Source organism: Lagopus leucura, unplaced genomic scaffold (assembly GCF_019238085.1).
Source record: "Lagopus leucura isolate 7727_CA_CO unplaced genomic scaffold, USGS_WTPT01 Super-Scaffold_54, whole genome shotgun sequence".
Lineage (NCBI taxonomy): Eukaryota > Metazoa > Chordata > Aves > Galliformes > Phasianidae > Lagopus > Lagopus leucura.
The window spans coordinates 3,997,934-4,142,112 of record NW_024962251.1 but is presented as its reverse complement, the minus strand read 5'-3'; the positions used below and the strand labels follow the sequence as shown (position 1 = coordinate 4,142,112).

The 144,179-nt window shown below is 38.9% G+C and overlaps 4 protein-coding genes across 7 annotated transcripts; 2 read left to right on the top strand and 2 right to left on the bottom strand.

The window, feature by feature from the left end:
• Positions 1 to 37,288: 37,288 nt before the first annotated feature.
• Positions 37,289 to 48,267, bottom strand: CAAP1 (caspase activity and apoptosis inhibitor 1). 4 transcript variants are annotated; one of them, XM_042874174.1, is made up of 7 exons: positions 48,142 to 48,197; positions 47,949 to 48,017; positions 47,524 to 47,724; positions 45,912 to 45,996; positions 44,992 to 45,067; positions 42,746 to 42,816; positions 37,289 to 37,667 (listed from the first exon to the last, which is right to left on the bottom strand). In XM_042874174.1, the coding sequence occupies exons 3-7, from the start codon at positions 47,590 to 47,592 to the stop codon at positions 37,324 to 37,326; spliced, it is 645 nt and encodes a 214-aa protein (XP_042730108.1). In that variant the 5' UTR covers positions 47,593 to 47,724; positions 47,949 to 48,017; positions 48,142 to 48,197; the 3' UTR covers positions 37,289 to 37,323. The 4 variants fall into 4 exon arrangements, with proteins under 4 accessions (XP_042730108.1, XP_042730114.1, XP_042730121.1 ...); XM_042874180.1 differs by lacking the exon at positions 47,949 to 48,017 and having other exon boundaries at positions 48,142 to 48,267; XM_042874187.1 differs by lacking the exon at positions 48,142 to 48,197 and having other exon boundaries at positions 47,949 to 48,074.
• A 1,937-nt stretch (positions 48,268 to 50,204) lies between these two features.
• Positions 50,205 to 67,934, bottom strand: PLAA (phospholipase A2 activating protein). Its single transcript, XM_042874210.1, has 14 exons — positions 67,721 to 67,934; positions 65,789 to 65,982; positions 63,952 to 64,052; positions 63,739 to 63,859; positions 63,291 to 63,458; positions 61,253 to 61,388; positions 60,554 to 60,723; positions 59,436 to 59,593; positions 58,326 to 58,545; positions 56,335 to 56,403; positions 54,794 to 54,865; positions 53,437 to 53,532; positions 52,294 to 52,458; positions 50,205 to 50,921 (listed from the first exon to the last, which is right to left on the bottom strand). The coding sequence occupies exons 1-14, from the start codon at positions 67,867 to 67,869 to the stop codon at positions 50,356 to 50,358; spliced, it is 2,385 nt and encodes a 794-aa protein (XP_042730144.1). The 5' UTR covers positions 67,870 to 67,934; the 3' UTR covers positions 50,205 to 50,355.
• A 213-nt stretch (positions 67,935 to 68,147) lies between these two features.
• IFT74 (intraflagellar transport 74) lies at positions 68,148 to 100,399 on the top strand. The gene is made up of 20 exons (XM_042874205.1): positions 68,148 to 68,229; positions 68,397 to 68,537; positions 69,969 to 70,104; positions 70,616 to 70,664; positions 71,454 to 71,552; positions 71,709 to 71,769; positions 72,253 to 72,312; positions 73,284 to 73,345; positions 81,223 to 81,361; positions 82,349 to 82,411; positions 83,339 to 83,482; positions 84,122 to 84,162; positions 85,298 to 85,377; positions 88,913 to 88,966; positions 89,750 to 89,847; positions 90,771 to 90,897; positions 94,622 to 94,785; positions 95,369 to 95,494; positions 97,805 to 97,865; positions 99,804 to 100,399. The coding sequence occupies exons 2-20, from the start codon at positions 68,421 to 68,423 to the stop codon at positions 99,917 to 99,919; spliced, it is 1,797 nt and encodes a 598-aa protein (XP_042730139.1). The 5' UTR covers positions 68,148 to 68,229; positions 68,397 to 68,420; the 3' UTR covers positions 99,920 to 100,399.
• Positions 100,400 to 108,193: 7,794 nt separating this feature from the next.
• Positions 108,194 to 143,168, top strand: TEK (TEK receptor tyrosine kinase). The gene is made up of 23 exons (XM_042873880.1): positions 108,194 to 108,470; positions 120,454 to 120,765; positions 124,273 to 124,383; positions 126,117 to 126,269; positions 127,327 to 127,458; positions 128,408 to 128,548; positions 129,277 to 129,405; positions 131,254 to 131,408; positions 132,244 to 132,385; positions 132,758 to 132,919; positions 133,559 to 133,693; positions 134,172 to 134,465; positions 135,433 to 135,732; positions 136,185 to 136,342; positions 137,432 to 137,642; positions 138,559 to 138,669; positions 139,030 to 139,220; positions 139,611 to 139,724; positions 140,418 to 140,488; positions 141,017 to 141,057; positions 141,779 to 141,875; positions 142,110 to 142,209; positions 142,324 to 143,168. Exons 1-23 carry the CDS (start codon positions 108,419 to 108,421, stop codon positions 142,396 to 142,398), a joined length of 3,387 nt encoding a protein of 1,128 aa, XP_042729814.1. The 5' UTR covers positions 108,194 to 108,418; the 3' UTR covers positions 142,399 to 143,168.
• The last annotated feature ends 1,011 nt before the right edge of the window (positions 143,169 to 144,179 follow it).

Below are 144,179 nucleotides of genomic sequence, written 5' to 3'. Positions count from 1 at the left end.
TTTATCTGTCTTCAGAACACATAATTATAGCAGCAAGGCAGTAAGCATGTATCGTTGTTTCTGTGCTAAGCACTGAAATGCTAAAGCAGTAGTGGGGAATGATGAAGAACAGAATGTTGTCAGCAAGTAACTAAAACAACAGATGATGAATTTCACCAGACTCTAACAGGAGCTCAAAAATAGACTAGATCTGTTATCCCTCACAGCAACCATGGAAACTTCCCTTGCTATAAGGAAATTATACTACTACTACTACTACTACTACTACTACTACTACTAATAATAATAATAATAATAATAATAATAATAACAACATAAATTTAAAAGGAAAAAAGGAAGCAATCTAGCTTTGTAACAGATAGCAATTCAAACAGCAAATGTGATCAGAGGAGGAGAAAAAAAAAGTGAACTCTTTTCTCCATATGGACCACGCAGGAGCATTAAGAGAAATTAATGCTCTCCACTGCCTACAGCAGAGACATCTGGAGTGAGACACCCGATACAGGATGAGACACTCCAAGGTCAGTGCACAACAATGCAAAAGTGAGCGTGACTACAGATATCTGACAGCAAAAATGTTGGTGCCTTACGAGAGATCAGTATCTTGCATTTTAGGAATCTAGACTTCAATTTTAGGTTCACTGTATCCACTACAGAGCATTCAAAAACAACTTCTACTTCCTCACATCTAGATGCTCCCCCTACTTCAACATAAGGGCTAAAACGGAGAGCAAGTGAAGAGGAACCTATTGTCTCACCGAGCAAAGTCTAACTGTGTTGTGAATCAGAGTTACAATCTATTTATATTATGGTAGAAGAACAAATCTGGAGTCAACACTTACTTATCAGTAGAATAAGCAATGTAACTATAGAGAAAGTGAGGTATGGCTGGTGTTACTCATGCACAACACATGCCTACTCATCACAATCATTTGGGAATACACTCCAGAGAATAAAAGCTGTATAGTCTCTATGAATTTTTTCTTGCAAGAATACATGAAGGAAAAGATACTTGATGCTGTGTGATACCTTCCATATATAATTTCTCAGCCAGAAGAATGCATTGTATTTATGGAAATTAAACAAGAAGTGTGCAATATATGTGTGGATTCAATTTTCATGTCCATAAATATCTTTCCTTTTTTTCTTCTGAAATACTTTAGACCAATTTCTTTAATTCTAGAGGTTTGTTGAAACATTAAAAAGGCTGACTATGGCACAGGGAAACATGAAGAATAGATACATCACCTAAACTAAATTCCAACAGTGCACATAATATTTTTGCAGGTTTTGTTTTTGTTTTTTTTTTTCTACTGTGGCTGCAGCAGTTGAAGGTTGAGGCAAAAGCAAAGTCTCAAATTAGCCTGTAAAGTCCACAAAAGTGTACCTCAATTGCTCTATATAGGTTGTAATAGATCAGAAAGTTCTAAGGATTAGAGCCCAGTCTGATAGATGAAAGCTTAATAATGTCACGGGACATCTCAGAGGGGGAATGGTTAGGTAATACAAAACATTTTTTCAGTAAAATAAATAGCTTTGTTTAGTCAGCAACAACCAAAATTACATTATGTAGCTTGCTGTCACTAACATTTTTCTGTGTTCAGATAAAGAATAAAGGTTAAATTCCTTATATTTCATCTTGCAGTTTTGTTGCCAAATGTAAAATATTTAATCATTAAGCCCCTCATTATTCTCCTGCTGTTCTGCTCTGATTAATTCTTCTAATATTAAACAGTAATTCATTTTATCCTTCCATATCACAAGTCCAGCTGAAGGAGATAAGTGGCTGATAAAAGATCTCCAAGAACAGTTATAAATGATTCTCTTTACAAGAATAATAAGGCAACTATGTAGAGCTGAGTAAATCCTCCATAAGTTACATATAACTAATTTTGTTAGAAAACCTCCGCAAATTGCAGTCAATAATCTTCACTGTTAACCTGCTGTTCTCAAAACTTTTGAGCAGAAACTTCACTCTGAAATGCAAGTGTTTCATTACTTTTTAATGGTGAGCTTTATTTTTACTAAATTCTGTCATCTGTCTCAATTATTTTCCTCAATTTTTTATAGTTAAAGTAATTGTCATTTCTGAAGATTTATTTACCTTTATTTCCGCTCTGCATTTTATTCTTTGCAAAAACAGACTTCAGTGGAATTGGTGTTCCTCTGTTTTAAGTTTTCCCTGTAAGTCAGCACACTCCTTCTCTAGAGGGATCTGCTATAGGGACATTGTTTAGTGACCAATCACAGGACCTCATCACAGCCATTTCATCCTGGGACATATGGTTTAACCCAGCAGGTAGCTGAGCACCACACAGTCATTTGCTCACTCCTGTCCTTTCCAGTGGGATGAGAAAGAGAATCAATAGGAAAAAAAAAAAAAAAAAAGTAGAACTAGTGGGATAAAACTATTTACAGAGACAGAGAAAAGGACAGTAGTTCTGACAAAAGGAAAAAGGATAGCAACTATGACAATATATGTATGTATATATGAATGTTTATAACAAGTGATGCATAAGCAATTGCTCACCACCCCACAACTGATGCCCAGCTCTCCCCCAGAGCAGCAGCAGAGAGAACACCCATTGCCTGCAAAACTTTCCTTCCAAGGATATGGAATATTCCATATGATATGGAATATTCCTCTGGCCTGTTTAAGTCAGCTGTCCTGATTCCATTCCCTCCCAGCTCCTTTGGCCTCACCTCATTGGTAGGACAGCAGGAGAATGTGAGAAAACCAAGTTGTACTTGGCTCTTTACAGCCCTGCTCAGCAACAGATAGAAACATCGTAGTATTATCAACGTTCCTTTTCCTACTAAAAGCAAAACATGGCACTGTGAAGAAAAGCTGTTCCAGCTGATTTTAGACAGGACAAATAGGCCAAACTTGAGGAATGAGGATGAGACAGGAAACTGGTTCTAAGCTGGATCTATGATACATTACTGAAATAACTACATAAGTGAAAGGTAATGAATCATGTTATTTTGATAAATAATAAATTTGTAAATAACAGATGGCAGAGAATGAGAAGTATTGGCAAAAGAACTTAGACATTTTATGAGTTATAAGAAGTAATATACGTGCTGTCATGCTAGGCAAAAAACAAGTGACACGTCCTTGGTAACTCTGAACAGCAACAGTCTATGCATTTGTTTCTTATGCTGTGCTGAAAATAGTGTTCAAATTCAGAAATAATTATAGAGACAATTACTCACCCTACACATATTTGCCTCCTTAAAGTATCTAAGGAGTGTGATACATCTGAAAAGTTCAGAAAAAAATTATTGTTTGTTTCCCTTTCACTAGGCCATCACGAAACTGAAATTATTTGAAGCAATATGATTTCTTTCTTCCTTTATATTTGCTCTAAATAGAAAAAATATTGCGGCATTATTTACTGAATTGTTTTCTAACATTGATTAGTTCATCATCAGGCAGATACTGTCATGGCCTATGTCTGAGATTTAATTCTTAATGATGTGAGCACTATATCTGGTACACTGGCAGTTTACGTCCTAAACCTAGAGTCTGAGATCAGAGAACTGAGAAGTTTCTGTTCATCTGTCCATCCTCTTCGTGTCCATGACTGTCTGAGTGAGTTTGTTTACAACTCACTAGCATCAGTAGTAGAAGAGCTCTTTATACCATGAGACCACTCAAATGTTCCTGGGTCAATTTAGAAGACTGTGACTCATTTGAAAGAACTCTGGTTCTTTCAGACAAGTGCAAGGAAATTTGTCCAGCAAGCCTTTTCCACCTGATCCCGCCAATGAGAAGAAGGATCTTGAAGTTTTTATAACACAAAATTATCAAATTGTTCTCATCCAATTATCTTTACTGAATGCCTCAAACACCACAGGAGCTAAGATAGAAAGGCGGACTCAGGCAGTTGGGTACTGTTAGAGGGAAAACGTGGGAGACAGGCAGGCTATGTCCCACCAAGGCCCCAGTCGTATGTTAATCCTGTTCTGTTACCAGCTGCAGTGGTTGCTGTGGTCACAGATGCCAACCAACCAAAAAGGGCAAAGAATTTGCAGAAGCTGTGTGGAACACAAAGCCTTTGGCACTTCATGAATCAGCTATCTCTGTCTCCAAGGGAACACTATTACAGTGTAACAGTGAGTCAGTGCCTGATTTTGGCTTAGTCTCTTAGTAAGCAACTGAAATATGTTGGAAATTAAATAAAAGCAATTTAATTAATTTAAATAATTAAAAAAAATTAATGGAGAAAAGCATCATACTGAGTTTTTTAATTTTAAATTTAGATACTAAGTCCATGAAAAATCTGTAGTAGAGTTATGATATGACACAGTTTGGAGTATGCATAGGTCATATGCCTAATTTATGTATTAGAAGGGAAGAATTACTCCCCCATTTGATACAAACATGCACTGAATATGAAAAGAACACATCCATTTCACATCAATCAAAATTCATCTTCCACCTTGTAAATGTGATCTTCAGCACAGCATTCAGTTACCATGGGGATGGGTGATATAGAAATGAAATTGTATGCAAAAAAGAGTTGGTGGTCCATGTCCATTTACATTAGAAAGATGTCCTGCTCAGATATAGCTGTGTTTGGCATTTGTTGCCAGTCTCACTGGGCAATAACAAGAGCTGGGAGGGTGAGCAATTCCACCACTCCCAACAGCGATCCTTTCAAAAGAATGTTTGTTCCATACAGACCTCCTGTTCTGCTTAAGCAGGAGGCTTCAGCTTCAAAAAATCATGTCAGTTCATCGTTGTCCCCAGTAGCACATATACACATATGCTGGGCGGGGGGAGTTGGGGGGGGGGGGCAGAGGGAGGGTTGTGTCATGCTTGATTTCAAGAAATTGAACTTCTGCTATCAGTTACAAGCAGTCAAGTCCAACAGGAAGGTCACCAGATAGGCGCTGAGGAGGCCACAGCTCCTTGGCAATAGAGCTCTCTGATAACCTTTGCTCCCTGGAACATCTTCCTCTGGACCTGAACAGAATTATTTTGTGTCAGAAAGTGACTAAGAGGATCTTTTTTAAAAATAAATTCTGAAATTTCTGGATTCCTGCACTGGTGGCTCTTTCAAGCAGTCTTACTTCCACGAGGCAGTTTCCCAACTCCAGCTCTTACAGCTTTCTTGAACTGTGCACTCCAAAACCAGACAGGAAGTAAATTCAATCCTGTTATAATAGTGAAAGAAACTTCACTAATCTCACACAAGAACATCTGAGAAGACAGTCATTATCCCTATAGTTGTATGATGCTGTATGGATTGCAGAATTTTTTGCTCTTTGCCCTTTCCATCTCTTCTCATTTAGTGCAACAACCACCATAAACACAAAAAACATTTTATGTTGGTTCCTGATATATAACATTTAATATCCCATAAACATGTTATCACAAAAGAGTTTATGGAGCAATGAATCATGCTCTTGAAGTGCAATGATTTACAGGTATATGTGCCAGTCTTTCCGGGAAGGACTCTTGTGAATTCTTGTACTACCAGCATTTAAAGGTGGTGATTTACTGAGTGCAGCTGTATTTGTCAGAACACTGAGCCCACGCTCTGTTCCTTTGAGATGTCTCATGGGACCTTTCAAATACTCTCCATGAAAATATCAATAGGAAAGAAAGAAAGAAGATTATACATCTGTCTTTAAGGTTCTTCCTCTCAAGTATTCTGAGAGGATGTTTCCAGAAAAGACAAGAAAAAAACCTCATATAGTAGATACCTTGTAAAGGAATGGCAAGATAAGGGAATTAATACGTCACAAGAGGAAAAAAATGTTATGTTTTTTTAGCTTATAAATATCTCTAGATGTCATTGAATCAATGCTTTGTAGAATGTGTTCTCCATTAGTTTTCCAGTCAGGCAATAGTACATAGAAGATTAATTTTTTTGCAGCGGAATGCATGAATCAGACAAAGAATAACACGTTATGGAACATTATGCCTCAGTTTCTAGCATGCTGTCTAGTGAGGTGCAGATTTTAACTTCAGGCTGTGATTTTTGCAACTAGCATTTACCTTCACAGAGACAAACAACATTAAAAAGCATTAATGGTGTGAATTTTGCAATACAAAAGAGGCACTCTACAGATAGTCCCATTCGTCTCCATTTCCTATAAATACACTTCTCCAGACTAATGCTTCTTCCCCAGTTTCAGCTTATGAGATGTTGACTGCTTGTTGAGGTACAAAAAGATGTGTGGATGTGAGTTATTTAAAGAGTTTCAAGTAAGCTGATAAGGTCTTCTCCATTAGATTGGAGGTCTCAAGTCTTAGACTTGAGTTGCTAAGCTGCCTTCGTAGATATAACATTACAACTATTATGTGAAGTCACTGAAATTCGACAGTAACTGGCTATGTAAATTAATAGAGGAAAATTAACTATGGTTTCATATTTAGACAGAAATATAGCAGAGCTACAAGAAGATCCCTCAGTTGTAGGAAACAAACTAAACGCACTAGATATAAAGAAGCCTCAGAGACTCAGGAATCTCTATATTCCCAGTTCATACCAATATTTTGTGCTGATGAACAGCCAATGTGGAGAAGATGTGAAACTGAGAAGTGATAAATTCAACCTTTTGCAATAATGACTTCAAGTGATAAGAACATTCCTTCTCTTCTCTGATCATTTCCAAAGGCGACGAACAGGTTCAAGGCCTTACATTACTGAACTTTAATTAGGAGACAAGTTTGCATACATTTTAAATGTTAATCACTGTTTCAGCAAGCTGGTGAACTTTGACAGATCACAGCCTGCTCACCACTGGAATAGTCTGTAGCTCTCACTGCCTGTTGGTGATGATGCCAGAAGCTAAATAGTGGAAGTTATGTGGTGGAGAGCATATCATCCTTTTCAGAAATGCAAAATCATTACAGTGGTAAAGGTATTAAGAAGAATTTAAGTGATTTGAAAATGACTTACTTCTGAACTGAAATGGCAAGTTGCAGCAGATAAACTGTGCGGAAATTATGATGTTATGCTTACAGTGCGTAGTAATGAGTAGCAATACCGACAGTGCAGCTCAAACTATGGAGTAAAAGCTGGAGAAATTCAGTGTCACAATAAAAATTTATGGGCAGCTTCAGTTGCTCTTGCCTCCTTTTATTTTAAAATTAAGTAAAATAGCATTTAAAATGACATGTTTCTACGTTTTGATACAGCCAGGCTGACCAGGAGGGACAAACACTTGAAAAGGGAGGTTACACGAGGTGCTTGAAGATAGAAATTATTTCCTTAAAGTGTTTAATCATGCTTTCCAAAACCATTTCCTCTGGTGACCTAATCACATAAATCATAGCAAAAGGTTAAAGATGAAGTTCGATTGCACCAAATTATGTGTGATAGTTTCTCTGAAAAGAGAGGTTATTTTCCATTAAGGAGTGACTCATTCCAAATAATCATGTTCTTTGTACAGCCCCAGGGCTGGTGGTCAGTACGTTCTCACACAGTTGCACGGATGGACTACATGCCTCCTCAAAACTCTGCTGCATGGGAAAATAACAACCAACTTGTGGGCAGGGTTCACATCTGAGATAAACTTTCTAATCTCAGATTTCCTTCCGTCTGGTGAATAGCGGTTTATTGGGTCAGATAATAGTGCGCGCTTTTAAAAATGCATGCCCTTTACATGTATTCTGTGAAGTCCATGTGCTTTAATCTATATTTTTAAAAAAACAGGAGCAACTTAAAATGTTAATGAGGTGTTTGAAATAATACCTTTTTTTTTATAGAAAACTTCACTGAATTGCCACCATGAATTACAATGTGGAACGATCCTAGGACAATCTTTCTGAAAAATCAGTAACAGATTGTTGCAATATATAGAGAAAGAAATACTCCCAGAACAACAGACTTTTCAGGCCAAATTTAGCTGGAATTTTCACCATCCAAACAACCCAAAGAAGCTCCACTGCATGTGAAAATCAAGCCAACACATTGGCAGGTAACCAGGCCTCTGCTGGTAGCCTCCTAATTACAAAGTAGTTTCAGTAGAACACTGTAATTATTAACAGTTAATTAGGACTTTATAATGTAGCTTTGATAGCACTACTTGAACTTAATTAAGAAAAATGTAAGAGGCTTGTTCCCATAGTAAAGAGAGTAAATACATCATTAAAGAGGAAACCACATTAAGAAATAGACTAAATATAATTGTCATTCAGATAGCAAAATTAATACCAAAGGTAACAAAGGTCATGCCAAATTAATAATATAAAAAAGATACTTGAACAGCCCACCACTGAAAATACAGTTGCAAAACATGCAAATCTTCTATCTGAGCAACTCTGATCACAGTTCTGTTTATTCCCTAGAGGAAGGTAGATCCAGCTATGTGTGCTGAGTTGATTTGTTCAAGATAGCTGAAACATTTCCTAGAAGCCTAAGCACTTTATGGAGACACAATTATTATCTGGACCAGTTTCCCCACTTTCAGGGGAAGAAATTTTTTGCAAACAATTAGGTGGTCATTTTGCACCAATATTTACAGGTCCCAAAAATGCCATGCTTAAGGTAAGACAGAAAGGTTTGCCAAAAAGACCATGTCAGGCTAATGAGGTGACACGTCTTTCAGACTGGTATTTATTGCTATCAGTTGGCAGTGAAGGTAATCACAGAGAGCGTGAGAGAGACTGCAGCTGCCAATGAGGGAAATTGCCAGCAGCTCACAGTAAGCAGTGCTAATAGATGTATCCTTCCTTTTGAAATAGACTTTAAGCGAGTTCACATGGCCAGCACTGACTTTCCACATAGCACAGCCTTCTATGATTACCAGCAAGTAGTCTCTATTGTATTCACAGCCTCCCTTTGTGACTAAAAGCTTTTGAGCTTATAGAAAATTAAAGGAGACGACCTGAAAATTTGGCTAAAAATTCTCTTTTTTCAGACAGCCTTAGGTCATTCTACCCTAACTCCAAGTGAAGCAATGCAGATGATAAGCACAGCATACACTGTGCACTTTTCAGACAATTATAATCCCAAGTAGGATCAAAACAAATGAAAGAATCCAGTGAAAGAGGATTCAGAAGGAGTTTAATGGAAGGTGCTCTGCCTCTGTGCTCCATTTTACTGGCCTCTTATACCCTTTCAGTATAGATTTCCTGTAGCTGTGGCCCAAGCAATAGCTGAAAGATAAGGAAAATTACACCTTTTGGTACTGGTATCGGAAACATTTTCAGTACAAGTTCCTATACCCCATTTATGTGTGAGTAAGTTCTCTCTGAGTGTTGAAAAGTACTTCACAGCCTCGTAAGATCATAAAAACTCTGTCAGTTTACTGCCATGGCCCCTGCCCCGGGGGTTGTTCCTGACTACTCTCCAGTGAAGAACCCTTTCCTAACATTCAACCTGACCGGCACTGTGCCATTCCCTCAGGTGCGTGAGAAGAGCTCGAGGATGCAAAATTTACAAGCATTCAAGGTGACAGACACACATTCACATACCCCAGTCATGCAAGAGCAGAACGTGATTCTTCCATCCATACCTCTCTATTTCTGTATTATCATGTCCTTCTTTCTGACCACAGACACAGCCTTCAGCCTTACCAGGCACATTGTTTCCATGAGGAGCATGACAGTTGGCTCTGACTGGTTCATTTTGCCTTCAAACAGAAAAAAAAGAGAGATTTGTCCTTTACTCACCTCTTTGTCAAGTTCGCATGTAGCACTCCAGCCTGGAAGGGTATTTCTCTAATCTCACCAAATTTACTAGCACTACACAAAAACCACATTGCTTTGTTGACACTTTGGTGTGGAGAACTGACCCTACAACTGTTTCACATGTCAGTCAGAGTACATAGAAATGGCCTCCAAGCACATGAGAAGAGCTCTTCGGCATATGTGATATTCTGCTTCTCACTTAGTGCTGCTCCATGCAAAGAACTGCATACCCACAGAAGGTCCAGTGTGCTCTGTGTGCATCAGACCAAGCAAACAAACCAAACAAAGGCACTCACATATGTGTGCTGCAACTGGTCTTTCAGTCATGTATGTGCTCAGATCAATAAGTCCAGTGATGGGATCCTATAAAGCTTATTGTTTTTGACTCAACTAGCTGGGACTAATCCTTACGTTTTGTGTGCTAAATCATGATGCACTCAAAATCTAAAAATACAACATTGGCAAAAGTAATATACAAAATCAGATGCTACAGAGAAAGGAAGTTCTTGGGAGAGCTATTTGTGCTAAGAACTTCTTGAGGAAGCATAACACTCTCCAACTACTGTCAATTTCACTTTTTTATAGCACTGAGCATCTTTATACTCTTTTTCTGCTGCTATCTTATGTTACGCTTGTCTAGCAAACCTTTCACCACAGAATGTATATTTTTTTTAGTTCTGAGTCTAACACAATGAGTACAGCTATTGTCTATGCTGACAAGACACTGTTAGTTGTAACATGAGTAGTGATGATTTTGGTGCATACCTGTATGTTACTTCAATTTTCCTGATTTATAGCAGCATAAAGGTAGTCTGAACTTGAAAACGCTATACCCATTTGCATCATCTCAAGATCTGGCTCAGGAGATCATAGAACCATAAAATCATTTCTGCCAGAAAAGACTTTTAAGATCATCAATTGCAACCACCAGCCTGACCTGTTAAGTCCCATAACTAAACCTCATCCCTTAGTGCTATATCCACACATCTCCTGAATGCCTCTAGTAATGGGGACTCCACCACCTCCCTGGGCAGCTTGTTCGAAATCTTCTCTATTCTCTCTGTGAAAAAAATTCTTCCCAGTATCCCATCTATACATCTTTTGTTGCAACTTGGGGCCATTTCCTCATATCCTATTGCTCGTCACCTGAGAAAGGAGATCAACAACCAGCTTGCTTCATACCTCTTTTAAGGAGCCATAGAAAAGAGATGAATCTCTCCTCAGGTTCCTCAAGAGTAAACAAATTTAGTTCCTCCACCACTCCCCTTCAGACTTCAAGATCCCTCCCCAGTTTCACTGCTGTCCTCCTCACACACTCGAGCAGCTCAGTGTCCTTATAGTAAGGGGCCCAAGACTGAACACAGTACTCAAGGTGCAGTCTCACTAATGCCATTTTCAGAGGGACAATCACTTTCCTCATCCTGCTGTCCACAGAAGACACAAACCAGGATGTCACTGGCCTGCCTGGCCTTCTGGACACACTGCTGGCCCGCTGCTGGTTCGTGACATCTAAGACAGTGCTTTCTACCTCTTTCAGTGCTTTCCAGCTTGTCTGATCACCACGTTTTTCAAGCTTTTAATTCCCATGCCATTGCTGTGGTAACACTTGAAACAGTTTTTCTTTGTTTATGGATGTCTGTCAGTGCTACCTCTCATGCTACAATGCATCTGAGAGGATATTCAGTGCATGATAATGCAGGGGAGTGGAAAAAGATCTGTGTCTCAAATTGCCAGAGTAAGTCATAATTAGGTCACTATTAAATTGAGCAAACTCTGATCTTTAACTCTGATTGACTTCAGTGAAGGCTAAGGCCACTTAACTACTTTGAAGCACTGGAAGGAATGACTGGAACCTACAGACGTCATTCTGTGACAGAGGAACCAAGGAGAGCTTATGTCATTAGAACAGTGAGAGCCCAACCAAACTCCAAACAGCCCCCCTGAAGTAAAGAACTGGAAATCAGATCCTTTACACTTCTACCTCAAACTGTAACCAACTGAAAGAAAAAAAAAGTGAATAAGTGAATAAGTGAATGTAAATCGAAGAGCTGTAACAACTGAAATAGATGATGTTATTTCATGTGGGTAGAACATAATCCAAATAGTGCAGCTTACTTCCTGGCTATCCAGAGTACTTTTATGAAATGTTTGCCTTCTGGAAATACATAGCTTGTAATAGCTGAGTGGGTGTGACACAAATGCTAACATCACCTTTGAAATCATAATGTGCCGCTTCATAAACAAAGCCTTTCTACCCAGTTAAGAGTAAGGATTTTATTACAAAAGAGGTGTGTGCTTTTCTGATTTCAAAATGTTACATTTAGAAATATAAAAGGGAAAGAGATTACCCTGTAGGTACACTCCAGTCTCAGAAGAAAAATGTCATGCCAACTCATTCTTCTTGGTGTTATTAGGTTAGGAGATAGCTTCTAGGTGAAAGGCATCCACCTGTAATAATCACATTACAGCAGAGTGCATTAATTAAGGATGAAGTCTGTTTTTATTCACTTGTGGTGTCAGATGAATAACTTCAGGCATTCCCATAATAAAACCAAACTTCAGAAAAAGAAAGATTTTTAAAAGTTAATTTTGGCCTCTTATAATTAAAAAAAAAAGAAGAAGAAGAAGAAAAAAGGCATGCACTATATACTTACATAAACATAAGTCAGTACAGCTCCACTGATATTCTGTGTATGATGCTTCTTTCTACCTGAGGATAATCTGCTCCAAAACACAGGATTGCCTCATTTAATCACAAAGTCTTGGATGTCAGGAAGGTTTTTTTACTATGAGAGAGGTGAGGTGCTGGCACAGGCTGCCCAGAGAGGTTGTGGATGCCCCATCCCTGGAGGTGTTCAAGGCCAGGTTGGATGGGGCCCGGAGCAGCCTGGACTAGTATTAAATGGGGAGATTGGTGGCCCAGCCTGTCATGGGGGGGTGGAACTTGATCATCCTTGGGGTCCCTCAAACCCAATTATTTTATAATTCTATGAAATACTTCCTCTAAATAATCTGTTTTTAAAAGGAGTCATCAATTTTCAGAGTTTCACAGGAATTTAGACTTAAAATTCTAGCAGTTAGAAGGTTTAAAATGCTGCCCCTAGTTTCATTTGATAATTTTTTTTTTAATAAAAACATATTTTCAGTCTTATTTTAAACTGTATAAGCACACATTTTTCCTACAGAGATTGCAACTTAAAAATCTCTCTTGCTTCTGTAGATAGATAATACTCACAGACAAACTGAAAGCCAATTTCAATTTTGTTTTACTGCTCTAAGGGAGAGGTACCTGAAATAGAATTTTCAGGTCACATACCACTCTTCCTGATATAAATTCAGCATAAAGAAATGACATTTTTTGAATTTATAGCAGCATTCATGGAACCAAAGAGGTTTACTGCTACTATTTGAACAAGACTAACTACGAATTTAAAACTAGATCTCAAATCCCACCAACTGTATCTTCTAACCCCATTAAATAAGTCCACCTCCAACATATACATTCCGTATTCTGAATCCTGGAGAAATGCTGTAATTTTGATTTGACCTCAGTGGTTTAACCTCATTTTAATCACAGGCAGTCTCATCGTGCTACAGACTGTACTCATTCCTAAATCTGCTCACCACCTACTTTCTTTATTTACTGCAGCACACTGCTCCCTAGCTGCCTCCTCCAGTAATGAGTAGCTCAGGCACAGACAGCTATAACTCATACTGCAGAGATGCATAAATTAAACCAAGTATTGCCCTCTGCTAGCTTAGATAAAATACATTTCAGAACCAAATGGAAGGTGCTTTTCTGACGGCCTTCCCACTCCTGCAATGGGATTATCCCGGTGAGGGTTTTCATTTTCTAATGCCTCAGTCATTGTGTCACTAATGCACTTTCTGTTTAAAAAAAATTTAAAAAAAAGATCTTCAGACATTTGCAAAGTACTGCAAAAAAGTCAGTAGCGGGGTCTATTAGCACAGTTCCATGCTTTGGCATGTCAATAACATCTGTATTAAGCAGATTGGTTTAAATCTGTAGGTAGATATGAAGATCAGTTGATAGTCAGGTATACAGGAGTATGTACATATTCACTTGGCATTTTTATTTTGCATCATATCAGCTGGGAATTGTATGCATTTAACAGTTTAATGCAGCTCACTGTCATCCATATGGAGAAATTCATGTAAATGAAAGTAAATTGCAAATTATACCCAATAGAAAGAGTATCCTAAGTGCCAGGTGTAACTCGCTACTGCAAGCAAAGCACATTAGCGTCCAAATCTCACAGAAACTTTGGTGGATTCCCCTCTGATGCTTCACAACCAGTGTTTCCAGATATTTTTTCAGTAGGACAACATTACCTTAGAGGGTTCAAAAAGAAAATACTGTAGGAAACTGCATCGTTTTCCATTAGCCGTTTGCCAGGCCCTGTACACGTGTCCTGCCTCTGCCATATTGTTTGTTGGAAGGCCAGTGCCTCTAAGGGGTGGGTCACTACTGTCGTTCGCTAGAAGAGAAAATGAAGCTTTCTAATCTTGAAACTGGGATGCAGCTATGATGGACAATGGATGTTACTTTTATTTTCTCAGTGTTTTATTGTTTTTTTTTGTTTGTTTCTTTTTTTAAATACAAGGTGCTGTCTTATCTAAAAGGACAAGTTCAATTTCCCTTCAGTTCAGCTTTGTTAGTACGGCCCTGAGCAGAATTTATAAATCCACCTCTAATTTATTAATGCCTTTAGCATCCCATTCCACCAGCTCACACAGCATGTACTTTTAAAAAATGGTTCTGTCATCTGGAATGAGAGAATACAAATAATGGAGAAAGCAGGATCGGTGACTGCATTTAATGGCTGGACTTCCAAGAAGCTTTATGGAAGGCATTACAAATACCCTGGTGTTTCACCAGAGCTGCAGTAAAGCACTGACTCGCCTGTGATGGCTCGTCTTCATCTTAATTAGCAACACCTTTAAATCAGAAGAGCTTCATCGAACAAGGGGTCTGCACCTCAATTAGTATGTGTAACTCTCAAGAGAGAGCAGTGAAGTGCTATGATCCCAAATCTGCTACTGGAGTCAAAAGAGGAGCAGAAGCACAAACTATATCCTTTTGCTACATAATTTTGTATGGCAGTCTATCACTGAAACTATTCCCAAGACACCCCTTATTCTGGGGCACTTTGCACCAGTCACGTTCTCCTTGAAATTTGGACCTTTAAGAACATGGCGTCCAGTTTATTCAGCCTTTACATTGCCAAGAAAATAATATGAAAATGAAAAGATAAAATAAATATGATAAATATACAGCAAAATTCTACAATTCTACATTTCTACAATTCTCCATTTGGGATCAGATGCTTTTCTTGTACAGTAGAATGAAGGGCATGAAAGCAAGCATCAGCAAAAGGGAGAAGGTTTTTGGAGAGCAGCACAGATCAGAAGTGAGCAGGTTTACCTTGTGTTTGAGCTAACTCACAGTGACAGTAAGGTTAATGTATTGCGGGTTCAGTGACTGCTTTTCGTATTCTGCATAATGGAGCTGGCTCCCTTTGTGCTACGTGCCATAAAAACAAGAAGCAAAAAGAGAAAGGCTCAATACCTTTTAAAATGGGGTGCATCACATGCATTGTGTCTGCTAGAAGCATCTTCTCACCTTCAGGAATAAGAAAATAAAATCCAAAGTCACTTTTTGTATACATTCATACTGCAGAAAATTATAATATATTAAATAAAAAAGGAAGAAGAAAATTGTGAATGTGCCTGCTGTGTCTTTGTAGCCAAAGTGTATTGAAAATAGACCTCAGTGTTCAATTAGCTTGAAATGGCTTTCAGAAGAATAAAGTAGGTCCACCAATCCAAAAGCAAATAACAGGGCATAAGTGTTAAACTTCAAACTGTTAGATTTTCATCCTATGTAGCAAAATGACAGCTATGTCACTGCTGGGGAAGATGTAACTGTGAGTGAGTCACCAAAGAGCTTATCAGACTCCTTGATAGACCCGATCACAGTGAAACCTTGGGAGACTGGAGTGTGAGACAGAGAGCAAAGGTTAAACAGGAGATTCTTCTGTATGCACTGCTAATCTTGTCACAATTGAGAAACCTTTTATCCTTTATCACCCCTGCTTGGGGGTAGCTAAGGGCCAGTTAGAGGAACTGTTAGAGGAATAGGAACTTCTTGTTTGTGAGTGAATGGTATAAAAGATGTATGTTGAGCAAAATAAAGGAGAATTGTTCTGATGCCACAAGAAACTGAGAGTGCTCTCTATCTTGACTGAACTCTGACATGTCATGCCAATTACATTTGCTTAAGAAACCCAAAGTGAAAGGTAAAATCAGCTTTGACTGTAGGCTGTCCCTGACATCTCCTGTTTAAACAAATGTAGGCCTCTTGCCCTTATTTAAAAATAGATGGTGTTCATTAAAGTGATTCATTTGCATACGTGTTTGATCTCTATTTATCTTGGAAATTTCAGGAATAAAAATATATCCCCCTTTTTATCATTTTTTTTCCTGTAGAGACTACACTTCAGTTCTGAAATAAATGTTACCGTTAGGATTTCTGTTGGCTTTTAGAATTTGGGAAATTTTGCTGTAAATCCTTTAATTTAGAAAATAAAAAATCTTAATGACTAAAATCCAGTCATGCTCTTTTTTTCATAGGCAAGAAATGGATGTTACCAAGAATCACAGGATCACAGCAGGACTGAGGCTGGAGGAACCTCTGGGGATCACCAGCCCATCTCTCCCAGCTCAGAATAGGGCAAGTGAGCAATCATCACCCACAGTCCCATGCAGTTGGGTTCTGAGTATTTCCAGGGATGAAGAATCCACAAGATCTCTGGGAAACCTGTTCCGTTACTTGAATATTCTCACAGTGAAAAAGATTTCTCTTCTGTTTAAATGGATTTTCCATCTTTTCAGTCTTTCCCCATTGCCTCTTGTCCCACCAGAGAGTACTTATCAGCTGGCAACACTCCTGCTAGTGCAGCCCCTGGCATTGGCCTCTCTTGCCACAAGAGCATAATGTTGTCTCATGTTCAACTTGGTGTCCACCACGATTCTGGTAGGACCTAGGGATATTGGATGCATTAATTCTATCCTTCCACTCCACCTCTCTGTCACAACTGTTTTCTTCCCTCACTGTTGTATTTTGAAAAATAAAGTTAGGAATAATAAAATGAACTTAGTGACCATCTTTTCATTTTTATGAAATAAGTGTGGGTTTTTCTATGACGGTACAATATCTTTGCTGTAGCTGTAGGCAAAACTTTAGAATTCATTTTATTCACCTGTTACTGCAGGTCAACAACTGAAGTACCTTCACCTCTCTGAACATTCTTGCTAAGTTTTAAGATGAGAAAGCAAGTATACACAGGCAGTAAGAAAGCCAAAATGAATGCATTCACAATTTCTTTATAGGATTTGATTGTGTTAGGGCTTTTTTAGCAGGTTGTTTTGTTGTTTCTCCCCTCAAACACATACTTTCCCACTGTGACATCACAGGTAGATCTTACAAAAGTATTGAGGCACTTCTAACTTTTGAACATCCCCCACGGTTCAAATTGCAGAAGAGAATTAAATAAACTTGAGTTTATGGTCCTGCAATGCAATGCTTGGATTTGGTTTTGTATTCCTTTTAGAGAAAAGATAGAGAACTATTTTGGAAGCTGATTCCAATATCCCCTAGGGCTTCCAAGATAGAGAAAAGAAAATTAAGATACTGGGATTTAACTTCAACCCGTGTCTACTCTCTTTTGGCACTGTGTTCTCTCCTGCATCATCCCAAATAAGGAACGGATTTATCAACCCAATTATTAATTTATATTATTCTCCATTGCATGCTCAGCCGTGCCTATCAGACTATTAAGAGTTTAATAGGGTCTCTGTATTTATCATTACTAATGTTAAGCAGGAACAAGGACATGTCAAGCCATAATATTGATGCATTTGAAAATATGTTAATTGTCTTCCTCATTAATCATCCTACTTAGCTACTTTCCACTATGATTTTTCTAAATGCATATCATGAGAGATATTTAACATTTTAAAAACCTTTTCTGAATTCCTTTCAAATGCCAAAGTTTTGCTGTTAATTGAAAACAAAAGTATTGTAGGGATTTTTATGGAGGAATCACCAATCAGAGACAGAAGTTAATGTACATTTGGTACATGTTATCAGATGCTTGTCAGCCCTACTTACTAATGAAAATTAGCTATCTGAGCTCAGCTGAAGTGCTAACTAGCTTTCAGTATGAATCGTTCTCATCCTGGATCCAGAAGAGCTGCAAACATCTTGGTCACTCTTCTAAAGCAAAATGTCTGGGGTAGATGTGAAACAGAAAATGGCAAACCTGAGTAATTGCTGCTAATGCTAACACAGGCATGCCTGTACAATAATGACTGTGTTTTCCCCTCAGACTGCAAACTGACAGTCTTACAGCATATTGGGGTTTATAAGGAAACCTTATGAACATTCACTGTGACTTAAGGCATCACTTCCTATTCTCTGTATGGAAATCTGAAACGTCAAATGGTCCAACTCCATTTTAGATTTGAGGGGGACAGAGGGTGGATTTCTGCAGAATTGGGTGTTTTTTTGGCTTTCTGACCTCGAGTTCCCTGTTCTGATATGCTGATATTCATTGGCTGAAATATCTTCAGGACCACATGAGATTTTATCTACAAAAATTACATTTAGAAAAGTTCCCTTCAAGTGATTAAGAGAGACAGCAGCCCTTTGACTAACAAATCAATAAATGTCACATTATAGTGAATGCAAGCAACATGGGAGAACAGGGGGCTCAAAGGGACAAATCTCTTTAAAATAAGCAACAATCATCATATTAATTCTTTGTCTCCTCTACAAGTTTGTGTACCTTTTCCCATCTCTGACACTGTGGGGATTGATTCATTCAAGCTGTGTAGAAAAATCTAGTTTCTTGGCATACCAACCATGCTAATTTTGCACATACTCAAGTACATAATAAGCCAGTTAACATGACAAAGAACTAAAAAAAAATCATATTTCAAAGAAAAAAATGGAAGAGGATGGTGTGGGTTCAGGATTTAGAATGGAGGCAATATTGCTCCTGCAAGCTGTCCTCAGATAAGCAGTATCTGCCACCTAGAATTTCTCTGTGACCTAGGCAATTTAGCCTGAGAAAAGCTCAGGGGTCTGGTCTGGTACTCAGCTCCTACCAAGTTCCATGGAAATTCAACCTCAGGACATGACAGCCAGCGTTAACAAACCAATGCCTGCAGGATAGCAGTGTGTCCAGGGGCAGACCAAGGCTGGTTGTTTGTATGTAGATCACTCCAAAAGTAATGCCTCCTATTTATTTGTGTGGAAACCACAAAAGATACAAGGAGCACAATAACACTGTCAGTAGAGCAAATTCTCAGCTACAAAGCTAATTTTCAGCTGTAACACAATTAGCTATGCATTTTCACCAGTGATAAAACAGAGTGACCCTCTGTCACTGCTGAAATGCAGCACCCAGCACCTCACCAAAGCTCACATCCACTGATTGATCTCCATAAATGTTCGCAAGTGCCAGAGAATGTTAGTGGCTGCCATTTTTTCTACATGGAGGAATTCAGTGATGCACCTTTGTTCTATATGCACTTCCATGTCAGACACCGTTCTGTCAGATTGCCCGTCTGTTGCTATCTGCCATAAGGCAACAAAATGAAAGGGAATAGTGGCAGGAAGGACCAATCTCTATTGCCAACATCCACCTCTGGTGTCACAGGGCAACATCATAAAGTAGGAGGCATTACTTTTGGAGGAGTCCTCATATCTGAAAAGCTGCACTATGATTATACTGATTACCAGTAGTTGTACTCTCTCCATTCTACAGAAAATAAGAGTATAAATGACAATTTCTCACTTGTTAAAGATAAAAAAAATCTGCCTCCATCTGAATGCACACATGAGTTAACTTCACAGGGAAGGTTGCTGGGACAGTCCTTGGACCTCACTCCTACAGCCATGTCACACTGGCAGACACATTTTGCTGCAAGCCCTGTCTCCAGTGAAGAAGTGAAAGATCTGTCCCCGGTTTCACTAATGCCAGGGCTTCACAATCTTAATTTTGATGGCCTCTGCCAAGCACATTTAGTGTTCCAGCTGCTGCATTCTTTACTCAATTTATAGGCTGCAATTACATTTAATCATGGCAAAGAACAGTAGCGGTGTTACACTAGATCCCCCAAAACTGATTCAGCTACTGTTCAGGCCAGTTGTAATGTCATACTAAAGATGTGTGGAAGACAAAGACATTGCAAAAGAGTGCTGCAGACTGAAGGAGTGAAATGAAGACATGAGGACATTGAAACAGGAATCACAAAAACTTGAGGGATAGGAGACAAAAATACAGATCATATCTCATCTCTATGCCACACAAAATGAAGAAAGAACTAATGACAAACCATCCCTCATTTATTTCCTTGTGCACCATATACTTGAGCAGAAAGCTTCAAGTTCCAGATTCTTGAGCTGCCTGGACCATGTGCTTCATTTTGTTATTCCCTCCTCTATCAGTGATACCATCTGAGGACATAAGCACTCAGGGCACAGGGCAGAGTCTTGCCTTTAGTCACCTTCCGATTCACCTGCAGGAGCAACCCTTGCTACCATTTACTGCGGAATTGTGAGCTAGAATGAGCCTTTGCCCTGTACTGATATTGAATGCACCTTGTTCTTAGCAGAACAATATCTTCTATAGGTCGCTCTCCAAGGAGCATGCCTATCTTTGGACAGAACCATGTACTGGGGCCTCAAAGCATTGCTCAGCTTTCAGATTTTACTTACTTACAGATTTTACTTACTAAGCATGTCAATAGCCTTGGACTGCAGAATTTCCTTCCATCTGCATGCAAAATATCTGAGATATTGTGTACTGATCTAACACATACCGATTTGAACTCAAAGGAATCAGTGTGGCCTGTTGTAGCCTCTGAATCATTGTCTTTACTATCAGTCTATAAAAGTATTAGAGCTCTTCTGGATATTTTCTACATTTCTTTCACTTCTAGTTTAGCTATAGTAAAAAGGTTTCTGGTGCTACAGTGTAAGTTCAAGGTACTGTGATTTAAAAATAAACACATGTATAGAAAGGCATGCAGCTCCCAGTATATTCTGGAAACAAAGCATTTCAACCTGCAAGAGTGCATTTCAACCTTTCAAGAGTGCAAAATCCAAACTCAATCTTAGTAATTAGGAGCGAACAAAATCCCCAGTCTCTGGCCTTGCATTTGCCTCACTGTGCGCTAGGGAGCTTGCAGTGATATTTCACTGCACACAATCAGCAGTTCTAACAGAACCAGAAGAGTTTCTGCAAATGACTGGGGAATAAAATATAAAGAGGCTAGGGAGAAAGTAAAGAAGGGGGAAAGAGAGAGAAAACATCTCCAAATGTCACATTTGGGTGCTACTGTAGGACCTGCATTAAGAACCAACATGACTTGCTATTGATGTGGGCATAGAAATAGCTACAGAATGGGCCATGTCTTACCTACATAGAGCAGCAACACTACAGTGACATTGATTGATCTTGTTCTACCTGCGCTACTGTAGGGCCAGGACCCCCAAGGGTGACACAGGTCCCACAGCATTCAGTAGCATGTAGGAAAGAAGTCTTCCATGCCCTACTGCCCCAAGGGCCATCAGTAAGAAGAAAAGATCTATCAGATTTCTCCAGTTTTCCAGGAGCCAGGAGCGACACCAAAGCACTAAGGCAGCAGTTGCAGAGGCAAAGGATGTGGGCTGCTGCACAAGTGCTCACCCTGCAGATCTGTGCTTAGCACAAAGCACTGCAGCAGCCAGGGAGCAGGCTTGTTCCTTGGTGACACCACCTATGGTTGCTTAACTGCAGGAGAAAGGAGAAAAGCTTGTGCTTCTTCATTTAGACAGACACAGACACAGAATAGTTAAAATAAGACAGACTGAATGTTTAATCTGCCAGAAACATACGAAGAGAGCAATCAAATCTGGGATAAGTAGCTCCAAATGAGGTATGCCTGATTGCTTTAGGCCATGCTGTTTGTCAGTCTTTTAAAATTCAAGTCATTACCAGATGCTGATCTGCTATAATATTGTGATATTTTATCTGATTACACTTATCTGATTGTGCCGTATCTGCTATTTGCCTACCCATTTTTCCATGTATATTAAATGCAGGTGGTTTTATTATTCAGAGAGCTAGAAAGTCTTGACTGCTCTGAATATAAATGGGGAAATTATATCATTACCCTGTTCTCAAAGCAGAGCCATTCAGCGTGTAAATCATATGCAAGGCACCTAGTGGAGACACAATAAACCATAATGTCTTGAGAGAGAAAGCAATGAAAAAGGGATAAGGAGATAAAAATTTAAGGCATTGTTAAAGAAGGATAATCTTCATAAACCTATTTAGTTCTTCCAAACCACCATTTGTTGATAATATAACCTTTATATTCAAAACTTTTTTAAAGTTCATTAAGTATCTCTTGGTGAAGTTATTGCCACATGGAACATTATCAATAACAGAACTGAAAAAAAAAACCCAAAATAATGCCAGCCAAACACACATTTTAGCAGATCTCTAAAGGATCCAGGAGGCTCCCACACAGTTCTGCAGCAGCTCTGTGCATCCCTTCTCTCCCCAGCATAGTGCTTGCACTGGGTCTTCGGGTTCCCAGGATAAATATGCATGTTCCACTTAGAGCAGACCACAGCAGCAGGATAAAGGGATTGCATCTAAGATCAATAATAAAAGGTTATCTGGGACCACTTTTTGCTTGCTGGCAAAACTCCTTGGCAATTTCACTACGAAAAATTGAAAGCATGAGTAGTCCAATGGTGAGGATGCATAAAAGTGTTACAAAATAATAGTTTGGCAGAGGTTGGATGCAGCTCTGGAGATTGCCTAGTCCAACTCCCTCAATTAGCTAAAACAGGTTGCTCAAGACAGCATGCAGCGGGATGCTATCTCCATGGACTAAAAAACCCCCATCTTCTCTGGGAACCTATTGCTACGTTCAGAATCCCACATAGTAGAAATGTGTTTTCTTACATTTCATAGAATCGTAGAATCATAGAATGGCTTGGGTTGGAAGGGTCCTCAAAGATTGTGAATCTCCAGCCTTCTGTGACAGGCATTTAAATGGTCCTTCTCATATTCCAGTTTCTGCCCACTGTGTCTTGTTCTGTCAAGAGGCACCACCGAAAACAGCCTGGCACTGTCCTCTTTGCACCCTCTCTTCAGGTATGCATGGACATTGAGGAGATCCCCCTGCTTCCTCTCCACCAGGCTGAACATTCCCATTTCTCTCAGCCTCATAGGAAAAGGTACTCCAGTCTTTTCACCATCTTGGTAGCCTTGTTCTGGAGTCTCTCCCATGTGTCCATGACTCTCTTGTCCTGGAATTGCCCGGAACAAATGAAAGCTGCAATACTCACTGGTAAGGGAAAATTTGCCCTGAAAAAAAATCAACATGAACTCTCTGCAGACATCTGCCATTCTCCTACAGAAAAACAAGGTTCCCACCCAAGCATTAACTATACAAGCAATTGCTAAATTCAAGATATTTCCTGTTACCACATCATTCCTGAGAACACCATGGCTTTTCTTCAAGGTCTGCCAACGCCACTACCTGTTCTGTGTACAAAGACTAACTTCACAGCAGACACATCTGTTGCTTATGAGCAACATATCTGCTCATTTTGCTGGGCCTGTGACAGATACGAAGCAGAAGGGCAATGTTTCTTCTAGCTTCTTGCAAAGCTGAAGTGCTGGGAAGCAAAGTGCTGGTAAATTTTTAAATATAACTTCAGTAGCATAGAGCTATTCAGGACTGTTAGGTGTTGCCTTGGTTTAACCTTGTTTAGAGCTGACATACACAGTGGAGAAACTACCTCTGGAATTCGCTGTGAAAATGATAACTCGGAATATTGTTCACCAATGCAAGGAAAAAAGAAAAAAAGGGAAAAAAAGAAAACAACCACAAAAGGATAGATCTGAAGGAAAACTGAAGAACTGAAGACAAAGCTCCTGCCCAAGAAATTAAAAACCAATGTCTAAAAAACTCAAAAGCAAGGAAAGCCAATTTCTCTTTACACATTCTTTTCACTGCTTGGGAATTCTCTAGAAGAATTTAGAAATCTATTGCATTTATTATTTTTGCTTTATGCCTGGATCTTCCAAGACATTCAAAAACCTAAACTATGCCTAGGATTGCTGCATGAATAAGACCATGACACAGGGACAGAAATATCTTATAGAACATAAGACTTGGTGGTGATGGGGGATTTACAATGTTCCTTTTTTTTTTCAATTACATTATAATTTTTCATTATAGTATCTGGATCTTGTAATATTTTTATTCTTCTCTTAATGCAATTTGTGATATCTATGATGACTACCAGATTTCCTTACGAGTACACCTTCCAATGCTTTCAAAGATCTGCAGATTTTGGATGAATGTAGCCCCAAGTAGAAAGCTTGCTCTACTTTTTTGCTCTACTTTTTTGCATTTGTTTGCTTGTTTTCCTTGAAACACTCTTTCCTTCAATGGCAATCTCACTCCCAGATTCCAAATGAGCTAATTTAGACCTCACTGAGTGAATCTATAAACCAGTATTGTAGAATCATGGAATGGCTTTGGTGGAAAGAACCTTAAAGCCCACCCATTTAGTGCAAAGTATGTCTTACTCCTGCAGGATCACAGGCTTCTCTGGGATGCAAACATACCAGAATGAAGACCCGAGAATCTGCCTCAGTAAATCTGCCCTTGGCTAATCCAGGTTAATCAGTGAGTAGATTACACAGGAATTCTGTGTGTTTAGAATCCTACTCTAAATTTCCACTATCCTGTGTTGTTTCCAGTTTTTCTTTCCCAGAGATGGCCTTCATTACTTCCATCTACTGGTAAAAATAAAAAATAGACTCTTCCTACTGATGTACATGCATGTGTACATGCTTGTGCATATACGCACACACATAAAATGATAGCAGCGTGTTCCAATTCTCTTTCTTCATCAGGAAACACCCTATTAAACACAGCAAAACCTTCACAAGCCAACAGTTTTGCTGCATTTCTGAGTTAGGAGAACATGCAACCCTGTAGTAACAGTAGGCCTAAAACCAGACAGAAGAAACCACTCCTCAGTCAGATTTTGCAATGCAACTGGCATACAAATTTAGGCAGACTAATAAATTATTTAGAGAGCTGCTCTTCATTCTTTGCAGATGGCCCAGCAAATTGCATTCAGGCATGACAGCAGCGCATTCATGAGAAGTGTTAACAAAATAAATATTTTCAGTAACTAAAATACATCAAATGAAACACAAATATTGAGCCAGAGCCTCATATGGTACAAACAGGCACAGCACTGTTCAGGCAATTATTTTTACTTTGTTTGATAATATATGCACACAAGCTAACTTGCAAATCTCCTTGTTAAATGTCCAGAATGGAGAGTGATATGGTAGTCATTCAGAAATAGATCATCTCATGGAGCAACAGGGCATGCTGCGGGGAGATGACATAATACAGAAACTGTGATGTGGAGCACTGCAGATCTTCAAAACGAAGGGTGCTGAGCAGCTGTAGAGACACTTTCACTTTTCGGATCTTTAGGAAAAGTAATGTGGACCCTTCGATAGTAAAGAGATTTTTAATGTCATTTATTCCTTGTGCACTTCATGATTAGCTTTTCTTCAGGCTTGGAAATTTGCACCCTTTGGACAAAGTACTGAGACATTTTTTTTCAGTTCTGTCAAGTCAAATATCAACTGCAAGCAACAGAAAAGCAACTTCTCTATACTGGAATCTAAGAAGAGTTCTGTTGCCTTAAGGAGTTACAAAAGTATATCTTTCCAAATGTAGATGCATATCAGATGTTTTCAGTTTTGCTATAGGGACAGCATTATATCAATACACCAAGAAATGGGATTACCAGCCTCACTGAATGCAACAACCTCAGTCATGGAACCAACAAATTCTCTGTATAATATATATCCTCATTCTTTCCTTTTACAACACGTATAAAGCACCTGTTCAATTCCATTTTCCCCACAGACCAAAAAGCACGTTAACAACCTTTAGTTGCTGCCAATAAAATACTTGTTTTCTGTGAACAACACAAATCCTTTCTGTTCTCATTAACTGAGGGAAAGATTGGGCTCATTACAAATAGGCTGTGCTTCACAATGGGAGGGGAGAAGGGCCAATAAAGGGAAAGGGACAGGGAAAATGTTTGGAAGGTAAGGAGGTTATTTGTAGTTATTTTCCTCCACAGGAGCCTCAGGATTAGCACAAGAACTGTCAGAAATGCCAAAGACAAAGGAAAGATTTCTAGTTATCTAGGAAGTCACCTCAGGCAGACCAGGGGAACAGAAGAGTGCTAAAGGTGCTTTCACAGAAGGATGGACCCATAGCTTAAAACTAGAGAGATGGGAGCAAGGAGGTCAGATAAACGGGAGAAGGAATGGTAAAGAAAAGAGCAAACACTGACTTGAGCTCGGGGCTGGAGATAATAGCATTATGTTGGTGCATGAGTTCCATCTCTAAAAAGACCTCATTAGTATTTTCTACCTGCTGCAGCATTGGAGGCAAGCCTGCAAGACCTAAATTAATGTGTTGGACTGAGAAGCTTTATAGATTTCAGTTTGCTCAAAAAAGAGCATCATTTTCTCCCATAGATGCAAAAGAGATATGTTCAATTCTACTAACCAGAAAAAGAGCACAGCAGGAAATCACACAAGGAACAGTAACAAGGACATCCCAACCTATTTGATTGGGAAAATGAAAAGTAAGATGAGAACCTTTGAGGTAATGCAGAGTAGCATCTAAAAATCTTATCAGTCTAATATTCAGAGTCACAATGCCCAGGAAGTTTCACAGATCAAACTTCAAATCTCTAAGCCTGTTGTAAACAAGATCATAAGATTGTCTTGCTCTGCAAATCAGTTCATTAAGATTCGTGCTCATTCTAAATGAAGTAGGAAGAGGGACATTTTCATTATAAATCTAGTTGATACATGGGCAACTCAGAAGGAATGGCCTTTATATCTCAGTACACCCAAAAGCTGCCTCCCTCTTTCAAGGGCTTCTGGCCCCCATTGGATAAAGGCCTAATAACCAGGTCTGACCCCAGGGCTGAGCCTGCACTGGGCAGGGGTTTGGCTGGAGACCTTCCCAGGTCCCCAATAGCCTGAGGTGCAATGATTCAATGTTAGTAAATCACAGTTATCAAAATTCTGGAGACCATTTACGGAACGCTTAATGACAGATGAATGAAGTAACTGGAAAAGGTGCAGAGCAGGGAAAGATTTTAAGGATTTCAATCCTTTTACCTCATTAGAAGAAGGGCACTGATCACAGGCCGTATGTTCAACTTAAGAGGCACAAGCCTAGTAATAGAAACAGACACAGAGAAAGTCTCAGATGGAAAACAAAAAAACACTAAAACACAGTCATTTAGTAAGGTGAACATAATTATTTCATTTGTGAAAATCCTCCAGTCTCAACAGAATGTAAGCAGGTTCAATTCTAGTAACTTTTATTTTGGGAGCCTCAAGTAGTGAATAACGTCTTTTTCAAGAAGAATGAACAGAAAAAAAACGTAAAATAAATGAAAGATGCTTACCAGTCTTTGAGTAAGAAGATGTAAATACAGAGTGTAGGAAGAAAGCCTATGGAGTAAAAGAAGCTTATGCCCAAAAGAAAAAAAAGAACATTTTGTACTTGTTCAGCTATAAACTGACACTGTACTAAAGATTTGTTCAGAGAGACTACATTAATACAATCCATTCTGGTTTTCCTGTGATACAAGTCTACAGAGATAACAAAAACACAGATCATCAGCAAAACAGGCCTTGCAACTCCGGTTTTGCAATGTATAACAAGAGAGAAATTTACATGGGTCAGAAACCATCTTTCTGTTTTAGAAAGGTGCTATGTTGTTAGCACTGCAGCTTGTCAGTGTCACTGTAGGAGTAAAATTTGTGTTTGTTGTCAAGGTACTGCAGCAGCATCTCCAACTGACTGCACGCATAGCAGTCCTTCATTGTTTCCCTGTCTTAAACCAATTATTTGCAGAGCAGAACTGCCCTTCACAGCTTCATGACAACCAGGTGGAAAGATGAACTGAAAGGTTAGATAAGTGCAGCAGGCAGATAACAGCTCTAAGAATTACAGACACAAGAGAAGAGAGCAATAATTATCTGAAAATATGGTACCAATATCTGTAGGTACAAAGCACAGTCATTTGAGGGGAACAGCATGGTTAGTGAAGTGCTAAAGTGTGTGAAGTTCTAGTGCTGAGCTACAAGTAGGAGCCACAGTCAGCACTTGTCCTAACAATGCAGTGGCATTAAGATTCAGTCCTTAAATTCATTGAAAATAAGTATCAAACATCTGTCCTCACATCATAGCCTATGTTGGATGTTTTTGTGGTTCTATTAGGAAGCTTAGCATGGCAAGCAAGTGCAGAAACGAGTTCTGGCGAAGGAAACTGTAGAGTTGATCCAAAATAATTAATTCCTCATAGGCGTGGTTTCTATTGTGAAAAACGCTGAGGATGCGTTCTGAGCATTTAAAATCCCTTCCATAACATTTACACAGACATCTGGGAAGAGCAGCTCTATCTTGAAAGGCAGGTATGTTTGAGTTCCCCTCTTTTGGTCAGTGTTTCCTGTTTCCTAAGAGCTGTGTGCATTCTGAGCGGGTACAAGGCTGAGCTGCTCTGGAGGTCTGGGAGTTCAGTCCCTAGTGTTGCAAGAGGTCAGAGTAAGCAAAGATTTTTGCAACAGGCCACCGACCATAAGGGCAACTTGTGAAATGCCAGCCTCTCCTCTGCAGGGGTACTATACCAGCTGCTCCAATTATCTTTGATGGAAAATAGTCTTTTGACCAGATAGCTTATTCAGAACCACAGGCCTGAAATGAATCCAGTGTAAGAAACAAGCAGAATATCAGCACAGTGAATGCAATAAATCCTTCAGCCTGAATTAGGAGTGCAAGCTACAATCGCCCCATAAATTTCACTGCGGCTTTATCTTCAAGGCTGCTTTATCTTCCTGCAACTGGGCTACGTGATGAGAAGGTCAGAAGAGCTGGGTGTGCCCTTGAAGAACTGACCTATCTATTTTGTAAGTGGGTATACATCTGACAGCAAAGAATTTTAGTGAGAATGTGGCCTGTACTCATCCTGTCCTTGAATGATGAGTGCCAAGCAAAAGCCTGCTGAGATCATGGACACTACACATGATTCAGTATCAGCAGTTTTTCTTCTGCAAAAGTAAAAGAACTTTGCCTATCAGCTGGGTTCTCTTCCTATAAAGTACACTGAGTCACAGCTAGATGCCTCCTTGATAACTGATTTTGCAGAGATTTAGTTGGTTGGCTTTGTTTTTGGTTTTTTTTTTATAAGTCAAAGAGCAGCCCAAGTTTTGCTCAGTTGCTGCATTTTTATTTGTACTAATTCCTTGCATTTAAAAAGGCTGTGGTGACTGGAATAGAAAGAAGGCTGTTACACTATCAAATACTTCTCCTGTAGGCTGACAAAAGAAGCTGTCTCTTAACCTGATGGCAATGCGAGACAGCAAATGAATCATTGTTTGAGGAAACCAATTTATTTAGTCACTCTGCGTCACTGTTATTTATTACTTGTCAGCACAAGCTGTTAGTTCAATTAAATATAAAAACCTGAAATTCTCTCCCAGGCCTTTCCCTACCCCCATTTTCTAAAACATAGAGCAAACAAGAAAAATGACATAAATCTGTTGGGCTAAATCAGACCTCTTTGGGTTTCTTGTGCTTCTCTTGTTTTAATTAAGCTTTGTTTATTAAACTACTGCAGCTAACATATGTGGATTATTAATCTTCAATAGCTAAAAATAAAAGTTGGCAGAGAGAGAGGACATTGTAAAAATACTGTTTAGAGTTCCCTCTAGAGATACATATTAAGAAAGAAAAAAATAAGTAGTGAGACAAAGTGTTGACTATAACATTTTATCAAAAAAAAAAAAAAAAAAAAGGAAGCAGCAAACAGTAATCATTTTCTCTGGCACACAATGGAATAAGAAAGTAAAACTAATTTTTAGATCTGGGCATGTATGTCATTTATCAAATTAGTGGGAAGTGTACATTGCAAGGAAACCCTTCTATCCTATCTTGCCTTCTGGGTGCCACAATGATATTTGGAAAGGAAGTCCTGTGAAGTTCCAAGTGAGTGGAATAAGGGCAACATTACATGCATTTTTAAGAATCATAGAATTACAGAATCATAGAATCCTTAGAGTTGGAAAGAAATTTTAAAGGTCATCTAGTCCACCTCCCTGCAATGAAGAGGGGCACCACAGCTAAAACAGGTTGCCCAGGGCCTGATCCAGTCTGGCATTGAAAGTCTCCAGGCACAGGGCATCAACCACATCTCTGGGCAACCTCTTCCAGTGCCTCACCACCCTCACAGTTAAAGACCTTTTCCTTATGTCCAACCTAAATCTACCTTCTTTAAGCTTGAAACCATTTCCCATTTTCCTGTCACAAGATACACTTCTAAAGAGCCTGTTCCCTTCTTTCCTGTAGCTCCCTTTTTCATATTGAAAGGCCACTGTCAGGACACCTTGGAACTTTCTCTTCTCCAGGCTGAAAAGTCCCAGCTCTCTCAGCCAGTCCTTGTAGGAAAGGTGTTCCATCCCTTGGACCATTTTTGCAGCCCTCCTCTGGATGCACTCTAACAGGTTCATGTCTCTCCTGTACTGAGGACTCCACATCTGGCTGGACACAGTGCTCCAGAAGTGAGGCCTCACCAGCATGCAGCAGAGGAACAGGATCACCTCACTTGTCTTGCTGGCCACACTTTTGATGCAGACCAGGATATGGTTGGCTTTCTGGGCTGCGAGGGCACACTGCTGGCTCCTGTCCTTTTTCTCAACCAGCAATATCCCCAGATCTCTTCTGGGAGGGCTGCATTCCATTTTTACTTCCTCCTGCTTGTACTGATAGCAGGGGCTGCCATCAGCAGGTGTAAGACCTTGCACTTAGATTTGTTAAATCTCATGAAGCTCTCCTGCATCCACTGCTCAAGCCTGTCTAGGTGCCCTGTATAGAGAAATACTCTTAAAATAGTGGGAGCACGTAATTGCTGCAGTGTTTGTTAAACCTCTCCTGCAAAGCAGTTACAACCATCCCATTTTTGGAAGGTGTATGCAAGTTGGTCAGTGAAACAACTGATGTTCTAGTATTACATGACCTGGCACCAGTATTCAGTAAGAATAGATAAGTCTGAAAGGCCCAAATAACCCCCAGATTTTAATACTGTTCCTATTAGTAAGCTCTAGGTCTCAAGGCACACCCAAACAACACAAAACAATAGGCTCAGGAATTTAAAAGGAACTAGATTGTCTAAATAGGGCCCTACTGTGGTAGATGGTTTGGTAGACATTTTAACTTCCATTGAACAATATTAACATTTCTATGGTATTTAGTAAAGACTTAAGCTCCTCAAGAAACCCATTTCTTTAAAATGCCCTTTTATACACAGTTAAACAAAAAGTCAGTCCTCTATCTCTAATCTTAGGTTGGATATTAGAAAGCACTCTTTACAGAAAGGGTTGTTAAGCACTGGAATAGGCTCCCCAGGGAGATGGTTGAGACACCATCCCTGGATGTGTTTAGAAACCGTTTGTGATGTGGTGCTCAGGGACATGATTGAGCAGAGGGTTGTTAGGGTAGTACGGTTAGGTTGTTGTTGTTGGACTCTATGATCTTTAAGGTCTTTTCCAACCTGAGTGATTCTATGATTCTATGATTCTAACTGTGCTGCTTAGATCCACTAAGTATTTAAATGGTTAGTTGAAATTAAAGATAGGAAAGACTATACATGCTTTATAGTTCAAGAGGTTCCTTCTGTTCATTTTTTAATTCTGCATCCATTCTAGTTTCAGTACCTGTCATTATGAATGTTCTGACGAGGTCTGGCAAGTAAGAGGGAAAAGATATTAACTACTAATAAATACTAAACAACTAATCTTAATCTTGCTTGGGAGATAGAGCAGAGAGCTTCCTAAAGGATCGCCTGTGTTTGCAACAGAGCAATCTCACAACACCGCAGGGATTGAAAGAAAACTGGTGCAGGTCAGCACCAAGCTGAGCTCTGTGTCCTTCATCTCAGGGACTGCTTTAGGACCAAAGCAACCAGGATTCATTCATCTCAAGTCAGGACAATGAGTTCAACTATTCATCCTTAAACTTCAATATCTCATCTAAGCATATATGTAATAAAATGTCCTTACTTCTACTTTATGTTTCTCAAAATTGCAAATCATTCCCTTTTATTCCTTTCCAAACCCTTTTTAAGCAGGAAATAAATGTGCTTATAAGTTGTTTATACAGCTCTGGTTCTGCTCTCGATATACAGCATTTTGAAATTGACATTGTTGAAGCAACACAGCCCCCTAGTGTGGACACATTTTAAAAGCTTTATTTCCATCGAACCATGAAACATTATCCACACTGCACATGGTAACAAATACAATTACTCTGTTTAAAAACACATGAATAATCAGTAAGTAGTACATAGACTGTGAAGTTCAATAGACAAAATAATCTAAATTTGAAGTGGTTTTGCTACTGTTCTCAAGTGAATATATCACTCCAACAAGACAGTATTAAACTGTGGACTTTTATTTCTGATGCCTCAGATTTCAAGGAGTGGAAGAAGCTAGACTAGTTATCACCCTATCGTGAGGCAACCTAGTGCCATTCTCAGCAGTTAGGTTTTCACACAGGCTGTTGAAACCCCAGATCCCAAGCCCACACAACACACAAGCCCACGCAGCACCAGGGCTGGTTATGCAGCCCTGATTCTGCTTCCGCATTCGAGCCTATCATTTCTTTGTGCCAATGTAGCAAAGTGGATTAAGGTGCTGACCCTGGTGGGGAGCAGTAAGAAAATAGTTAGGTCTGCTTTCTGATGTGGATTCCATTTAAACACTAGGGGCATAATAATGCTATGGGAGGGAGGAGATGGAGCAATCTAACTAAAATGCCTTCATAGGCACATTATAAGCATTTGTTCTTCACCAACTTCACATTCAGATTAAACACACTCCCAGTGTTCTACTTCTTCCTGTGTTCTTAGACAGGAAATACATTCCCTCAACACTTCAATATTTTTTTTTATTGAGCTATCTTTGGTGGTCACGTGTCACGTCCTGTGTTCCTCCAGTGACCTTAGAAGTCTTTGTATTTGTTCCAATGGATACATCTTAAACACAGACATGCAAAACTGCACCAGTTGTATGCAGCGGGTCAGGGGAGTAAAGCTGGGATCTGACAGATACAAACTGATTGACTCAAATCACAAAATGGAAGGTGGGACGGAAGATCATAGATTCAAGAACAGTTTTGCAGTCATGAGATACAGAATAAAAACAAAAAACAAAAAAAACTCGTATTTGAGTCTGGCAGCAATCAAGACAGATCCCATGGGAAAGGATTAAATTTTTCAACAGTTAAGAAAGTGATGGTGCACTGAGATGATTACTTATGCTCTACGATTTGATAACATTGTAATATATATAGTTCTGTTTTCCCTACAGTTTGATTAACTGGTGGAAGACATCTCAGCCTTTACTGACCTCAGATTTTTCTAAGCCTCTTCTATATCTTGTTAACATATTTTAATGTTAATGGCAAAAAGAGGACCAGAAAACAAACAAACCTAAGAAAACAAACCTGCAGCATTTTTACATTTTAGCATTTTTGTCATAAAGAAGGTAAACATTTTTATCACCATGTCTTGCAGATTGATTTCGCAATAAGCATTAAGTGTTATATTACTGGGACTCAATTGGAGGACTTCATAATCAGTTTTTAATTTGGTGTTCGTGCTGTGTTTGTGATGTTGCTGCATGAATTAACAACTTCACCTCCCTTCCTTAGTAAGGAATGGGTTTCTCAATTCATTTTAAGTACTACCTTCTGTGTAAGGGGCATGTCTACCCTCTTCAGTGATCCTATAAAGCTGTATCAGTACTTATGAATTTAACACAGGCTTATAAAATGCTATATAACAACTTCACATGTATTCATGGGCACAAGAGTTTTCTTCATTACCTATTTTACAGAAAACCCCCTGTAAGTTTTATCCGCAGATGAAAATGAAGTGCTTTTGGTTAAGAAAACCTCTTTTGTAGACTACCGTTAAAGACTAATGCTAATGAACAAGGGGCGCCCCATCCCTGGAGGTGCTCAGGGCCCGGTTGGATGGGGCTGTGGGCAGACCGAGTGGATGGCAGCCAGTCCACAGCAGGGGTTGGAGCTGAGTGAGCTTTAGGGACTCTTCTAAACCAAGCCATCCTATGGTTCTCTGATCTTTGTAGCTCTGACTGTGTAAGGACCCAGCTTGCTAGCAGATATTCTGTCCCATTGGAGGGTTCTCAGATGGTGGCTGCTCCTTCTCAAACCATACTCCTGTGACTACAGACAAGGCTGGTGATCACAGCAGAGAGATGAGATTCACAGCACAGTTCTAGTCTGCTCGTGTTTAAGACAGTAATTGAACTGTTGGAATGAGAACATCTTAAATCATCTACACTGTTGATCTGACATCCTATGAGATACCCTTTTATCTGCTTAGAAGTAACTTGAACTCAGCGATCAAAGCCTTTGTTCACTGTGATTAATAATTATAACCACTTTAAACAGAAAAATTAAAAAAAAAAATTTATGGCAGTCTTAAAAAAAAATGTGCAAGGCTCTCAGTGGGTCAGGCAAAACATTTTCCTGAGAGAGCAAATATTGTAATGAAAAGCGTTACCAACTCTACTGAATTTTCCTCAAGAGAGTGATTTGTCAGTGATTTGTCACTCCAAGCTGGCACCTGGAAGTCTAGTTATTATAGAAGCATATATATAGTGAAAGAAAGTTTGGCATTCTGGGGAGTCACACCAAATAGAAATACAGTCAGCCCTTCTCCCCAGAAACACACAGAGCTTCCTTTTACAGAACAGACAAAACCAGATACAAACCATTTCTGTTCCAGTGCAGAATAAAATCTTTCTCCTTATGCTGACCAGCATAAGTGTACAACCAACCAATTGCCAACCAAGTGGTTGATCCTGTAAGATTAAGAATTCATACATAATTCACAACTGCATACTTTACATACAAATTGCCTTTTCCTCCAAGTGATGCATTAATCTAAAGGAAATAAAAAAATTAAAAGGGATACGTAGCAGTGAGCAACAAACAGTGGCATATTGTTTTTGATACACCAGCTTTCTTACTGTTATATTTTACTGCAGACAGATTGGTTTGCTGTGCACACACTCAATGCAGGAAACACCTTGAGTCAGCTGATCTGATTGGCAATCTGAGCAACAATAGTACAAAACCATAAACGCGGATTAGCACTTCTGCCATCACTCGTACAAGGTCCCTCTGAAGGCATATACATATGTGTATTCATATACACACACGTGCAGCTTGCTCCAGAAGTAATGCCTCCTCTTTATTTCCATAAAAACTACAACTGATACGAAGAGCACAATCAGGCTATTTGATAAAGGAAACTCTCAGCTACAAATGACTCCTTCTCAACACATCATACCGTTAGTTCTGCATTTGCACCAGCGATGAACAGAGACTGCACGCCACACTTTTGTAAGCCTGCACCAGTGGATGAGACCCACTGTGATCACTGCTGAAAAGCACCACCCACCACCTCACTGCGCTCACACCCCCTGGATGGACTCCGTAAATATTCACAAGTATCAGTGAATGTCAGTGGGTGTCACTTTCTCCACACAGAGGAATTCAGTGACACAGCTTTGCTCCATATACACTTCCATGCCAGATGCCGTGCTGTCAGGCTGCCCCTCTGCTGCCAGCTCAGAAACATGTACCTACAACAAGTTTCCAGCAGACCTATGACTTCATTTATCATTACTTAAAACAGCAGCAAAATTCTAAGAAAGCAGTACTTAGTTCCAAATGGGAATCCATCGTTCTGTGGCAACACTGCATATACTTCTGGTGCATGAAAAAGAATTCCAATTAAACTGGATTTATACATGCCTTGTTGAGGACTGGATTTAGCATGAAGTACTTACTGCCTAGTGGTTGGTGGGAATACATCAGAGATGGACAGGAATCAAGGAATCACCTTTGTAGGACAAATTGACAAAGAAACCATAGGTATCAAAGGATCACATCCACAAGATTCATACCATAAAAAAATTATTTTCTGTACATAAATACACACAAGTTAATATGATTTTGATTAGCAGCCAAACAGAAAAATGGCACTACTTCTCAGAGATCAGAATTCTTGAAATTATGTCATGAAATCACAGCAGGAAATTTTATTCTATGGTACAAGTTATTTACAAACAAATTCATTTGAAGTCAAAAATAAAGAATTACGATTTTGTATATAACAGTTACAAATAAATGGCTTTTCTAAGAAACAAGTACACAAAAATTAGATTTTCCTGTTTACAGGGAATGTGAAATGGCTGTATCAATTTAGTATCAAAACTAAAGGGTCTTCAAAGTAATCTAATGTACCACACCCTACCAAATATTATGCCAAATATTTAAAAAACAACACTGTCAAGAAAAAGACTCCATTTTCTTTATTTCAGTTATGATACAACACAAAAGTGGAAAAGAGGAACATAATTAAACAACCACCAATATAAAAACCCTGGTATTTGTCACTTACAGGCACTTTCAAAACTCAGAAAATAAGAAAGTTCAACCGTTTATTCCAAAGCAAACCAACAAAAAAACACAACAACAACACGTTTAGCAAATCAGCTTTCTGAAGCCTAGCCACACTTTTAACCTTCTCAAAATGAATCGCTATTTAATTTAAATAGAACATTTGCATTATCATGACTTGGACCCAAGGAGAAACAAGCACCTCAGATCACAGGGAAGAATGCTGAAGGATGTCACACCACTGCAAAAAGAGTACTTCTAATAAGCAACAGACAAATCAAGTTTCTCAACTAAAAAGATGCAAATAAATAAAGCGGTTATTTTCCAGCCATGAAGATACACAGAACTCACTTCTATTTTGTCCTGAAGGCACCAGGTTCTTCATGGCATAGCTCCATACACACTGTGCCTCCTTGAAGATATAACCATGCACAGAGGCAGCTGGGTGCTCAGGGCAGCATCAAACCAACTCACTTGTGCTGCAGTTCATCTGTGCTGGGCATGAAGCAGCACACCAAAGGCAATGGAAGCAGTGAACAGTATCATAAGTGTCTGAATAAGGAATGTCATACCCCAGCCCAAATACACTTCAGCGCCGAAGAGAACAGAGCATTGGAAGGTAAAAGGGCCCATTGGAAAGTAAGAGTTGGTTGATACTCAAGCACCACTTCCTCCAACCTCAATATCAGTGCGTCTGCAAGAGCAAGAAATCAGACAAAGGTGGCAGAAGGCCTGCATGAATTAGCTAGGAGCTTATGGAAAAACTCAAGATAGAAAAAAAAAAAAAGGTAGTGGAGTCTCTTTCTCTGAAGATATTCAAAATACTCCTGAAGACTTGGCTGTGCAACCAACTGCAGGGAACCTGCTTTAGCAGGGGGTTGGGTTCATTCCAACCCCTACAACTGTGTGAATAAACACAACATCTTTCAAAAGATACTGAGAATTTATTGTAAACAATCTTAGTGCTGTTTTTTTACATCACCAGCCTTCATTAGAGCCTTAATAGCTCTGGCCCTCATTTCAAGCTCAAGGAGTTCTAGCTGCTGTGCTGATGGCTGAACATCTTCTAATGGAGGAACAGCTAAGCTTGCTGCTTTAGACTCCTTTGGGCAAGACTCTGCCAACCCCAGTATCTCATTCACACTTTTCTCAATGTCCTTCTGAAGGTCATCAATCTGACCAGCTCCACTCCTGACAGTGTCTTCTTGCACATCTGGGCTGCCTTCTTCATCACATGGACCCTCTATGTCACTATCATACGCATCTGCATTTATGCTGAGGACATCACTATCTTCTCCTTTACCTGCAACACAAATGCAACAATTGCAGTCAGACAGCCAACAGCGATTTTTCTTTTCCCATTAAAAAAAAATCAGTTCTGCTCAAAACACTCCTCATGGAGTGTATAAAGGGCAGCAAAAAAATCTACGAATTTGAGACAACTAATTCCCTTTGTTTTTCTTACTCATCTTTAAAAGCTGATCTAATTTAGACAGGTGTAAATGCATTTTTATGCCAATAAAAGAATGTATAGTATAGCAAAGCTGCACTACTAGGGAAACATATTCCTTCATATGGATGAATTTTACCAATTAAAATGCTATAAGGTTTTATAATCACAACGAAGCAGAACTGATTATTGTTTGTTATCTTTAAAGTAAGCTTAGTTTTCAAAATGCAGTTTTAAAAATAACATTTAAGAACTATTTTATTTAGTTTAAACGGAATTAGGCACTATGTCAAAAAAAGTACTGAAAGTTCATAGAAACTCCTACTACAGCATATAAATTCAAAATCTACCACAAAAGTATTTCAAACTTATTTAACTTACATCAGTGAAAACATAGGAAGAGCTATGGTATTCACTTTTAATGTCAGCTAAAAGACATAGCTCATTAAGAAAATGAATTAGAAGAGGCAGCGCAATAAATTAAAGGATAAAATAAAAGCCAAACTCAGAGAGTAAATGATCTCAGAATTTGGCTATAGAAAAACTATTGCTTCTGATACTTTGGCCTCAGAAATCATTAGTCTGATGCCAATATTTGTATCTTTGCAAAACTACCATTCACTGCTTCAAATAAAAAACATATAGCCAGATGATGATAATTACTGATTCTAAAGGCTTTTTAATTGCACAAGGCACAGCTATGTTCCCTCTTAATGAATAATGGGGATTTAGCCTCAGTGTTTTTGAAATATATATAATTTACCATGAATATTCTAAAAAAGTTTTCATTCCTGTATAAACTACTGTAATCTATAATGACTTATATGTAGCAAAAAATTGCTTATTAAGTATTTAGACAGTATTGCAAACCTGGTTGTAAAAATTTCTCAGCTCAGTAGAGCACACTAATGACAACATCAACAGCAATGGGCAAATAGTAAAACACATGAAATTCCACATGAACACAAAAAAGCATTATTTTATATATATATATTTTAACATGAGGGTAGCTAAACACTGGCACAGGTTGCCTGAAATAGTCATGAAGTCTCCTGCCATGGACATATTCAAAGCCCACCTGCATACAATCCTGGGCAATCTGCTCTGGCAGCAGGAGGATTGGGTGCAGATGACTTCAAAAGGTCACTTCTCTAAACCACTCAGTGACTCTGTGATTATTAAAACTAATGTCTGCACATCTGGCTTTAAACGGTTGTCTTTCACCTAACTTTTAGTTTGGAGGAGAGCTGGTGGTCGGGGTTGCTAGTTTAATCCATCTGTAAATTTGGTTCCTGAACATTTATCTGTAGGGCTAGAAGAATCATTGACTGTATGCATCATATAACAACAGAACTAGTGACACAGACAAAACCCAAGCAAGTGATCTCTCTGTGATTGTTGCCTTCAAATACCAGGCAATGACAATTTTTTAATAACCTGAGTATTACTAACACTGATAGTAAAGGTGTTTAAGTCATTCAGCTGCACCCGAAGCTCCATCTCAATGAAGGTGTTTGTGGAGGCAGTTGTTGGCTTGAGCTTGCAGGAGTTGTGTGAGGGCAGCACTGTCAGGCAGCAGTCGTGTGACTGAGGCAACATCGCCAGCTGCTCTCACCTGCTTCTAGAACCAGCATGTGGTTTTCTGCACATGAAGGCAGGAGCCCTCACAGAAGATGTCGAGGAGGCTGCCTCCTGTTTCCCCCCCAGCTCATCCTGAGCATGGTAAAGAAAGCAGAACCCCCAGCAGCTGCTCCCTTGCACAGGTGCACTCCAGTTCCACATGCAGGCAAGACATCCTTGCTGGCACTTCCTCTGCATCATCCAGCTCCAGGTGGAAGGTGTGCCCTGAAAAGGCCTCAGGGGCACAAGCAGGAGGTAGAGAACATTTTCCCCATGGTCACTCCACCTTTTGTAGGTGCAGGCCACTCCAATGACCCTCTGCAGCTGGGGTGTGAAGCTGCAGGAGCTGGGTCTGTGACAGGTCCAAAGAAGACCATCCACCAGCCCTTCTACTAGGTAGCACTTGTCAGCCATGTATGGTGCTACTGGGTGCTCTCTGGTAGCATTACATGTCTCCTCAGGTGTTATGGCCTGAACACATCAAGCATTTAGAATTTCTGTGTGGAGACAGAGCTGGACTCGATGATCCTTGGGGGTCCCTGCCAAATTGGCATTTCCTATGAAATAAACAACCCTGACTTTGGCCACTCCAGTATCCTTGGACTGTGCTTCTGCTCCCAGCCCTCCAACCACAAGGGACATCTGATGGCATCCTCCCCTTACATACCAATTTGGAACACCTCAAAATATTCTCAATAAAGGGGTGAACTAACATCATTTACAGACCAAGTTTCTCATGTTACTGCACAGAGACAGTCCAAATGAAAATAAGATGATAGAGAGAAATACTCAGTGTTAAACTACAAACCAATACGGGTAGTTGTTACATGGTGTTCATTAAATGACTGGAAAAGTACTGCTGCTGATTAAAGAAAACTGTTTCCTTACACAACAGGTAACCAAAGGTGTATCACTAATTTACCCACTTTTGCACTTTCTGTTCTGCCAATCAACACAGTGCCTGTGTCTCCCACTGCATTTTTGCATTTAAAAAAGAAAAAAAATACAGAATCATGCCTCAAAAAGATGAAAATTAAGGATGCTTTCATGCATCAAAGATTCTTTCAGCAGAGGATGGTGTCGCGATAGGACATGACTGCCATTTGCAATGAGGCAACAGTGCTTCATCATGGCAGGGACCACTGAAGGCAGAAAAGAATGATCCCAAAACCTCTGTAAATTTTACATTTGGGAGCTATGGGAAGAAGAAATTATAGTTTAGAGATTCTAGATTTAGGATTGCCACCTGTATAATCTCTACAGGTAAGTTTGCTTCCTGCCAGGGACAAACATCAGAGACATCAATAATAGGTTAATCAGGCCTGATAAACAGGTTGACTACTATCCACTCCTCATTCAAATTGGGTCCCAGATGGTTGTTGTAAGGAAACCACAAAACATTAAAAGAGACTTTACATCCCTTGGAAGGACAGTGAAGGAAATAGGAATGTAAGCAATGTTTCTCCTCTGCCCTCTCATTTGGAGGCTGGGACCCAAGAAGAAGGAAGAATATAGGTCGGGTAAATGACTAGCTGCATAACTGGTGTCACAGTCAGAGATTCAGTTTCTACAATCTTGGACAGGCCTCTGAAAGACCAAAAACGTGAGCATGAGACAGGACAAAAATTGAACAGGAAGGACAAGAATATTCTGAAAGCCAGCTGGACTGATTAATAGAGCTTTAAAGTAGATTTGATGAGAGAAGGGGCGGAATTCTATGTGAGCAAGAAGGGAATGTTGTCACTTCAGGAAACAGTGGGGGGAAAAAACTCAGAATTGTCTCAAGGGATCTGATGGGGGCTCCTCTGAGAAGGTAATACTGCTGACAGCCTGTCTTAACTGCATTTACATGCAGCCTGGAAAATAAGCAGGAAGAGCTGGAAGCCACAACACAACTAGAATACTACGATCTAACTGTGATTACAGAAATGTGGTGGGATGATTCCCATGACTGAAGAATAGTAATCAAGGGCTACAAGATTTTCAGAAGAGAAAGACAGAGAAAGAGGGTCAACGGAATTGATGTCTATGTGAAAAAATGGATGGAGTGCAAAAATCTACCTTTGAGAAACTGTCATGAGCAAGTTGAGAGTTTGTGGGTGAAAATGAGGGATGAGACCAATAAAGAACAGCTGGCAACCAGAGTCTACCACATGCCAGCTGAGCAAGGGGAGCCTGTGGATGAGCCTTCTTGCTTCATGCCAGGCTGCAAACAATCCAGGACATTCCTGGAATGCACTGAGGACAACTTCCTGGTCCACATTAGACCAACCAGAAGAGAGGTGTTATTGGAACTGGGGCTATCACCAGTGCAGAGAAGCTCATTAAAGAGACTATGATTGGGGCTATATTGATTATGCTCCGGGAGAACAATTCACTGGGTGAAATCCCCTGGGAAGCTGTCCTTGCATAAAAAGGAGAGAAGGAGAACTGGCAACTCTTTAAGGATGCCTTTATGAGAACACAAGAGCTCTCTGTCCCATGGTACAGGAAAACAAGCAGAGGAAGCTGGAAACTGGCATAGCTGAACAAGGACCCACTAGTCAAACTGAGAGAAAAGAAGGACATATGTAGGGAGTGGCAGCAGGGACATGCAGCCTGGGAAGAATACAGGAATGCTGTCTGGAGAAGTAGAGGTGGGATCAGGAAAGCCAAGGTGCACACTGAACTGATTAGACAAGGGAAGTGAAAAACAACAAGAAGGGGTTCTACAGGTACATTGTTCAGAACAGACAGACCAAGGAGAGCATACCCCCTCTGATAAATGAGAAAACTGGCTAGAACAAACATGGAGAATATACGGAGAAGGATATGCAGAACAAAGCTTTCCCTCTGAGAGATCTGAAGATTTGAACACTTTTGAAGGCAATGACTTCAAGTAAAAGATAGCAATCACCACTCCTCATGACTGCTAAGCAGCATTTCCATAGAACTCAGCTCTGCATAATCATTCAAAGCAAAGTATCAAAAAGACTGAACATGATTAAGTTACAAGCAGTTCTTCAGCAGTTATCATGTTCTTCTGCGAATGTCAAAACAGACTAATGCAGTCTCACAAAGTAAAACCAACTATCAAATGGAATAGATGGTAAAAGCAGTACTAGCCCCTCCCTGCATTAAAAAAATTGAAATAAACCGAGTTCCTTTCAGCTGAAACATGAGATGTGAAGAGTCAATGAGCCTTGCAAAAGCATTCAGCCATTTTCTGGAGGCCAAACTACCAAAACTACTTTTGTTTGTTTCTAACCAGAAAAATATTTTAAAATCTCAGTCTCACAGAACTGAAAAGACAAATTTTCTACTCTACATACCTTGTTTTGATTCCTGACCTTCCAGCTTGTCTTCTCGCAAAGAAGAAGTGGAGTCTATGCTGTTGTCCTGCCTGGAAGCAAAAGAAAAGACATTCCAATCTATGTTTTTCACAATGTAAAGAGTACATTTCAAGAGTACTAAAGAAATTACACGGTGGTAAAGCACCCAGCTTTTCTAAGCATTTGAAAATGAGCTATCATTTGTTACACCTAACGAGCTCCAAGGATGAAGTAACTATTTTCAGTACACTGTTGTCTTGCACAATACCAATTCTCACTGATAGTGTCTCCCTAACCATAGAAGTTTGTCTGTAAAACTCAGCATAAAATGTCAGAGTTAAATCACTTGAAAAACTATAGTTTCAGTTGCATTCAGATCATATTTACTCTCTTCATTTGAATTAAGAAGCTGTTTTCATTAAGTTATTGTCACCCTACCACCACCCATCTTTTCTGTAATACAGTATCACTTTTTCACTAAGGGCTGCTTCTTAAAAGGAAACGAAACTCAATTGCTAAGTAGTATTCAATATACATGTTTGTTTCTTCAATTTACTGTTTTTTGCTGCAAAGTTACACATGCTTTATGAAACAGATTTATGAAATATTAAATCACAGGAGAAATACTGGAATTTCACTTCTCTCACTCAATTTTCTAAAAATCTGATGTGTGATGAAATACAATCAAAAGAAACAACTTTAATGACTTTATAACTTGTTCTGAACAAAAATGTGAGCCTTCTGTTGAACCAAAATTACTGACTAGACCTGGAATTTAAAGTATTATAATTATCTTTCCCAAATCTGTTTCTATTCAGTAAATTTGGATGAACTTACCAAACCAGCAACTAACAAGTACCTTAACAAGCAGACACTAGTATTAAGACCACAGTGTTTCAAGGCATTTATTAAAGTTGTGTACTGAATGTGTGGACCATCTTTACAAAGATGATCAGGGTGCTGCAGCACCTCCCCTATGAAGACCAACTGAGTTCAGCCTGGAGAAAAGAAGGCTGCGGGGTGACCTCATTGCAGCCTTTCAGTACCTAAAGGGAGCCTACAAACAGGAGGGGAATCAACTCTTTGAAAGGGTTGATAACTGCAGGACAAGGGGAAATGGTTTCAAGTTGAGGGAGGGAAGGTTTAGGTTGGATGTCAGGGGGAAATTCTTTACAGAGAGAGTGGTGAGGTGCTGGCACAGGCTGCCCAGAGAGTTGTGGATGCCCCATCCCTGGAGGCGTTCAAGGCCAGGTTGGATGAGGCCCTAGGCAAACTGGTCTAGCATTAAATGGGGAGGTTGGTGGCCCTGCCTGTGGCAGGGGGGTTGGAGATTCATGATCCTTGAGGTCCCTTCCAACTCTGGCCATTTTGTGATTCTGTGACCAGCTGTAAACAAGTCAGCAATCAAAACAGAAAATCTTCTAGCTTTCCTACGTGCTTACTGTATTATATTGTTGTATCTTCTACAGATTCCTGTGGACTTAGATTCCTAGAATTTGATACATTGTGGGTACATTGTGGGTACACTAACACTCTTTTCCCCTTGACTACTTTTTTTTAGAAATTGTCAGAAAGAGGTTACTCTTTCAATGTAAAAGTCACTTAGTAACATACTATGCAAGACTTGTGTCCTTAAAAAGACAGAAGTATTTTTTTTAAAAAGGTTAAAAACAAACAAACAAACAAAAAAATGGCCTTTGCAAAAGTGCAGATGCCAGCCTAAGAATGAGCAACTACAAACATCGGTACTCGAAACTCCAGACATTATGCTACATCCTCAACAGGAACACAGGAACTGTTAAGTGTCAGTGCCGCTCCAACGGGGAGAGGAATGAAGGACCAGAAATAAGGATGGAAGGAAAGCAATACATGTCAGCCCAAAAACTCTTTACAAGAAGTTCACGGATTTCAGTGGGAAGGGTTATTCAATCCACTGTAGTTCAACTGAAGAATGTTAACATGAATCACACAATCTCACTTTTGCAGCATATGTTCAGTTATCACAACTGAACTGATGGGAAGTAATGCCAGTGTGAAACTCATTTATCTAACATTATCAAAACACGTTTGGATGCGTAATGCTTGCTAGCACTAACAGCTCACTGCCATTTTACCAAAGTAATTATATAATTAAGGTTAAATCAATTGAATCTCTAAACGCTACATTTGATCACTCTTCATGAAAAAATCCCAATTTTGCTTTCAGTATTTCTAAATTAAGTTTTGAACTGTTTTCTTTTACTCACTGACTGACTGATTCACCTCCAGTCTTGTCTTCTCCATCACCATCCTCGTCAGTATCAGAATCAGCTCCACTCTTGCCTAGGTATACACAATTTCAAACATGCAAGTTTAGGCACCTAGCACAATTAATGCTATATAGTAACTTTAATTATCTCTACTGAAATCTGAAACAGTTGTTCTAAAGTCAGACATGGACAGAAACAAAAAGCTTATTCACAGGATATCTGCTAACACATGATTAACATTTTTCAGTTACACATTTTTCAGTACCACAATATGATAGGCAATAAGAATAAAGCACAGGAGACATAAGTAGTACAAAGTACTCTCTACTGTTCAGGATTCAACTGTTCCACTTGATTGAGAAGACAATAACAATAAATTCTGGAGACCTTAGAAACTAAGAGGAAATCCAGGAAGATACTGAAACACTGCAACATCATGCCCGTAATAAAAATGTATGAACTGCGTGTCTCAGCAGAGCAGAGACATGCACCAAGAATTCTTTAACTACCCTGAATAATCTAGTGCAACTGTTAATAGTGTTGATCTAGTATTGTGGAATATAAGACTTCCCTTGCAGAGAACTAGGAGGTAACTTAACATTAGTTTACCCAAAGTAATGGACTCCAAACAGTTCTTCCGAATTCCTGGCTTTGCTTCATCACATTCAAGCCAAAACTTTTGTTCTTAGTTTGGGTACTATGGAAAGGAACATTACACAGTCATTTTTGAACATGTCCCTAACACCTTCAGAATTACTGGATGTTTTTACCAAGGATTAAAAGGTCAAGACTAGCATATACATACATATATTTATACATACATAGCAGTACCTGGAAACACAGGCGCAGTTAAAGGCAGACTACTTTTGCTTTCCTTATGCTCTGTGTACAGTGGTGCCTAAAAGTTTCATTCATACCTTCAAGTATCTTCAACAGTTTTTTTTCAGACAACATCTCCAGCTGCTCCAAGCAAAGCCTTTTGATTTCATCCATGGAACAGCTCTAAGAAGACAGACAGACAGACAGGCCACAGGCTAGTAAACATTTCTGAGGAAAGAATAATTACAAACGCTAAGTAGATCTCCAGCCCTACATAGTAATTCAGAATCTATTCACTGTTCTAACTTGCTCTGATGTTACTACTGAAAAACATTAGGTAGCTGATTTTAGTGTAACAACCACCAAAAACAGTCGAGGATTTTCAGTTCATTTGTGTTTTGCTCAAAAAAAAAAAATAAATAAATAAATCAAGCAATACACAGTATTAGTTACTTGATTGTTGGGACTTCTCACTGCAGCTGTAACACTGATCAGTACAAATAATGGGACAGAGGTTTCAAGCACGGAAGACCAAACTGACTGCAGCCCAGATCATCGGTATTTTTCTGTCATTCAGGAGGAGGTGAACTACATAATTAAGCCTGCAAAAACCAAAGTCAATTGTTGAGTCCAAGTTCACAAATGGAAGTCAACAATGGTACTGACAAAGCACCAAGAGGAATTACGTATCACGGTTTAGCATAAAAAAGAAGCCATAAAAATACATAAATTGTGATTCATTTCTCATGCTTGATATCACACATTTATTTAGCCTATGGATATTCCAGCTACTTCCACATATTTTGTATTTCTTGGTGTCCTCAAGGTGAAATGATAATTTTGCATTTCTAAATGAACTACAATGCCATTTACACGTACGAAAATTAATCAGTACTGAACATCTGATCTAACACACGATTTTACTGTCACTTTCATCCCAACACTACTGTGTAATTTCTTTTCCACATCAGTTATGCCTTTGCCTCTAACCACACTACTCCATTTCTCTCAGATAAGAAATGAGTTACACTGCATGCAATTTACTGAGCTTAAAACGTCTGTCCTGCCTCACTTATACCAATATAGACTTATAGATTAAAATAAAAAAATAAGACAAAAATTGAAAACCTATTAGTTAACACTAAACTAAAACAGCACAAAAACAGCACTCCACTTGGAGCCTCCCTCTCTGTACAGACTGCTTTTGTATTTTCACCAAGTCCTGCTCTTCACAACAGTCAAAAAGCATTCTAAGTCAATAAAATACTACAGGTACTCCTATTAAACCCCAGAAAAGTAACAGCTTCAAGAAGCTGTTTAACTAGAAAGGATTTTATTATTTTAAGAAACTTGGATAGCTCAAACGCAAATCAAGCTTTTATTAACACATCAGAATACTTACCACTGAACATGACTGAACTCATTCCATGCAATTAGAACTCCTCTTACATATGAATAACAAGTACAGACAGGTGCTATAAAAATAGCTGCCCAGTTCAGTTACAGCAGCACGGAAAAAAAGAGTAAGCTGTGGAACAACCACATGAAACCTTTAAAAAGTCTCCCTTTTTAAGACTTGATGTAATCTTTATTTAAGAAATATATAGGCAAATTTTAAGCTGAAAGTCCACTACCCCTGAGAAAGAAACGTGTTTTGCTACATGAGCATTCAAGCTTCTGCAAAGCACACACAAGAAGGCATTTCAGTACCTTTAAAATGTCAGGCAGCATCTTCTGTAGTTTCTTCTCCCCTATGACACAGAAACACTGCTGAAGCATTTCCTTCTTGTCTGCAATGTAGAAACTGACTGGTTTGAGAGACACGCTGAGATCTAATCCCCCTTCCTCTACATCACTGAGTTGCTCGGATTCTTCTGTTTTTTCTCCAGGTGGCACATTGCATTTTTCTTCCTGAAATCAAAAAGACAAGTACAGCTTTCACGTCTTCCAGAAACTCAACACTTCACCAGCGACAGTGACAGGTTTTTGCTTCACACTCGTAAGACATCTCGAAATGGAATTCTGAGTTTTCAAACACCGTTTTAACTTCGGGAGCGTTACAAAAGATATTACCAAAAATTGCTGCGCTAAGCGAAACGGAGCAGCGCGGTGACAACACAAACAAAGAAACAAACCTCCCTTCCCACTAACTCACAGGCTGCCAAACAACTACAGGCATCTCCGCAAGGAAGGTCAGCCCGGACCTGCAACGAGACCATACGAGCCGCTCACCGAGGAGCCCCGTCACAGCGCGGAACGCCTCAGAGGAAGAAAGGCAAGGCGCGAATTCCCTCCCGCCCTCCATCTCTCCCGCTTTCTGCCCGTTACCTCCGGCGCGCCGCGACCGGACTCGGCGCTGCGCCGCTTCCTGTCGCCGCCCGCCGCTCCCTCAGGGCAGCAGGAGCGGGAGCGCCGCCGCTTCTTCTCCTTCCGGCCCGGCATGACCCCGCGCTCGCGCCCCGGGCGGCGGCGACGGTCGGAGCGCCCTGCCCCGGCCCGGCCCGGCCCTGCCGCTTCCGCCGCGCAGCCCGCCCTTTCCGGGGCGCCGCTGCCCGCCCCGCTGCCTGAGCGCCTTCTCCTTCCGTTTCTCTGCGAGGGTTTTGGTGTTGGCGTGCCGAACGCCGGGCTGGATCTTTTAATGTACCTTTTCTTGTTATTTCCAGAGTGTGTTTATGAACAAATAACTTTCGGTCTGTGAAACCAGGGCAGTTTTCACGTAAGAGAGAAAGACCACGGTAACAAAATCAAAACATGAGTATAGATTTCTTAGAATAGCGCTTGTACAAACAGCTACAGAGTACAATATGTGGAAGCTGGAGGGTCAAGAACAATTGTATACAGGCACCTGAAATACCGAAGTATTTCCTGAAGGTAGCATTCTAGGATGGATTCCTAGGGGTGGTTTGATCTATTGGTAAACTGTTTAAATCCCGTGTAATGCCATGATCTGTCTTGTACTTGCACCCACAATCGATCAGCAGTGAGAGACAGTGATGAAGGCTCTGATCAAGGCTGTTTGTGATTATATGTATCTGAAAATTCATCAGAATTGCAGCAGGATGCGTGCAGCTATGGAGCTGAGTATGCGTACTCATCTGACAAACAAGTTTGCTGGAAACACAACGCAGTTGAGCTGAGATGGAGCAGAAAAAGTGAGAGCTCTTGGTCACAAAATCTGCCATAGATGATGCAGACATGTATTGCAATGAAGAACAACTGTGCCGGAAAAACTTGACCTTTTTTTAATGATTTCCATTCTGGTAATATAATTACTTATTTTGAAGTCACACTGAACTTTGGCCATCCTAGCTCTAAACAACAGTGGCACATGTGTGGGAGTTCTGCAGTTTTTCATTCCCCAGCAGGCACAGGGTAACAGAACTATCACTAGGATCTGTGAAGCTGATTAGGAGCCTGACAAATTTCCTGTACAAGGAAAGGCAGAGACATGGTTCTCTTCACCCTGGAGGAGACAAGACTGAGGAAAGATCCTATCTTACAAATATCTAAAGGGCAGATGTATAAGAGTTTTGGGGACAGGCTCTTTTCATAGGTGAGCAGTGGTAGATTAAGGAGCAACAAGAAAATGTTGGAAAGCAAGATTTCCACACAAACACAAGGAGGAACCCTTTTCAAAGACACCACAGTGATTTTTATGAAATCACTTCATAAAATTTGACTTCACTGGTTTCTGCTATTGCCTGTCACATTACTTGCATTTAAGTTCCTCCTGCATTCTCTTAAAATAGTCTCATTTTCTTTTTTATCAACTAATGCATTCTAACATATTTCGAAGTAAGAGTTTTGCTATAAATCAGTAGAAAAGTTAATCTAAGAAGCTTGTTTAAGCAATTTTGTAAACTGAAAAACATTTAGCACTGAAGCACTGTCTATATAGCAGTTTAAGATTCCACTCTTCAAAAAGTCACTTAATTCTAGATTTAAAAAAACAAACAAACAAACAAACAAAAAACCCACACAAGATAGAAGATACCCAAGTTTTAAAAGAAGTGGAAAAGTGGGAAAAAGATGCTGGAAATCATGTGCATGTCACTTCCTTACTATCATATTTGACCAGTTAGTATAGTCAGTGTTAATTAACAAGTTGGTGAAAAGCACTTTTCAACAGACCCTCTATCAACAGGACCCTTTCTCTGCTGGCAAACAGCATGGTCAAGAAACAGTCATTGCACTGAAATGTGGAAACATGGTCGGGTGAGCAAGGGAGCTGGCATCTCTGATCACAACCATCTCTTACATTACATTTCTGTCTAGATAATGTTTAAGGAATGAGACTTTTTGACTTGGTGATCTACTTGGATCTGAGCTACAACAGAAGGGCTTTCTGAAACAGCTCTGCATAGTAGACTTCAGAAAAGTAGTCAAGGGAAGAGAGTGAAAAGTTTTATTTGCTCCGTACTTCACAATAAATCAAGTTTATGTCATCCACAGTATTTTCTCCATTATATTCTGTCACAAAGTATGAACAAAAGCATATGTTCTTCTGTATACGGTGTGTTGCTCAAGTGTTAAGTAAAACAATTACAACAGATTAAGAACAAACCTACAGCATTCCTTTACTTTAGCTGGTTCTGACACAGACACATACTTCTTTATTTGAGAGTCAACTCCAAGAGACTTAGCTAATTGCACAGCATTTTTATCATCACTGATTAGTGTTCCCAGAGCCACAAGGAGTCTAAAAACAGCTTCAAGATCTTTAACAACTTCCATAACTGTGCTGATAACTGATAAACATTGAGCTTTGCCCTCAATGTTGTTCACTTTATGTAAACATACAGCATAGTTCAATGTCAGTGTTGCAAGTGCAATGTGGACATTCTTATTATTGCCTGATTTCACTTCTACTGCTTGTGTCATTATTTCATCCCTCTGTTCCATCAGGAGCTTCTGGCCTGCTTGGCTGACAAAGCAATTGCAAAGAGCTCTAAGTGCCAACAGCTGGTTTGCTGGCTTTCCTTCAGGGTTCAAAAATTTGAGGAGGAGATGGATAAATTGCACGTGAGCCTCTTCACCACAGAAGTTCTCATTCACAATGGGATGCCTGACAGACAATCTAAGAATGTCAAGGGCTGGGAAGACAATATCTAAGAAACAAGAAAAATATGTTTCAGTATTAAAATATTTGCATTAGGTGTGAACATGCTGGTGAGTTTGCTTCAGTAGCAGACACTTTTAAATCCCCAACTTTGGGAACACACTAACATTTAATATATAAACTATATATATATATATATATATATATATATATATGTCATTAATGGCTTTTTATATATAAGATATAAATATGCATATATATGTTTATGCTGCTTAAGTTAGGATAGACTCCACAGAGTTTCTCAAAGCTTCCCAATGACTGAATACGCAAATACCATCACCATTTGTCTTCATGCTGTATCTCAGAGTTTAGAATAGATACAGAACTGATTGCAGGAAAAGCAAGGTTGTTTTTAGGCCAACTTCAACTCTTACACATAGTTCAGAAGAAAAATAAAATACATTCAACTGATTAGCTATGTAACTATGTATCACTATAAGGAACCTATATTTACAGTTTGTTCAATACTTCCCTCTCAACTTCCCTAAATTTCAAATATGTTTGGCTCCTAAGCTCTGTTACCAGTATCCTAAGCTTACACCCATATCAAGGAAATTGAACCTGCTTAGCAACTCACTGTGCATTTTTTCCCCACAGATATGCAGTAACTGTAAAATTAACACATGATATCAGACTTCCTGTAACGTACACAGACATTAGCCATAACAGCTCACAGTTCTATACTGTAAGCAGTTTTCAATTTAAAAAAGTATTTTTCCTGTTAATAAGCTTTTAAGACTCATTTTAAAAAAGAAGTTCATCTTAAACATTGCATGTTTAGGTATTTGTATATGCAATGTATCCAATTCTTCCAGGATATATGTTCACAAACAAGATAGTCTTTCCAGCCAGTCATCAGTACCGACAATGTTATCTAATGACATTGTATCACTCCACTTGCATTCATTCATTCAGAATGCCATTTAACTAACGCAGACTGCATGACCTAACTTCAGTAACTCCCATCATATTACACAGAAGACGTTTTGTGATATATATTCACATGTATTTAAATACAACTCATTTCCATAATTTTACCTCTCATTTGATAGAACTCTAACTTTGCTTTATTTCCTAATAGGCCTCAGAGCTTCTTGAAGAAGCTCTACTAATGAAATAACTGTGACTGATGTTTGTATCAAATTTCTCTTTTACCTTTGTTGTTGTGCCAGCAACCATCTGACAACTAATTAACAGTTCTGCTGTTCATGCTGGTACCCCTGTTATGTTCTCCACTGGGTTCTGTCTGAGTTATAAACTCTCTGGGACAGACTTTGTAACTTCCAGCATTAACAAGAGTTCTGGTTCATAGTGAAGTACTGATGAGACAACAATATGAAAAAATAATCGCAAATGTCTACCTTCTGGCCAGTTAATCGCTTTCCATAAAGTTTGCATTTGTTGTGCTGTAGGCATTTCTGCAGAGGTATTGCATGTTGCAGACAGTAACTTTTCTAGGATTATCAAGTCATCTTCTGTAAGTTTTTGTTCTTCAGCAGCATTGCTATTAAGTTCCTTTAGTTTACCTGTAAGACCAATTGAAGAGGTATAATTTTCAGCTAAACAAAACTCTTTACAAAAAACTGGATTTGCAGTATTTTACACAGAACTGCTGTGATCATTTAAGAACATTACTTCTCACAATTTCAGGTTTCTAATTTCAATCATCACAACAAATATTACTATCAAGCCTCCTTAATACTATAGTGCTGGTTCAGAACTCACATTTTAGACTATGTGCAAGCAAAGATGGAGAAGAAATGGAAAAGATTTGAATAAAATAATTTTAATCTGGAGATGTTTGAACTAGGTACTGTATTTTCCTACAGCGTGAATACAAACTGGTTTTACAAAACTCATAACTGCGTTAAGGCACTCTACAAGAACATACTGTAAAAAAAAAAAAAGAGACAAGTAGAGATTCTGTGGAATTCTGAGATTATGTTACATTACAGAACAAGAATATGGATGGATAAACAGAAAAAGACAACAGCAATATTCATCAGAAGTGTGCATTACTACTAAACACTGTGTATCATTTTCTGTACCGCAAAATGTTCTGATTAAACACAGAAGAGACGACTCTATGAAACTACAGAACACCTTCAACATAGCACAGGTTACACTGTACTAGTGTCTAGTGCTTTTAAACTTTCATAAGCAAAACTGCAAAGGGATTGCATATGACCCACATACCCAGCAGCTAGGAGAAAAAAAAATCTCAGTGCTCAGATGTACCAGCTTTGTAAACAAAACACCGAACGAAAGCAGACAGCAGGAGAAAGAAAAAAAAAAACAATCTGCATTAGATAGGAATTCTTCTGAAGTTGACTCCCCTTTCTAAGCCTCCTAATACATTCACCATTAAAGCAATTACTTTAATTTTAAAAGGTCAAAACTGAGAAAGAGGAGGAAAACTATTGGAAATATTTAGATTTTTGAAGGAAAAAAAAGTTTTCTTTTAAAAAGATGAAAAAAAAAATCCTTGAAATTAAAATACTGACCCAAAATCTGCGTAGGATTGGCCTGGTCGAAGGTGACAGCATCCTTCTTAGGAAAATAAATGTTTTCAGCTTCAGCTGATTGGTATGCACCCATTCCTACATAAACAAAAATGAGAAGTTTAACAGCATACCAAAGCATCTGATACAGATTATTACCCTACCAATAAGACTTTCCCACTGTTCACCACTCAGACATTGTTTTTTTTTTTTTTATAAAAGCCTTAATGCTTAAGCAATAGCTGTCTTTCTTTACATTGTTTTATGCACATTTCATGTGCAAGGGTTAAAAACTGAAGCAATCCTTCACAAGCTGTTCTTCCCCCTATGACAAATTTGTTAAGTATGAATTTTTATGTGATACCTGAATTACATTGAAACAAATATACAGTCATAGGAATTGATACTGCAATTAAGGCATGAAAATTCTCTGGCTTTAGAATAAAAGCTTCTCCTGCTCCTCATTATTTTCATAATAAATAGGCAGAGATCTAAATCTGCAGATATGACCAAGTTACATCACATGCAAGAGTAAACCAACATCACAATATTAATAAAAAGCTTTATGATTTTCTAGAATCACAGATGAACTGATAGATTACATTGTATAATTTCCACTAAAACTGCATATATTTATTTCTTTGTGCAACAGCTGCCAGCACACCAAAAATTTTCTCAATAAGCAGATTCCTAATGTATATTATAAAGCTTCTGTGCGTGTGGCACTCCAAAAGGAATGGCTTGTGCTTATTTCCATGAAAACTACAACAGATGCAAAGAACACAAGAAAACACTGTTTGATAGAGCAAATTCTCAGCAACAAAACACTCTTTTTCAACATAGCCACCACCACTGACTATGCAGTTTAGTCACTGATGAACAAGAGTTTGCAGACTACACTCATACAAGTCTGCATGCAGCTGTGTCAGAGGAGGGTCAGGTTCTTCACCAGAGTGTGATCAAGCTTCTCAGCACAGTGCTCAAGGCCCCAAGCTGCCAGAGTTCAAGGAGTGTTTGGACAATACTCTCAGACACAGGGTTTGAATTTTGGGTGGCCCTGTGCAGAAACAGGAATTGGATTTGATGATCCCTGTGGGTCCCTTCCAACTCGGGGTATTCTACAATTCCTAAGTGTAAAAGAAGGCTTTATTCCCCTTGTTTTTTGTTTTTTTGTTGTTGTTTTTTTTTTTTGTTTTTTGTTTTTTGTTTTTTGTTTTTTAAATAATTTCTGAAATATATGCAGTTTTAATCTGTTTGTAATGCTTAAATATAAAATTTATAACAGCATGGAATCCACATCAAAACAACAACCAAAGAAGAAGATCAGCAATGCTCTTTACATGGCAGGCCTCACTCTTACCTGTGTATGGATCATGCCCACCCTCTGGAGCTGCTGCATTTGATGCTGAACCAGGAACATAGCGACCAGCACCTGAATGGAGAGGTTAAACTTTTTCATCACCAACACTGGCAAAGAGGTAGTGTATATGTGCTTTTAATTGGTAGTTTTGAAATATCACTACTAAGAGTATTATTTTGCACTGACAAAATTAGAAAAAAGTCCTCTAACTCTTCTTGAAACTTACAGACTTCTCTCTCTCCCTCTCCCTCTCCCTCTCCCTCTCCCTCTCTATATATGTGTGTGTGTGTGTGTGTGTGAGGGTAGTGCTGGTGGCAGTGATGGCCACTGTTCACTAAAATTCAGGCAATTTCTCTGGCACCACGGATGCCAAACCCCTTGGTACAACTCGTCGTGACCATTAAGAGCTCGAGGCTGTTACCCAGGCCTGCCTTCTCCCTCTGCCTGAGGCAGTGATGGCCTCTCCTGAAGGACGGTAGGTTCTGAATGTGGTGCCAAGTAGTCAGGTGCCAAAGCCATGAACCACCAGCAGAGTTCAGGAGACAGTCAAGGTTTTTAGAAATGAAAAACTGAGCCACAAAAAAAAAAAAAAAAAAAAAAAAAAAAGGAAGAGGGACAGCTGGAGACCACAGTAGAGAGGATATGGAGGAGGACTGTCAAGATGGGAAATGCTTTACTTCAAGCAAGAGCAGGAAGGCTTCTGCTCCACATGGACAAATATTATACCTGGCAGTGATGAGGACAAACACACAGAAGAGGATGCATCAGAGCCAGCTGAAAGTGTAGCTAGCACATACAAAAACAGGGAAAGGAAAGCAGAAGTGGTAAGAGATTTCTTCCAGGAGGGCACAAAGACACCTATCTACTGATTTGACCGATCTTCTTGGGAGGTTTGTTGTTTGCTAGGAGTCAGGATACAGGATGTCAGAGGGACTGCCACAGCTTGCCTGGCCCTCATACTTTAACCCCTGCTATTCTTCGCCCTACACATCAGTGATGCTGCCAAGAAAGACTTGCAGAGCATTAAAAGTAGTTAGAGAACTTTGAGGGAAGGTCTATGACTGCGTGACCCTTCTCTGAGGATCAACAGCTACTAGGCAGGATGAGATTTCTTTACAAACAGGCTTATTACAAATGAGAAGGATTTTAAGCTATAAGAGGAAGGATTAGAATCTAAAATTTAGCATATATAGATACCAGTAATATTCACATAAAGAGAATAAAGAGATAATGAGAAAAAAGAAAAGTCTTCTATGAAAATGCCCGATCCTGAGCTGGCCATGGCTATAAGATTGGCAAAACACGGCATTTAATATCTGATTGCTTTGCTGCAGAGGACAGAGTGATGCAAGGCAGACCAGACAAGCAGAGGGCTTTCTCCTATGCTAAACAGAGCTGGACAGGCTCCACACAATCAATCAACTGCCCCACAGTGCTACCCCAAGTGGAGGAGAGGAAGAAACAGGGACTCAGGAGCCAAACAAACTCTAACCGAACACTGGCAAGACAAAATACAATAAAGATTATTAATATTATATTACCTGTAAATGGATCTGCTGCAGGGGCTGTATTTGACAGAGATGTAGAGCCTGGAACATAACGCCCAGCACCTAGTGAAACATACATACCTTGGTGTTAGTAAAGTATCAGTATTTTCAGACAGATGCAACTGAAAAATGAAGGCAAACATCAAATTTGTCATAATGCCACAGTAAGTCATAAGACATATTAGATCCTCTTTACACAGTTCCCCCAGTGCTCAAGAAAATTCTGAATATATCAGTCAGAACTTTTTTTCTAGAACACAAGCATTGTACATTCGGACAGAGTCAAGTTAAAAGGTATGAGCACAGGTTTATACAACTGCAGTTCCATGAGATGCATCTGAATCTGACTGATGGCCTCTAAAATAATTTCTAGTTCACTGCAAGGAAAAAAAAAAAAAGAGACTTGGCTTAGTTATTTTCATGACATTTTGTTCCTACCTACAACTTTGTGGAACTATTTGAATAGTGGGTTAGTTTGTAAAGCAACAGAGAGGACGTAATCAATTAACAAAGTTCAGCTGTTGAGTAATTAACTTTTAAATATGCTTTTTAATAAATTAAAAATAATAGTTTTCATTTTCTTCCTGACAAGGAGTTACTTACTTATCTTACTCAGTTTCATTTCTCTCTCCAGTTAAATTTTTTGTATTTTATCCATTGCCTTAATAGCATCTGGCCACTGTTAGCCCAATTGGATAAAAAGCTGGATTTTCTTACATTAAAAAAGAAAGATTAGACTAAAAAAAAGATACAGCTGGCTTGATTAACATTTTGTTCAAAGATTTGCTCTGACAAAAACCTCACAGATTTTATAAGCTTCTTGTCAGATCTATCTGTGCCATCATTTGAGGACAGGAAACAAGTGCAAGAACTAGGACATTGAAGTCTTGATGATCAGTGAGATGGATTGAAAACTGACTGAAGACATGTGATGAGGGTGACATCAGTGGCACAACATCTAGTTAGAAGCTACTAAGTGGCAACAGACCTTACATGTCAGTTATTGGAACTAATCCTCTTTCACACCTTTGTTAATGACCTGGATGATGTAGTACAGTGTAGATTTGCTGATGGTACATTAACAACAAAATGCTAAAAGTGGCTGATATTCAGAGGGCTAGTTGTCTTACCACCTAAGGGGACTTAGCTAAGCAGGAACCTCTTGAAATTCAAGAAGGAGAAGTTCAAAGCACTGCACCTGGAGAGAAACAACTCCAGGCACCCGTATGTGCAAGGGACTACTAAAAAGCAACTTGGCAGAAAAGGACGTCACAGTCCTAGTGGACACCAAGCTGTTTATGAGTCAGCAATATGACTATACTGCAAAGACGACTAATGGCATCCTGGGCTAACTTGGCAAACTTCTGACAGCAGGTGGAGAGGTGAGCCTTCCTCTCCACTCAGCACTGAGGAAGCTGCCCCTGGGGTACTGTGGCTAGTTCTGAGATCCCCAATACAAGGGAGATTGACATATCAGAGAATACAGAGAATCAGGGGCCACAGGATGCAAAGACAAGAAGTACAGTATCTTCCAAGGGATGCCCAGTAACAAAACAAACTGAAACACAGGAAGTTCTGTTTGGACACCAGGAAACACTTTTCAGTTGTGCACATGACTAAGCAGTTGCCCCGAGAGGCTGTGGAGTGTCCCATGCTGGAAGTATTCAGGAGCCATCTATGTGTGGTCCTGAGCAAATTGGCTCCCCCTGTTAGACATGGTAATCTCTAGAGATCTCTTCAAGCTTCAACGATTCTGCAACTCTCAAGTCTGCATGTAAAGTGACCTACACTACCAGGTAAGCATAGCTGGCTTGCAGCAGCATTATAGAACACATAATGCTCTAAGCCATTCTACTAAGTTCATGCCCTAGCCTTGTGATGGAATATACTTGAGAAAACATCAGAGCATACCAAGAATATTTAGAAGTACACATCTTTATCTCAGATGCTTAACTTCTTGATTGTGCCCAAGTCTTGTTTTTTACCTGTAAACGGGTCTGAAAATTCAGTATTTGTATTCAACGGTGCTTGCCCCTTAGTGTTGTCTATAATAAATTTGGCCACCTGATCCAGAAACATTGGATTTAGATCATTCTTTTGCAGGAAGTTATATGCAGTCAGCCAAGGATCATCAGAAATGTTATATGGCAGTTTGTAGGAAGGACCACTTTCATTTACATCAACAGTGAAAACATAGTCATATTCCTATATGAATAAAAACAAAAACAAATGAGGCACTTGTCAGCACTTTTTTTGCATAAAGACATCAAATACACACTGATAGTGGTCCAGGCCTAAGCTGAAAAACTTTAAAACTGAACTTGCAGATTGTATCAACAATATTCGCATAGTCTTATATTTGTTGGAGCTTATGTATAACTATACCCTACATTTTCCATAATTCTGTATTTTGACAAAATCAGGCAAGAACAATATACCTGTACATACATTGTCATCATATATTACAAAATAACTCACAGACAGCTCTGACTGACTGTGAATGTATAGGGCAGACAGGCACCTGAAAAAAACATCAGGACGAAAAACACACTACTACTACACAAGAATAAAGCCCCATGGTTTCTTAAAACATACAAGAGAAAGTTCTTTGCTATGCAGAAATTTTTCTGTGTACGCTTCAGTAAATGAAATGATTACTTTTCAGATTACCCATCCTTACATTCCAAAGTTAAAAAAAAAAAAAAGAGAGAAAATCTGGGACTTAGAATTTCAGATGGACCCAATGTTACACACTACAAGCTTCTTTCTCTTTGCAAAGGCAGTTATGTGTAACTTTTCCGTGTAGTAGTAGAGATTTTGATTCTTTTGTTACTAGCGGGCAGATGGCCTTCCTGCAAAGTAACTTCAATTTGTTTGCTGATTTTACAAAATGCATTTCAAAAGTAGAACAGAACCTAACAGTCCTACCTGTAAGTTTTATTAAATCAAAAACGTGCAAAAAGAAAAATAAACGAATAAATTCCTATTTTTTAATCTGTATTGTATTTAAGTCGTGATCAGAATCTTTTTTTCTCTAATGTGAAATCCAGCGTTTAACTTAAAAAGGAATAAAGCCTATTAAATGTTGTACATACTTTTCCTTCGAATAAAACCTTTCCAGATGTTTGTTGTGTGCCTCCTGAAGAGCCAACAACATCACCAATCTTTATCCATCTTCCTTCACTAACACTCCACTGATATGCTTCAACTTTCCCATTATCTTTAATCAGCCGTGTCTGTCCATCTCTTGTTCCTGCAGGCATGAATATTTAACAGATTAAAGAAATTTAAGATATTTAAAAATAAAATTTACTTTAAGAAAGAGAAAGTCTAACACAGAACTCAATTACAGATGAAGAACTAGTCCAAGATTTGAAGTCACAACACAGAAAACTAGATAGTAAATGTTGCAACAAAAATAGCAGAATACCTGGACAATAGCAATTTACAGTTATAGAAATGTTATATGCCACCAGACAGTTGCATAAGCAGTCCTTAAGTATTTCAAAAGTTCACCATTTTCCCAGGGAGGTCACAATTAAGAAAGGTGATATTCTCTCATGGTTTAAAAAGATAGGAAGCTTTATATGATTCTAAGACTTATACAACTTGCTGGTTAGAATTGACAGCTTAAGACACTGACTCATCCACCTGGGAAAAAGTATTTGCATATTTAAGAGTAATCTTAACTAGCACTTCTCCCTCTACTTTCTTCAGTAACCTCCCGAGCACTTGGAACGTGTACACTCCAGTTGATTGAGCAAAACTGTTTTTCAAGCTGAGAGCTAGAACGTAATCTTTTTTATTTTTAATTTGTTCTTAGGGGGGCTGGAGGGGAGGGAAACTTAGTAATCCTTTTGAAAGTTATATGGCTGTCTCTTTTATTTTTGCTATAGCTAGCACAGTAGATCCAGAACATCTTCAACACACTGCAGCATACTGAAAGCCAGCTTTTTCTGAATTATTTTGCAGAATATTTATTTTTCACCTTTTTAGTATACAAAAAATACAAACACACAGAGAAATATTTACAGCTCCAGTCTTGCCAACAAAAGAATCAGTGCAAGGAAAGCAGAACAAAATCAAGCTTTCTTCTTTAGCGATTCTACTGAAAGTTGATTCAAACCTTTATTTGGAATGGATGGAAAGTTTCAGTATATCAGAATCAAGATCTGGAGGCATCTCTAACATAACAGAATTGTACATAACTTACCAGGATCCTTAAGGTGTTCTCTTCCAGGAAGATCATCAGCATTAATATCTCCTAAATCACCAGTTTTAGGGTCAATGGATGTTTGGGAAAGCTCATTCTCGAAGGCCTGTATCTCTTCAGCACTTGCTGTTCTTTCCAAAGACTTTGTAAATACCCTTATGATTCCATCACTGAATGAAGAGAAAACATGCAAAGAAAAATAGTATGTTAAATATCAAAACTACATATATTCTGATAGTGACTTCTACATCATGATAAACCACAATTATTTCCAGCAATTCTTCCCCTGCCCCCCCAACCCCCCCCCCCCCCTTTTTTTTTGTTTGTTTGTTTGTTTTTATTAGTTTGCTCTTATTCTAAAAAAGGTCTACAGGACTTACAAAAGTTACCTTGAAACTCCACAATACAAGCCAAGGTAGGATATGCCTATCAAATGTGCTATTCACACAGTATAGTCTCAGTATTACCACATTCCCAAAGAATTCTTTTTACCTCTGCATTTTGCATATCAATGCAAAATATCAACCTTTATATCATATCAACCTTTTGGCTGAAACACAACACAAAAATTTAATTTCCACATGCATCTTCACAGCTGTATTTTTAAATATAGTGGGAAATGATAATCAGAGGACATCATTTCACCTGGGGTTTTTCAGATCTAAGTCTGGAAATACACTGAGAATAAGACGTGGATACCTTGCACCAACTACAATGTCATCATTGTCTAACACACAGCAGCACCACACAGACTGAGCTGGGAGTCTGATTGTTTGAATGCATTCCCCTTGCTTCCAGATTCTAAGAGATCTATCTTCTCCAGTAGTTACAAAATCTGAAAAGAAAAAATACAAAAGCTTTTAAAGCTGATTTTTATCATACTATATTAGTAGGTGCCTCTCTACAACTCGTTATCTAAGAATTAAAACATCAAAAGTCACTACATAGTTGTCTGGTCAAAAAAAAAAAAAGAGAATAACTTGCAGGCTGAGCAGCCAGACAGGGAAAAAACAGTTGTTTGCAACTCAAGATTGCTTTCTCCTTCCAAGAGTTTAAACAAAGAACTTGAAATTATAACTGCTTTGTTTTAGAGTTTTCAGAGCATGACTGTTGTTATAACTATCAGATTTTTTCAAGGTCAGGCTGCTATTTCAGTAAACATGCATAAAGCCTGCTCAAAAACCAAAATCTAACCTCAGGCATGTCCTCTTATGAGGAGTTTTGGTGCAGAAGAGATTTGAGATACACAGCCACTTTATCTGATGAACAAATACTTCATACAGCAAACAAAGTTCATTGACTGAATTTATTTTTCAGCTGTCTGCAATAGTTAGTTCTGAACTTCCAAACTTCTCAATCTTAAAACATGCATGCACTGCATGCATAGAATCGTTGATCTAAACTATTTCTAAGATACTTTGAAATCACAGAATGGCTTGACTGGAGAACATCAAGGACCAAGTTCAAAACCACTTGCTGCAGGGGTGCCAACCATTACATCAAGTACCAGATCAGATTGCTCAGGGCCCCATCCAACCTGGCCTTGAACAGCTACAGGAATGAGGTATCCAGAACCTCTCTGTGTAGCCTGGGCCAGCACCTCACCATCCTCTCAGTGAAAATCTAAATCTCCCCTCCTTTAGTTTAAAACCATTCCCCCTTGTCCTATCACTAACTACTCATGTAAAAAGTTTGTTTTCCTCCCATTTATAAGCTCTGTTTAAATACTGGCAGGCCTCAATGAGGTCTCCCCACAGCCTTCTCTTCTCCAGCTTGAACAAGCACAGCTCTGTCAGCTTGTCTTCACAGGAGAGGTGCTCTAGCACTTGGGTCATCTTCATGGCCCTCCTCTGGACCCTCTCCACAAGCTCAACATCTTTCCTGTGTGGGGGATACCAGACTTGGGTGCAATACTTCAAATGGGGCCACATAGGTCAGACTACAGTGTGACAATCTCCATCCTGCCCTGCTGGCCACCCCTCTTCTGATGCAGCCTAGGATACTGTTGGCCTGCACACTGCTAGCTCTTGTTTTTTGTCCACCAGAACACTTAAGTCCTTCTCAACAAAACCACTCAAGAAATTCTTCTCCCATCTCATATACATAGCTAAGATTACCGAGTGCAAAACCTTGCAGTCTGCTTATGTGAATCTCATTAGTTTCACATGAGTTTATCAAGGTCCCTCTGGCAGTATCTGCTCCTTCTGCTATGTCAACTGGAACATTCAGCTCGCTATCATCAGTAAACTTGCCGAGGGTGCAGTCGATCCCATCATCTGTGTCACTGACAGAGAAATTGAAGAGTACTGGTTCCAAGATGGACCACTCACCACTCACTCCCAGCCTCTTCCTTGACATTGAGCCATGGACCACAACTCTTTCCTGACATTTCTATGAATTCCTTATTCACTGAAATGTATGTAACCTCAAACTGCTAAGCCATGCATACTATTTAAGTACTCCACAGCCATTTGTATTTCAGTACTGCTATCTGGATGGTAATTTTGTGTATCGCTTTATCAAAGTTTCCTGCCTATGAACTTTCATCTTATTTGCTATCAGATCAATTCTGCAGAAGACATGGTTTGGAGTTTAAACAAAAAAAAAATTGAAAAATGTACAAACAAATTCAATACTGAGTTTTTCGGTTATGGCAGTTTCATAAAGCTACAGACTGCCTACTTTGCCATTTCATTTTGGAATTGTGCTGGCTAATAGTCACGAAAGATAAACTTACCTTCACAGTGAGGGAAGGCAGATACGCTGTATATATAGTTTGTATGTCCATAATATACATGCAGACACTCGCCAGAGATATGCCATCTTCGAACACTAGCATCATTAGAGCACGAAAGGAATTCCATTTCACTGAGAATAGCTAAACCTCTTACACAATCTTCATGTCCTGTGTAGAAGAAAGAAATCTTTTTCAATTACCAGCAGTACACTATTTCTATTTAACTCACATCTGTATCCTGGCAACCAATTTTCATTATAGAAGCACTGAAAGAAATTTGACTCTTTTAAAAGTAATGGGATTTCTGAGTATACAACTCAAGAGATTGTTAAAATCCTGCCTAAAAATCGTTTAATTTACAGAAGTCTTAGTGGTTTCTGATTATATTTTCCCTGTTTTTAATAAAGCGTATGACCTTGATTAAATTACCACCTGCAGCAATATTTACCAGTAAAAGTTCTTTCACATCTGCCTGCCTTCCACAGTTTAATAGTTTTGTCAGCTGAACCCGTCAACATTAATCCCTGTTCAGGCAGTATTTTTACTGCCCATATTGCAGCTGTGTGACCCTGAAAAAAACAAAAACAACCCCACAACACTGTTAAACTTGTTGAAGTAAAATTCAGTACCTATTTTATATTCATGCAGAGTAACTTCATACCTGTAATGTCATCATACATCTGTCATTCAACCAGACTTTGGCAGTTGTATCCCATGATCCACTTAATAGCGTGCCAAATTTCCCAGAAGAAAGGCTGCAAACTGAAATGTATTTTCAGATTAACAACAGTGTTACCTGTATTGTCATAAATCTTATGCCAGTACTTTTAAATTATTTAAGGAGATAAATTTGGCATTAGCAGAATAGCTATCATTGAGGAGTCTGGAGAAAAATTAAGCAGAAATGGAGTTGATGGCCACCTAGAAAGGAACTGCTTACAAATCTCATTTTAGACGTTCACTCCTTTTTGTCATTTATATATCTACATTTTAAGTTTAGTATTTGATCTCAAGTCAGAATACGTTCACCAACAGCACAGATAATTAGTCAAGAAACAGAATTAATGCAAAAATTTAGTTTTATGATTACAGAGAGAAACAAGATTTTACCAACATTATTAGCTTACATTCTCACAAAACAAGTTTTCATACCAAAAATACTTAGCTCATCTTCTTGGAAGACAAAATACTAGCACCAAGAAATTATACTGACATACGATAAGTTATTTAACAAGAATATAAACTGCAAATGCTCCAGTAATGCACAGCTATAAAACTCAAGAGACACAGCAGCAATAAGGGTTACTCAAAGTATACAAAAAGAGCTAAGTTAGAATATGTTGTCCATCTGAGAATACATTAAAGAAAGTAGGGCCTTATGTTTCACACAGCAGTCAGAACTAGATAGGATTCTGCTCACATCTATTGTTAGTCATGTCTCAGTTTTTCCTCACTTCTGAAACAGATTTAAAGTCATAATTAATATGACCTTACATTTAAAAAGAAAAAATTATGTTTTGCATTACTATAAAAATTGCTATAAAAAATACTTTCTGTAGGGAAATCCAACTTGCTTCGTATAACAGCATGTCTTTTTATATACACAAAGGGAATATACTGTTCTTTTATCTACTCATCGAGCCCAGATTTCACATGAAATATGTAAGGCATTCCACACCTTCCTACACAATGACATTATTTAATTTCTTTATCATGGCAAGTCAAGTCATTTATAATGTAAATACATAAATGTTTGGTGTTGTGTAGCAGTTGAGGTTGTTTTCAAACTGCTCTCCAGAATCCTTAGAGACCTTAAGAGATCCTGAACATCCAAGATTTGCAATGTTTACTTCTGGAATTCCATAATGAAATAGTACATCACAACATGCAAGCAAACAAACAAAAAACAAGAAAAAAAAAAAACCTTTGCATTCCAACATAAGGATTGCTGAATCTTTCATTTCATGGCTTAAAAAGGGTATATAATATTGTTTTTATGTCACACGTTGCACTGATTTATCTACAGAGGTGAAATTTCTGCAGTGACATTTTAGAATTCAGCAGATTTTTAAAGCACCAGTAAATACTGCAGTCCCCTTAGGAAATAAAATGAGCACTGCAAGTTTGTTTATCCCAGGAAGCTTCATTGTACTTCTATGAACTCAGACACCAAAACTAAGCTTAACACAATACACAGAGGATTAAATTAACTGCTTCTTAAAAAAATGTAACTTAATAAAAAGGATACATTCTGTAAATTACCCTGTGATCAAGTGTTCAAATATCAATCAGCATAAATTTTGTAAGTCCTTACATCAAACTGCCTTTACATGAATTGAGATTACAGAATGCTGCTTGTAGAGGCCATAATCAAACAGCTCACATAGTAAATATCAAAGAAATCAAAATTGAGTTTTACAACTTCAATTCAATTTCCTAATAAATCACATTAACTTCTTGTTGAGTAACAAACTCAAAAAAAAAAAAAGAGTACATACCTGTATTCTTATGACTCTTAAGGACGTAAAGAGGAGCTGTGTTGTCTACTGTGAAAATGCAAATATTATGATCATTGCCACCAGTTGCAATCAGCCCACGAGGATAGAGGTCACTTGGAGGTATGATGCACACACAAGATACAAAATTTGAGTGGCCACGCATACAGTGCATTTCAGTAAATCCCCTGTTAAGACTAAACATATACGATAATCAGTCCAGTGTCAAAATAGAAATAGCACTTATCTGAGGTGCTGAGTTACAACAGCTCTAGACCTACTAACAACCTTTGCAGTGTGCTTACTGTGGATGAAAAACTTTGAGGAAAACTATACTCCAGCATCCCGACCCAGAAAGCAACATTTAAAGCCACATATTTTTTCTTTTAGTTAAAAGCTACTACTCCCTGCCCTACCAATACATTTCCTGCTGAATAGCCACTCCCTCCAGCCTTTCCCTTTTAGGTACTGGAAGGAATTTAATAAGAATTTGATCAGAATTAATTGCAGTTTGCCTTCGTGAAACAGTCTCCTGTGTAAAATCTCAATTATCTACTCCAGTATAACCCAAAATAAAAGGCTAAATAAATGAAGAAAGCTTGCTGACTGAAAAATCTGTTCATTGGAACATATAAGCATTACATCCAATTCAACCAGTACCCTTGATTTTTCATTATAACACAACCTCAAAAGAAAAAGAATGCTACTGAATAAATCATCCCTTACCTCCTTCTAGCAACCCTCTGACATCAGGGGTCAGAATGAAACTTCCTTTCACGCAATAAATTTCTACGCAATTTTGGAATTTCTTCTTGAAATGATAAGAGACCCAACAAACCACACTTAGTGCAATTAGATGTCCTCCATCTCAACTGCAGGGCTACAGACACCAACTGAAACACACATGAGCACTGACACAAATCTCTCAACTACCTCTGCTTCACAGAAAGCCACTGGAAAATAACTTCAGAACATAGTACTCTCAGAACTGAAAGTAGAAGCAGCTGAGCAGGTCTCATTGCTGCCTCCAGCACCTTCATCATCATCTCACACTCCTGCTTTGCAGGACCTGTTCCCTGAGGAAAATACCTTGCAGCAACGCAGAATCACAGTCGTAGTAGGGGCTGGAAAGGGACTTCTGTAGATCATCCAGTCCAACCTCACCAGTAAAGGAAGCTCCCTATGCTAGGTTGCCCAGGAAAGTACCCAGATGGGTCCCGACTTCAACTCCAGACAAAGCAGACTTCACAACCTCTGTGGGCAGTTTGCTCCATTGCTCAGTCCTCCTCAAAGTAAAGAACTTTTTCCTCACATTTGCATAGAATTTGCTGTGTTCCAGTTTGTGCCTGTTATCCCTTGTCCTGCTGCTTGGCATCTCCAAAAGAACCCGGCCCCACCCATTCAATTCCTGCACTTTAGATATTTACAAACAGGGATGAGATCCACCCTAATCTCCAGGCCATGCAGTCGAAGGTTTCTCAGCCTTTCCCTATAAGAGGAAGGGCTTTCCTCCGGGCCCCAAATCATCCCAGTGGCTCTTTGCTGGACTCCCTCCAGAAAATTCCACCTTCCTTGAAATGAGGAGGCCAGAAACCAGGAACAGCATTCAAGACAGCCTCACAGTGTTGTCTGCCCAAGGAGAATAAACAAAGATCCCTCAAAAACATTCAAAGTACACTGCTTCGCTGTTAAAACCGAGACATTTCTAAGATTACTTCTACACTGACTGAGAGGAGAAAGCAGCTTGAACATCAGCCGGATAAAGCCTCCCACGTTCGCAGAAGCCACCACCGATATAACCCTGAGAACAACAACAGCAGCAGCAGCCCGCAGTGCCGCCTCTCCCCATAGCAATCCTTCAGCCAGCCGTGCGCGCCCGCTGTACCCCCCGGTCCAGCCAAGGACCGCCAGGCCGCGGAGCGCTCCAGCACTCACCCGTCGGGCGTCCAGAGCCGGGCAGTCCGGTCCCGAGATACGGACACGAAGCCGCCCTCGGGGAAGAAACCTCGCGTTATACCCCGCACGTCTTGTTCGTGGCCCAGCAGGGAGCAGCGAAGCCGGTAGGCGCCGCCGTCGCCCGCCATAACGAAAGGTGGGACCGTTCTGACACGGCACCCGTCCCAACCGCCGCCGCCTCTACTGCCGGAAGCTGCCTTGCACCGCGCCGGAAGAAATGCCGCCAGACAAGGCGGCGGGAGGAGCTGAACTACAAGTCCCAGCAGGTTCCGCGCCGCAGAGAGAGAGAGCAGCAGTCGTGCCGCCGCCGCGATGCACTCTGGGACATGTAGTCCCTGCTGACAGCGGGTGTTGGGAATGAGGTTTCTAGGTATCGCGATAACGGAGCGCCGCAGCCGAGGCGTTGCTGAGATACCGCCGCCGTGGCCTGAGGAGGCGTCGTAGCTGCGCGGGGCGGAGGGGAGGGGGCTTCCGCAGCGTGGGAACAGGTCTGTGCCCACTCGGTCCGCTCTGAGCACGGTCTTGCTTTGTGCCCCGCTTCTGAAAGGGCAGCTGCTTTGGGGGATTCGGAGGAAATGTGAAAAAAGATGAATGAAATTTAAGCGAGTTGTTCTGTGGTCGTTGTGAAAAGACTGTTGCTTATCCTTCTTTCCAGGGAGAAGTTCAAAAGGAAACAGGCATGGCGAGCGGCCACAGAACTCCCATAGGCCGTCCTCCTTCGAGAGCAGGAGTAGGGCTGCCAGCAAGGCCGTCCTCTGCAGCAAGAGTTCCATCAGCAGCCAGGATAGGAACAGGGGTATGTGAAAAGAAAAAAAAAATAAAGTTAACTGGGGTATCATTACTTGCTACTCAGACTTTCATAAGTTTTCAGGACGGATAAACAAAAGCATAATACTGTGAAATGGTTATAGTAAATGGGGTTGCATCAATCTGGTGCCTGGTCAGTAGTGGGGATCCCCAGCCTCCATTTTAGGGTGAGTTCGCTTTAACGTCTTCATAAATTGATTAGATGTAGGACTAGAAGGTGTTTGGAGCAAGTTTACTGGTGATACTGACTTGGGAGGAGCTGTTGACTCTGTCAAGGACAGAGAGGCCTTGCAGAGAAATTTAGACAAATAAGGGTATCACCAACTGCGTGAAGTTTAATAAGAGCAAGTGCCAGTTTCTGTACTTGGGAAGATGCAACCCTAGCTCTAAAGACTGTATGTGTATATACAGATGGAGGGGATGAGACACTGGAAAGTGTCTGAAGAACATATGGGGTCCTGATCATAGCAGGTTGTACACAAGTCAGCACTGTGCCCAGGAAGCCAGGAAGGCCAACTGTATCCAGAGACTGCCATTCAGGTGATGGTAGGAACTGTCCCACTCTATCCTGCACTAGTGTCTTCGGTGCCTGCACTCACCTTGAGTACTGTGTCAAGTTTTGGTGCCGCAGTACAAAAAGGATGTGAAAGTTTTAGAGAGTGTCCAGAGAGAAACTGCAAAGATGGTGTTGGGTTTAGAGGACTAGAGGTGTGAGGAGAGGCTGTGGCTCCTCGATTTGTTAAACTTGGGGCAGAGAAGCCTGAGGGGAGGCCTCATGGCAGCTTACGGCTCTTCATAGGAAGCTGCTTTCTGGTGCCAGCAACAGGACTTGAGGGAATGGCTCAGAGCTGTGTCAGGGAAAGGTCTGTTTGTATATCAGGAGGATGCCAGGTACTGGAACAGCTTCCCCAAGACAGTGGTCAAGGCACCAAGCTGACAGAGTTCAGGATGATTCTGGACAGTGCTCACAGACATGTGGTCTGATTTTTGGGTGGTGCTGTGCAGAGTCGGGAGTTGGGACTTGGTGATCATCAGGATGTTTTATGATTGTATGATTCTGTGATATTTTCTCAGGAAGAATTGAAAGGTTTTCATTCAGTAAAGAGTTTTTCTTTGTAATTTTGATGGAAAGAGGTCAGTGAGGTCTTGCATCATGAGTTCATCTGGGAAATCAGGATAGTATCAGTGTCATTCACAAACCACAGCGATTAACTCCTCAAAAGCAATCTCTGACCTTTCTGCAGCAGATGTTTGACTGAAGCTCTGTTTAGCTGAAGAGGTATAGACAGTGAAAGATTCTTATATGAAGATTTCAGCGACTAACTCTTAAGTTTGTAATTGCTTTGGTGATTGCATGAAGATAAAAAATTCATAACTCAGAGTTGGTTTTTTTTGATGGGATTTTGTTTTCTTTTTCTAGATGCCTCCCAGTACGTCAAGACCTGGTTCTCGTGCTGGTTCTTCAACTGCAAGTGGAATCTTGTCACCTCACATTAAAGTGGCAGACCGCCCAGTCACACAGCAGGGACTAAGTGGAATGAAAACTGGAATGAAAGGTATTTTTTTCTGTAGAAAATAGGTATCAAGGTGTCTGAAAAAATTTTAAAGGAGCCCTTAAAGGAAAATGTTTCATAGGTGTACACACCTGTGAAAAATTGTGAATTGATATGACTACAAGGAGGGAGGAGGAGAGGAAAATTAAAGCACACCCTGTCCTTTGATTTTGGCTGTAGACAAAGGCTTTTCAATGCCTGAGCTTGCTTAGGACTTTTGCATCTATTTAAATATAATTTAAAAGGAACAATAGGATAAATTGTATCTTCTTCCAGGGATGCAGAGTAAGATTCTGCAACGTACCTTTGTAAATAAAGTGTTTAACATAGCTGAAAAAGTATTTTGTATCTACACAACATTCTGAAAGGAATTTCTGCTTTCATTTGTTTCAGTGAAGTAAAATCTATTCAAGAACACTGAGAAGATGACAGTTCTCTGTGTGTACAATCTGCAAATTATTAAATCAGAATGAGTTATTGTATAGTGAAATGTCATTTTATTCTCCTTTGCCAGGTCCTCAGAGACAGATAATGGATAGAACTTATTATCTTGGACTGCTGAGGTATGCCTTAAACTCAAAGTGCAAAAGGTGTAGAGCTCTTTTCCCTCTTTTCTCATCCATTATGCTTAACAGTAGTGTGGGATAACTGGTGTTAACTGATAATAAAATCTGTCCTGTCTCAGACATGAAAGTCATTTTGCTGGTAGTTTGTAGCAGGAGAGGAAAGTTATGCTTGCATCCAAGTAGAACATTTATTCGACATTTTGTTTGTAGGCTAGCAAAGTTCATTTGTTTCCCACAGCATTTGTTACAGAAGCATCAGTGATTTTTGAGCTTCCACCTGTGTCATTTAATGTAATTTAATGGGTCTTCAGTTAGCTTCAGTTGTAAGAGGTAGAATCACACATTTTAGTGTATACTTCTAGCTTGTGCTTTTAGGTGGCACTGATAAAAACACATGCTGCTTTGTCAGCAGATTATATTACAGGATTGCATGATCAGCCCTGAAAGGCAGTGTTGGTTTTTTTCATATGGATAATATCCATATTCTGTGAAAGGATGCTATGATTTTTTTGTTGCATTTCAGAAACATTCATGACTGTTTCAACCAGAACAAAAAAATAATGAAAACATTAAATTTCATAGCCAGGTTTTCTAATATTTGCTTATGACTTTATCTGGCAGAGCTGCTTTAATTTTTCTTTATTTATCTAGCTTTTCTTAGAAATAGTTCATTGGAGACATGGTACTGTGTGAGAAAGATAGTTTTTCCGCAACGCATGGAGTAAAATCTTGTTTTTCACTGTTTTAATTGTGTATTTAAATGTAATTTAATTTTATTTTTTGCAGAAGCAAAACCAGTGAACTCACATTAGAAATTAACAAGCTGCAGGAAGAAATAAAAATGTACAAGCAAGAGAAATCTGCTTATTTGTCATATGAGAGAAGGTGAGCTCTGTGGTAACTAATGTGAAGTTAACTTTCTCAGTCACCAGGCTACTGTGCAGGCTTCAAAGAACCATTAAATTAATCTTTCTTTTTATTATTTCATCTTTATTATGTAACACTTCCTGTTTTAAGTTTGGCTTCTTGTTTTGTATTCAGGGCAGAGGCTTTAGCTGGTGAAATCAAAGAGTGGCAAGGTCAGCTAGAAGACTACAACATGGTATGCTACATTCAGCTTTTGACACTGAAAACACACTTAGCCCTTCTTTCCTTTGTTTGCTACTGATTTTTCTTTGCTTCAACTTCTTTTTTCACTGCTGTTTCTCCTTAAAAGTGTAGTGGTTAATAATGATGAGTTTATTCAGTTACCAGAAGAGGAAAAAGTAAAAGCTAAAGAGAACAAAACAAGTTTTAGTATGTGTTAGGATAAGCTGTTGCATATGCAGTTAAGAAATGTGTGCTGTATAATATTTAAGTTTGTACAGCCATATTAAATGAGAATTACTTCTATGAACTGCATGTAATCTGTTCAGATTTAAAATTCAAATGTTTTTCTGTTTGCATTAATAGTTAAATACTGTATTTTCACAAATGCTTTATGATTTTTCTGAATATTTTTGTGTGTGTGTGTGTGTGTGTGTAATTATTGTTGTCTTTTTAATAAATGAGGAATCTTACAAGTTGGAATTCTGTCTATTTTCAGGTTGTGGATCTACTTAACACCAATGCAGACATAGCAGAAGTGATTCGTGAATACAATTTGGTAAGGATTAGGATATTTGCTATATTTAATCAATGAAATGGTATATATTAGATATCTGTGCTTTGAACACATTACATATATAGAAAAGCACGGTACTAATTTACATTGTATACTTTCTTCTCCAGTTTAAATTGGACCGAAATCTTGGCAACATCATGTGTGTGCAGTGAGACAACTGTCCAAAGTATGGACAGATAATAGTCCTTCTGTGATGATAGTGAATGTGTCTTAAATTTGAGAAGGCTGTGTTCCCAAGTGAAATTGCGAGTGTTACCGACCAGAAAGCATAGAACACTATGCCTGATGAAAGGCAAATTCAGTTGTCTGCACTGCAACTTGAAGCTTCCTAATGCTCTAGAAATTTTACTTCTCTTCTGTTTTCTGTCTTTTAAATAACTCCAGTCAAGTCTGTGATGTGGCCAATGACAGAATCAATCAGATTTGTTCTTTTTAATTTTCTTAATTGTCCAAGATAGTGAGACAATTTATACAAGTGCCTTAAAAGCATTAGGCATTTTCCATTTCTTGAGATTACTTTTTCTGTTATTTTGGTAGCTTGAAAAACCACCTATGTTTCTTGGCCAATTTTTTTTTTTTTCCACATTTCATTTAAAAATAAAGTCTCATTGTCTGTGACACAAAGGGAAGAGTGCTCTGCTAGATTTGCATTCTATCTATGGGCTTAAACACTATTTTACTAATGAACGCCATAGTAATAGTTTGCAAATTGGTTTGCTACAGCCTTGATTGCACTTGTTTTTCAAACACAGAGTTGCAGTGGAAGACTGGAATTTCAGAAACTGTTTCTTCAGGCCAGCATGAGAACAAGAGCAGCAGGCCTTTGCTCTTCCTTTCTCTGTTGCATTCTGAGCAGCTTCTTTCTCCATTACAGAAAACCTTGAACTTGTACATACAATATGTTTTCTTCTTATATATTACATTCAAATATATATTTTTTCTTTTTTTTCTAGTTAAAAGTTCAGAATGACCGAGATGCTCAAAGTGTGGATAAAATTTTCACAGAAAAACAAGCGTAAGTACACAAAGTATATGCCTGTCAAATACTGCCAACTCTTTACCTGAGAACAATGGAGAAGTTACTGAATTCAGGAATTTATCAGCAGTCTAATCTGTGAAACAAATGATATCCAAACACTTTTCAGATCATATACCAGTATCAAGTCAAAGCTGGAGTTTCTGTTTTTAAATTCTTATGAGTAGCTGCTGTGATAGTAACTTACCTTTCATCCAGAAAAAGATGGATGGCATAGAAGTCTCCTGGTTTGTGGAAACCTACTTATGGCAGATTGAGGATGTTGTGTTGTAGTAGCAGAGGGGAAAAAGTAAGCATAAGTGGAGACTAGAAAGCAATTCCTGCCTGGTAGGATGTATATAAAGGAGTGAGTATGCATATATAAATGAGTAAGGATTTATGTAAAGGAAGCGAGCTGTTTGCAATAGGAATTTGTAAGTCCTGAGAACAGTGTGTGTGGTGATAGGCTGAAAGGTTGAGTTTTAAAATAGCAATTTGGCATTTAATAACTCATTTTGCACTATTATTGTGGTTTTCAACAGCTCATAAATATGTCTGATTTATCTCTAAGTAGAGTCTAAGTGTTAACAAAGTGTGCAGAGACTTGGTTTGATCAAGAACTAAGGCACAAAGGCGTCAAATAAGTAGTGCTGGTTATCATTTTACTGTATGTAGGCACATTTAAGTTGGCCTACTGATTCAGTGTAAATATTTGTAGACATTTGTTTTGCCTGTTAAACCACTGAGCTATGATGCCATTGATTTGGGTTATGTCCCCAGTCTGACTGTGTTCTATTTCAGATGTTTAAAAAAGGAGTTTTTTGTCTCTGACTTCTTCATCTTTACAGTGTCAGTAATTATATCAGGCTCACAACCTGCTTTTTAAGGACTTTGTCATTTTAGGCAGTGTACAGTAAGCTCTTTTCCTCCCGTAATTTGTAGTGTTTTTTCTAAAACATGGATGATCAGTATTCTTTCATTTTTCAAAATATTTGTTGTGGCACTAACATGTGAACATGACCAAATTTTTAACCTTTATGACTCGTGCAGCAGTACACTGTTACAAATTTTTTGAGATGCAGGGCTGCTTAGGTTCACTTTGTACTGTCTTTAAATAGTGTAATGTGGAAGGCTGAATAGATTGAAAAGTCAGTTCATTGTCCACTGTGTAAGATATTAGCTCTGCTCAGTTACATAAGTATCTATGTATTTGTCCTCAATAAATCCATCTTCCTCAGGTTCAAATGTGTTAGTTTTGTCAAATATTACTATGGGATCCTCATTGTCTATGTCTGATACTGCAGGAAAGGAACTCATGTCTGCTGAGAACTCCTGTTCAAACATCTCAGGGTCGTTTTCTTCCAGACGACGGTGTCTGTAGCTCATCAAATACTGATACCATGTTGGGCATTTTATGGCAGTGAAAATCAGGAGTGTAGTGCTTAGGACAAACCCTAGCACTCCCACGAGGAAGGTCCAGCTTTTGCCGAGAACTGGAAGTTCTTTTCAAACAGACAGAAGAAAAAAAAAAATAGTTATCTTTATGTGTAATATCTGAAAGAACTCTAGTATGAATTTCTTAATAGTTAGATTGAGAACACATAAAAGATGATAGGGGCATAACTGAGTTACAATAAAACCTGAAAATTCACTTGTTCTAATGCTTTGATGAAAGAATAACTGTAGTAGGAATGTAAAATGTATGAATTATGAAACAGCAAATAAAACAGATTGCAAGCAGTGAAGAGAACAGTGTATTACCTGCATGGGTTCCATTGTTTCCAGTGATGTTTGAAGTCAGAGCTGTTAGAAAGACTGTGCTTTGATGCTTAATGGCATAGGTGGAAGGTATAGTGGTTTCTTCAGAAAGTTTTTCAGTTTCGCAGTCAACTAGTTGAATAGTTGCAGTCTTGATAGAGACTTTTTGCTTTATGTTTGGGAATGTACACGTAGTGTTGTTTTCATTTTCTGTGAATAGGAGCAATAGAGATCATTTGTAAATACTGTTAGCTAACTGGCATTAAGATCTTAAAAAATCAGTGATAACTAAAACACAGAGAAGTTGATGGTGAATTTTATTAAGATCAGGAAAAAACTAAGGTAAGACTGTTTGAGGCAAACAGGTGTGAAATGCTGCTCTTATGAGAACTTACCCATTGTGACTTTAGAAGCAGTTAGCCACATTTGTAAATCAAGGAGGCTGCAGGAGCAGTTCCATGGGTTTCCATCTAAGGTAATTGTAGTCAATTTAAAAGATGGTTTTATATGAAAAGATTCCAAAAGGTTATTCTGCAGATTCAAAACTCTTAGATTTTTTAGAGAAGAAAATACATCTGAATCTAATTGAGTAATCCTGTTATAGGAAAGATTCAGCACTCTCAGTTGATATAATCCTGCAAATGCTGCTTGATGAACTGTATTAATATAATTGTTGCTGATATCCAGAATTACAAGTTTTGTCAAATTGTAGAAGCTGTTATTATGCAGTACAGTAATCATGTTTTCATTCAGATGAAGCTTAGTGAGGTTAGGAAGCCTTATAAGAATGTTTTTGTCATTGTGTTTTAAAGTAATTTTATTATTTTTGAGATTTAGTTCAGTAACATTTTGCAACAAATCAGTGGGGATGCTAGAGAGGTTCTTTCCAGACTCATCACAAATGACCTGTTGAAAAAAGATAGTATCAACAATTAAAATACAATAGAGATGTCCAGTGAAGATGTTCCTGTGATAACTGTTAATGGGAATAGAAGAATACTTTTTAATGGCTGCCATTTGCAAGAAAAGTTCTACTGGTCTACATGCTGTTTTGTTAATGTTTCCATAACGTTCTTGTAGATTAATGATACAGGGAAATGAGCTGTGTTAGTGTGTAAGGATCTGATGGTCAGGACACTTAGTTCTTAAATTTTGATAGAGTTGCAAGGCTTATGTGGTTATTGTTCTAAATAGAACTGATCTGGCATACCATTTTGGAGTTCATAGGGCTATTTTGAAATTCTGATGTGAGGACTGACAGTGTAGAAAAGGATTCCTTTCCCACATTGTCACGAAACCACCAAGCAAAGGCAACACAGAGAAAGTGGATTCAAGTCTAAGAATTAACTAAAATTACCTTTTCCTAATGTATCATTTTATTTTAGAACAGCGATGCTTACTACTGAAGACATCTTTGGAACAGGCTTTCAACCATCTTTAGCACATAATTTTATTATATGTATAGCATTTAAATTAATTTTGATTTTTCGCTGCTGAAGCTTAGCATTGCTGTACTCTTTTCAGGTTTGAGAATGTTTATACCTTGAAACATTTTTCTCCTCTGAACAAAAGTAGATTTCCTAACACATTGCTGCAGCTTACTGCAGTTAGTAATGCATTACTGCAGCTTTGTTGGCAGGGTACTTGCATTGGATTTAAATGAGATTCTGATTACTAGGAAGAGATTGTGTTGTTTCTCCTTCTAGTCTATGTTCAAATTGTTACTGCTGAGACCAGACTGTATCTAGTTCGCTTTATTAAAAACAGATTAAGGGTCTGTTCTGTACTGTGTATATCCTTTGGGAGTTCTGTTTTCAAATATTTTGGAAAAATAGTGTTTGAAATAATATCTTATAATATCTTAAAGAATATTAGGAGTACTTTCAAATATCTTACACACATTTGATCCTGACTTAGGCAAGTTTTGGCACATTCTTGCTTACACTTGAGCAGTCATTGGTCTTGTCCTGTTGTGATTTAGGCCTGCCCCAAAATGGCAGAGAGAGATTTGACCAATATATACATGTTTTAGTGTTGCTCCACCACTTAATATGATTTCCAGGAGCTAATTCCTATTTCAGAGCAAACTTGGATGACTTACACATAACTTACAGTTTGAGAAGTAATGTTGCAGTCAGCAGTGATTTGATTCCAAAGCAGCATTCCAGCCCAGATTATGAGCCAGGACATTTTCATCTTCAGAGTCTGGTAAAAAACAACGCTTTTCAATGTTGAGATCAGAGTCATGGAATCATGCAGTGGCTTGGGTTGGAATCCAGGATCATTGGGTTCCAATCCCCTGCCAAAGGCAGGGTTGCCAACTGCTAAATTGAGTCCTGGATCAGGTTGCCCAAGGCCTCATCTGACCTGACTCTGAACACCTCCACAGATGGGACATCCACAACCTCTCTGGGCAGCCTGTGCCAGCACCTCACCACCTGCTCGGTGAAGATATCAGTGTAGTAGTAGTTTAACATACGAATAAGTAACTCAGTACATTTTGATTTACAAAGGTACTGTAAAATGTAAAATTAAGAGTAAAAACATGTTATCAGCTGTAATGCATTGAGCTTTCCCTGGATTGGGGCAGATCTAAAATCCAGTGGGCAGTACCAGCAGACAGAAAATGGTTTGATCTGAAGGTTAATAGACAACAGATCCACAAATGGAATAGGCTGATGTGTACTTATTAATATCCCTTTAAAGCAGTTATGGGTACTGGAGGACTACAATAGGAATCGACTGAAGAAAGTATTCAGGCTTTCATGCCCTCATGCCCAATTTCTTTTGTTTCCTCTGATGGAGGCAGAATGCTGTATTTGGTTTATTTGGACAGATAGCTCATATATTCTTATATGAATTCATATTTTTTTTGTGTGAATTTTTAATGATTAGATCTTCTAATCTCTTTATTATCCATAGTATAATATATGACATAAGTAGTGTCCTTCTGTTTTATGAAGGCATAGTTGTTGCTAAGGAAGCATGCTTCATTCTCTTGTGCTGGAGTTTTTGTATAGGTTTGTTCCATATTTTTTGAGAGTCGGGAATATTTTTGATAAATATTCTCTGCAGTGTTAACTTCTCTCAGAAAATGTGTATCCATTTTCTTGTTTTACCTGGCCATAACTTGCAAGATCTACTAAGCAGGAGTGTTAAATCTTGACTTTTACAAGTTAAAGTGATCCACGTTTATGCAAGATTTGAAGTAGAATTTTAGAATAAGAAGAGATTATAGATAAGAATAGATAAGAATAGATTATCCCTTTTGTGATGTTTTTAGTCTTTTGTGTGTATGGAGTCTCATGGAGAAAAGGTAGTAGACTGAGTGAAACCTCAGTATCTCCTTCCTCCATTTCAATCTTCTAGTTTAAAGAAGATCAGAAAACAAGAATTGAGATATTTGCTTAAAGTGCTTCTTGCAGAGTTTTCACTGAATTTTGCAGGGTCCAGTCTACTTAAGGAAGCTCAGTTGCACAAATAAGGAAGTAAATGTAGGCAGCCATAAAAAGAAAAAAGAAATATATCAATCCTTAAAAAGAGTGCCACAAAGCCTTTGATAAGTTGGGAGTAGATGAAGTCACAGGCCAATTGGTCACATCTGATTGCTTTTGTGGGTTTGTGTCTCTGAGGAGTAGCTTCGTTCACTTACCTGAATCATTGTGTACACTTCTTTGACTTCCTCAAAAGAGGAATGCATACTACTCTGAACCACTGTGTATTTTTGCTCTTATTGGAAGTTTGCATCGAACACAAAAAGACACAGTAAGTGGCAGGGATGAGGGGTACTAGTAACAGCAGTGGTAGAATGTTGCTGTATTAGGAACTGTTGTAGTCAAAGGCTGTACTGGTTCTTGAATACTTTTTGGAGGCAGTTTGTGTATTACTAGTGGAAAACATGCGGGGGTTTTTGAAAACTCCCCATATCAACTGCATTTAAGCTGAAACTTAATGGCACACTTGGACTTCAGAGATACCTCTTCAAAGATGCTCAGAAACAGAGCAGACATTAACCATGGCATCTAGAAATACGATTAATAGCATTATCATATCAGATTTAAAAAAAAAAAAAAAAAAACATGCTGTCATTAATAGAGTGGGGAAAAAATATTGGATATTATTTTAACAGTTACTCAGTTTGTAAGTTAATAACAATCAAGTTAACAATGAAAATTAATTTAAATGTTTTTTATGAGTTCAAGGAAAGAGTTAACGTATCTGAGTAACCGGGATGCCATTAACAGGAAAAATCATTTTTCTGTCTAAAAATTCACTGCAAATATGTCCAAGTCAAAACGCAGTCCCCATTCTTTAATATATCTTTGAAAACTTAGAGTTTTTCTTACAAAGTTGATTTCCTGCATTTATACGGGGGAACAGTTGTAAGCAACCGAAGAACAAGGAAGGATCTATGATTTTAATTGCAGTGCAGCTTTTCAGTAAAACCAGAATTGCTGCTTAAGGGAATTATTTTGGAAAGAAACTGAGCCTAGTAATACATAGATAGAACCCTGACATGTCCTTGTTACTTCAACTCCAAAATGTTTTATTCAGAAGATTTCCTTGGAGGATTCTGTGCAACTTGTACCATTCAGTGGTAATGTAACTCCTGTTGCTTTTGTTACATATGTAAAGAAAACTGCAGATCTGGGAGGCAATGAGGTCTGTATAATCAGGCACTCTGCTTTTTAGAAGTGAATCAGGCTGTACTCCAGCTTTTTACTGAAGCACAATCAACAACTTCGTGCGTACAAGGTTCGTAGCAATTCCTGAACTTTTAATGTATGTCAAGATATATTTGTTTCCAGTCTAGCAGAAAAGCTTTAAAAGAAAACCTTTGCCTACATTTTGAAAAAGATGTGCCAAGTGTCTTACCTTTCTGTTGCTTCTTGGAGCACCATATACCCACACAGACTTCTCACTGCACTGACAAGAAATATATCATGTAACAGCACTTTGTTTTTTTTCAACCTTTGTACCTAATGAATAAGCAAGCCATGTAAAAAAATAAGGAAACTGGAATATCTTAGCAAAACATTGACTAGGTTGAGTAATTTTGTATAATCATCTTCAATTTAATTGGTTCTGCAGCCAATAGGATAGCCTGATGGTAGCATGCTCAAGTGTCAAGTTCCAGATCATATAGGAAGCACTGAGTTAAAATGCCACTGGATATTTACAAGCAAGGTGGATTATTGTCGATTAAAGAAATGTTGGAGATGGATAAAAGTTTGGACTTTTTTAATGTGATTTGTCAGGACATTAAGAATTTTTTGAAAGATTTGCATGCTGAGGTAAAGAGCTGTGCTTAAATAGTTGCTTAAGTCTTTGTTAAGTTCTTGTGGTTTAGAAGCATCGAAGAAAAGAAAAAAAAAAAGAAACAACCTATGGAGTGTTATAGATCAAGTTCAGTATTTATAAAAATTACAAGCATTTAAGGACATGGGCTGTAAGTCAGGAAGAAATCCCTAAGAAGAAAAGGAAGGTACTTGTTCTGATCAGAAACCATGTTTATATGCATATTTACAAAGACATTATCGTGATACACAAACATTGTGTCCTGTAATTTTTTCTCCTAATGGTGCTCATTCTGCAGGCTTCATTCTACCCAGTGTATAGCTTGAAACTGGAAAAGGATTTGCCTTCCTCTCATTCTCCATTCTCAACTATGTAGATGAGTAGAAACCTTTTTACTTCAGTAGCTCTCTATTGTGTTGATGCCTCGATTTTTTTTACTTAGTATCTCAAATGTTTTGTGACTTCCAAGCCTCAATCCTATTTCAGTTTCCCTCGAAATCTAGTGTTGTGCTCCCTTGAATAATGAATCCTTTGGGACAACCATTGCTAATATTTTTATTGCCTCTTAAAAAAGCACTGAGCTTTAACTTTCTTTCAGAACACAACTACCAGAGACAATGCATAACAGCAAAGTCAATCATTTCTGGTCTCATAGAGATATTGAGGTATCTAGCCCAGAGTCCCTGTCATTAAAAACTAGAGACTTATTAGAGGTAAAGGTACTACTTTGTAATGTGTCTTCTCCTACTTTTTACATCAGTGGGGTTGGAAAAATAGTAGTAGAGACTTCTAAAAGTCACAAATGTGTGCTATTCTTACAGCACAGAAAAGTTAATTCAAGCCGTGGAAGAAGATATTGAACGTGAAAAAGTTGCAGCAGATGACATAATAAAGGACATGACTGAGGAAAATCAAGTTAAGTATATGGAGATGAAGGCTGCAAATGAAAAGGTGTCCCAGGTTCGTTTATTTCTTAGTATTTAACCTAAAAAGTTTCTTACCCTGGCTCCGCTCATTATAGGTACAGTTTAAATATTCAAGTAAAAACTGAGTAATACAATAACAAACTTGCCAGTATATTGATGAATTGTAGGGGTGCCTGAAAAATACATAGAAAACATATATGTTACATTTTAGAATTTCTTAGAAACAAATCGTGTTCATCATTTTCTTTTTAAATTTGGAGACCAGCATGCAGATTTTAAGTCTTCTGTAGTGTTTAGGTGCTCAACCACATGTGAAAAGTGAGCAAAAGGTAAAAAGCAATCACAGTGGTTTTACATGCACTAAAGCGAAATTTTCTCATCCTGTGCACAAAAATAAATCTGACTGTTTGTTTTTTTTTTTTGCTTCTTGTTCTGTGTCTGGATGTATGACAGCAGTAAACTGTGCCTTCTAAAATTTTTACTGTTTCACTAGTTCTAATGTTAACAAAAGCAGTAACATCTCTAGGATTGGAATAACCTCACTGAACTTCAGGCATGCAGTCTTAGAAGGCTCCCTTATGTAGCCTGTATGGGGAGTAACATCTTTGAAGGCCAGTGCTTCCCAGCTATCTCTAGATGAGCTGAATCGTTAGTCAGGACCTACCTGTTTCTTCACTGTGAATAAGCTGTGGTGGCTTGTTCAGGTTTTAAAATCTGACTTTAAATTCTAAAACAGGAATGATAAACTCTACTCTCAGTATTGATTTTAAGAAAAAGGCGGCAGAAAGGGCAAACATTTTTTGGTTATTACCCAACAGCAAGGAAGAGTTACAAGAGTTAATTTCAGAAAAAAACTTTTCCAATTAAGTGAATATTATATGTAAGCTAGTTGGAGAAGCAGAGTTTATCCAAAGAAGATGATGTTTCACAGCATCTTCTGGATACTAGACTGCAGAATGAAAATTAATTTAATCAAGTGGTAATTTTAATCTAAATATTGGTGGTTTTTTTCCCTGTTTAGGAATTGTTTGCTCAGCAGCGGGAATTGGATGCATTAAGCATAAAGGAGGTGTCTCTGAGAGCTGTATGTATGATAAAAGCAAGCCTGAGTACCAATGTTTGCAGAATTGCAGTGTAAAAAACTAATACCTTCCTCCTTAGATTTCCATTTGCTGTAGGATTATGCCTTAGAAGTGGATATCAAAGCTGCCTCTCTATTTTCCACCAATCATTTATAATCAGTTGTGGATTAACATGTTTCTTCTAGATCTCAAATACAAAATTTGGGTGGCAGTAATGAGGTTTCCAAGTGTTAGTCATTTAGTTGTCAAATGTTTTGTGTGACTTCTGGCTGATTTGCAGTTATCCTCTGAAGATAAGTGTGAAATTACCATTCACATTCTTAAGGATTTGTGAGATTTAATTTTTCAACATGATTTCAGGATGTGGGAGAATGATTTTCTTCTTTCACAATTGTGCTTCAAGTAAATGACATTTGAGTATGAAATTTAAAGTAGTACCTGCTAAATTTTTTTTTATCCCACATAAACAACTTTTTTTCATACGTTGTTAAAATACTAAGCAAAAAGTTTCTCACATTAGCTTCCTTACAGATAGAAAGGGATCTGTAAGCTGAAACATACAGTCGTGTCTGTCTTCCATAAGTATCATTTTTGGATACCTGCAAACATTTTTCAGGTCCTTTGGAATGATCTACATGGTTTGTGTTCCCTTAGAAATTATAAAATAGCAGTAAGCCTACTCAGAATGTTGGCCTGGGGATGAACCCTCAGAGCAAGAAATGCTGACTGGTATATTCCACTCAAAAAAATGCAATGTTGATTCTAGATTATAGAGTACATTCTTTATACTACTTCTGTACTATTTGTAACAATCAAGCTTCACTTTCTATATAGAGACGATGAGCAGTGCTGTTCAATTAGAGCATAATTTCTGCAATGTTCTTTTGCAGTCTGGAAGTTGCTAGTAGGTGCTTTGTTTTTCATAACAGGAAATAGCACACTCCCAGGTGAAACTGGAGGCAGTGCAGCTGTGTGAAAAGCTCAGTGAGCTTGAAGAACATCGGAATCAAATGATTGCTGAGGACAAGAACATGGAATCTCCACAGGAGGAAAGGGAGAGATTACTAAAGCAGGCAAGAACATAAAATCATATGATTTAGTGGAATCTCTGAGTCAATCAGTGTATTAAGGAATGAGAGTATTTGAACACACTTCTCTTTGAGTATTGTCGTTATTTGCTCTTTAACTAGCACAAACCATGTGATTATATACATGAAGGGATGAAGAGATGTTTCAGGTTTGGCTAAAACAAAATTAGCACAGTCAACTTTTCATCTGGTCGACTTTTTCCAGTTCATCATTCTTTTGTTATGATGAAAGCTGATCCTATCGAACCATACTATAGCATAACTCCAGACAGTATCATTTTGAGATGGCTTACAGATGTACTGGTCAAAGAAAAGTTTGTTACTTTACAAGGAACTTCACTGCGTTATATAGCCTTTCATACACGGGTTGTTATATTGAACATTACTAATGAGTATATCACATAGTTAAGAGAGCATTCAGAAAGCAAAGGAGCACTTGGAAGAAATCAAGCATACATTATTCCTGTTTTATTCAGTGAAGAACTGTTGCTGAATAATGTGGCAGCAAGTTTTCATAGGCCGAATCTATTCTCTGCTGTAATGAATAACGAAATAATTTTATAGATTTTTCCTTTCTTCATCTGTAGATTTTACTTCATCTTCCAAAGTTGTACTTTTTTACAGGTTAAAGAAGAAAATCAAGAAATAGCAAGCATGGAAAGACAGTGAGTAATCCCATTTTTTTGTTGCTATACATTTCATTTAGCGCCTAATGAGAAATAATTGAATCCATCACATATTCATCACATGCTGCAAACTCTACACGTCTTAACCTTCCCCAGGGAACAGTATATATTCTGCTTCAGCTAAATAATTTTTGTAGTGATCAACAGTTTAGGTCTGCATAGAATATTTTTTATCATTACAAACATGCCTTAAGAACAGTAAGTTCTTAATAAAACTGATGTAAACTTCTTTAAGGTTGTAAAACACATTCATCCCTAAAGAGTTATCCGTTGTAGACACCCTTATTTTTTTGTTATGCTCTCTTAAGACTTCAGAGTTACAAAGTTGTTTACACAGATTTCAATTCTGAGGAGTAACCGGGCATTGCTTCTTGGTTTTTGGATACTACATCTTTTTGATGGTTTGCCATAAGCTCTGGTTGATAGTTTTTTGTCATTTGAGCCTTATGATTTTTTTTTTTTATTCACAGAAGATTTGACATGATACTTTAACTGTCCTAGAAACAATTTAAAATTCTTCTAAGCGGTATTACTGATTGTAATCATTGGTTAATTTTTAATACATTGACAGCTTTTGATTGGTTAATAAGTTATTTAACAGAGTTCTTCATAATATATACTAACAGAGAATTGTATGTGGGAACTTACAGAAAAATGTTTGAGGTAGCTTTCTTTCTCGTTTTGACTGATTATCTCATACAGTGTTTAATTTGGCAATTTCTTAGAAGATTTTAGTGATCACATTGATGATTTTTACATTTTAAAAGGTAATTTTGTTGTAGTTTGCTAATTACATTGCATCTCTTGCTAATTACACTGCATCTCACATCAGTTGCATCTCTTGCAAAACTGGCCAGCAGAGGGGCCAGTTGAGTAAGAGAAAAGCTACTGATGACTCACAAAAAAGATTTCAATTAAAAAGAGTAATAGTTCTGACACCTAATGTAGACTAGCCACATTACTATTATTATAAAAGGTATATGTAATTCTAATATTGTTTTGCCTTTGTGAAGCTATGTTTTGCTGGTTTGATTCTAATACTTCTCTCTATCTTAAAAAAAAAATGTAATTGACAAAGTAGTTTTAACTTTGGATTTCGTTATCTGCTTATTAGGCTGGCAGAAGTAAGAAAGAAAACAAACCATTTTAAAAAGGTTATTCAACAACTTGACATGGATTTGGAGAAGCATCAAGGTAGGATCACTTCACAGTGATGTTAGGTGACACAGACCTACATCTGGAAAATATACCATGTCATGACATACATACTTGAAACTTCTGTGCTCATGCGCACATTCATTGTTCACCATCAGAACATGGGCTGGTGTCTAGAGCTGCAGACTTCTCTTTCAGAGAAGCTGAAAAATGAGAAGCTGAGAAAGCAAGAAATGACAACACGATGATAGGAGCATTCATCAAGTTTGTTTGATTGGTAAAACTATCAAACTGATAGTAGTACAGCTGTCTGGCTTTCTGTCCAATTTTTTATCAGTGAATGTGGAACTGAGAAGGTTTGAACTGATGCTAATATGCAAAGCAGCCGGAACTCAGCTATTCTTTTATCTGACATCTCACGCTGATGTCAGCAGGGAGAGCTTGTGAGTTGCCTGAAAGCTGTGTTAGCTTCGAAGCTTATCTGCAGCAAGCAACTGCTGTAGTGTAGCAGGCTATGTTAGATCTGGATTAGTACTAGCACTGAAAGTTATAGTTGTTAAGAAAATTGCTTAGACTTTAAACGGCTGTGGAAGATGCTCTATAAAACGGAAGTTCCATAGGAAACCTAATTATAGACAATTCTGTTTATATAGGTTACAAAAACATGTGCATATATTTTGAAGAACATTCTAACAAATTCTTTAGCCTCTATAGAACTGATAAATTAATGTGTTTGGGAATTTTTTTACTTTATGCATTTTCATTAGCAACCATTGTGAATTTTAACAATGAATTTCTTCAAAGTGAGTAAGTATTTCTAAAATTGAGTGTAAACAAGTGTTGGATATGTCTACCATCTTTTGCTTACAAAGTATTTCATAGTTTTCCAGATATTTCATTATTTTTTGTAAATAATTTATAGAGTGTATTATTAACATTTCTGTTTCCACATTCTATTTTACAATCCTGCTCTTATGTTTTCATTTTTTTCTCCCTTCTCTTGTGCAACTCTCTTTGGTTTTGTTTTTATTTCTTTGGAGAAGTGCAGAAGGTTAGAATTGAATTATTTTTCACAATTTATAGTAAGATTCACATATTGTGAGTTATTCATTACTAATCTTACTTCCTTCACTTTTCCAGAAAAAAAAAATTCTGTTGGAAAACAGGATTTAAAGCACATGTAGGAGAAAGCACTTGCTCTCCATCAACATCTTAAGTAACAGTCGGGATATGAAGAAGAAAGCTACCTTGTGATCTTACTTGAAAGATCTTTTACTTTTTGAGTAACAGTTTGTCAGTATATTATTGGAGAAATAAGTCTGTCTTTCTAAAAATAACAGATGTGCTTAAAAAGTAATGTAGAAAGGGTCATTCAGCTGAAGGCACTGCAGCCCATACATTTCATTCAGGCCTGTATGTGAGGACAAGAAAAGGCTTAGCTTTACTGCTGGCTTCTGAAACGGGTGATTTTCTGCTAATAAAAGCCCAAATAGCAAGTGAAGATCTAAGCTAGGTTAACTTAGGACAGAGGAATGTTGGTATCACCCCAATGGGGCTGAACATCTCCAGATTGGGCTCCATGAAAGGAATGGTGTTTTAGTGGGCATGGTGCTGATGGGTTGATGGTTGGACCTTCTGATGTTAGATAACGATTCTATAGTACTTTGATTCTCAGTTTAAAGCACACCAGTTGCAACCTGCAAGTAGCTGCAGCTTTTATATACTTCAGTGTAATAGATAAGGGATAGTCCAATGTCTTGTATGTCTATGAAAGGGGCAGTATGTTTGGGAAAGCATTTGTTTTCAGACAGCATTTGGCTGTCCTAATGTTTGAGACTGCTCCTGACATGTTCATACTATACAGTCTGGCTGTGCTGACGTTGTGCTAGTAATCATATCATGGAATGGCCAGGATTGAAAAGGACCACAATGCTCATCTAGTTCCAACCCCCTGCTAAGTGCAGGGTCACCAACCAGCAGACCAGGCTGCCCAGAGCCACATCCAGCCTGGCCTTCAATGCCTGCAGGGATGGGGCATCCACAGCCTCCTTGGGCAACCTGTTCCAGTGCCTCACCACCCTCTGTGTGAAAAACTTCCTCCTAATATCTAACTTGAACTTCCTCTGTCTTAGTTTAAAACCATTCCTCTATGTCCTGTTGCTGTCCACCCTTGTAAACAGCCATTCTCCCTCCTGTTTATACGCTGTTTATATGTAATGAGTTGTATTCTTCTGGTTTTTATCTTTTGTTTTAAACTTTGTTTCAGCAGAAGGATTGTTTGCCTATAGCAAATTTATGGAAATTTATAACATGTAATTGTGTATAGTGAATGGTGTGCATGGCAACAAAAAGAATAACCAATGCATTCATAAGTTGGTAGCAGAACTAATAATTCTTTTACGCATTAAGGCACTTCAGATTCTCTCTTGTCTTCTTCTTTGTCCTTGAATTTCCTGACCTCCCTCTTCCCCCCAGATTAATTTCTGGCTCAGTATTTAAATTGCATATTTCAAAACACGGGTCTTCCATTTTACTAGTATTCTTTACAGCATCACAGAACTGTAGGGGTTGGAAGGGGACGCTGGAGATCAATCCAAGCCCTCTGCCAAAGTACATTCATGCAGGAGGTTGACCAGGAGAGTGTCCAGGTGTATCTTGAGTATTTCCAGAGAAGGAAACTGCACAACCTCTTTGGGCAGCCTGTTCCAGTGCTCTGTCACTCTGTCAGTAAAGAAATTCATCCTTGTGTTTGTATGCAACTTGCAGTATTCCAGTTCTTGCCTATTGCTCCTTGTCCTGTTGTACACCACTGAAAAGAGCCTGGCCCCATCTACTTGGCTCCTGCACTTTAGATATTTATGAGCAGTGATGAGATCCCCTCTTAGTCTTCTCCAGCTCAGGAGTACAACACCTCAAGTCAATTGCTAGACTGAAAGGACAGACTGAATTTTCTATTGTATTGTATTCTTTGTGCCTAATGGACAGTGAAGATCTGTTGGAAAAGATCTTTTAAACATAACTGTAGAAAAATTTCTGTGCATTTTATTCTCCTATCCCATTGCCTGTAGAGTTTCCCTGCTTATTTTTCCCTGAGATTGTCACACTGTAGCTTAAAGGCTACATGTCCTAAAGAAAGTCCATTTTGATACAAGACAGTGTCAGTGAAATGGCCAATATGTTAAACAAAGCTGCAAAAAGTTTAACAAGTTATGGTACCCAAGGACAGGAAAGCACTTTTTTCTATTATTGAAATTCACCTTACTTCAGAAAAACCCTGCCACCTTCCTCTTTCAAGCCAAGTACCTATCCTACTCTTATTTATCAAAAATTCTCATTTCCAAAAGATTTTTAAAACTGCATAGAGACTGGTTTATTAAGCTAATTATCTTTTTTAATATTAATGTATGTATTTTTAACCATGTGACAATGTGACAATACTAAATGACATCGAATGAATTTTCTATTTTTACATATTATGATTATTATTATTATTTTTTAATTGACATTTTTTCCTACCTAAAGGGATCCAGGACTGAGATGATAAAACATTAATTCGATGTTACATCTCTTGTAGGTGAGGAAAACTGGAAATATAAGGAGCTGAAGAAGAAAGAAGAAAGCATGGACAGTAAGTTATCTAATATACATCAGATAGGCGTAGTTACATTAAAATACAGGCTTTATTGTATTGTTAACAATAAAATTAGAGCTGAAGAAAAGCTATCTCCTGGTCTTTGCATAGAAGCTTGTAGTCTGTCTCAGGACAAGGTAATTGATATCTTAAGGCTTGCAACACGTTCACAAATACTCAGAGCATCTTTCAAAGCTTTTCATCAAACATCATAGGAACACATTACAGCTGTCTTGTCAGATTCATGTGCATGCTTACAAGAGTGACCATAGAAGACTGAGAAGTAGAAAAAGGACAGTAAACAACAAGAAAATGATGATGCCAGATGGATAGTAGACTCATGTCTTTATCAGAGTTTGTTATTTAGTCCAAGCCATTGGAGACAGTAAAGTTGCCTGCTACCTTTAGTAGCTTGCCTATTTTGGTTGCTTTCAGAAAAATGAAGACCAGCAAGTGCTGGACTGGACATTCAAAAAAGTATCAAAAGTGATAGTGATGAAAGTCCTGTCCTCTGGAATGGAAACCCTCAGCTTAAACCTAATGGTGACATGATATCATTAGGCAAATATGTGTATAGGGAGAAAAATGGCTGTTTTTCATTCCAACCCCTTGACAAGTTTCAAAGACTGTACCACCTGCTTTTTTTAGTACATTTAATATCAAAGCAGCCTGTCATGTGCATCATGTCAATTTAATATAAAGCTTCAAGAGAGAACTACAAGGTCTTATGATGTATCCCTGTAAACCGCGGCCTTCTTTATCATCTTTGTTGATATGTAGATTTTCTTGAAACTTTTGAAGAGGTGAAGAATCAGGAACTGGAGCGAAAGGCCCAAATAGAAACCAGTATTATTGCACTCCTGGAGCACTCAAGTAGGGTAAGCACATTTCCCTCATCCTGTCTGAAATAGGTGTTCAGAAACATGGAACAGTAGAATGAATGGATAAAGCAAGGTGATGTTTTTAATGTTTTTTTCCCAGTAAGTATCTACATAATAATCTCTTACAATGACCAAACAAGACAAACTACCACATAGAGTTGTACTACAAATAAGTATTTAATTTCTCTTTATTTCTGGGAAACAACTTTTGAATATTTGTGACCAGAAAAACAAGTGCATATGTAAGCACTGTATGTGCTGTAATGAATGTTATTCTACTCATTATAAACTTTTCAGACTAGAACTGCTGCAGTATTTTGTTTATCTAAAGTCTATGAATATACTAAGTTCAGAGATGCTTTGTCACCACTAACCAGTAAAACTGGTAGTATTCCTGTTGTCTCTCTGATGTATTTAATTATGTCTGATATGCCCTGCTATGTAATATTTTGTGTAAGTACTTTGAAAAATGCTCCCCCTTACCATCTGCCTTTCTTTGCATTTTCAAAACACTTTTCCTGTTAACATTTTTGGTTCCTGTAGATTTTTGTTGTTGTTGTTACAGAAATGTTTCAGCTGAGTAATACTTTCATTAAATCAACACTTTAATTCTCTTGTTTCAGTTTAGTACACTGTAAGGAATATGTTAGGCTGTAACACATGCTTTAGAATAGATTGATATGGCAACACATGTATTCTTAAAACTAGAAAGATAAACTTTTGTATAATCTTCATTGATCTAGCACTATGTCTTTTACTGAAAACTGACCGAATGAAAATTCATTACATTTAAATCGTTCCACTGTTTCAGTCTCTGTAGTAGAAAGGCCAATTAATAGACAGAGGAGGCTTTCAATTGCCCAATTAACATTTGTAGATTCAAAGATAAAGTGTATTCTTGTTGTTGGTAATGCACACAGAATGTGAACCACATGAAACAAATTTCATCTGTTACCAATCAAGAGTTGAAGATTATGCAGGAAGATCTCACTTTCAAATCAACTGAAATGCAGAAGTCACAGAACACTGCTAAGTATCTGATTACAGGTGAGATCAGTAATGGATTTTCAAATTCATTCCTTTAAAAACTAAAAATGACCTAAGTTGTTATATTAATAATTGTAAGATCAGTGATCTATGAATCTTGTGATACATGTGTCAGGTTGATAAATTTAAACTCATGTGAGTAACAAGTTATTTATATTTCTCAAAAGTATTTTGTTTATTCTTGTCTATAAATTATCAGCTTGTTTGCTCAAGTGTATTTTGAACATTTTAATGTATATGTATAAAGTTCTGTAAGCTAGAAGTCTGATTTTATTAACATTCACCTTGAAATAACTTTCTTCACAATCTTATGTTCACAATCAAATATTTGTAAATGTAGTTCTTAGTAGCACTTAGACACAGACTGTGGTTTTCTAACAGGGTCTGTCCCAGGGGAGAATTAACTCACAACAATGGTGAATACCACAAATTCACATTCTCAGGCTTTGATTTTGCTAAGTGAATATTAATTTTTTACTTCATTTTGGAAATACTCAAACACTTAAATTTTAGGACCGTGCTTGTAGTTTCAAAAAGCAGATGGTGCTTTTCTTTAATATCTGCATCAGGTATCTATTTAGCTCTTTATTAATACAGTTTAGAGTGGAATTGTTCTCGTAATTCTAAGCCTCTGCCAATATCATCATTGGTTCAGCAAGCTTTTCCTTATTTGTTTGGCTGAAAGGAAGGGGAAGGAATGAAGAACCATAAATCTTTTTGTTAGAAGGCTATTACATGCTGTACTTGTTAGAAATTTTCAAAATGGGAGCCTGTGCTGTTACTGCAAAGCAGATATTTGTAAATTTGTTACACAAAAAATATTACATAAATTGATTATTCTGTTGTCCATTTGTACATTTAGCATTCACTTGCCTGCAAATATGCACTTTGTGGCTGTAGCTTAGTTTTAAAAACCAATCCAGACATCACAGCTTCTAATAAGATTTTGTTCTTTCACGTGAGCAGCAGTTCTTATATTTTACAGTATAAGGAAACACAAGCAGTGTAGAAGAAATGGAAGAACATGGTTCATTCTATGTGAGGGGAGCAAAGAAAGCTACAGTATATAATTTTCAGCAGATAATTTAAACCTACAAGTAAAGTTCTGAATGCAAGCAGTCACAGATGCTATAATAAGCAACTTCAGATTCTGTAAAAAATATAGTGACTGTTCAGTTTGCATAGCTTCAGTTCCTATTAGCCCCTGAGTTACAGGTTATAGCACAGTCATCTTCAGGATTATTTTGTTGTTATTAAAACCTGGATTTTCATGCCATAGCAAATATATAAAAGGTGCATCAGCAGAGTAATTAAAAAAAAAAAAAAAAAAAGAAGCAAGAAAGGAAACCATGAAGAGTAAACAAAAGTGCTGATGGCATAGTTTCCCAAAATCATTTCCCTGGGTCACCATAGTTTGGTCTCAGGGTTTGCTTCTGTGTACACACAGCCTGCAAGATGCTGCAACTGCATGGCGTATCAGAAGGAACTGGGCTGCATCCTCTTCCTGTCACTTCCCCGAGAGAAGTTTTGAGTTTTTTTAAGTTTGGTGTTTTGTTTTGTTTTCACTGAGGCTGCTGCTAGATAAGAATAAAATTTGCCCTCTCCACTTTCTCGCCTTTCCTCAAAAACTGTGAGTGGGTCAGTGTAGCCCATTGCTGCGTCGCCCTAGATTTGTCAGTACACAGACAGAACAGTCTGAAAGTCCTTCAAGGCATTTTGGCACATGTGATGTTATTACTCTTTACATGTAAAATAAATTCCATTAAGTCAACAATTTTAAAGTAATAAAATGTTAATAGTAGTGCAACTGTGTTAAAAGTGAAAGTGTTGTGATTAGGTCTGAGTAAGTATTTAAAATCTAAAGATATTTTGCAGCTATTTCCCTCTAATTTGAATTCTTTATATAGTTTTATTTTTTGGTGGTTTTAATGCTAAAGCTCTGGTTTATGGAGGTTCATAAGTATTTGTTTGTTTTAAAACCTCCAGTGCCATAGAAACGAGAAATAGTGTGGTGGTCTGTTCAGTTTGGGTTTGGGGTCTCGCACTGACCGGTACCAGCCACCACCAAGTATAGACAGTTACAGAATATTCCAGAAAGTGTTTTCTTAAGTCGGAAGGATGCATAAACATTGAATCAAAGACAACCAAAGAAGTTCCAACTCTTTATTTTTAAATCCTCCTTTTTGCCAGAATGGAACTTTTTAGAATTTATGTGAGGGAAGATTTAGGTTGGATGTTAGGGGGAAGTTCTTTACTAGGAGAGTGGTTAGGCCCTGGAACGGGCTGCCCAGGGAGGTTGTGGATGCCCCGTCCTTGGACGTGTTTAAGGCCAGGTTGGACGGGGTCCTGGGCAACCTGATCTGAATGTGTATGTTTGGTGGCCCTGCTAGGCAGGGGGGTTGGAACTACATGATCCTTGGGGTCCCTTCCAACCCGGGTGATTCTGTGATTCTGTGTGATTCTGTAAATGCCTTTTGCATATAAGGGACCCTTTCAGTTTTACCTTATTTACCTTAGGTTCCTCTGGGTATTTGCATGTTCAACGTAAAAATTTTGGCTTGCGTTATTTTTTTGTGGTTTATTTTTTTGTTTGTTTTTGTTTTCAAATTATTTAATTATTATTGTGAGCAAAAAATTTTGAATCCAATATTTCGCTCTAAAGAAATGCATATATGGCGTAACTACAGAGGAGAAGAAATACATACCAAAATCTTGTTTCATTAAGGTTTTGATGAGGTAAGATTTTCCCAAATAATTCTGCTAAGGAAAACATACCCAGAGTTTCTGGAAAAGTGAGCTCTTCCTCTTTCACACGTGCGTTTCCACTTCCTTCTGCTGTAGTGATCTCTACTGCCTTGGTTAAGTTGGGAAAAAAAATATTCCTACTCTTTTCCTAGCGAATCAGCACAAACCTGAATGTGGAGCACGATGCTCAGCCTATGCCAGGAGTTCTCATCTCTTCCAGTAGCTCACTTTGCCCGATGCTTTAGAATGCAGAAAGATCTGCATTATTGATATTCTGAGTGAGGCACAGCCCTGTCATGTAAGACTGCATATCCATGTTTTTAAACTTTCAAGACTATAAGGAAGACTCAAGAATGAGAAGGCAGACAGCTGTCCAAAATCACATCTACCCCTATCTAGTCCTTCTATACTCCTAACTTTGTTCATTACCTGTATTGTTCCTTTCTAACTGTCAGAAGTAAATGCTGTGTATTATCTCACATGCTCAGTTTGTAAGCTGTGGCAATTCTGGTTTCTGTGGAGATATGGAAGAATTTTCCTTTGCTGAGTCAATGTTCAAAGAAAAAACTGGCAATTTCATCTCATAAAAGGAAGGCTTACCATATAGAAACAAACAAACAAAAAAAGCAATACCAGGCTAAAAAACTAATATAAACAGATCTTTAAAATCACATTATTGTAGTCAGCTTTTGGTAAGGTATTCCCACTGCTTTAAAACTTTAAATTGACAGATGCTATAAGCAACTTTAAAATAGAAATACCACACTGTGATACAGAAAATCACTGTATTTCCATTATTCTTCACTTACGGAATATGATGCAATAATTTATTAGTTTGGAACTCAGGATGAATGTGAAGATTGAACTTTGTGCTTTCATTCACATTAACGTTTCCACGCGTGTCAAAATCAGGGAGATATGCAGGACCTATTTTATTGCTCAACAAAAGTCACCAGTGATTGTGCATTTGGTGTTACAGAAAGTCAGAAGCTGCAAATGGACCTGCAGAAGATGGAACTTCTGGAGGGCAAGATGACTGATGAACTGGCTTCACTTAAAGAGAGAATTGAAAAAACCACAGCAGATTTGGAGGTTTATAAAGATCTGCCAGCTCTGAAAGCATCAGGAGAAGAGAAGAAAAAGGTAATAATAGGAGTGAAGCTTGGAATTATACAGAATACATGGGGATTCTTTGTTTACAGGCACTGAGAAAACTGTAATCCACACTTACTAATGAGGTACCTGTGGCAGTTTATGAGCTGGATACCTTCTGATAACTTCCTTCCCACAGAACTTCCCTTTTATTTTACTGGTTCTTCTGATCTTCTCTGCTGTAACTTATGACTACCTGTAAGCTTGGATTTAGCAATCTAAACAAAACTCGCGCAAAGAAAGAAAATAACTGTGTTGTCCATGATTTGCTTGGAAACAAACTCTGTGTGGAGCAGTTCCTATTTCACTGGAAATAGGATAAATTTCCTACAAATTCTTAAGGTTGGATTCATACTTGTCCAGATACAGTACTGTTTGGACTTACAACTTGTTCATAACTGTTAAATGTTATCACTGTGATAGGGCATACATTGTTTACAGAAAAGTAATATGACTTCTTTAGGAGTTCTAGAAGGAGGAGTTACCATCTGGAAAGTTGAATGAAAATAATTTGTCTCTAGCCTAGAGCAAATGAATTCACCCATTCATCTGTTTGTATTTCTTTTTCAACTAGAGACTACAGGAGGAGAAGGAAAAATTAACAAAACTTAGCCATGGTTTCAAGAAAATAATGGAAACCTTGAATGCAGAATACGAGACCCTGAAAAGAGAGCTGCAGGAGAATGAGACCTATTCTCAGGTACAGCTCAAGCTACGGATCATCACTTCTGTTGTTTCTATCCCAGTTTCATTTCCTCATACACATGAAGCATGAACTGAATCAATTTATTCCTTCTCAGGAAGAATTTGAAGCATGCATTGCAAATGCATAGCCAAATTTTCCAATTTTAAACAGAAATTAATACTGTAGCAATAAGTTTATTGTAAGCTTTGGATTTCAGAATTGCTAAGGATGAGTCTTTCAAAGCTTAAAAATTTTGAATACTTTATTTAAGTGTTGCCATCAGTTTTGCTCAGAACTCTGCCCCTCCCACTGTTTGCAAAGTTTTGAGAACTCATTTAGGAAGAAAGTAAAAAGAAAAAAAGAAAAAAAAAAAATTCTCATTAGTTAGATCAGATCACTTTCCTTTCTGAAGTTCTGCTGATAAGTTTTTTCTTTGCAGCCTATACTGCTATTTTTCTTTTTGTAGTCCTTGTGCTCTTGGCTGAGCTTATAGGGTTTGTTAGGGCTTCCTTAAGTCCAAGCAACTTCAGTGTATGTGTACATTTCAGAAGTGAGTCAAGAAGGAAGCTGTTTTCAAACTTGTGAGCAGCTTTGATTCTTCCATTATAAGCTCTCATTAATTCTTGTCATTTTGACAAAAGAAATTTACTGCCATACAGGTGTGGATGCACAGAAGGGAAATGGATGACCTCAAAATAAAATAATCTGGAGAATGGGATTTGTTTATTTTCTTTTTCACTCAGTTTTATTGTTTAGGTTATTGAGAACTTATTAAGTTCTAAGTGAGTAAGTAAAAACTTTATGGATCAAACAAGTGAAGACATGAAGGTGGCTCCAGTCAAGAAGATGCACATTACACATACAGCATGCGATTATTGTGGTGATGATACAAATCTCCAAAATCTGCAAAACTTCAGAATATCATGTTTTTAATACCAGAATCGGATTTTAAACACTTGATAGGTTTAAGATACTTTTTGAAGAGTGATGCCAAAAAATATATACAGTGGTAATTGTACATTATTTTTCCAGTTTGTTAGGCTGCAGCCATTCTATTTCTGTGCAAAATGGATTTGTCTCTTTGCTTTTTATGTCACACATGTGAAAGTCACAAGGACAAAGGTATAAACTGGAAGCAGCTGATTAGTTGATATGCACCAAGTATTCAGAAGCACAGTTAGCATTTACGTATTTTGAGGCTTGGGGTAATTTTGCAAGCAGTGTTAAGTTCTGACCTTCAAGGAATTGGTACTAAGATGCACTGAATATTTTCTTTAATGTGTATCTTGCAGTATTTTAAACTAGTCTTTGTTCCTAGCTGTGTTGTAGGTGGGTACAGCTATAAAGATGCAGTAATGACTGTTAGTCAGAAATACCATGCAAATAAATGTCTGCCCTGAGCGCTGTGAACCGGGGCGCTAGAAAACCAGTTCTTCACTATGAAGTTTGAGTAAGATAGGAACTGTTTCAGATCGTCTAGCTTCAGAATAAGCTTTGAAGTAAAATGTAGCAATAGTTTCCTAAGCTCTTGCTGTAGTTTCCACTGAAGTGGAAATTGAGTCTGAGAAAGATTTTCGCTTTTTGTGTTTAGAAATAACATCTCCTATCTTGAAATGCAGAATCTTGAACAGTAGCATCAGAAAAACAAATATTATAAAATCGCATTGTAAGGAAGCAGCCATCGATATAATGTCCACATTAGCTTCCTGTTGATGCTGAACGTATTGAAGAAGTGCCAGCAGTTAACCCACACTCCTGCAATCTTTTCCCTGCAGATCTGTTCTTATCACAGCTTCTGGCATCAGACAGGAAACTTAACTATGGAAGAAAGGAAGTTTCTTCCCTGTAGCTCAAAGTCCAAGACAGTGTCAGGAAACATTGTATCTTTGGTGATTTTAGATCTTACTGATTTTAAAAAGAGATCATTTTAATGATACAAAGTACGAGAATTAATATCTGTCTGTAGTGCTCATCTTTTTACCTCAGACTTACATTTACCTGCATAATTACAATCTCAAGTTCTCAGTCTGTTTGCTTTTTTTTTTTTCCCCAGGTACTATTGAATCTCTATGGAATGTTTCCACATAAATAGCAAAAAATAAATGTCTGAGGTGCTAAATTATATACAGATCAATCATTGGGAGCTTAAAAATCGTTTTGCCGTTGGGTTTGTTTGTTTGGTTTGGTTTTCATTTTTTGTGAAGTAGCCTTGATCTTATCAGGTAGTAGACTGCAAAGTACTGAAGCTTTTTTGCCTGATTCTTTGTACAAGGTAAATGTGTAATTATTTTCATTTTTGGCTCTTTTTTTTTGTTTTGTTTTCAGCTTATGAACTTGGAGAGGAAGTGGCAGCACCTAGAGCAAAATAACTTTATGATGAAGGAATGTATCCTTTTATTTAAGAAATGCAGTGAAATTCTCACATTGTATTAATTGAGGAAGAAGTCTGTTTCCTCCAGCAAAGTAAGGCAGGACGGAATGGGGTGCAGAAGACAGAGAAGGGAGGGAAGGGCTGTGCTTTGCAAATATCTGGTTTTATGGCAGCTATTATATGTAGCAAAACTTGTATGTGTGGCCTGAAACTTTAACATATCCTAAATTTCAAGATTTATCTTGCAGACTCACCTTTTTCCTGTGGGGTCAGTTTTGCCACCAGGTTTCTTACAAAGATCATTTTTATATCTGTGCAGTGTGAATTCATGCGTCAAACATATTATTGTTTTAAAATTTATGTGGCATGGTAAATGATAAAATGTAAACAACAGATTTCACACATTGTAAATATTTCTTATTATAAAAGAGGAAATGTTCAATGGGAGGTAAAATAGTGATACGGTGTGACAAGGAGATGATGTAGCTGCTAAATGGATTCAAGTGGGAGAACTACAGCACTCCTCCTCACTGCATGGTGCTAATTAGAGGTGTGTTCCTCTGTTTCTGACTAACCCTTTCCATCCAAGAGCTTCCGAAACTCCAGTAAAGCGTTATTTGCTGTAAGTGACTTTCAGAAGATAGCACTGTGTTTTTGGAAATGGATATTGCTAAACACCAGAGAAAATATCAAAATAATGTATTTCAGACAATTATATAGTAGTCTAGCCATAACGACACCACCAACAACAAAAAAGCAATTTAGGATCTGTATTTAGTCTTGTTTTTTCATATATCAGATATCCTATTTCTTATATCTGATTCTTGTATCTGATGAGTACTCTAATTCTTAGAGAAAGACTTAGTAGTTCTTGGACAAAAATGTATTCTTTATGTATGGTGAATTTATTATATATCTTTATATTTTGGATTTAAAATTCTTTAAAAATATTATATGGAAAAAATGCATTTGTTTAATAATAGCATTTGAAGGCCAGCAGAATGACTTAATTTGAGTGAAAAAATAAATCCCTTTTTATATGTGAAACGGCTGATAATAGGTGGTTCAGATTGGCTTAGACTGTTCTTTTTACTCAGCAGTGAAGACCAAATGCTTATGGCTTTGGCTTTTCAGGTTCCTGCAGAAGATTAGCTACCTTATGATTACAGGTATCTTTGATCTCTGGGCATCCTGCTGCTCTTTGAGATAGGAGTAGGTAAATGTATACAGACCTTTCCTAGGCTCATAAAATAAGGATCTGTTTTTTTAGTGATGTGAAGCTCTCTGATGAGCTGCAGCTCACCTCTGCATGGACATGGTCACTCCTTGGCAGGTCATAGGACTCAGCAGAAGAGTTTGCTGATAGTAGAAAAATAGAATTGCAGCCCTTTCCCTCTGTGGAGGAAGCTATGCAGGAATATTTTCTTAAGGCAAAAAACATTGATCCTATTACATTTTAAAAAGAAAAGCTTTAAAAGAAACTAAGAGGAAAAGAACATGCAGGATATTAAAAGCTCTTCCTAACATGCTGTAATGTATTACCTACTTTTGCAAGCAGATTCTTACACAGAGTTGCACATCTGTTTCTGCTACTGTTTTCTTGCACAGGGATTTTTCTGCCCACAGATCTGAAGTGCCAAAACATATGGCTTTTAATAGCCAAGTGCCTTGGAATGGTTTTGTTTGCAGCATAACAGTGGGCAGTCTTCCACATGAATCCTATTGCCTATGTATATGAAAACAAAATTGACTTGCCATCTCTTATCATATTTGGCACGAGATGGCAGCTAGTAAATTGGTGCAAATCCTTTACATCCAGTTAGAATTTTTTCCATCATTTGCAACTCTTGATAGTTTTTGCAGAAGGAAACTTACTGTATTATGTTTCCCTTATGATCTCTAATTATGCTAATATTTATACTGGCAGCTCGTTTCCTTAATTCTTTAAATCAGTCATAGCAACAAAAAGTCAGGAGAGCAACTACCAGCCAGTAAGGAAGAACGTGAGAAAGCTGGTCACAGAATACAACAAAGCACTCATAGAAGCTTTACAGAACACCAAGAGCTGAACCCCAGCACTTCCTTCCTGACCCAGTGGACCAACAATGAGTGATGTGCACAGGCAGCTCAAAAAGATGGACTTCTGAGCTCATTAGCTCACCACTGCTGTGATACATGTTCTTAAAAATATTTTTCCAAGTTTATAGAAATCTTAGGATTTAATAGTTCTACTCTTTCTGCAACGTTTGAAAATATTCAGAAATAAGCTTCTGGATTTAGAAACATATAGAACTAAAAAGGAAATACTCCACAGTAACTGTGAAGTCACCATAATATTTTACCGAGGCCTGTTGCTGGGTTGCATCTCAGATGTGAAGCCTCAGTCTGCTTTACACAGTGGATGTGTAATTATCTTTTATATCAGTAAACCTTCCCTATTTACATACAGTTTATAAGAATAAAGGAAGCATCTAAGGATAGCAAGCATCCTCTTAAGTCAGAATTGTTTCATGTTTTAAAGTCTTAAAATAAAAGCAAATGTTCTTTAAGGATCTGTCTGCAATTTTTCATTTCCCACTCAAGAACTGATTAACTTCTAAGGCATGTCCTTATTACATCTTCAACATAAGAACATGTGGTAAAATTTGCAAAATGCAGCTACCATTAACCGTGTGCAGAGCTCTTTGATTCTGTGGTATTCACCAATAAAGGAAGTATTTTCTGTGTAGTTTTTTCTTCGGCAGGTTTCAAGCTGTAGTGTCATACATAAATTCAGTTTCTAGAAAAAACATGTTGAATAGAGGCTTAAAATACCTGTAAAATAGTTATAAACTGCTGATAATTTCATCTACTTTGCACATTGTAAAATAGTGCTGAGCAGAGAAAAAAAGAGTATTAGGTGTGAATCCCAGTCATACAGTAATCTTAAAGAACAGTTCAAACCAGAAGAGGGGGGGCTGTATTACTACTGACTTTGAAGAGTTCTGCAGAAGAAGTGCAGCGTGTGCTCTACTTCATAAAACTGCAGCAGACAACATTCTGTTAAAATAGAAGTTGTGTGTTTTTGTCTTTCAATTTCTTCAAATCTGTGATTGCTGTTTTCAGCATATGGGAGAAGTATGTAAAACAAACATTCTGATGATTCTTGCTGAGAACACTGTGTTTCCAAATTCAGCTCAGTAAATGCTGTTGCTCTCTAAATTTATGTCTGTATAATATTTAGTTATAATGGAACAGGATTTCTATAAACTAAGGGATGTTATCTAGGGGAAGTTCCCACTAATGTCTCTTCCTTCCTGTCAAAGTTTCAGCTATTCCAGAGAGAGCCCGTTATTTGTTGAGATAAAGTTGAAGTCTAATATTCTCACCAATCAAACCATCAACCAGTGAGATCGTCTCCTGAATTCCACTTGTTCTACAATAACATGGTTTAATGAACAATGGAAAGAAGCAGCATGCTGAATAAACAGGCTGCTTTAAATTCTCTTTTACTCAGGGCAGGGAAGAGTTTTAGTCCTTGGCAGCAATTCTGTAGGATAGTGGGGTAAAGTTTATAGGTTTTTGTTGTGTTCCCCAGGAGATGCCTGTCATAAAAATGTTTTCTCTAAAATGCTGATTTGTTTCTTGTTCTGTTGGAAGTATCCAGATTGCCTGGTTCTGTCTGGGAATCTTCTTGATTGTTCCTCCGTTTAACAAATCACTCTTACAGTCTTAGTCATACTTCTTATAATATCCCTGGCTGAAAAAACTGACAGGTTTGGAATGAATGAGCCACAAAGGGAGCATTTTATCTCCTGGTGGGAGATTAAATGTACTCATTAAGAAATCATTCCCAGTTGTGACCTGAGATCACTGCACCCATATCTAGTTTGTTTCTAATGTCGCACTTAACCTCGCTGTTCTTTGCAGTCAAGTTTAAATACCAAACACACAGCATTTTTTCCTCCAGAGCTCCTTGTATATCAAGTCTTGTAATTCAATACATGGTTCCTGTTGTATGACTGTCTGTTGTCTATTTTATGCTACGCCTTCACAGTGAGGCGATGTGGATTAAGTAGCAGCATTTATGCAGTGAAGAAATGTAAAAGCTACTCTGCTCATCTGTCTTACAAGATCTGAGTAAAGGGAAGGATCACCTTCTGGGCCCACTGAAGACAATGGTATTCCTAATGCAACCAAGGATTCTGTTGGCTTTTTTTTTGCTGTGAGGGCACACTCCTCTCTCCTGGCCAGCTTCTTGTCCTCCAGAACCCCAGCAAAGCTGCTTTCCAGCCAGTCAGCTCACAACCGGTGCCGGTGCCTTGGCTGCTCTCAGGTACAAAAATGAACATTTACTCTTCTAGAATTCCTTGATGTTCCTCTCCACCCACTTCTACAGCCCATCAAGGTGTTTCTGCCCAGAAGCATGCAAGCCTATCAGCCATTTCTCCCAGATTTGTATTATCTGCAAACTTACTGATGGTACACTCTGTCCCATCATAGAGAACACTTTAAAAAAGGATGGTATTGGCACCATTGTGCACCCCAAGAGCCTCCCTCAGTCACCGTGAAATATAAATGTCATTCACCAGCTTCTCCATGACTTGCAGGTGCTTCCAGCAGGCCCCACTGATTCGTGGACATCCAGTTTCCTTAAAATCCTCCACGTAATTTGGTCCTTCTCCAGGGAAATGCCACTTGGATGTTAGGATACTAGGAACGATGGTCTTTCACTCCAAATCCCACTTTGGTGACACACTGCATGGAAACAGCCATTTCAAACTTAACATCTTGCAACATCTTGTCCTCAAGACCCTTTATAGCCCTCCTGCTAGGTACCTGCTGTGAATGAGCTCCTTAGAAACATATTCACCTCATACTGATAAGGCACCTGGGTGGGTTGAATATGGCCATTGTCTGGAATGAAAAAAAGGGATCCTGAAAAAAATAATAACACCAAAGTTTGCATGATGAATACATCCACAGTATATTCCAGCTGAATACTACAGACAGTAGTAGATGGCAGCTCCAGCCAAAGCAGCATTACAAAATGCAGGTTAATCAATTTGAAGGAGATCTGAATGATTTCCAAAATGAATAGTTTTCATATTTTCTTCTCCATTAAGGAGGAAGGGAGCCATTCAACATGACTGCATAGATGATCAGAATTCAAATCCCAGCTTTGATCAATCATTTGTTGGCATTGGCAGACACTTGGAACAGAGAAAAAAGTTCTTGCCCTTACTTGCAGCTTGTATTGCTGGTTTTCATTTCAGGAAGGAGAAGTAACCAGACAAGATGCCAAATCTGTGAAATGGAGGAAGCCTCCCACATTTTTAAAAAATGAGCCAGAAATGTAAAATGACCTGCTCAGTTTCCTCTTGTGAAATGAATTCCTTGAAAGCTGTACTCATTAAAACTGACTGATCTTGATTCACTGACCACTAGCATCTTTGGATCAGGCTCAAGTTTTCTGCTCAGCAGCAAAGAGTAAGTAAGGTGCAACAGGTTTCTCTTGGTCATAAAACATGAATTTGCCATAGAAACTACTGATGGGCCGAGGGGGACTCAGCACATCTGAAAACCAGAAAAGAGAAAAAAGGACATGGTTGTAGTAGGAAGCATTAAACAGTATAGTATTCACCCCAATAACCATATGCAATAGATGAAATTCCAGATTAAAGCCTATATTTTTCAGTTCCCTTCCTGTTCATTATTTTTCTGCTAAATAAAATGAAGAGAGGATGTTTAACGGCTTGGACTTGTGCTCAGATCTGCTGTATTTAATCGTTTTCAGAATCACTGACATAAGCATGAAATACTGAAGTCCTTTTTCTGTACATAAATTAGATTTTAAGTTCTGAAGAAGGGACGTGTAGTTCTCTCACACAGATAGCCAATTCCTCACTAAGTTGCGCTTGCTGAAGGCAGGTGACCTGTGCTGTTTTTTTTTTAATACAGTACTTTGAAAAAGGGAGAGTTCATATTTTGGGAAAAATGTTTGGCAGCGTAATGAATGAGCTAAGCATAGACTCACATCTTGGGTGAAGTCAGTGTAAAGTTCAGTTACGCAGTTAACCAAAGTTTTCTTGAGAATCACATTAAGAGTGGGAGATGATTTCAGAGGGAAATAATGGATTCCTTTCTTCCTTCAAGATGTATCATAGCATCTCCATTTCCACACTGTATGAAGAAAAATGAAGAGAAACAGCAATAAAAACAAAGGAGAAAACAACTGTGTTGCAAAGCACTGACATCAAGGGTGCAGTTTTCTCCTTTTCACACAGGCATTGAAATAACTAGCTCAGTTACTTCTCACTTATGCTGGTTCTTCACTACTCATAGTGTTGTTCTCCAAGAAGTTCTTGAAATATTGAAATTGTCTTGAAGTTGTCAGTCCCTTTTATCAGCAAAGAATTAAGAAACAAGAATTAATTTCTCTTCTGCGCACAAGTGGTCACAATAAAACCTGCACAGAGCCCATTTCAGCAAAATACAGGAGGCTCACAAAGCATCCAGAGTACAGGCATCTGGCCTTAGTCAAGCTGATGTCTTTCACAATGTACTGATACTGCGGCTTTGAAGGACTGCTCTGTTCTTTCATCACTTGAACCTTCCTAACACTTGAGAAAAACCCGAGGTTTCCACAGATCCATTGTAGAAAATGTCCTTTCATTTCACTCACAAGGCAGTCACAAAAGCAAAACATCACTTTGACTAAGGCATGTTTTGTATACAGTGAAGGACTTTTGACAAGAAAACAAAAATGCTGAGCAAAAAAACCCATCCTAACTATGTAAATAAACTTGAGAAACAGGAGAAAAAAGCATGAAATCAAGGCACCTCCTCAGCACAGGTCCCAAGAAAGAGAAAGAACTGCCAAAAAAATATCCAGGCTGCTACTTTTCCTTTCCACCTTAAAGTTTCCCTACAACCACCACTACAATACGACCAGTTCCTCTACACTTTCCACACTGGTATTGCTCATCTTTTAACTACATACTGCAGAAGTCTGCACCTCCAGTTTCCACACTGTATGAAGACAGATCCCTCTGGACTGCAGCACAATGCTCATGCCTGGCTGGCCTTTCCTGCTGGCCTTTCCAGGTGGGCCAGGATAAGTCCAGGACAAGGCAGCAATGGCTGTGGTTAACCGCAGTGGTGTGCGATGTTCCATGGAGCAAAACAGGGTCTGTTTAAGAAAAGAAGCCCGAGCTCTGTAACTTATGATCCTTCTGCTTCACATTAGCTGATTACCGTGAGTAAGAATTCCTGAAGGTGCTTTACCGCCTCTTACTGTCACATATTAACATCAAGTCAAGGACAAAGCATTGGCTTGTTTCCAAAACAGCATAATGCAGCCAGACACTCCAAGAGGATATGTGCTTTCTGCTAACACATCCACCTGATTAAAGAAGTGCAGAGTGGCATTGTTTCTTTTTCCTCTTCGCATATCTCCATGCGCTGCAGCATGTATGAATGGGCTGTCCTTGAGACAAGCGTGCTGCTTATCTAAAGAGGAAAGCCTGGTGTCAGGAGTTCACAGCACTTGACATATCGTAAAATTAGCCTTCAACAAACAGAGTTATGAAAACCAATGTTTAATGTTAGCGTTATATTTACATGTTCAAAGACAGTTTGTTTTCCTGCTTTAATAGTTTAAAAACTCTTGCATGCTATGTTGATGGGTATTCAGTTCTTCGTGTGCAAACCAACAGCTAACCACCAACACAGTCAACATCCCCAGGGAAGCACTTCAGAAACCACATGGGCAGGAAGCCATTCTGAGTCTCTCCAGACACCTTTAGAAAAGCAGAAGGGTGTAGCTTACGGGGTGCTAACACTGCTACAAGACTCAGTGAGGACATGCCTGTGGCTTCACTATATTGACCCATCCAGAAGCTAACAGCTTCAGTTGACTCAGTGTGCAACAAAACATGGAGTAAGTCAGTGCTGTATTTTTGACTCACTGATACCCTCACTTTCAGCCCATTTTCTTTTGCTGATGATCTGGTGTTGACAGAAGGCTATTTCTAGTTCTACTCTTTAACTGTGGCTGTAGGCTGAGATTTAAGATCCTCCTGTTTGTAGATCCATCATCTTCAGCTGAGGACTGGACAGTACAGGATGGACAAGCACCGGGGATCCTGCTGTCACGTTACTGCTGCCTGCTGAGGGGGGCAGACAGTCCTACCATTTCTGTGTCTTTCAGTAGTCAGAGGGATGAACAGACTGTAGAGTTAACAGAGCACATGACAGAAAACAAGTATAGCCACTGTCAAGAACCCTCAGTGTCTAATTACCTGAAGTGTAAGTATCAAACCATAGAAGGGGGGCTGGCAGACATGTATGAGTAAATCAAGATAGAACAGTGGAATCCTTTAAACTCTGCAGTCTGGCAATAGCTTGTAATCTGATTAATTTTAACTTCAGTGGAAGCAATAATCAAACTGTGATTTAAATGTCTTCCAAACAGAAACAAATATAAGATTAAACTCTTATTATAAATTATGTAATTGTTTGCTGTTTGCTGAATCTTTTCAGCAACTAATACGTATGTATATATATATGAATAGATGATATTCTGCATGTCTTAAAAAATGGAATGATACAACGAACCAAAACAAACAAACACATGAACCAGCTGAAGTTGATATCCCAGTCAAATTCTGACTCAGATAACTCGATCTTTCCTCTCTTCCAGCTTTAGCAAGACTCTGCAGTCTTTTAATATATATGAAGTATTGCAAATTGGGCTGGTTGCTCTTATGCTTGAGTTAGCCACATTGCCATAGGATATTAAATGACCAGCAGGCTCAATATAATTGTTTTTTAAAAAGTGGGTTTCCACTGTAGCTGATCCATCTATTTAAAAATCGATGTCAACAACAGCCCACAAGCATTTTCTTCCATCTATGTTCATTACAAAAGAAAGAAAGAAAGCAAGAAAGAAAGAAAGAAAGAAAGAAAGAAAGAAAGAAAGAGCAAGAAAGCAAGAAAGCAAGCAAGAAAGCAAGCAAGCAAGAAAGAAAGAGAGTCTACTAAATTCAGAATCACAGAATCACAGAATGACAGCCTGGAGATGTGCAGATGTACGTCCTTGACTAATGTTGGTTGACCCCTCATTGCTCGGCAATTAAAAAAAAAGAAACTGAGGGAAGGCCAAATCAGAAGAAGGTTAAATGAGTGACAGAGCAGAGATACCCACCAGATGGGAAATGTGATAATACTCAGTTCCTGGCAGTACACAAAGTGTTGTGCCACAGGAGGGACCTATACCAGAAGGTTTATATTGGCTAACCTGCAACTGTAGTTTGAATAATCACCTCCTCTTTGTGTCTAATTGACGAAGAAAATGTTCTCAGAAATCAAGTGTGGAGAAAATATGCATGTGTGCAGAGGAACCAGACCTAGGAAACATCTTGTGTTCTGTCTCCTTAAACCTTTTAAATGGATTTTTAGTAGTGTGCAGACTTCATTCTGTTTTTGCACTCAATCTGGACTCCTATATGGATTGGTTTGTGTTTTATTTTTGGTTGGGTATGAGGAACATTGAATCTTCTGTGGGTGCTACTCTGCTATCCAGGTGTCACTCAATCTTCAGTGCCAAGAAATTCCTTTGTAAAATCTGCAGCAACTGCAGAGTATATCTTCGTAAGGAAATTAAATCAGGGTATGATGAACCCACACTCCATTTCCAAAATGATGCTAAACATTTTTTTTTCCATACTTGTGTAAAAGTCATTCTGAGTGTTAGCGTCTTGGCAGAGCTACGGGGCTTTCAAATTCTACATTGTCAAGGGTTATATTTAGTGAGCTGGCGAATATGATTGCCATTTATTTGAAATAAGTCAATTTATCTGGTGCTGCCTTTCCATGTATTTCATTAATTATACGTAGCTTTTGTGGTTTTATTTTGTATTTTTCCTCATGTTTACTTCTGAGTTTTGAGGCCCCCCCGGAGTGAAGTGGCATTTGCTGAAGTCATAAAAACTCTGGTTATGATTTATTACCATGACAAGTTTTCAGTCTGTTTCCAATAGTCAGATGCAGAGAAAAATAGTTTCCAATGAAGCACACCGACTAAAGGAGTAGTTGGCTGGATTGGGGCTGGTGTTGGTCTGTGCTGGATTCAACTGGTTGCTTCGTTAGGGTTTGCTTCATGCCTTTATTACTGAGTGCTGGGATGCTACTCGCCTGTCGGGGGATGCCATCACTGTTCCTGTTTTGCTGGCTGCGACCAGCCGCTGTTTTCTGCTCCTGCAGCAGCTCCTGATAATTGTTTTGATGTATTGCTGGATGGACGGGGCTTGCACTGCCCTGTAGTCCAGCTGATATAAAAAATGCCTTTAAGATCCTGCCTTTCCCATCCTAATCTACAAAGGAAACAGGAAAAAGGAACTTAAACTCCCTGTACTCAGACAGCAATGAGACTGTTCCAGCCTGCTCCGTTGCTGCAGTTCCTTGCCCGTGTCTTGTAAACACGCTGCAGTCCAGCATGCCGGAGCAGAACCACTGGTAAAATTTTGACCAGGGGAAGGATACTCCATGAGCTGCTGTAAGAACTGGATGGATATATTTTGGAAAGCATGGACCCTTTGGCACCTCTGGTTCTCTATGGATTCAGCCTGATTATTTCAGGTAAGCATTTGCTTTAATATCTACAGCTGGCCTGTCACGCCCTTCTTGCTTCCCAAGCAATGGGTGGGCAAAACACACAACTCCCCACTCCTCACACTGGGAATCACTTTATTGATTAATTACCTGCATCTGCTCCAGTATGATCACTTATCTCTGTGAGTTGTTCCCAGAGCAGGCAAAGGGAGGAGGGCTGGAAGCAAGGTATCAGGGAGTGTGCTCTGTATTCACATCTGTGGCTGTCTCTTCCTAAACACTGAAGTCACTTGTTGACGCACACGCTCACACTGCAAACTAGATGTTGACTCTTTCTGTGTCTTACTTTGTGGCTGTGCAGCAGGAAATGTTGGCACTTCCAGTTATTCCAGTGTTAGATTTTAGATAAGCTTTCGGTCAAGATTCTGCAGTTGGAACCTAGATGGAAGTCAGTGAACAAAAAGGCTGGAAATACCCATGTTGTTTAAGACTAATCAATAGAACTTTAAGTGCAACTGAAGAACAATTCAGTGTTAACAGCAAATATGATTAGTTATCAAATCAGCAGCTCGTCACAAGAGACAAATGCAATAAAGCAAATCTTGCTTGTAGAACCTGGAACGCTAATGTTAGAGATTTGCTGCTGAAGCCATCAAAGACAGAGTACTGAGGAAGCCTGCCCCTTCCTGAGCTGCTGCCAGTTGCTCAACTTTTAAGCATTACTATCTCCACCCATATTTTGATACTCTAGAGAGTTTCTTCAAGGAAATCTGCGAGGGAAAATCTGCAAAACAAAAATACAATAGCTCTGAGCTCACTCCTTAAGATGTAAAGGTGCACATAGGTCCTTCTAGTCCATCTCCAAGTAAAAAAGTTAGATGCTGTAAAACAGCATATTGAGCTGCACTGAAAACCAGAAAGTAGCATGAAAAGGCAGAAGTCCTCACTGTAGTGTAACTCACTTTACAGTTTCAAATTTTCACAACTAGCTGCATCTTACTAGCTAAGTGACATTATGAACTAGTTTCTTTGAGATGTCACTGAATTTTTAATTACTTTGACAGTGAGAATATGCAGGAGATTAACACAGGCAAAAAAATTAAGTGCTTAAAATCTGTTGAATGCGTGTTTGTGAGTATTTTTCTTTAGCCATTGCTGCAGTAGATTGTGGTTTTTTTGCTAATTCCTATTCTCCAGCTGAAGTTTCATGACCGCTTAGTGCTCACTGATCCAAGCACGGCCACAGCCTCAGGAGGCAAGGCAGCACTGGTGCTGCTGCCATTATGGGCAGAGAGGGAAAGAAAGCCCAGTTCACCCAGCTCTTTCCCTTTTCCCTGCTTGCTATAGAGAGCAAGTAATTTTCATGAAGCCACGACCACGGGAGAAGCAAAAATTTGGCTATGCAGATTAGCAGCGCAGACCGCAGGGCACGAGGAGCCGCCCGGCGCAGCCTTTTCCACAGGGGCTCTCCGGGTTAGGTGTGTATCACAGTCACACCCGTCTCAATAGATCTGTCAGCTTTCCCGCTTTTGTTTGAGAATGATATCATGTTTCCTGGGGCGAGCGCGGGACGACAATGCGAGCCCGCTTTGCTCCAGATACCACAGGCGGAGCTCAGGAAGGCGGGCAGACGCTGCCCAGCAAGCAGCAGAGGTGCTGCAGCCTTCTCCCAGCGGTGTGGGCTGCCCTGGGCCTGCCTTTGTGAGGCTCCAGCTGCAAGGAACGGCCTTTGGTTTGTCTCCTAACTTTAATAGCGTTACCCCATTAGCAGACAGATCTGAAGGCCTGATTTGGGTGGTGATATTCAGTACCTGCTTGCCAGTGCTGCAGTGCAGCCTCTGCTGACTGCACGCCACAGAAGTGCTCACCTATTCCACAGCACACTTTCCTGTAGCAGGCCCACCAGTTCTGCAACAAGGAACAAATATCACAGTTTGTCTCTTGCTTGCTGAACACATCCTCAGATGGTCTGATGTTTGCTGTCGGCTTCTTGCAGCGTGCTGGCTGTCAAAAGCGATGTGTGAGTGCTGCTTTAGCAAGATGGCCTCCTCTGGTAAGAGGTCTGTAGAAATCAGCAATAGTCAGAATGAGTTTCAAGCACTTTTCACTGACTATTTCTGGCTTGTCAAATCTCTCTGTTCTCAAAGAGAGAAAGAATCTTCAGTGCTACAGCTCTACGATACCAATAACGTTAAATGCAAAAGGTTGCTAAAAATACTGGATTTCTTATTTTGGGGGTAGTTTTGATTCAGAATCCATGTATAGTAAAGACTAACAAGGTTACCTTAGTCTTTTAAAGGGTAGCAGTGAAACTAACAGTGCAGTTGAATTTGATGCGACCTGTGTATAATCCCTATAGGTGGCTGAGCTTTCTTTAGGATCAGTAGGTGTTATCGTGAAAATTATAGATATAATTATAAAAGTCATCATTATTATATGATTCATTTACATGTTTAGAAAACAAAGCAGCTTTGAACATACATTACCAAATTCACACAAGCACATTTATGATGGTGTATGCTCTTCAGAACTACGAAGAGATGGTAATTTCTGGTTGCAGAATAGAAAGTCCTAACAACTCTGTTTCAAGATTTGTTTCTTCTTCCTGAAGCTTGACTTAACCTATAGAAAACCTACATTTTCTCTTGTGCACATTACTGTACTCTTTCTCAAAATGTTTGTGCTCACAGAACCACAGAATGGCCCAGGTTGGAAAGGACCTCAGGGATCATGAATCTCCAATCCCCCTGCCACATGTGGGGCCAACCTCCACATTTAAAACTAGACCAGTTTTTCCAGGGCCCCATCCAACCTGGCCTTGAACACCTCCAGGGATGGGGCTCCCACAATGTCTCTGGGCAGCCTGTTCCAGCACCTCACCACACTCATAGTAAAGAATTTCCCATAGTTAAAGGAAGGACCAGGTTTGTGTGTCTTTGGACATGCTACTGCCAGAATGAAAAAGCACCTGAACTTTGACCACAGGCTCAGAGTGCTGTCTCTCAGAGCCTCTGACAGCTTAAGGGAACAAACCGCATCTGAAATTTTTATCTCAGGAATTTTAGAATTACTCCGACTAGATATTAGATTGATGCCAGATATTTCAGTCACCAAAGTGATCAAATACCTTCTAATGTGAATTGCAGGAGAAAGTGGAAGAAGGGTTTTCACTCCTTAAATGTATTTCATTTGTAAGATCCAGGAACTGCACCTGCCTGCCTCTTATATCATTTATGCAGAGGATCCTGTTATCTTTTTCAGGAGCCTAAAGTTTAGACAGAATTTAGACTCCTGCTGAGATAGAGCCGCCACCGACTCCAGAAGTGATAGTTCTGTCACATGTATTATTAATGAACCTCTATGACCTGCTGACACCTTTTATCTCAGCACAGGCCCACTAAGACTGTCATTGATTACAAAATGAGTGCATCTAAATCTTGGGAGAAAGGAGAGCTGACCTTTCTTCTTGGGATTGCTGACTGTAGTTTGGCAAAGGAAAAAAGTTTAAGCAGTGACCATTATTACTGCCCCCTGACTCTGACTCTAGAAGCCAAAAACAATTTCAGGCAGCCCTGTGCACCTACTCTATGTGGACTCGTGAAAAGGTGCTGATTCTCTTCCATTGTTTCTTTTTATCCTTAGAATTTGCTTTCAGTATGTGCCTGGTTCAGCCCCAAGGAGAGGCATGGTATCATCTCTCAGCAAGCCTGTGTGCCAAAAGGCCTTCCAAGCAGCTGGGAGCAGTCAGGAGTAGAGAGACATTGCAGCAGGCACAAGGGAACAGCTTCTAAAAGGGTGAAATGAAATAATCCACCATCCACATCTGTTAACATGTGCCATTGCTTTAGATACAGTTTATACAGCTATATATTAGATTGTTTGGAGATCATAAGTAAGTTGGTTGGGTAGACAACTTTTTTGCTGTAATTTCACATCTGGAAAAAAAATAATTGAAATATTTTGTTGAGATTACTGATCTTATGTAAACTTAATCTGAAAGGATTTTGGTGGAGAAAATGGAGCACAGATGTCAGAGATGCTGACTGTAGAGCTGGTCCTTCATATCTCCACACTCCTTGTATGGAAAACCTGCTCTGTTACTGATCACGCACACTTGAGCCTGCTTGGCCCAGGCCTGTCTCTTTAACACAGATTTCTACAGCAGTTATTGTGGTGGGGAAGTTGCTGTGTAGGCACAGAACAAATATACCAAAAATGGATGCATCCACCACTTCTGTGAGATGGATGTACAGCTCCACGGCCAGCTCTCACCATGATTCACAAGGGAATATGTTACATGTACATTGTAACATATACTACAATACATACCATGTATTACTGAGCTCATCAGGGAGGATGCTGAGTCCTTTCTCACACAGATCTGCCCATCCCAGAAGACCTACTTCTGGGAGAATTCCTTGCAAGCCTCATCTGCTGTATTTGTGTAATGCACCTGGAACCCAAGGGGTGAAAATTAAAAGTGTTTAAAGAAGGTTCAGCAGAAGATATTCTCTGAAGGAGCTACCCTGTGCCAGTGGGAAGATCTTACTGAGCATGCTGTTCCACTGCAGGACGCTCGCAGAAAGGAAATAGCACATATCTGAAATGGAGGCTTTCCTGTGGTGAGTTTTGAATGCTGATTGTTTCTTTAGGGTGTAGATCTGACGACTGTTGTCCAGATAACATGCAGACTAAGAACATGAACTAGTAATATTAAGTGCCATAAAGTAGCAACAAACCCCCAACAGAATTCATTTTCTAACTCACCACTGGGAATAACAAGAACTCCTAGGCTCAAGAATAATAGATATTTTCTAAATTTTGAAAGGACCTTTGAAAGACAGATACCCATTATTCAAAAGTAATGTACTTCAACCTCCTTACTTCAAAGCCAGTTTTTGCTTGTCTGTTACTTTTATACTTTCTGTGTCACGTCAGCCTGACCGATGAGGTGGCATGGTTTATTTCCCGGAGCACAAGAAGTTTCTCTAAGACAGTGCAGTTCCAAACACAACTTCTGGCTGATATGGCTGATGATTTTCTCTTTAATTATTTTCGAGCTGTTCATTCCTGACCTGCCACTGCACAGCACTGTTAGCTTCCTGAATCACAAACTATACTTAACACCAGCAAAATTCCCTACACAGAAAAATCAGTAAGCAGCAGCTTGAGGATACACTACTGTAAAAGAAGAGAGTTTGCATATCCAGCAGCAAAAGCCCAGAGACACTTCTAGACACTGTGAATCTTTTGCATGCTGTATGCTCTGATCATGCTGTGAAGATGAATTGATTGCATATGTTCTTTTGCATATGTCATCTCACTGCATTCACACAAACCACATACATGCACAGTATATACAGCAGCCTCAAAAAACAACTCTTGCTGTTATGGACAAATTGATTCTTGCCTGCACTTTCCTGGTGGTAGTACCCATATTTGGCTGGCTACAAATCAAGCTAGATTTAGCTGAGTTGCAGGCTTGCTCTGCTCCACTTTTCCCACATTCTTCATCCTTTTTCAGCATTACCTAGCACAGTGTCAGCTGGTTGCTCAAGCAGTCCCTGATGGCACTTTTTTTTTTTTTCCTGCTTTAATTGCTTATGGCAAACCATCTCTAAGGAGAAGTCATGAGAAAGCTTTCATCTTCTTTCTGTGCTTAAGTTACTCACACGCAAACATTTAGGCACTCTCAACTTGGGAACAGCAAACTCAGTTGCACCAGCCTCTCATTATCACTTTCATCTTAAAAGATTACTCTAATAGGTTATGAAATAAATGGAATGTAGAGGAAATGATTTTGCTTCCCCTTACAAGAGGGAAGTTGCATTTCCTTCATCTTCTCCAGATGCACCCAAGGGCCCATGAGAAAACTTGAGCTTCAGTAGCTTTGGCAGCAGTTGTATTTCTCACACTTGGACTCACATCTTCCCACTACAAGTAGCAAAACAATGTTCTGTCACTAGTCTCTTGTACCTTTTTCACTTCACAGTGTCTTCACTCCCAAAATAATGCCCTGTTGCTAAGAGTGAGCGGTATTGATTGAGCAATAAACCATTCCAGAGCCTCCTGTTAGCATCCATGGACATCCAGTAGGATTAATTCCACAGACAACAAAAATTATTACTGGCAAACTTGATTTTTTGGTCTTTTATGAGCTGTTTTATGAGCATCATTTCTGCATCTCTTTTTTACCCTGGTGCTGCTTCACTTAATCCTGGTGCAGATGCACTCAACCTGTTTGGGCTAATAATAGTCTCAGCGCTGTTTTCCTGTTGAGGACAGAGCTGTCAGAGGAGAATTTGACTCACAGTGAGTTGTTACTCAACCTGCTGCAGTCTTTGCATCTCAGAAGAAGTTTCCAGGATATCAACAGACTATTGAGTTCATGAAGTGAATATATTATTTCAAAGCCATCCATGCCCCCAGATTGTTTACTTTTCAGATAATGAAAAAAAATAACCAAGATTTATAAGAGAAATACTGAGTGCTCTGAGAAGAAAAAAAGGAAAAAAGAAGGAAAAGAAAAAGAAAGAAAAAGAAAAAGAGAAAGAAAAAGAAAAAAGAGAAATGAAAAGGAAAAGAAAAAGGAAAAAGAGAAAGGAAAAAAAAAAAGAGAAAGAAAGAGAAAAAGAAAAAGGAAAAGGAAAAGAAAAAGAAAAAAAGAAAGAAAAAGAAGAAGAATCAATCCTGATTACCTTCCAAATTGGTGAATTAGTTAATAAATTTCAGTGTAATTTATTCAGTACTTCACTAGTAGTTAATTGGACACTATGCTTTTTCAGTAATATTGCTAAATTATTGCCATTTGTAATCCAGAATAGATTAATTACATTATTTTAGTTTGATGTGTAGTTCATACAAGAAAATAAAACCAAGGAGGGTACCAATGAATAGCCAAGTACAAAACAAGATAGGATGAGAAAGCTGCAGAGCTTTAAAACAAAACTGTATTCATTCAAACAGAGGAAGTGCTTTGGTTTTTTTGGTTTTTTTTTTTTTTGTTTGTTTTTTATTTAGGAGACATGAAAGAGAGGAGTGCTGGTGACTTGACAGTCTGATATACATTTCCACAGAAATTTCACATTCCAATCTCAAAAAAATTAAGTTCTGTGGTTAGTATTATAATGAAAGTAAGAAACTGTTTTGCTCTCAGTGTAACACAAAACCCCAAGCACAGATTGCAGCACAGCACTGTGTGGGTTATACTCACATTCTCAGGTAGCTCCTAGCAGGCAGTTCAAATTGTATCATATTTCTTTCTTCTCACTAAATCTGATGAAGAAAAGGATGAAATTTACTGAATAAAACTTTCCTCCTTTCTGCCCTCACTTCCCCTTTTATTTAAGTAATACTCTGAAAGAATTAATGTCTGCACTCATTTCCTAACACAGCTCTTCTTTTTCCTTTGTTATACTCCAGATGCAAAGGGAAGGACTTCCATCCTATAGTCACATCAAGCAATTAACAGTAAAGCTCTCTAAATGTAAGGAAATGAAATACCGTAATAGCTAAACCACTTCTTCTTTCCACTACTGCTCAGCATTAATTAACAGCTAAAACAACCACTCAGAACTCTACATTCTTAATGAACTCTGGAAATATGGGCTGGTTAATAAATACTTGTTTGGGGGCAGTGGTTTATTACTATCCTTTGCCATGATGGAGCTGACTATTCCTGCTGTGGTGGAGGATTATGAGCTACATCATGGGATTAAACCATTTCCCAGTTAAGAGGGAAATTTGTAAAGGCATCATGTTAGACAGCAATTGTCTTGAATCTTTCCATGATTTCTTGGGGACCAGACAAGTGCTAAGTATAGATCACAAGATATTTAGGCAGCGACTTTCTGAGATGCAAGGACAAAACCTAACACTTTTCCATTCTCATGGTTCTTACTGTCTGCATTAATCTACAGCAATAAGCTGTCTCACCTAGAGATTGCCCAATGCTGTTTCCAGATGATTTTTCCAGCACCAATTCTGATTTGAGAAAGCAATAATTCAAACTTTTACAGACCGTCTTGTTCTTTGAGCATGGGATGTGTTCCAGGGAATTTCTCAGAAGTTTTTCTTCTCCTTATGAACTGAGTTCTACTGGTGCAACACAGCACTGAAAACATGGTGACTGGCTGAATGAATGGCCTTTGGTCAGCTCAGCACTGCCAAATAATGTTTAACACAAGAGAGAGCACAGTCCTGTAGTTCAGGGTGGGACAAAAGGTCTACCTCCAAGTGTTTCGCTGTACAGATTTCAGTGGACACACTATGAGTTAAACTTACTGCTTTAGAGGATGCTGTTTAGATGGTGCCATTTTCTCCATGCCAGGAGGACACAAAGCCCTGTGCAGCAATGAGCCTGTGTCAGAAATATCAGGCAGCAAATCCTCTCCCAGTTTCTACATCAGCCTTCTTCTCTCTTCTGCAAATCTAATTGCACACACAGCAAATTGCCTTCCTGATAAGGTCAGTCCCCCAAGGACTGTGGCAGGAGTCAAAGGACTTTTCCAAGGAAACACAGAGTATTGTCACTGACACAGGGACAGGCTGTTTCCTGTCTCTATTTGTTGTACTTTTCTCAAAGAGTCAAATCCTGTTGTCCTTAATTGGTCCTTGCATGTTCAAAGTCTTCATTAATACCAAGGGTGGGACCTGCCGTTTTTGCCACCAGGTAATGAAAATCCATTCTCACTCAGCAAGGGCAGCTGTGTTAGCCCAAGATGCATTGCCAAGAAGATATGCTGTAGGAAGCACAAAGCATAAAGCACATGCAGATTTTACACTTTTCTGATTGGTTGTTTTGTTTTCCCGTAATCACTAACTCCCAGAGGAGACAAAGAAAGCCTTCCTGTCACCTCTGAGGCCTGTAGCTGTCTTCAGAGGGCCAGTCCTGCCAGGTCCTTGAGTTCACAAGTGAAACACCCTCAGTCAGACTTGCTGCTAGAGAGCTGGTTTTTGAGATACATTAAAGCCTAACTTTTTCTTAGTGCAGAACTCACCAGGATGTATTTTAATTTCTGCTTGCAACATACCTCAGCTGTGAAACTTTAGCTCATATCTGGGGAATGAATCAGTCAGTGCTTATGCTTACACCCTTTTAGCCACAGAAAGGTCTTCTGGAGAAAACTCCAGAACATTGCCTTGTTCTGTCAGTGTCTTGCGTTTGAGTTGCTCTGCAGTGTGTGATATGACAAGACACCTCTGCTTAGACAGTTCATCAAAAGACTATCCACTGGTTTCTGGGTTCATATTCCTCTGGAATAGTCACAGGTATAGATGAGCAATAGGCCTGTGACATGCTTGTTCTATACCTTGATTTACACAATTTATATCACTGCAGAGAAAAAAAAAAACATTATGCAGCAAATACCCTGAATCTAATATGATATTTCTTTGCTATATCATATATAGGGACATAAGGTAACACAAAAACTAGGCCTCAAAACTCAGACTTCTCCTGCCACTTTTTCTCAGCAGATGGAGAGACTGAGATGCAGAGAAAGAAGAGTTACTATTTTCACCTTTCAATGTGGACTTTCCCATGTAACATGCAGTTATAGTACATGCAATTCAACTTTTAGGCCATTGCTCCTTGTCCTATCACTATGCACCACCAAGAAGAGCTAGGCCTCATTGCTTTGCCTCCCACCTCTCTTTAGATATCTATAAATATTTATCAACTCCCCACTCAGTCTTCCTTTCTCCAGGTTGAACAGACAGACTTAGGTTGCTCTGTCTTTCTTTATACAGGAGATGCTCCAAGCCCTTCATCATCTTTGTGACCTTTTGCTGGACTTCTTTGAGGAATTCTGTCTTTTTTGAACTAGGGAGCCCAGAGCTGTATACAGTATTCTAAACGTGGCCTTTCTAAACAGGACAGAGTACATGGGGAGGATGTACTTGCACAGTAAGATGAACTGATTTTACTGATCTCCACCTTTATGCAGTACTTACTTTAAGGCCTGCTGCATCCTCTCCACAAGGTTTTGTTTCTCCATGGTATGATCAAGAACTACCTGGGCTGGCACAGCACTGGGCTGGATGTAGTGAAGTCACTAATGATTCCTCCATCCCCAGCATGGGGAGCAGGGACAGGCAGTCTCCCTGGCCTTGTGCACCAGCAGGGTGCATGCAGCCTGCAGCAAGCACACAGACCTTCTGGCCCCCTGTATCTCAGGCTGCACTCACTTCTTTCAGTGAAGAAAACTTTGGAAGCAGAACAGCTCTAAATATTGGGTCTGTCTGTAAAGTACAAAGGATGCTTGTATCCAGAGCAGGAAAATTATATAGAAGTGATGAATAAAATAATCAATTATTCTTCCTGCTTCAGCTAGAAGAAAAAAATGTTATTTTCCCTTCTCCTTACCGTAGATTTAAAAAATGAACTGAAATGCTTATTATTTGCAGAGTTGACTATAGGATACCTGTGTTTCCCTGCTACCACACACATTTGAAAATTAAATCTGTAGCACCCTGTGAGAGATTCAGATCATGACGACCGTTGTGAAAGAACTTCCAGCTTCATCTATTTCTAGTGGTTCTGTTTATAAAATATGCTTGTATTCCTGTTGATTAATTAGATACTCTAAAATAATTGGTCTGTTTCTGCCACAGACTTGTTCTTTGAGTGCCATGGTTCCTGCTGCTTACTGTAAGTCCATTGACAGGTTACCATGTGAATAGCTATGGAATCACTAACCCTAACACATAAAATAACTGAAAAAATATTCCAAGTGCTCAAAATACTGCTAACTACTAAATCTAAAGACATATCCACCTCATGTCAATTCACACATATTAAATACATGTCAAGGACATAAAAGAAATTATCAAAATGTCAGGCAACTCTTAATGGCAAAGAACCACACTCAAGGCACTGCTGTCCAAGTATCCACAGAGCAACATGCTAGGATTTCCTTGGGCTTCTGCAATAGCTCAAAGAAGCAATGAAGTCTGGGAGGTTTATTTCTTCCTCCAAGAAGAGCAAAGCCCATCTGTTCTTCACATATTAAATATGTTTTGAAGTCCTACTAGAACAATTAACCACAGAATCACAGAATAATTGAGGTTGGAAGGGATCACTTGGGATTATCTAGTCCAGTGCCCCTACATCAAGCAGGATCATTTGGAGCACATTGCCCAGGATCACATCTAATCAGATTTGAGTATCTCCAGAGAAGGAGACACCAAAACCTCTCTGAGCAGTCTGTTTCAGTGCTTTGTTGCCCTCAGAGTAAACTTCTTCATTTGTCTATGGAATTTCCTATGTTCCAGTTTGTGCCTGTTGCCCATTGTTCTGTCACCGGGCACCACTGTAAAGAACCTGGCCCATACACTTGACACCTTCTCTTTAGATATTCATAAGCATAGGCTAAGCAGGCCCAGCTCTCTGTTCTGGAGAATCTCCAGCCTCTTTATCATCTTTATAGCTCTTTGCTGGACTTGCTCTAGGATCTCCATGTATTTCTTGTACTGGAGATGTTGCCTCACCAGGGCAGAGTAAAGGGAGAAGATTGCTTCCCTCGATCTGCTGGTCACAATTACTTTACTGCATTCCAAGATACCACTGGCTTTCTTGATCTCAAGGGCAGACTGCTGGCTTATGGTCAACCTGCTGTCCACCAGGACTCCCAGGTTCCTCACTGCAGTGGTGCTTTGCAGTAGATCAGCCTCCATACTACTGGTATGAGGTTATTCCTTCTAAATGCAGGACCCTGCACTTGTCTTCGTTAAACTTCACGATGTTCTTTGCCTGTTGAGGTCTCTCTCAGTGCAATGGCAGTGCAGTTCTCTGGTTTGTCAGCCATTCCACCCAGTTTGGCAACATCAGCAAAGTTGCTGAGAGTGAACTGTGTGCCTAATCTGTAACTTTTTGTTTTGCTGTAAAGCTGCGTAAGACCAAACAAGAAAGAAAGCCTGAGGATAGAGTGAAATAGCTTCTTTGGTGATCTGACAAGCCAAATACTTAAAATCTGCTGTAAATTTTTTCCACTTGCTGTTTTTTCCCCAGGTAAAGTGGAAGCAGCACTGGACCTCATCCTTATCAATTCATTCCCTCTGGTGGGCAACTCAGAGACATCACTTATCTGTATCACTTCGAAGTGGCGCTCCCGTGAATCTATCACAATTGACCGAGACCAGGAGGATGTGACAAACCAGCATCGAGAGCCTCTGGAGGTCAGTGAAGATTCAAAGAGAGCCACAGCCAAGATGGTGATGTGGAAAAGGGAAAAGGCCAGTGAGACCATTGGAGCATACTACTGTGAAGGGAAGCTGAAGGATGAGGTGACAAGGATACACACCATGAAGATGCCACGGGGAGGTACTGTGTGAGGATCAAAACTGAATTCTGCATGTCATTGCATGCATGCTAGCAGTCATCCCTGTTTCACGGATGTGGTCACAAAAGTTGGCTCCGCAGCAGGCAAGGCAGCCTGGAGTCAGCTAAAATAGACTGGGCTCAATTCCGTGTTTGTTTTTTTTTTTTTAAGTGTAGGGTCAACTGCTTGATACTAGCTGCTAGTCATTTCCTGATGGAAGCTGATCAGATGTCTACTGGTACTCTACCTGTATTTGGCTGCTGCTAGGAATAAAATTAGGTGGCAGTGGCCTCAGTGATGCCATAAAACATTACAAATGGAAACTCCTTCACTGTGAGACTCCTTCACAGGTCTAGATCTATACAGGCAAACATCGCTATCCTTGTTTTTTAAAAGGCAACCTGAGCCTGTAAAATAACTGCCTGTGGTCCAGGGAAGCCATATCAGCCAATTTTGATTTGCGTATTCTCTGTCAGTATAGAAAAGAAAAACATCACAACAGTGGAAAGAAACGCAGAGAATTTCTTCTGAATCTAAGAAAATCATTCACAAAAGTCCACTATACATTTAGACAATTTTGTCCAGTTTTCTGCAGCAAATCATGTTTTCGAAATTTCAGCAGTTTGTCACAATTTACTGCTTTGCTGTAACATTTTACACCATGGCAGCTAGGCTGTGCAGGCACTTTCACACTTTTGTTTTTGTATGTTTTTCTAAGAAGAAATACCTTTATTGGTATCCCTCATAATTATACAGCTAACCTAGAAAAAAGTTCTTCTTTTGCATGAGCTACAACTAGTGTCCATTTGTTTTGTTTAGTATGGAAATGTTCCAAGAAAAGTGAGTGGGACAAGTGCCTATTTATTGGGCTCCTGTCATCTCTGACCAAATGTGCTCTTTGAAGACTCAGGATAGCCAACAAGAAAGGTCTGCATGTGCACCTCCTTTGCAGGGCAAACAACTGTTATTCCAAAGGAGGCAGCAGTAGGGAAGAGGATGTATGATAACAGTCCATGGAAGGCTCTGAAGGAGGCTCCTTCAACTTGATCATGCCTCTGGCTGAACACCAGTGAGCTAACGCTGCCATGTGCAGCAACCTCCATGGCAGGATGAGGGTCCTCTGAATCCATCAGTGTGTTGCAATTAGCATCTTTGCACCTAGGCATAGAGAATTTAAAGTAACCAACTTTGAGAGCTCCCTGTGTGGGAGAAGTTGTTCCAACCAGAAATAACACAGCATTCACATGAGCATTAAGTAGGTTTCTACGAATCTTTTCTATGTTTGAATCTATTTCTTGAATTTTCTTTGTGAAAATTCTGAATGACAAATGTTTGAGCTAAGAACTCATCAGTGAATGTGTGTAATCTAAACAGTGTAGACTGGTGAGAAAGAGTTACAACAGAAATTCTCAAAGCTATTGAGTCCACAGAAAGAGGAAGAAGAGGTCAGTGAAGGACTGTGCTGTTTGGCAAAGCATCTGTAGTTGGAAAACAGGACTTACTGCCCTTTACTGTTGCTGCCTGAATATTTTCTAAAGGCAGAGAGTGTTATCCAACAATAAAAAATCAGCAAGAGTTGAAATGAGCAGTTTCCCATACAAAAGACACAGGAAAGAGCAGCAGTTTTGAAAATCCAGCCACTGTTTTACAGCCTCAAGCCAAGAAGCTACTGAAACACTCACTAAGTATTAATGTTTGGTGGCCCCACTGTCTTCTGCTCTGTTATGTACCTGCTGTCAGATACGTAGATACACTGAGCACTTTTGCCATGTAACAGGAAAGGTAACTGGTTCATTCTCCCATTTTATTCTATACGTGTGCCATTCTGAAAGTAAGGCATCTATTCTCCTGCATTTCTTTCTATATTAGCATTACGATTATACAAGTAACATTGACTCATGCAGTAAGAAGGAACAGACTATGCTTTTTATATGTGATTATTATACTGGATATAGTATACATATTTAGAATAGAACCCTTGTCTTGCGTCTATTGAAATTTGTTCGATTTCTCTACAAAATGATGTGTATTTTCTTATATATGATTTAGTTTCCCTCCCAGAAACTCTCCAGAGCAGGCATACAGACAACTATGGAAACACTATTGAAAGAATATTATGGCACTTACCCTGCAACTCAGTTCATGATGTCTCTATAAGGAATTGGCACACTCCAGATGTGAAATCACAAAACACAAGCCACAGTCTAAAAATAGTTTGGAATAGAGTCTACCAGAGAGCACGGGTTCCTTTCCATTGCAACAATACTGTGAAGAAAAAGTCTTGGGGCTAAGCTAAACACCATACAAAGAAAAGAAAATGGGAATACAAAGGTTTAATATCTTGCTAAACCAATAAGTAGTACCTCTCTTAGGATCATTTGTATCTAACCATTTGTCTTTGGGAAAGCTGTTGATTTTTCCTGACTAGATCACAAGGTTCAACATGCATTTGTTTTATTCACAAATAACATCCAGCTCAGAAGCTGACTGTAAATTGGAACTGCTCTCAGCTTTCATTTTCTTGTTTTTAAAGAGAAATTACTACATTACTCTATACTGGAATTCTCTGAGATGTAACTTGAGATACCAGTGCCATATCTGCTGTGTTACCTAATAACATGTCAGATCCTTCATATTTTCCTGCTGTACCATGCAGGAGGAGTCTGGCTGAAATCAGTTGAAAAACACTTGCAGATTCGTCAGAGCTACTTGAAAGCATATAAGGAGGAGAGGGAACGGCTGTTTACAAAGTTGGATAGTGATAGGACAATTAAAGCTGAGTACAAATCCAGTGGAAAAGTCCAAGGGAAAACTGAAACATACCATTAACCTACATGTAGAAAGTGCCTCCACTTTTTCAGATGGGGCTGTTTTGGGATAAGCAACAATAAGTTGCTATTCCCAAAATACAGTTTATTAAATACAGTTTATTCTTTTGTTCTTGGTGCAAGCTAGCACTCCCAGTACTTACAGACAATGTGGTGAATGAATGACCAGCACAGGCCATGCTATCTCCCCCAGCCCCTATGCGACTGTAATCTGATCTGTCTCAACTGTTCTCCATTAGAAAGCTGAACCAGAGGAGAAATGAGGCATGCAGGCTGCATGTCTGCTTCTTCCTACAAGATATTTTCCAGTTCGGTATCCAGCCTGCTTTAAAAATGTCTCAAGGGATAAAGAAATTTAAGAAAGCATTTCACAACCAGTTGGAGCTCCTAGCTGGGAAGTGTTTTCAATTACTCAGCCAAAATCCTTTAAAAAAAAATAATTCCAAGTCTCAGTTTCTAGTAGCATTCTGCTGTTTGAGGTTATTGGTGAGTTCTCAGTATTTGCCAAACATAGGGATGGCACAGATGGGTGATGCTAAATAGCTTGTGTGTGCAATGAGGACATTTAAACATCAGAGATAGGTCACGCTCATAAATTAATCTCAGCTTTCAGCCCAGACACCAGGTACAGATAACAACTGCTGCAGTTTATCCCAAACTTATGTCCTATTTTGTTCGTAGCTTCATTCCACCCAGTGGCCTTAACAGTTACAGCAAACAAGGGAGAGCACGTGAATATTTCCTTCATACGAATGGCAGCAAAAGAGGAAGATGCGGTGATCTACAAGAATGGTAATTAACCTTTCTCTTGTCTCCTCATTCTGTCCTTGTCTTAGCCATCTGCCACTTAACTGCTTTAAAGTTACTGCTCACGTCCTCACTGTGAAGCTGGAGCAGGCATAATTCCTCATGCATCCAATGTCCCTTAAAGGAGCCATCTGCCATACTTAAATATTGATACTGATCTAATCGTTTCCCTCCCACCAGAATGCAAAATCCTATCTGCACCTTTCCTTTATTTCTCAGTTTTCCTTTTTCATTTCTTTTCCTATCTCCTCCTATTTTTGCCTGTTTCATTTTAGTTTTTATCTCTTTTCTGTACCTCTGTGCATGCTTATTTATCACATCTTTCTTTGCATTTCTGCTGCTTTTCAAGTGCACACTAGGCTTGGAAGCAAGTGCAAAAGATGTCTTTTAGAAAGGGCAACACACAAAGCAGAGTTTATTAAAGATCTGTTTCTTACTAGAGATTCAGCTATGACAGTGCACAGTGGGGAAAGTTGCCATCACTTGTCCCTTCAGTGTCCCCAAGGAAATTCTGTGACACTATCAGCATTTTCCCATATAAGAACCAGTTGATGTGTTGGAGCAGAAGTGCTTACATTCCACTGCTGCATTCTCTGGAGCTCTAACTGAAAGTTGGGCAAAAAGCCTCAAATTAACTCCAGACAGTAGGTCAGGTTCTCCACCTGAGACTGCAGCAGAAATTTCGTCCTGATACAGCACTGGGCAGTGAATAGAAAAACCTTATCCTGACTTATTTAACTGTTGCTGTCTCTCACTTCAGGCATTTAAAATAACACTTCCCCCTTGCAGATGCTCACAAGGCCATCCAGCAAACGCAACTGTTCTCCTGAACAGAATTTCTATAAGACATTGGCATAACATGCTGCCATGGAAAATGAGTCACAAAAGCCAAACCCTTCTAACACAATATTAGCATAAGGCTTTCATAGTACTTTGCTGTTGTCATTTTTCACAGATTGTAACTCAAAAGACATGTAAGCAAACAAAACACAGTTTCAGAACAAATCTTTGTCATTTTTTGCTCTTCTTCTTTGGCCCTGCTTTCTTGAAGAGCTGTTACATATTGTCATGGTTTTATCTGACTAAAAGTCTTTTTGCTTTTTTGATGGTGATCCTCAACAGGGTTTCATGTTTCAAATATGCCTGAAATATGACTGCTAGGTGGTCCAAAGACTAAATGGTATCACAAACACGTGTGACCAACTGCATAATAACATAGATAAGCTCCCATGGTAAGAAAACATAGAAGAGGCAGAAACATGATAAATCTGGGAAGAAAAGATAAAGCTGCAATATACTCTTCCTTCTTCGGTCTGTGAGGTCAATCTTTGAGATGGCAGAGGACTTATCCAGGCTTGCTGTTTGACTCCTCCCAGTCACAACGGACTCCTTGCAGAAGGGCCTCATTGCAGGAAGGGCTAAAGAACAAAACAAAATCTTCCAACCACAACTCCTAGCTACATTCTAGTAAAGCAGTGCTAAACTCAGATACGTTTGTGTCATTCACCTATTGCGTCTTCTCAAGATCCAGCTTCCTCTTCGCTTGTACATCTCTAATTACTAAGAACTAGCACAGCTAAAGAGCTGCCAGCAAGTCAATAACTAACAAATACATTTTGCTGCTTACTTCATCCCAGCTGTCGTTCCTCAGCAATCAGCTCAACCTTGCTCTGCTTGTATGGGATGAATAACTTCTGCCTGTTGTGCTCCTTCTCCAGGTTCCTTCATCCACTCGGTGCCCAGACATGAGGTGCCAGGTGAGCTGGAAGTTTCCTATCCCCAAGTTCAGCTGCAGGATGCGGGTGTTTACTCTGCCAGATACATAGGAGGAAACCTCTTTACTTCTGCTTACACGAGGCTTATTGTAAGACGTAAGTTCCATTAATGTGTGCTAATGATTAATGTTGTAATGAATGTGATATGAAACAGACTGTGTCCAAATACGGGCCAGAATATTTATTGGCATAGGTTGCCATCAGATTATGTCAGAAGAAATTTTTTCCCAGCAGTTTTTGGGATAAGCTGGTATTGATTTAAGCAGCTGAGAGAGAAAAAAACATCTGCAGATTTAGGCTCAGTTCATCTTATTGCCAGCAAAGATAGCTCTTTTCTCAAAAAGCAAATATTTAAAATTTCAAGTAAGAGGGAACAAAGAAGGGTGGCACAGTGTCTCTCATGACTATGAGATCTGGATATGAGCAAAAAATAAATTTTTCAAATGTATCTGTTCTTTGTGGAAAACTGAATTAAAACTCCATTTATTATCCTAGAGCAATTTTTAGCATACTTCATTGTAATTTGACAAACTACACCAGTTTGTTTAAAGTAGCCATTAATGGTATTGGCATTTTTTTAAATTATGACGTGGGGAAGAAAATCGTAACAGGCATTACAATCCAACGTATAAGCTGATTTATTTGACAAGAAAGAGGTCATCAGGAGATTGAAGACAGCAAAGATATAGCAGCAGTGAACTTTGTCTATTAGTGCAGAATAAAACCATGACTTGCCAAATGGTAGTATGGTGGGACTGATGCCAAGCTGGCACCCGCTGGCTTACTGTTGGTATGACCCAATCTGAGTGAACACTGGTGCTTTTGTAGGTCTCAGATCAGTGCTAGGAGAACAGAAATATTACATGTAACGAATTTGCTAACTTCCATACTTATTTCCTGGATCAAAATCTAATTTCGAAAACTAAGCCTCCCTCAGTTTGTTCTATGAAAATGTTATGCAATATTGCTTTGTACTACACAACAGATCTGCTCCAGAAATACAGGCACTTCCACAGTGAAAGAAGTGAATGTTTCACATGAGGGTAGACAGCCATAATTTGGAAGGGTGGCATGTGGATCATACAGTCACTACTATTTTACTGGTTACTGAATAAGAAGACAACAAATATGTCATTATATTTTTTCACGAAAGGATGTGAAGCTCAGAAGTGGGGCCCTTCCTGTAGCTCCCACTGCCCTTCCTGCATGAACAATGGCATTTGTCATGAAGATACTGGGGAATGCATCTGTCCTCCAGGTTTTATGGGAAAAACGTGTGAGAAAGGTAAGCAAATATTCTTTTCAAATACTAATTACTAATTTGTACTCAGCAATAACCATGTTTGAATCCTTATGGATATAGCATTTAGAGCCAGTGCTGGACACCGGTCAGTGTTGGGTAGGATTTAATTAGTGTAGCTATTCTTGTAGTTTACCTTCTCTCTCTTTCCTCACACTACGGTATTGTCAGGAAAGATAAATGTTTCCAGTTCCTCCAGTGGACTGTCAGATGTGTGACAGATTACAAGTTACTGCACATACGCTGGCACAGGGAAGTGAAGTTCCCTTAAAAGAGATTCCCAGTCTGCTTCTAAACAAGTTGCCATCGGCTCACATTTGTCTCTGCAAGACATACCAGAAACATACATGTGTTAGTGCACATCCATGTTGGTGACAATTAGTTTGTATTCTGGAGAAATGAAGGAGCCCATTGCACACTGATCTCCAGACAATTTGTGAGTGCAGTGCTAAATACATGCCTTAAAATTCTGATCATAGTGCTGCACTGCAAGTATTAGAGGTAAGCTAAGGAATAGCTGACATCTGAACTACTCTACTGTAGTAGAGATCATAGTGGAGAAACAAAACCTTGAGCAGCTTCATATGCACTGATCTCTAAAATTTTGTTTTCATGGCACTGTTCATCCATTAGGTATTAGAAAGGCTTGTAAAGAGAATTTATCACTGCAGCTCTACACTCAAATACCTAAAGTAATGAATACTTTGCTGATAGATTCTCACATGGCAGAAAGCTGTTTGTTTTAGCTGCTTGAACTTAGCATTAGCAGCTTAAGATATTATGGAGTTTAATACATCTAGTACCTGAATGGTGAAAATGCTATTTCTCATTTTAATTCAAGGTTTCTGTTGTCTAAACCTGTATAATTGGAAAAATCCACTCTTCTACAAAGTAATTACTCTTGGGTCTCTCTTTTCTTTTCCTTCTCTAATAGCTTGTGGAGCCAATACATTTGGCAAAACATGTGAAGAGAGCTGTAAGGAAAACTATGGCTGCAAAAACTATATGTTCTGCCTGCCAGATCCATATGGTTGTTCATGTGCCACAGGATGGATGGGACTGGAATGTGATAAAGGTATAGTCAAAAATAGGGATAACAGTGAAAAGTCATTCCTGTGCTGCACCTATGAAATACGGGAGGGGTCTAACAGAGGACAATAAAAGATTGGAATTTTTCCATTCTCTATTACAGGGATAATAATATTTATCTACCTCAGAAGAGTTTTTCAAGTCCTCGGGAGAGATACAGTAGAATTTCAAACTATTCAAATTATTCTGTAAAATAATTAAACACTGAGATGTTGAAAATCCAGCAACAGCTAGAGCCTTGCTGGATGTCTACAAGTCACACTGAGCAATTCACTGCCAATCATGTATCCATTGCTAAACAATACTAAGTATAATTAGTCTCAACCCTTTCAATTAGACTGCAATCTCTTTGAGTCATGAAGCACATCTTAATAGTACTATATACTACATGTATGTACTGTTTTGTTCAATGGTGCTGTGACTCTGATGAACTCTTTGAACACCATTGCAGTGCAAGTGAAACAACATGGATGTTGAAGAAGCTTCAGCATTCTTATCTAGTCTACAAATGACAGGCACAGATACAAAAGTGCTCTCGACTGCCAAGTTAGTTGTTCTCTGGATGATCTGAGGGTGACTGAGTGCTGCTATGCATAGTTTTAAACTGAGCCCAGCTGAGGGAACAAAATCCTACTGGAGAACTGATGAAATTGAAAACGAAAGAAAGACATTTGCTTGTACTATTACACTAACTGGAAATGTATGTTCTTGCAGAATGCAAACCTGGTTTTTATGGGTCAGACTGCAAACTCAAATGTAATTGTCACAATCGAGGGACATGTGACAGATATAAGGGCTGTATCTGCTCCTACGGATGGCACGGTCTGCAATGTGAAAAAGAAGGTAAAGCAAGGTAACACGGTAGTAAATGACTTTTCCCCAGTGTAATTGAAACAGATCTTCATGCTGGTATAGCATTTCCACTCCAGACTGGGATTCTTACACTGTCAATTGCATCCCAAGGACCCAGACCAATAATTATTGCAATGCTTTAAGTCTCTGCCACATAGGCTGCATTTTGTAGGCTGGTATGCTACAGTTGCATCAGACTCCATCAGATTTATCTGTTGTTTGCATCAGGCACAGTACTGACAGTAGGTAAGAGTAGGTGATCCTTCCTGTCTGCTTAGCAGTGGTGAGGCAACACCTGGAATGATGGCTCCAATTTGGGTGTCCCCAGTACAAGAGAGACCTGGATGTACTGCAGAGTCCCACAGATGTCCACAAATCTGGACTGCAGCACTTCCTCTATGAGAAAAGGCTGAGAGCTGGGACAGTTCATCCCGGAGAGAAAAAGGCAACCTCATCAATGTATATAAGTATCTGAGGGAAGTGTCCGAGGGAAATTATAGAATCATAGATTGGCTTGGGTTGGAAGTGACCTCAAAGTTCCAAATGCTCTGCCACAGCCAGTGTTGCCAGCCCCTAGCTCAAGCACTAGATCAGATTGGATGGATATCCCATCCAACCTGGGCTTGATCACCTCCAGGGATGAGGCATCCCTCTCTGAGCAATCTGTTCCAGCACCTCACCACTCTCAGCAAAAAACTTCCCCCTGATGTCTAATCTAAATCTTCCTTCCTTTAGTTTAAAAGCATTCCCCCTCATCCTATCACTAATGGTCACTATCAGTATCACTGTAAATGATTCCAGGCTCTTTCCAGCTTTGCCCACTGACAAGGTAGGAGGCAATGGGCACAAACTGAAACACAGAAGATTCCCTCTGAACATTAGAAAGCACTTCTTTTCTGTGTGGATGATGAAGCACTGGCATAGGCTGCCCAGAAAGGTTGTTGAGTCTTCTCACTGAAAACCTCCAAAAGACAGCTGCACACCTGAATAGCAGGGTTCTGCACACCCTCATCTAGGCGTCCCTGTTTGAGCACAAGTTGGACCCACCTTGTGATTCTGTGACTTGTTTTCTTTAGAGGTAGATTTGCAATCTTTAGTCTATAGACATTGGTTCTGACCCTAATATCAGTTAGTGAAAGGACTTGCACATCCTACAAGTATGATTTTCAAATAGGTTCATGCTACTTTACTATTATATACCTCTTCTTCAGCTACATGCACTTCTATACCGCCTGAGTCATGGTCTGTAATCAGTGAGACACCACGACAACTTTGGTATTTAAAGCAACCTTGTCTCTCTTATATAGAGTTACAAAGCTGTGTGTACTTCACAATCTCTTTGGATTCAGGCAAGGTTGGCATACAGTATTTTATAAAAAGCATTCAGCAACTACTATTTATTCGTGATAAATAAAGCAGCAAATCTGCCATCTAAAAGCCTTCAAGAACAAAAACGAGCAGAGAAAACAGACCCGTGATCTAACCAGCTAAACCACACAGTTGTGATCCAGCTGCTCTTACGAAAAGATAATGGAGTTACTGAACATTTGTTACAAAATGTGTCCTTGATTTTATTACAACTAGTGTGTGCTGTTCTTCGAATATCAGAAAGAGCAACAAATAGAGGAGAAAGGAGAGGAAAGAAATGAATACAAAGGTTGTTTTTTCTTGCATATTTACTGTGATATAACAGCTTTAACTTTGGTTGTCTTTGTCCTAGCGTAAGTGAAAGAAGAACCAGATACCTATGTTGCCCAGAGTATATGTGCATTATATGCCTAAATACGTTTGCTGCTTCTGCTTGAAGGATGGCATTAAAGTATTGTATATCTTCTGTAGGTTCTGCAGACCTTTCTCCTCAGATAGAAAACTTACTACACCCTGTGGAACTCAACTCTGGTGTAGAATTTAAGCCCTCTTGCATAGCTACTGGAATGCCACTTCCTAAATCTGAAGAATTTAAACTTTTGAAGCAAGATGGAACTGTCCTAAGGGTAAGCTCTTGATTAACTGCTTCCAATTATGTCTGGTATTTGTGCTGACTTAATCTGTAATTAATGCACGCTATGCTTTTCAAACATGTTGAGAAATGTCAGCATTCTGAGATGATCACATTGATTATTGCTTAGTGTCCTTTATTTGCCATGTTCCTGTTTCAAAATATTTAAAACATTGCTGTAATCCATGTGGGCTAGCAACAAAAACAACAAAGCAACCAAATAAAAGCAGCAAAAAGAAGTGATACAGATGAATGGATACCACATAGGCTACAAACTGCTCAAAAAATAAGAGCATAATGAAATTCTTGAAAATGTGAAGGAGATGTTAATTTTTGCTAAAAAAGTGAAATGTACTTTGAAACATGTAATAGTAAATTAATTTCAATTATGCTTTTCAACTGTGGTTCACCTGTAAAAATGAAAAATTTGTTACTAAATAGTGTAGTAATTAATCACTGTCTCTGAAATATTAACTTGATTGTTTACTTTTCAACTTTCTGATTATGCTTTAGAATTACTATTTATAACTTTTCAATTATTGACTCCACACCGTGTATTGAGGATGCAGGCAAGGAACAATAATGCCTTTGATTTAATGAGAAGAAAATGAGGCACATGATCAAATTGCACAGTCACCATGTGAGCTTTCTGAATCACAGGAGCAGAACTCATTGTCTGAAGCACATATGAAACTATGGAGATGATCTCTATAGGGCCTCACAGTTGTCATCACTAAACCCTAGTCAGAGTTCCTGAACTCTGAGAAAGGTGGAATGGGAACATTCCTTAATGCCCACATTGTTCAGGCCCATGTCTTCTGTCATTTCAGCCTTCCCTCACTGTCACCAGTAATCGCTCTGAAGCTATGTTTACAATTAGTCGAGTCCTGCCCCGTGACACAGGAACCTGGGTCTGCAGTGTGCAGACAGTAGCAGGAATGGCAGAGAAACCATTTCAGGTTACAGTTAAAGGTAAGAGCAAAAATCTTCACTTTGCCTTTCTATCTTTCAAGCAAGCTTTATACTCTAACATGGCAGAGAGTTCCATTCTTGCACTGTAGGAAAGTACCTGAATTAATGTCTACAGTCAGAATATAGACAGAACCCTGGCACACACAGCATCCTAATTAAGTGCACAGGGAAAATAAAACATGATCATTAGGGTTAAAAGAACACCCAATTTGTTTGGTTTTTTTTAAAGACCTAAACTATCAGGTTTAGGGTCTAAACTCATGTCTACTTAGAATTTGGATGAGCATTTCCCATTTTTCTGTAGGACTAGGAAAATACCAGAGTTTAATGCAGGAATTGAAAGTCTGGTTTAATATTTGCATTCTTGCTCAGTTCCTCCTGTGCCACAATATGCCCCAAGGCTGACAAACAGTGGACATAATTTCCTCATTATTGATATCAATGCTGAGCTACACACTGGAGATGGACCTGTGGTGTCAACAAAGCTCCTATACAAGCCAGCAAAGCGTTATCAGTCCTGGATGTCGGTGGAAGGTAAGGGTCTCTAATTCCTTCAACCACAAACATCAGCTACGTACTGAAACATGACTTACGTCTGCTCTTAACATAGATTCAAAAGATTCTACAACCCATATAGGTTAAATCTTTTGTCACGGGCCATGTGACTCTATGTAACAGTACTGTACAGTGCTAATGTGAGTGTGATACACCAAGAGTGATTGAAAGTGCATGTTCAGTGAGTTTTCAGCAACCAAAATATTCCCCTCTCCTGCCCTAAGACAGTGAACATTGCTGGACTCGGCTCCTGAAATCTGTGCAAATAGCAGGTTTTCAAAAGGAGTGAGGCATATGGAGGTGTCCTCAGCCTCTGCTGTCTTTCCTAATGTCTACTGTGCCCACCAGTGAGACAGACATCTTACCTAAATATTGATCAGGAATTGTATGGGTAAGATGAAGCCCGCTTGTGAGTGACATGGACACTTTAATATTTTAGGCAAGGTCTAAAATATTACAGGAAGCGTTACAGGAACTTCAACAAGTAAACTGCTATACTAGTTCGTCAGGAATGAAAGAGGTGCCTGAATATCTTGCTATCTGTGTTTAGTTATTCAGGGATATTTTCTTCTTTAACGTTTTTCAGCTTCACTCTTCCTTTCTCTTTTTGCCTCTCAGTTAAGGGCTCAACCAAAAGACTGGACAATCTGGAACCAAAGACAGAATATCAGTTCTGTGTTCAGCTGAGTCGGCAAGGGGAGGGTGGGGAGGGCCATCCTGGACCACAGGCAAGCTTCACAACAGCTGCACTGGGTAAGTCATCGTCTTTTTTCAGAAAAGGCCTATTTCAAGTGGTTATCTCTGTGGTCTGCTCCCTGATTTGCACTTTCCTTTGAGGAAAAGCAACATCTAGATGTGAAAAAATATGTAAAACTTTTTGAAATAACATCAGCAAAGCAAAAATATAAAATAAAAAAATCACAGGTGAAGAAAAGCACCTTGTGTATCAGACAGAGTTATTCTCCCTTATTTAGATATCGGGGGATCTGAGAAAGGAACATTTGTATACTACGAGCAGCAGAGTTGGAGATAGAATTCTCTTGTATTGCGTGCCTGCCCTTCCTCCTAATACTACTGGATCGCTCCTTTCCCTTAATATCAGCTCAGGTTAAAAATTGAGTATTGCCTTTTGTCACTGTAAGCTAAGGCAAGTGAAAGGAATTAATGGTACCCATATTTGAGTGTGCATACACCAGACATGAAATGTTGTCTCTCCTTTCTCTTCTCCAAGGTCTTCCACCACCTGAAGGTCTCACGCTCCTTCCAAAAAGTATGACATCACTGAATTTGTCCTGGCATCCCTTAACTCTGAGGACAGATGATGACATCCGTGTTGAAGTGGAAAGGAAGAGTGTGAATGACAATGGTGATGAGAGCAGTGTTATCACCCAAGTGCCAGGAAACACGTCCACACTGATCATTAAAGATCTTGAGCCCAGACAGCAATACATGTGCAGGGTACGGGTAAACACCAGGTCCCAAGGAGAATGGAGCAACTATCTGTACGCATGGACTTTCAGTGACAGTAAGTAGCTGATTCACTTCCTTCTGGTCAATTCTTCCACATTCCCCCAGCAGTCAGAACGACTGCTTCTTATTGACAACATTAAATGATATCCTTTGTTCTGGTAACTTTCATTTCTGAATGACCACTTGTTGTGGTTGTTTTTACTATTATTATGAAGACAGTTCAGTGTCCAAAGAAATTCTTACCTTGAAAATTGCCAGGAACTGATGAAAATTTACCCTCTCTCTGCCAAAAAATCACAGAAACACCAAGGTTGGAAAAGACCTACAAGATCATCCAGTCCAACCATCCACCTATCACCAACAGTTCTCACTAAACCATATCCCTCAACACAAGATCCAAACATTCCTTACACACCTCCATGGGAGGTGATAGATTCAGATATCTATCTGAATATCAGTATTCTCAGATACTTTCAGAGAAGTAGTACAAAAAGGAAGAAGGAATACAAAAAGGAACACAGAAAAGAAGAAGGAGAAAGGGAAAAGAAATGAAAAACTAAGGAATCCACATCTTCTTAATATCAGTGTGTTTCATTCTTGTACATTCTTGTTCATACTTTTCGCATGTACAGCATTTCTTTCCTCTTTTAATGAAGAGCATATTGAGTTCCATAGTCCAAGCTCCTTTTTAATTCAAACAAACAAACAAACAAAAAAACACTCTGGCATCGTAATTGAGCTGTGTCAATGAGGAAAGAGTCAACATTTAAGGAAGGAAAAGAAGATACAATGCACTTAAATACAGTCGTATGAAATCCTCTGCTGGAAGTACGGAGTACTGCAACATGGATGACTGCATGAAGTTTATAAAAGAGTTGCCTTCAGTTATTATAGCTTGTCAACAAAGTTTATCTTCTGTTTAGCACAACAAAAGCACTGAGCGAAGTGTTTGTCCTAGTGAGAAAAGGTGAAAGAGGTGGAAATTCACTCCAACATTTCTGTGTGTTTGTGTTTGTTCTCAGGAATACCTCCTGCACCATACAACATCAAGTTTTCTAACACCACGGACACATCCTCAGTCATTTCTTGGACAACTGCCGAGGGCCATTCCATCTCCTCCATCATCATCAGCTACAAAATTTACGGCAAGGCTGAGTACAATCACATCGACATTATCATTAAGAACTCCACCATTACTCAGTACCATCTCAAAGGCCTGGAGCCAAACACTGTGTACCAGGTTCAGATTAATGCTCAAAACAACATCGGCTTGAGCAACCCGAACACATCCTTTGAATTGAAGACTCTTCCAGAAATGAAAGGTTGGTAATTCCAGCATGCTGGACATGCACAAAACAGGGCCCGTTAGCTAAAGCAAAGTCATACTGTATCAGTTTCCTTTTTATCTTAATTTGGACACACAACACAGCAACGCTGGCATTTTCTTCTCAGTCCACTGTGGTATTGGTGAGGTGACAACATAAAACATTTCTGTGTATTCACTAGAGAGTGCCCCACAGCTCATAAATTAATGAAGCTACATTACATCACTGAATGTGACCTCCGCACCACTCTGCCTGCACTCAGCACAACCTGCAGGTGCTTGTACACCTGAGAATTGGACAATACAATGTCTGTGATGTTGTTAAACAAATGGGTTGTAACTCCGTCTTTATACTGTTTATAAGATGGGAGTATTTACCTATATGTTCTTGCTCATGGCTGTTTCAGGATTAGCTGGAAATGACAAACTCTTTATGTGCTTCCTCTACAGCTCCATATGAATCAAAAGGAGGTAAAATGCTGCTCATTGCTATCCTTGGCTCTGCAGGGATGACCTGTGTAACAATTCTCCTGGCCTTTCTCATCATGCTGCAGTTGAAGCGAGCCAACTTCCAGCGCAGAATGGCTCAGGCTTTCCAAAATGTAGTGGTGGGTTTCTTGTTTTCCTGAGTCAGTGTGGCTACTTATTTTGGCATCATCTTTTTCCTTGTTTTCTGTTGGGTTGTTGGTTTTTTTTTTTGCTTACTTTTCTTTAGCGTTTTCAAATACAGTCTTCTTAGTGACAGAGAGCTAAAGCAAGCTTAATTACACCTGACTTGAAAAAAGATAGACACAGTTTATCCTTTTCATTTCTGTCTCCTTATAGCCATGTATCACAAACAGCAAGCCAGACAGAATGGAGGAGCTTGTCCTGTTTTGAAACTACAAAATCTTTAACCCTGGATTTTAGCAAGGTTTTTTGAGCTGAGGCAGCACAGGGATTGGACAATGGTAACATCACAGTTCTGGCAGTTCTGAGGAAAATGCTGGAGTTTATGCTCTCTCTCTCTCTGTATGCTTGCCCCTCTGTACTCTCTGCATCACTCTGCTTTCCAGCAACATCTCTCCCTTTAGAGGGGAATCCATGAAGGAGAGTGAAGCTGGGCTAAAGAATTCCTTCAAAAAGACCTATGCAGATATTTTCTAAAAACAGGGAATAAAATAAGGGAGCATATTCAAAAAGATGACCTGTGTCTCCAGGTCTCATGCAATTGCTCGTCTTGAAAATTCTGCAGAAGTGTTTTGTGGGCACGTGTGGCTGAAGTAGAAATGTCTCAAGTATGGAGGTGGTTCATTTCCTCTCTTTTTCCTTTCCCTGCATCCTCTTTCTTCAGTCTTACTGCTGAGCTTGATTACCACAGAATTTAGTCAAATTTGGTAGAGATAAATCCTACTGAGGCTTAGAACTAGTTCTAAGGTCAGTATAACCAAATTATTTTTGTTCATCTCCTTCATCTCCATTGATTATAAAACTGTTCAATGGGCCAAGCTATAATATTTATTACGTGTAAGTAGGATCCCGACTACTTTCACGGATCCAGGTACAAGTTGTAGATGCAGTAGTTTTCCACTGCACTCATTTATGTGTTGGCAGGAGATGAATCAGGCTGTGTGTGTGAGTACATGAGTGAGCACGCATGCATTCAGGGATTTCTCCGTAAAGAAGAAACCATTGTCGTTTGCTTTATTCTGTTACAGAGGGAAGAGCCAGCTGTACAGTTTAACTCAGGTACTCTCACTCTGAGCAGGAAAGCCAAAAACAGCCCAGATCCCACTATTTACCCAGTTCTCGAGTGGAATGACATCAAATTTCAAGATGTGATTGGGGAAGGTAACTTTGGGCAAGTCTTGAAAGCACGAATTAAGAAGGATGGCTTACGCATGGATGCTGCAATTAAAAGGATGAAAGGTAGTAAAGATCAAAGACTCTGAGACTACAGACTTCTCTTGGTTGTTTGCTTCAGAGGTTTCTCTCTCTTCAGAAGTGCTTAGTAGCCTTCTCTTCACACTAAAATAAATATTCAAAATTACTAATGACGTAATGGCTGTTAGTAGACCAGGAACTGTTTCTGCCAACAACTCCATTTCTGCTCTGGCAAGTTGGCCTACGTTCCTCTTTAAATGTTAATATCATTAACTGTTATGTATTCTGCAATTCATTGGTGAGTATAAACTTCATCTGTGTGTTTATATTCAAAGGAGGAACCAATAAAACACGCATTGGCTAGGCAGGAGCACAGAGTTAGCCTTTGGTCACAGCATGTGGTTGTCTTGCTTCCTTTATTCACACACAGATGACCACATCTGTGTATCTATACATAATACACTGTGAGACTAATTTCTTTGTATTCACCAGTCATTACTGCAGTGTTCTGGAGAGAACTACAATACATAGAATACTGCAAGAATGTATGTATTTTCTTACAATCCACTAGATCGCTATCTAGGCAAACTGGAAGACATTCTTAAATATGGTGACCACTATAAAAAGAGCCAAGGTCTGCATGCAGGTAGGAACAAGAGCACAGAAGGAAAGATTCATAGGCAACTGACTTCTAAATTCTCAAATGAGGGAAACTAAATGTAGTATGTTAAGATGCTTTCATTCTTGGTAGATGGTTGCTACACACATTAAGTTCCCTCCTTTTATTTTTTCCTTTGAAAACTTGTATTCTTGTAAATAAATATTAATGTATCACAGAATTTTCCTCTTTCTGTTAGAGATGAAGCAGTAGTGCCTCATGCAGCCTAGGGTCCTCATAATTAGTAATAGTTGTAAGTTCAGTTCAAAGGAAAACATAAATGCATGCTGATTTGATTTTCAGAGTATGCTTCAAAAGATGACCACAGAGACTTTGCTGGAGAACTCGAAGTGCTTTGTAAACTTGGTCATCATCCCAACATCATAAATCTTCTAGGAGCATGTGAACATCGGGGTAAGAGACTCCTGAATACACTGATTTAATTGATTTAAAAATCAGTTTAAAAAAAAAAAAACAATCCAGCACACTACAACTCAGTCTATTAAAAAAAAAAAAAAATCATGAGCAGGCCTTTCTAATCAACATTTCTGTTCAAAAGTCAAATAAACTTGGTTTTGGAGCTACATGCCCGCAGTAATCCTTCAGAGATTAGTCAGCAATAGTTTTGAGTTCTCTATGGCACCTAGGAGCTACACTGTTTGATATTTCCCCTCCAATCTGATTTATTTCCTTTTAATATAGTGTAAGTGTCCAAATATTATTGCTGTCCAACTTTCACTGTGTGATAACGCTAACTATCTGAATTTTCACTAGGATATCTTTATCTTGCTATTGAATATGCCCCTCATGGGAATCTGCTGGACTTCCTTCGTAAAAGCAGGGTGCTAGAGACTGACCCAGCATTTGCTATTGCCAACAGCACTGCATCTACACTTTCCTCTCAGCAGCTTCTTCATTTTGCAGCTGATGTTGCAAGGGGGATGGACTACCTGAGCCAGAAACAGGTCAGTCCTAAATGTTCTACCAACTGAAAGCACAGCACTCATTTTTCAGGAACCACTCATCTTAATGAAATCAAAATTTCATTAAAATGAGGTTTTAGTTTTAGTTCCTATAGCACCCACTGGGTGACTATTATTTTGTTGTGCTCATTCAGCCCTGTGAAATACTTTGCCACTAGGAATTGTGAAAGAAGCATTAAAACTCAGAAATGACTTGGAACCTAACTGCTTTAATCTTCAGCTAAAGTGTAAAATGTTCTGGTAGTGCCACGTGAAGCTATTTGGTTTAGTTTTCATTTTTACTCCAAATGTTTATAAATTTTCAGCATAGCACTGAAATGACAAATGTAAAGCTCACAGGTACTGCAGTGACTTCTGATTTCTAAATTTTAGTTTATCCATCGAGATTTGGCAGCAAGAAACATCCTGGTTGGAGAAAATTATGTTGCAAAAATAGCTGACTTTGGCTTATCCAGGGGTCAAGAGGTCTATGTCAAGAAAACCATGGTAAGGATCAAGTCTGAGTATAAGCTGATGTTTCCATTTTTTGTTTTCTTGTTTCTTATTTTCTAGTTTCACATAAAGAAAAATGCAAACTCATAATTGCTAGATATCTGATTTGTTTTATACATATATATATATATACACTGATATGCATAAAGATTTATATTAACTATTAATGTACATACATTACTTGTAAATCAAGTCTATACCAGATTTTTGTTACATTCAATATAGTTGAAAACTATTTCTGTGAATGTGGATTACAGCAAAATGACCAATTTTGTAGACAATCATGAGGTTTAGTCCAGTTGCACTACAGAAATACAGAGAATCTACTTTCAAGGTATGGATGTGTAGATATCTGAACACTATAATTTTTTTTTTTCCAGAATTTATCTGGCTGGGGCAAATTAGTCTAATTCTACTTAACAAGGCCAGAGTTAACAAGGTGGTAAAAAACAGCACACTGGGATCTGTGAGCTGACAAAATAGCTGTCCTTCAAAAAAATAGCTGTTCTTCAAAGCTAGTGCTTTGAATGATGTGGAAGAAGATGATGCCTAATAAACATAGCAGCAGGGTAGGGTAAACTAGGTGATCTCTGAAAGTCTCTTCCAATCCAAACTATGCTACAACTCTGTGATTCTGTATTATTGTTTCAACCACCCAAAAACTAACCGCCCTGAAATAATTTCCAGGGACGACTTCCAGTGAGATGGATGGCAATTGAGTCATTGAATTACAGTGTTTACACCACTAACAGTGATGTGTAAGTATGTTTTAAGGGGTCCCTTTTAATTAAAGATGTTTTCATATCAAAGAAAGTCTGATAGTGAGGACAGTGACATCTAATCAAAGAATTCATGCTGTACCAGCATAAGCAAGCAAACGGCAAGAAAAAAGTAAATCTTGCAGGAAACTGATTAGATTTGGGTTACTAATGGAGGTACATTTCCCACTTGAAATTAAAAACTGCTGATTCCTCCAGAGATTCAGAGTTTTAGTCAGGCAACCAGAACAGATACACAGCAGAGCAATTCCTACCAGTATTATATGCTGAGAGCTTTTCAGTCTATAAAAGGACTCCTGCTGGTGGACTTACAGGGAATTAACTTCACTGATTCTATGCATTCTGATTCCACAAACTCCGTTGTTTTAGCAAAATTTGTAAGGAAAAAAAAAAAAAAAGAACGAATCACACCTCCTTATGTTATCTGCATCTTAGCAAAACCATCTACCAATTTAATATGTGACATCTTGTATTCTGGTGGCACTCAATAGTATTTCTTTGTTGCAGATGGTCATATGGTGTCCTATTATGGGAAATCGTTAGCTTAGGTAAGCATGCAAATTTTGTTCTGCACACATAAACCCACATGGGACGAGCCCACTCCATCCATTCAGCCTGCTTAAAGCTTCTTGCTCTGCAGCATATTTAATTTTTATTCTGTTTCATTTAATAGAATCACAGATAGCTTCAGTGTGCTTGGAACTACAACTGTCACATTTTCAGCCTGGGTACAGCCTCAGTGACCATGTTTTCATTGCACTGCACAACAGAGGCCTAACCTAAACACAAAATTTAGCACATCACATATCTGTAGTCCTAATTCCAAATGCTGTAAGGCTGATGAGCACCTTTTGCTCAGCCTGAGTTTTAAATTCAGATTCTTTTTGTTTGTTTGTTTTTTGCCACACCTCCTATTCCAGCACTGCTGAAGAAAATTTTTGATTATTAGCCAAATTTAGAGTTTTTTTCATGTCTCCATTCATGCTGTAAGTGACACAGCCTCTGACTGTCTGACGCAGACTTTTTCATTTGTCTGCATGTGCCATGTGGTCCGCAGGCCAAGAGGTACAAACTGACAAAGGTGCACATTGCACACTGGTCTAACAACAATTCTGGTCTAATTTATTACCAGATTTCCTTACTAAGTGAATTAATGGGTTTGTTTTAGATATGGATGAGAGTTAGATATTGCTTTTCATTTCTGTTATGAAATAATGTTTTCTTTTATAAAAAAGATACCACTCAGGACAATTTTTGACTCTGCTTCAGGTGGAACACCGTACTGTGGAATGACCTGTGCAGAACTCTATGAAAAACTGCCTCAAGGGTACAGACTGGAAAAGCCTCTCAACTGTGATGATGAAGTGTAAGTTCCCTGAGCAAACAAACCAAGAAGAGTAACACATCTGGTATACGGGAGAACGTCTGAAATAAACTAATAGCAGAATTGTTCAAAAAACATAAAGTTACTTTTTTTTTTTTTTTTGAGTGCAGAAGTGGGCTTCTTTGTAATGGAATGTGTACAGTTTTACAAAAAACATGAACTCATAGCATTCACCCATGTGTCTAAAACAGCATGTGTTGGTGTTCGATTTTAAAGGTATGACCTAATGAGACAGTGCTGGAGGGAGAAACCTTACGAAAGACCATCATTTGCTCAGATACTGGTGTCACTGAACAGGATGCTGGAAGAAAGAAAGGTAAGAACAAATCCCTAGACAAAAATTAGGCCATCAGTAATTTCAGTATCGCTTAGGATTACTGAGTAGTGCGTTTGTTTTGTGTCACACTCTTTCTGTTTACTTCCTTTCCAGACTTATGTGAACACCACCCTATATGAGAAGTTCACCTATGCAGGCATTGACTGCTCTGCTGAAGAAGCTGCTTAAGACGGGAGCAAAGCTTCATTCAAAAATGATGTATTAAAGAAAACCAAAACAGCCTGGTGGAGAACAAGATGTGGTGTGCTGTTTAGCTCTAACTGTATACAATACAGTGATGTTTTACTACAGGTATCATCATGTAGTAATCCCTGCCTTCACAGGCTGTAGCAGTGTATATACTGCTCAGAGCAGGAATAGACTGGAGTCATAAAATCTGCTGTCAATTATGCAGGGTATTCTTTTTTCTAGTCACATAGACAAAATGTATATGTTACAACTACTGTAGTGCATCACCTGTTGTTTGCCATCTTAAATACATAGCAAGAGTTACTGAGAGCAAAATCAGTATCTTGTAGCAGTATTTCATATACATCTTAATTGTGATTCAAAAGAAAAGCTAAGCTCAGTGTGACAATGGAAACGTGCAAGCAGATGTCAATCCAGTATTCTCACCAATTAGTTACTATGACTGCTATTTGAACATAAAAGTAAGGTGGTAGGAATTATCTGCTTGGAAAGTCTGCTGACGCTTGAAAGATACAAGGAATCATATTGTTCTTTCATGGTCCAGTTTGACACTGTTTGCCTAACTTCAAAAACTAAGCATATATTTTTAAGTCTTTGATGCTACGTGAAGCAACCATCCAGAAACCATCACAGAGCGTAGGACAGAAGAATATACTACGTTATTGGGGATATACATGACTTCTTTTTCTATTTGTATTTCATTTACTAATTTTACTGCACAATTATAAATTGCTACTTGTTATATACAAGCAGGACTTACTTTTCCTTATTTTACCCCTTTTGCAGGTTGCTGTATGACCTCATAAAATACTTTAGCGAAGGGCTTTGAAACAATGACATCTGCCTGCCAGAAAGATTTGGTCTGTAGGCTAGACAAAAAGAGTATGGTAAGCATTGGCTTACCTGTTAGTGGTTGTATGTTCTGCCTTCCACAGCACATCACACCAGAACACATTTCCTTCATGTTGCATTAAAGGGTCAAAAGGCTTGGTGGAAGATAAACCCCCTTGCATTCCAGCTTGTCCTGATACCTGCTGGGCTGTGAGCAGCTGGGATTACATCCTGAGAGATGCCCAGTTTAGCACTGTAAGTCTGGTTGCATTCAGTATATGAACTATTAATGCCCAACTCATCTAGTTGCTATCAGATAGACTCGCATGGCTAGATTAGTGAATAGTGCAGTTTACTGAAGCAACAGAATGGCGATTTGGATTGCCAGTGATACATGCACTGTCTGCAGAGGTGTGGGATGGAAGTGTGCTTTGGTGTATTACAGTGAATAATGAGTAAAGCTCACCCAGGGATGTGTTTTCAACCAAAAAAAAAAAAAAAAATCCAAGAAGAAGGAAAAACTAGTGGCTCAAACTAATAGCTATGCAGTTTATCAGTTCCACTGGACCATTGAGTTCCCATCTCTGCACTGTCATCATGGAGCCTCGTGACATTATTTCTAGTCCACTCCACCCTCAGTGCTGCTTCTCCTCCAGTCTGCATCCAGCTCCCCTGGTGCTGCTAACACCTAAGGCTGCAGTCATGTTGCCCAGGGAACCATCAAGGAACAGATTATTTGCACATTCACTGTATTCCACCCTGACAGTTTCCTCAACGCTGTACCTATTTTTAATAGGAGACATCTCAGTGTCACCTACAATAGCTATTCCATAGCCCCAGAGTGTCTTTGTTTATCTGTAATCAAGAGCTCAATGCTCCCAACTCCCAACAATTACTATTCCAAATATCTCACATCCTAATACCCTTTG

What these genes read in the sequence shown, in the direction of transcription:
- CAAP1 (XM_042874180.1), bottom strand. Translation starts at nt 48,255, where the DNA reads ATGCCGGGCCGGAAGGAGAAGAAGCGGCGGCGCTCCCGCTCCTGCTGC. An exon ending in CCGGTCGCGGCGCGCCGGAG is followed by an intron (nt 47,725 to 48,141) that starts GTAACGGGCAGA and finishes TTTTGATTTCAG; the next exon opens with GAAGAAAAATGCAATGTGCC. An exon ending in GGAGGTGAATCAGTCAGTCA is followed by an intron (nt 42,817 to 44,991) that starts GTGAGTAAAAGA and finishes TTTTGCTTCCAG; the next exon opens with GCAGGACAACAGCATAGACT.
- PLAA (XM_042874210.1), bottom strand. Translation starts at nt 67,869, where the DNA reads ATGGCGGGCGACGGCGGCGCCTACCGGCTTCGCTGCTCCCTGCTGGGC. An exon ending in TGCAGCAGATCCATTTACAG is followed by an intron (nt 54,866 to 56,334) that starts GTAATATAATAT and finishes CTCTCCATTCAG; the next exon opens with GTGCTGGTCGCTATGTTCCT. An exon ending in CAATCCTACGCAGATTTTGG is followed by an intron (nt 52,459 to 53,436) that starts GTCAGTATTTTA and finishes TTGGTCTTACAG; the next exon opens with GTAAACTAAAGGAACTTAAT.
- IFT74 (XM_042874205.1), top strand. Translation starts at nt 68,421, where the DNA reads ATGGCGAGCGGCCACAGAACTCCCATAGGCCGTCCTCCTTCGAGAGCA. An exon ending in AGGAGGTGTCTCTGAGAGCT is followed by an intron (nt 82,412 to 83,338) that starts GTATGTATGATA and finishes TTTTCATAACAG; the next exon opens with GAAATAGCACACTCCCAGGT. An exon ending in AGAATGAGACCTATTCTCAG is followed by an intron (nt 95,495 to 97,804) that starts GTACAGCTCAAG and finishes TTTTGTTTTCAG; the next exon opens with CTTATGAACTTGGAGAGGAA.
- TEK (XM_042873880.1), top strand. Translation starts at nt 108,419, where the DNA reads ATGGACCCTTTGGCACCTCTGGTTCTCTATGGATTCAGCCTGATTATT. An exon ending in CTTCACAACAGCTGCACTGG is followed by an intron (nt 133,694 to 134,171) that starts GTAAGTCATCGT and finishes CTCTTCTCCAAG; the next exon opens with GTCTTCCACCACCTGAAGGT. An exon ending in TCTATGTCAAGAAAACCATG is followed by an intron (nt 139,725 to 140,417) that starts GTAAGGATCAAG and finishes AATAATTTCCAG; the next exon opens with GGACGACTTCCAGTGAGATG.